Source organism: Cupressus sempervirens, chromosome 10 (assembly GCF_028749045.1).
Source record: "Cupressus sempervirens isolate cs-2001-9-10 chromosome 10, ASM2874904v1, whole genome shotgun sequence".
NCBI lineage: Eukaryota > Viridiplantae > Streptophyta > Pinopsida > Cupressales > Cupressaceae > Cupressus > Cupressus sempervirens.
This window is the reverse complement of record NC_143127.1, coordinates 936,815,832-936,960,010: the sequence shown is the minus strand read 5'-3', so window position 1 is coordinate 936,960,010 and position 144,179 is coordinate 936,815,832. Positions and strand designations below refer to the sequence as shown.

Sequence of the window (144,179 nt, the reverse complement as noted above, 5' to 3'; positions counted from 1 at the left end):
ATAAGGATACATAGCAGGTCATAAGGAGTGTCAAATATGTATAATAGGTCCTAACATTATAATAATTACAAATTTTGTACAATTATATAAATATATATATATATATATATATATATATATATATATATATGCAAGGTGTCCAAATAGAGAAGACAAAGATGAAAAGAAGAACAACAAATATAAAGGCAAGAAGGATTTCAAGAACTTCAAGGACTACAAAGATGAAGGTAAGAAGTCATGTTTCATGGCTAAAGATTCAGATAGTAGTGATGATGATGAAATGGTCTATATTGCTATAAAAGATGAATCTGATGATGAAGAAGATAAGATGACACTTATTTCTCATGTTAGAAAAAATGATACATGGATTATTGATAGTAGTTGTTCTCATCATATGACTAGTGATAAAACAAAGTCTAAACATATGGAACACTATGATGGTGGAAGTGTAAGATTTGGAAACAATGAACCATGTTGCATAAAAGAAAAAGGTTGTATTTCTCTAACCAATGAACTCAAAATGTGAACTTTGATAACCTAGTCAAGATGAGAAAAAACAAAAGAGTAAGAGGTATTCATAATCTGATGAAACTTGATATGGGCCTATGCAAAAATTGTCAAATTGGTAAGATGGGCAAGACAAGTTTCAAGAGCAAGAACTATCATTCTAAAGAAATCTTGGAGTTAGTTCATACAGACCTTTATGTACCTATTGGCATTGAGAGATACAATTGAGATAAGTATTTTATTTTGTTTGTTGATGATTATTTTGGAATGATGATAGTAATGTATCTGAAAGATAAGTCTAAAGCTTTTCAAAAGTTCAAGTGGTATTTGGCTAGAGTTGAGAAGGAAACAAGAAAGAAGCTGAAATGCTTGAGATCAAATAGAGGTGAATTTATTTCTAATGAATTCAATGAATTTTGCACTGAAATAAAAAATCAAAATACAAGTATCAACCCATGGTACACCTTGACAGAATGGTATAGCGGAAAGAAGGAAAAGATCAATCATGGATTGTGCAAGAACCCTGATGATAGAAAATAATGTTGCAATCAAGTACTGGAACAAAGTAATTGGTACAATAGTTCATACCTTGAATAGAGTACAGTTGAAGAAAGAATCAAATCAAACTCCTTATAAACTATGGTATGGCTACAAACCTAATGTAAGTTACTTGAAAGTATTTGGTAGAAAATGTTATATTTTGAAGGAGACTAGGAAAGGTAAATTTGATGTCAAAAGTGATGAAGGCATATTCCTAGGATACTCCAGCATAAGTAAAGCATAAAAATGCAAATTTAACAACTCATTAGATCATAGAGAGTGCACATGTGAAGATTAACAAGTTTGTAGAAAAGAGTGAAGAACAAAGCAACAAAGAACCTGAAGAGTACAGAAAATTTATTTACTTTGAACTTGATACATTGCCTAATCCAATTAGAAGTCAACAGACTTCACCTCCTAAGTCCCCAAAATCTCTAGAAGCACCCAAGTTGCAGCCAATGTGACTTGAGTCATAGTCTAAAGGACCTAAGTCATAGTTAGAGGCTATTAAGTTATAGCCAATGCAACCCAAGTTTGAATCTAAAGGACCCGATTCATAGACAGTGGGACCTGAGCATGATGCAAAAGATCATGATGAGGCAAGTGGAAAAAGTTCTAAATCCAAAGTACTTGTATTAGCAAGATATGTTAGAAGGCACCATACACCTGAGCATATCATTGGAGACAAGTTAAAAGGTACAATGAAAAGGAACAAATTGAAAGGTACATGCTTGCTTACTAAATTTGAACCTAGAACAATTAAAGATGCTTTGGATAATGAAAGTTGGATTGAAGCAATGAATGAAGACATAGAATAGATAGAAAAGAATAAGACTTGGACTCTTATTCCTAGACCTAAGGATAAGAATGTAATTGGCACAAAGTGGGTTTTCAGAAATAAGCCGAATGAAGATGGAGAAGTTTCAAGAAAAAAAACAAGGTTAGTATGAAAAGGTTATTCTCGAGAAGAAGGTACTAATTGTGGTGAAAATTTTTCTCTTGTTGCAAGATTAGAAGGTGTTAGGACTCTACTTGCTTATGCTACATATAAAGGATTTAACGTATATCAAATGGATGTAAAATCTGCATTCTTGAAGAAGTTTACATAGAACAACCTAAAGGTTTTGTAGATCCTAGCAAAAAGGATATGGTTTGAATACTGCACAAAGCATTGTGTGGTCTCAAGCAAGCTCTCAGAGCTTGGTATGAAAGATTTCATAATTACTTGATAAAGATTGGTTTTCAAAGGAAAAATGATAACAACAACCTATATATAAAAGAAGGGCTAGACAAGAAGATTGTGTTGGTAGAAATCTTTGTGGATGATACATTATTGATTGGAAATGATGATTTGTACAAAGCTTTTCCAGAGGAAATGAGTAAGGAATTTGAGATGTCAATGTTTGGAGGAATCAAATTCTTTGTTGGCTTGCAAATTCAATAGAAGAAAGATGGTATCTACATCACTCAGTCTAAGTATATCAAGGAGATACTAAAGAAGTTTGGAATGGAGATTTCAAGACTAGTTGGAACACCTATGTCTAATAGACATAAGCTTTCTAAAAATGATGATTCCAAGGAGGTAGATCAGACTACATATAGATCAATGATTAGTAAACTTTAGTATGTTGTGCATACTAGGCTTGATATTACTCTTGCAATTGGTATGGTGGCAAGATTTTTAGCTAATCCTAAAGAAAATCATATGATGGAAATAAAGAGAATCATGAGGTATCTGAAGTGTATTGCAGATTATGGGTTATGGTACAAGAAAGGTGGCAATTTTGATTTGAAAGCCTTCATTGATGTAGATTGGGCAAGAAGTGTTGATGACATGAAGAGCACCAGTGGTGGAGCATTCTTTCTTGGTAAAAGACTAGTGTCTTGGACAAGTAAGAAGAAAAATTGCATTTCTCAGTCTACAACAGAGGCAGAGTATGTTGTAGCAAGAGTTAATTATTCCAATGTTATTTGGTTTAAGCAACCGTTGGTAGGTGTGAAGGTAGAAATTAAGGATCCAGTGGTTATCTTCTATGATTACACAAGTGCAATTAATATATCAAATAATCTAATGATGCATACCAAGACCAAGCACATTGTAATAAAATATCATTTTTTGAGAGAATTGGTGCAAGACAAAGAGGTAAGAATGGAATATGTGAATATTAAAGAATAAATTTTAGACATATTCACAAAGCCATTACCTAAGGATGCATTCTTGTATCTAAGAGGTAAGTTAGGGGTTATTTCCCTATCTGAAGCTCACTAAACAACATTTAGTGATACATCAACTAGAGCACATTAATGCAGTAATGAAAGGGCATATTGCATATGAATCAATACATTAGGTACATTGATATTCATTAAACATAGTCTTTGGCATAAGATATCAAAGAGGGGGAGTTCGTGTCATCTCACAGAAATTTTGTTTGAAGATGTCAAAGAGGAAGAACTTGGTTTGATATCAAAGAGGGAGAGTTTGCTATCAGAAGATGTTGAAGATAGAAGAGTTTGTTGATAGAGGGAAAAATTGAAGTCAAAGGGAGTTCACACTGATAGAGGGATTTCTTATGGATGAGAATCAGAGTGAAACTAAGGATATTTTCCTTACTTTATTTTTCTCTAAAATTTCATTGTATTATGACATGTTGTGTTGTCATCAATTCCAAAGAGGGAGATTGTTGAAAATAATTGATCAATTGTATATTATCTGTGATGTTACACAAAATGTCATATCTTTACCAGTCAGTGTATGTCAAGCTCACTCGAGTGATGAAGACAATTTCCTATGTTTGTTGAGCATTCTAGTGTTTACCAATTTTAGAAGACAGTGTCTACTAAGTTCACTCAGGCACCTAAGAGAAGTTCACAGAAGTTTAGTGTTGACTAAGCTCACTCAGTTAACAAAGGAAAGTTGGATGGAACCAATGTTAACCGAGCTCACTCAGTTACCAAAGAAAGTTTACAATGTTACAGTGTTAATCAAGTTCACTTGGTTTATAGGAAAATTATTTTAGAAGTTAGTGTCTACCAAGTTGCGTCCGCTAACAAAGGATTTTCTTGCTTTGGCATATTAAGTTTAATGGATTTGTTTATTGGTTCTAGCCATCTGAAGGGATGAAGAATAATTGTTGTAAGTTGTATTCAAGCCGACTTGACAATGTATATGATATAAGTACATGGTCAAGTTGAGGATTGAAAAAAGTGAGAATGTGTGGAAGATAAGAAGATGCTTAGAGGAAGCATATTGGAAGGATAAGAAAAATATCCTTTTTGGGCAGCAAAAATTAATTTTATCAGGAAGGATCAAGTATTTGAGCTAGAATTGAGATCTAAAATTAGCAATGTATTTGCATCAACAATTAGGTCATATCATTGTTACTCTCTAACCATTTTAGTAGTGTATCAAATCTCTTAATGGAGTTGGCTTAACAACTATTTGCCAAATCCTCTAACAAGGTGGCATTTCTAGATTTAAGTGTGTAAAGACCTCTAACAAGGCCACTCCTAACATGGAGATTAAATCCTCTAACAGGGTCACACCTAACAGTGTGTTTTGTAACCTTTAATAGCATTGCCTCCTAACAAGGCTCACTTTAGAAGAGTGAAAAATAGTAACTAGTTGCAACTGGTGGTTTTTCCCAAATTGGGTTTCCACATTAAATCTTGGTGTCACTTGTGTTCATGATATTTCTTTTGTTTGTATGCAACTAAGTTAACTAAGGTTAATCATAGTTAGTATCTTAATATTTGCATGTTCAATATTTGTTGACTAACAATTGATATTATAGTGCTTGTCGAGTTACAATATATTGTTAGTGTTAATCGAGTACTTGTGTGTTAACCGAGTAACAATAGTTTCAGCAGAGTTTATATTGACATCTAAGGGATATAAAATTTATTTTAGTGGTAACTAATTCACCCCTCCCCTCTTAGTTACTCCTCTTATATTTCCAACAATATATATATATATATATATGGTCTTACATCAACACACATGTACCAAATTTCAACTATATAGGTCCCCTATGTCTCATGTATCTTCTATCATTCTATCTATCATAATTTTTTACACGGTCCTTGTATTAAGTTCATAAATATGTGTTTAAAGGATTCTAATTTAGGATGTTCATTAACCTAGAGGAAAATCTATTGAATCGAACATGGAAATCTAGATATAAAAATGTTTTCATGATAGAATAAAATGTTGGTTTTAGGAGATAATATAATATCAATCTGGATCATAATTTTCCAAACTAGGAAAGAAGCTCTCAACTTTATACATGGACATGGATATTTGAAGGGGTCTTAATAGGATGGCTTAAAAAGAGATAATCTAAAATTGAACATGTATCGAGCTAGATCATGTAATAAATTAAGGGGTCCTAATAAGATGTCTTCAAATGGGATAACCTAAAATCCAACCTTAACCCATCATAATTTTCTAAACATAGAGGTCATGTAGATAGTTCATACATGTGTATAAAGGGGTCCTAGTTTATTATGTTCATTAACCTAGGAGAATATATAATTGAACATTGAAATCTATATGATTTAATGTTGAAATTGATCCTAAAATAATGGATTAAGGGGATAATTTCAAAATCTAACATCAAGAATCACACGAATTTCTAAACTACAAGTGTCATGGTCTCTAGTTTATAATGTATGCACATATATTTAAAAGGGTCCTAGGGACCTAGGGTCATGTTATTTGTTATAGTTCAATACAATGTTTTTATGGGGTAGTAAGAGGTGGATAAATAATTCATTTTAAGGGGTTTTAAGTTATGTGAAAGAAGTTATTTACATTTATAGGGTTCCAATTTTGTGAGTTGTTAATTTAAGGTTATCATTCAAAGATTTTAGTTTAAGTTGTGTAAATTAGGTCAAGTATAAATAAAAATATTGTGTGTACATACATTTAATTTTTAAATTTTCCAAGAAAAAAATATAAGATACACACACGCACGCACACACACACACACACACACACACACACACACACACACACACACGCACACACACACACACATATATATGTCACGTGCTTGACTACACATATACATATACATCCATATATAGATCATGTATGCATATGTATGTGTATATGTATATACATATATATACATGTATGTATGTATATATGCATATATGTATATGTATATGTATACACACACACATATATGGAGTTGTATATATGTACACATGTGCATGATATACATACATGTCTATATGTACATAATGTGTATGACATACATTACATGTGTACATATATACACATAAGCATATATATGCACACATAAGCATATATAATTTATATGCATACATATATGCATGTAAATATATATGTGTACATTAAAAACTAATACATTAATCTAAACATATATACATTAAAAATTAGAGAGTATGCATATGTGTGTGTGTGTGTGTGTACACATATACATGTATATATACATATACATCTATATACATGTATATGCATATAATTATATACATATATGCATATATATGCACATACATGTATATACATACATATAAATATATGCATATACATGTACATAGATGTATATACACATACATATGCACACACACACACACACACACACATATAAACATGCATATATACTAATATGTGCATGTATACATATATATGTATATACCTATACCATATATGTATATATACATATTGTTAGAAATGTTTAGAATAATTGAGATCGGGGGGTGAGTAAATTAGTTACTCAAGGTCTATATGTACCACTTGAACCATTAAACATTAAATACATCAATGTTCTGTTGATCCTGCTTAACTTGTTGTTGCTCGGTCTGTTTTATAAAACTATCATAAACTTAACTTGTCTTACATAATGAAAAACATGAACACATGTAAAACTGTAAGAATTTTCCTTAGGGAAAAATTCACCCAAGACCAAGGAACTTAAGCACAAGCACAATAGTAGACCAACAGACTATGATCTAAATGATGATATGATATTCATTCAATAAGTATTGATATGAATTGGGATGAAAGTACACTAGAGGTGTCTGTATATAAAGGCCTTTGGAATGCTTCTAGAATGCTTAGGAATCAACAACATGATAAGTCATACAACCAAGCACATGCCCACTAGGTGTGGGTTATCCTCCATTAAGTACAAGAGTAAGTGTGATGATGAGAGGATAAGCCTACAAAGGTGTAGCACACAAAATTATGTTATAGACACCATGTGCTAAATTAGGAGTGCAAATAACTGTGTTGTCTACATGACAACTCAGTTAATTATGAAAAGTATAGTGTTGTAGACACGTGCTGAAGTAGAGTTGCTTACTCCAGTGTTGTCAACATGACAACTCATAAGAGTATGCAAACTCCTAAGTGTTTCACCTAAGAAATAATAAAATAGTGCATGATAATAAAATAATGCATTAACCTAAGTAAACTTAAGTAAAGTGTAAAATAGTAAATACTTATTTATGCCAACACCCCCCCCCTTAAGTGCAACTTAGGGGAATGCACTTAAGCTTATGAAAGCTCGAATGAAATGCATATGGGTCCTAGCTACTAGGCCATGTTAGGTACCCATGTACATAATGCAATGCAATCTCTCATAAAATAGAGAAAGAGGGAAAACCTCATGGGAAAAACCCTCCCCCAAAAAGAGAGATAAAAAACACAATGCATGGATGGATGGAGTAATCAAGACCCTGTCATTATGACATACATCGAGTATATACAATAGAGAATTAGGAGAAGGACAAAACCCCATAAGAGGAAAAAGTCCCCCCAATAAAAGAGAAGAAGAAGGAGACAAGGTAGTTCCCCCCCCCCAAAATGTAGTGTCTCAATCAATGAGAGCTACTCCAATGTAGAAGTTGATCCATGAATGCTGAATAATGTTCCTTGCCTTGGGAAGAAACAATGGGAGAGGTACAAGTGAGATCCTCTTTCCCTATGTGTAGAAAGAATCTTGATAATGAATGGTGTCTCTGAAACTTGCTCAACTATCCATGTGTTGATGTTGATGGTCGCCCCTTCAATACTGTGGAAAAGAACATGTGCAGATCAAGCAAGGATGGATGTAAAACATACCCCAAAGAACCAACTATCTCCTCAAATGATAAAGAGACCACCTGCAACTATTGTACATAAAAATCCACAATCACATCAACCTATGAAGACTGATCATATAGAGAATGGACATGAGGGTCAGAGTGAGCCCTTGCAACAACTGAAGAAGGATCTTCTTCATCAAAGAGAAGCTATATATGATCAAGAATGTCTCCCAAATCTTCTATGTGTGACTCCATGAACAAATCTAAAATATTTGTCAAGAAGTCATCACCTGATGCTAGAGCTAGAAGACTAGGTGTACCTTGTTGTTCTGGACTTATCACTGTGGCAATATGTGCATGTAGAATTTTTTGATGCTATGACCTCTCCCTATATCTATCAATAGGACTACACATATATCAATCTATTGAAGCACTATTGTTGGTGTCAAAATCAATTTCCACAATGCATGAAGTAATCTCCTCAACAAAGAGAAGACAAATATCATCGATGATGTTTCCCACATCTTCAATGTGAGACTCCACGAATAGACCTACAATATATGGAAGGAAGTCATCCCATGGAGCTGAAGTAGGAAGACATAGTGTTTCCTACTACACTGAATTAGAAGCATCAGTGGCTTGAACTAGATCAGTAGTATCAACAGGAGCATTAGGAGGTGTGATCTCATCTGGAGGTGAAGAAACCAATACTAAAGCTGCTAAAGATAGAATGTTATCTAGAAAAGGAGGAACTATGGGATCTCCATATTCTTTCCAAAGAGTCATCCACATATCATACGGGTGAATGAGATTTTTAATGACATGCTAAGGATCAGAACTCATATTCATTATAATAATATCCAAGAGTCTATTAATAGGTCATTGTGTTTCAGTGTCAGAGATTAATTCATTGGAACATAAATAAGGAAATACTTTCTTATGCTCACTTCTTAGATGATCAATGACTAAAACACTCCATTTTTTATAGTTCCTTTTTGTCAATGGGGGTCTAATCCCAAACTAACATGTGAAACAAAAATCTTCCATGAGATCAATGAATGTAAGCAGCCCCCAAAATGAAAAAATATTCAATCAACCCCCCTAAATGTATGATTTGGCACTTAGTGAAATAGTCACATGCCAATTTAGGGCCTATTTTTGAAAGTAGTATTTTTGTCCACAAAACCCTATAATCTGATTGCAGATCTAGAAAGTAGACAAAAAATTATGAACATAAAAATAAAAATAGAACCTAATTATGTGTCCAGATGAGCCCATACTAAGCAATTGAAGTGGCAAAAATCGGGATTTGTGAGTTGCAAAAAAATTTAGGTACATAGATCTCAAACCACCTACACCAATGTATAGATCACGAAATTCTACCCAAAACAAAAAAAAAAATTGCTCGCAAAAGGGAGTCAGTATGAGGGAGATATCATTGTTTGAAAATTGTTGTTGTAATTATTTTTCTTGAATTGTCATTGTCGTGCCTCCAAAAATCAAATGACTCTAGATTTGGCCTCATATGTCTGATATAGATGAAATAGAATTTGATCTGGGGGTTGTTTGACCTTCTAAATGTGATGCAAATATCTAATTTGCACCAGCAAGCTCCAATCTTTACCTGCAAAAATCTCTCCTACTAGTCTGATGGCCAAAAAATTCTCGAAAAATAATGTAGATCCAAAAAAAAAAGCAAAGATTCAAATGATAAAATATTCAAATCTAAAATTTAGATTCAAAGATCTGAAATGATTGTTCCAATTTTGCAAATTGGGCCTTTCGGGTTCTGGTTTGCAAAAAAAATTTGCCCCAATTTTGACTATGGCCCAACATAGGCGAATTTATAGTCAAATTTCACCGAATTGATGCTCTGAATGCAATGGCAAGGTCCACTTTGGCTCTAGATGCTCCCAATATTTGCAAATTCTCTAGATCTGGGTCAAGATGCAGAAGAAATAATGGTCTCAAATGACTATGTGAAGAGAATCTCCCTCAACTCTAATACCATGTAAGAATTTTCCTAAGGGAAAAATTCACCCAAGACCAAGGAACTAAAGCACAAGCACAACAGTATACTAAAAGAGTATGATTAGAATTATGATATGATATGATATTCAATATGTATTGATATGAATTGATATGAAAGTACACTAGAGGTGCCTGTATATAAAGGCCTCTGGAATGCTTCTAGAATGCTTAGGAATTAGCAACATGATAAGTCATACAACTAGGCACATGTCCACCAGGTGTGGGTTATCCTCCATTAAGCACAAGAGGAAGTGTGATGATGAGAGGATAAGCCTACAAAGGTGTAGCACACAAAATTATGTTTTAGACACCATGTGCTAAATTAGGAGTGCGAATAGCTATGTTGTCTACATGACAACTCAGTTAATTATGTAAACTCCACTATTGTAGACACCACATTTTGAATTAGAGTTGCTTACTCTAGTATTGTCAACATGAAAACTCATAAAAGTACGTAAAATCCTAAGTGTCTCAGCTAAGAAATAATAAAATAATGCATTAACCTAAGTAAACTTAAGTAAAGTGTAAATAGTAAATACTTATTTACACCAACAAAAGCATTCATAAGACATTCATCATAGTTTGACACAAGGATTTTATGTGGAAATTTGGGGGAAACCACCAGCAACATGTCACTCTTTTTCACTCTTTCGAAGTGAGTTCTATTAGGAGAAAACCCCATTAAAGGTTTACGATACACTCTATTAAATGTGACCTAGTTAGAAGATTTAATCACCCTTTTAGGAGTGGTCTTGTAAGAGGACTTTGATTATTCCATTTAGAATGTCACCTAGTTAAAGGATTTACACAAACAATTAATTATCTTAATGACTGTTAGGTCAACCTTTGTTAAAAGGATTTCAATCCAAATTGTTTACAATGATAAGAAAGAAAAACAATAGGTTTTGATTTGTGTGATTGCAACTCACTTTTACTAGTTCAGATCTTTGTCTAGTCCTTATATTGGTTCACTGATAAGCCTTTCATTATCATCTCTGATCTTGATCAGCTTGGACACCCTTCAAGCAATTAGTCTACACTTCTCGTCAACACTTTTATGCTTAAAATAACTTATCAATAAAAACATCACATCTGCAAGATTTCTCCTTTAGCTTCACATTCATACTCTTGTGTGCTTCTGAACAACCTATTTTGTATATGAACTCGCTCATACACACTAGTTGGGCTTGGCTAGGCTTGACTAGACATGCCACCAAAAATTTGATTTAGTATTCCTTTAAATAAGTAATTTGTGCTTTACCACTTTGTACATCTACTGTAGATCTTAGCATTTATGATCAACTTCAACTTGATTCAATGTATCTGTACAACTTCTTGATCATCCTCTAGAAACTTCTCTAGAATCCTTCTATTAAGTTTTTACCTAATCATCACCTTTAATTTAATAATCAAACTCATCAATCTAATCTTCAACATAGTTCACATCTCCCACGAAATCAACTGAGTCAACTTGATCTTATGATTCCTTTTGAATTTTATCTATTATGATCACTCGACAATCACTGAATTTTGACACTTGGTCAACACCAAAATACTCAGTCATTTTTTATTACTTTCTAGCTCAACATCAACTAACTTGCTCAATTGATGCTAATTCTCAATCAATACTAGAATTGCTCGGCAATAATTATGGCTCAGTTGACACTAGCATTACTTGGCATTCTATAGTAATTTACTCTTTTGCTTAGCATGTCTTAGCTTTCTTGACATAAACAATTACTTTGCTTAATCAAAGTCTATCTAATCAAATATCCATTGTAACTTCCTTTTCATAACTTCAACCTTTCCTCTAGGTTCTATAGTTATGAGTAACACTCACATCCTCTTCATCAATCAAATAGATATGATATTTAGATTAGGTAGCAATATGTCTCATCCATAGATTTGACATCAATAAAAAAACAATAATTATTCCAATTGTAAGTTTCCAACAATCTTCCTCTTTGGCATTGATGATGACATTTCAAATATCCAAAGTACTAATAACTTAGTTACCATATAATCCAAAAAAGTTCACTTCCATGAGTGACCATTATCCTTAGTTTGATTATGATTCTTATCCATTCAAACTATCAAACTCCCTCTGTTAGTTTTCTCTCTTTCATGATTTAATCGCTCCCTCTGTCATCTTATTTCTTAGTAATGTCTCCCTTTTTGAAAACAATGCCAAAGACGTGTAGCTGTATCAACTACAAATTATTCATACATATCAATTATGCATATTTTGCATGTCTGACTAATAATTTTCATCTGACTATGATTGATCTTTTTATGTTGTACTGAATTATTCTACCTTAGGCATGTCCCAAAGTATAACTATATTGCACCACTATGTAAAATATGTTGTCTGACACATGTGATGCAATGCACCTTGGCTTCTTAAGTAGCCTTAGTTAGGGAAATGACCCCTAATTTACCTCTAAGATAGTCATGAGCATCTTTGGGTAATGGATTTGTGAATATGTCAACAATTTGTTCCTTTGTATTCACATATTCTAGCTTTACTTCTTTGTCTTGAACTAGTTCTCTCAAGTAGTGATACTTGATAGCAATATGCTTTTTTCTTAGTGTGCATCACTAGATTCTTTAAAATGTTAATAGCACTTGTTTTATCACAATAGATAACTATTGGATTTGTAATTTCTTCTTTCATGCCTTTTAACAATTGCTTAATCCACATTGTATTTGAATAGTTCACTACAACTGCCACATACTCAACTTCAGCTGTTGATTGGGAAATATAATTTTGTTTCTTGCTTCTCCATGACACCAATCTCTTTCCTAGAAAGAATGCACATTCGCTAGTGCTTTTCCTGTCACCAATATTTCCTACCCAATCTGAGTTAGTGAAAACCTTTAGTTCAAATTTATTACTTCTCTTGTAGTATAATCCATAATCTTCTATACCTTTCAAATATTTCATTATCCTTTTTACAACCATCATGTGATTCTCTTTAGTATTTCTGCAAGTCTAGCAACAATCCCAACTGCTAATGCAATATCTAGTTTGTTGTGAACAACCTATTGCAATTTTCCTATCATGGATCTATATAGGGCGTGGTTCACATCAGTAGAATCATTAGTCTTAGATAGCTTATGTCTTGTAGACATAGGTGTACTCACTGGTCTTGAATCTTCCTTACCAAAAGAATTCAATATCTCTTTGATGTATTTGGTTTGTGAAATGAAAATAGCAAACTTCATTTGGCATACTTGTAAACCAACAAAGAACTTGATATCATCAGATATAGACATTTCAAATTCATTTTTCATTTCATTAACAAATGAATTAAATAATACTTCTCTTCCTCCAAATATGATATCATCCACAAATATCTTAGATAATAGTACTTCATTATTCTTTCCATTCTTTAAGTATGGATTGATGTTATCATTTATTCTCTCAAAACCAATTTTCACTAAATAGTTATGTAACCATTCATACCATGCTCTTGGTGCTTACTTTAATCCATAAAGAGCTTTATTTAGTTTACACACCATGTTCCTCTTGTCTAGATCTAAAAATCCTTTAGGTTGTTCAATATATACTTCTTCCTCTAGTATACAATTCAAAAATGTAGATTTGACATCCATTTGATATACCTTGAAGTTCTTGTAAGTTTAATATGCAAGCAGAGTTCTGAGTCCTTCAAGTCTGGCCATAGGAGAAAAATTCTCTCCATACTTGACTCCTTGTGCAAAAGCCTTGCATACCAGTATTTCTTTGTTTCTTATTACTTCACCATTTTCATTGACCTTGTTCTTGAAAACCCACTTTGTCCCAATGACATTTTTGTCTTTAGGTCTTGGCACTAAAGTCCAAGTATTGTTCTTTTCAATCTGGTTAATTTCTTCATTCATAGCATGTATCCAATCTTCATTATCTAAAATATCTTTTATTGATTTAGGCTCAAACTCACATAATAAGCATGTGTCACCTTTGAGTTTTCTCCTTTTCAAAACACTTGATTTAGCATCTCCAATTATTTGATTAGGTTTATGATGTCTTCTCACATATTTTTCTAATATAGGTAGCTTTCTTCTTGGCTCTTCTTCAGGTTCATCTGGAAAAATAATCTCAAGTTCATTTCCTCTTCTTTGCTCTGATTTAGGTTCGATTTTTGAATGCTCTACATTCATTGTTTGATGGTTAGCATTGTCTGCCTATGACTTGACATCCACAATATGTTGCTCGACACCCACTCTCTATTGTTTGGCAATTTGTATTTCTACTCCATTTCCTATCTATTGAGAACTTGTGGCTTGATTTATCTATTCATTTTGAGTGTTGGGAGCATCATCATCCACATAGATGAATGTACTATAGTCTTCAAGTTCTTCATTACATAAAGCATCACCTTTTTCAACAAACTCATCAATTCTCACATTTGCACTTTCTGGAGCTTTGTTAGTGTTAGAATTTTACACTTATAAGTTTTTCTTTTTGTAGAATAACCTAGGAATATGCCTTCGTCACTTTTTGCATCAAGTTTTCCATCTTTTTTATCTTTAAATATATAACATTTACTTCCAAAGATTTTGAAATATTTAACATTGGGAGCATAACCGTAACATAGTTCATAAGTTGTCAAATTTTTACCTTTCTTAAATTAAACTCTATTCAAGGTATATACAATAGTACTCACTGCTTCTCTCCAATATTTTTGTGATACACCTTTCTCTATCATCAGTGTTCTAGCACAGTCCATAATTGATTTGTTCCTTCTTTCAACTATCCCATTCTAGGGAGGGGTCCTTAGTGCTGACATTTGTCTTTTGATTCCTATGTCATTACAGAATGTGTTGAACTCATGTGAAATGAATTCACCCGCTCTATCAGATCTCAAACACTTCAGACTCTTACCTATTTCCTTTTCAACTCTAGCTAAATACCACTTGAATACGTAAAAGGCATCAGATTTAACTTTAAGAAACATTACGATCATCATTCTAGAGTAGTCATCCACAAATAGAATGAAATATTGATCTCCATAGTAACTTTTAATAAAATGGGTCCACATAGGTAATAACATGACATGACTCCTTCAAATTAAGATATAATAGGGAGGAGAGTTTATTTTGAAGGGGAAGAAAGAGAAGGACAAAATAGGAGTTAAATAAGGATTAATGGAAGAGGGAAGGAATGAGAAGAAGACAAGGGACTTTTTCAAAGGTTGCAATAATGAAAGGAGGTTACTCTTTGGAGAGGTTATAATTATGAATAGTTTTGACACTTTGAAAAAGGTATAATGATGAAGTTTTTTGACTTTTTGAAAGAATTTTAATTATGAAGTGTTGTGACTTTTCAAAAGGATTGTAATTGTGAAGTATTGTAACTTTTTAAAGGATTGTTATTAAAAAAGGTTTTTATTATTTGAAAATGAGGATGTGGATGAAAAATGAAATGATGTAGGATTAAGTGGAAATCATAAGGACCAAACAAAAAGTATCAACGAGATTAAGCATAATTCATTCCAGGGTTGAACCACATGCGTTGAGAAAAGACAAGATAATGAAGGTATGTTATGAATTGTTTACAATTGTTTGATTATCATTACAAATTTATTTATTTTTATATAGATAATATATATACATACATAAATTCATACATATACACATACATATAAATATATTTATATATACATACATACACACACACACACACACACACACACACACACACACACACATATGTATATATAAACCAAATAAAAAGTATCTACGAGATTAAGCATAATTCATTGCGGGGTTGAACCACATACATTGAGAAAAGACAAGGAAGGTATGTTATTAATTGTTTACAATTATTTAATTATAATTATGAATTTATTTATTTTTATTTAATATATACACACATATATATACATACATATATTAATTCACACACACATATATATACATACATACATATGTGTGTGTGTGTATGCATGTATGTATTTATATATGTATATATACATCTCTACATACATATTAATATGCATGTATGTATGTACACACACCACAGTGTGCGTGTGTCTAAATATGGAAATCTAAATGGACGACACACATGGACTTAATGGTTAAAGGTTTAAGATCACAAGAATCACTTTCTAGCGAAGAGATTGATCTTAATATGATATCACCTCCTTATGTTGATATGTGAGGCTAGTATCCATCTGAAGGACATGAGTGAAGATGATATATTCATTAAGGCCAAAATATTTCATTGAAGGTTATATATGCATATGTGATAAGGGCACTATATAGAAGATATCTCTTCCAAGAAGGACCTTAGAGGGAGCACTCTGTCAAAGATAGCAAAGTAACCGAGGATGGTGCTAAAACTAATATTATATCATTTGGGACCTGGAGATCCCGAGGAGGGTTTCATAATCTAGATGTGGAGATGTCTTTAAGGTTGGGGTTAGGATAAAGGGTAAAATAGTATAGAGACTTATTACTATTTAAATTCTGACATTTATTTTGCAGGTGATACTTGTCCCAAGCTAACTTGAATAGTTGGGACACATGAATGTTCTTTGATAACATTTGGACTCATGCATTCCTGCATTAACTAATGCTTACAAGGTAGATTCATCAACCCAAACATACCTCTAAGATACTCAAAGGTGTCCTTAGGAAAATGCTTGGTAAAAATATCTACAATTTGTTCCTGTAACGCCCCGCTCGGGAACCCAAGAGAAATAAACCTAATATGTTACAATGTTTACTGAACTATTTTTTTTTTTTTTAAAGTTTAAGCAACATCAAGATAAAATTAATGCGGAAGCAACATGAACATACACATCAAATACACATAATCAATTACAGATATAGTTTCAATTCCTCAAGAGTTCCTTTACGTTGAGTCACATTTAATAATTTTAAATTAATTAGTTTAAGTTCCAAGTACAATGTCTCAAGATCATAAAGAAATAACAGATACATAATCGCATAAGCAAAGCATAAGTATAACTAATACAATGAAAGTACATCCAATAAATAACATCCACTGCACATGTCGCAGGGTATGTGAGAATAGATAAAATACATCATGATACATGATAACGTATATACATCATCTGAAAAGAAGTCTCTAAGATAAGAAATAAGAATGATAAAGGTATATCTTCTGCAATGAACATCCAACGGCTAGCAATGTGAGGGGAACCCAAATGGTAAGAAGGCACTACCTCCCGACCGCGTGGTTACCTAGTCAGGCTTCCACTCCCACCGTGCAGGGAAGATAATGAACGATCCACATACGGTAAAACAAACATAAAACATTCCTAGGGAAGGTACCCCTAATAGCCAAAACTACCTCAAAGGTAACACATACTACTCAAGAAGATAAAATAATCCAGAAGTAAGGACACTCAATCCAATACCGACACCACATAACCAAACATCATACACAAACCAAGTATAAACCAAATACCAAGGTCATAAGATAAAGTCAACAAAAGACAATCACCTCAAGTCAAAAGCCACATGTCAAAAGTACATCATCCATGAATCACCAATCATCATCAATGAAAGTAAATAACCACCATAAACACATCCAACAATAAATACACCACCAGAGGTACACATAATCTACAGAGAAGACTCAGGCTACATACTAGGGAGTGTCATCACATGGTTGCTTGAGTTACCCTAGACTGATCTCTTAATGGACCTCGGACCCTCAAGCATTGAGTTACCTTGGACTGGTTACTCTGAACCCCGGACCCTCAACATCACACATATGGAAACTAGAAAGCCCTCTCAAGAAGACGAGGCACTCATCTCATTCCCATCCTTAGTCTATACAAGCACTCAAGGCATGGGTAGATCAAAAATCTCTAACTTATCTTTTTAGTGTTTTTTCCCCCCAAAAGTTTTAATTACTAGATTATCACTTATTACATAACTTGCATTAGGTTACCCTGGCACTGACCACTTTGGGTCCTGGACCCCTATGCAAGCCACTCACAAGTCACGTACCTAAACAACCTCTCCTAAGCACATAAAAACACAATTGTGTCCCATACCACAACACTCATAAAGATCAAACTCGATTCCTTAACGGGCAACCCAAAAATAAGATGGCAAACCCAAGTACACATAATTGCTCCACAAAGTAAATCTCATAAATATAATTTCAATATGAATCACAAAACACATTATGACATCCAACCATATAAATAGTATAAAATAAATCTCACAAAAATGTCTGGTGTACCCTCTAGACTGGTCGACATCTAATCAACCTCAAAATCCAAAAGCACAAATAATACATGCACATAATATAGTTTCATGGTTTGCATTTGATTTGAAATACACAATAGAGTTACCAGTAGAGTTTCAGTTTTAATTTGTGTTTCAAAGTATAAATTTTAAGTAAATAAGTCTCAAAGATCACCCATACAAATTATCTCGTTCTTAGTTTGAATTTTACCCTTATTGATTTTTAGTTAGTTTCCTAAAAACAATCAAAGAATAATTTATTTAAATTATTAAATTAATACTTGTTGATTCTTAAAGATATAACCTATTACTTTTATCAATATTAAATACATTTGTCTCTTAATTGAACATCTTATATTATTAATTAATTCTCATTAAATAAAATTTAACTAGATTAATTAACAATCTCTAACTTTGTTAATATTCATTAATTATAATTTTAAACAAATTTAATATAATTAAATAAGTATATTATTATATATAATATTAAAAATTATTATTGAAAATCATAATATTTAAAATTAATAATTAATAATTTGATTTTAATATAAATTAATTTTAACTAACTTAAATAATATTAAAAAAATAATAATATTAAAACTTTTTAAAAGAAACAACCTACGGCTTAATAATCGTCGACCCTTATAAAGGGTGGCTGCCGTGGTGGCTTCACTGCTGTAGTAGCAGCAGCGTACTGCCTTTACGACAGTACCTGTTGCTACGGCAGCAGTCATAGCTGTCGTGCAGCATACCTTATGCCGTCGATCCAAGGAAATGGGTGGGGTACGATGGGGTACCCACCCCAAATTATATTATTTATTATTTTTTTTTCTTTTTCTTAATTTAATTTCATTTATAATTTAATACAATTGCTATATATGTTTTTATAAAATTATTATATATGATGTTTAAGAGGAGTTTTGTAAATTTATAAATTACAATTTTTATTTTATTAAAATATATGATACTCATTTTAAAGAAACTCCACAATAATATATATATATATATATATATATATATATATATATATATATATATATATGTATATATCACATTATTAATCTAATAGGAAAACTAAGTTTAATTATTCGAATTTCTAATTCAAAATTTTCTTTTTATTTCAAACCCTTTCTCGGATTAATATCGTTCTTTAAGTCTATTAGAAAAAAAGACAACATTTATCTTCTAAATCTCAAACCCGATTTCAAAATCCAATAGATTATTGTATTTGCTTGATTTCTTATTAAATCTTATTCTTATTAAAATACAACCCTCTAAAGTAAACTCAGTGAGGTATCCATCTAAGTCCATGTACAGATATTTCTCAATCAAGAACAAATATTTGCATACCAGGAAAACAACACAAGCAAAAGACACGGAGCAGACAGAAGTTTGAAAAGTGAAAACTACTGTACAATTAAATCACAAGATTGTACCTGGATCTGATGCTAACCTCTGACAACTAAATGCAAATTCCTACCGCAAGCAAAATCTTTCAAGCCACGTAAAATTCTTTTCTTTCCAAACCCTTCGAGTTGCCCTCCATAAACCTGTGTGTGCCCTGAAATCTCTGTTGTGCAATAATGACCCGAAAACCCCTAATATAGAATCTAATTACCTTTTAGGGTTTCTATCACCACCAGTCTAAAATTATAATTATTTTATTTAATTAATTCATTCATGCACAATTAATTTTCTTTTTAAATTAAAATATTCTTTTATTATTCCTTCATGCACTTTAAGTGAATTGTTAAATTACTTTATTTAACTTTCCACTTTACTTTACTTTAATAAATTTATAACTTTAATCTCATGTGCACATTATTAAAATATCTTTATTCAAGTTCACATGTTTTTTTATCTTTTTAATTAATTTTCTATATTTTAAACTCATTCATGCAAACTTAAATCACTTTCATAATTTAATATCTTTTCACTTCTTAATTTATTTTTGAACATTTTAATTTGATAAATATTTATTAACTTAAATAACAATAATATTTAGCATTTATTTAAAAATGAACTCTAAATATATTATTATTAAATTAAATAAATATTATCACGTTCTAAATTTATTCTTAAAACTTTTATCTTCAAATCCAATTCTTTATATTTAATTAATTTCTCAATTAATTAAATATAATTAAATATTAAAATGTCATAATAATTTCCATTAAATTAAGTTATTAATTTAATCTTTTAATTAAACTTAATTAACAGAAATTTCATCAAAGACTCACAAAACAACATACACACAAAAATACTAACGGGTTTTAAAAAAAGGCTAGACAGTCTGTTACGAGTCCTCCTTGCAGGACAAGTATTTTAGGCTATGGCTAGGATTGGACCTGATCATTATCTTCCCATTCTCACCATTTGAGTATTTGTAATAGGGCACGCTCATCCTGGCAATTCAGGGAAGTCGATGCCCGGTACCTGCATCCTGCATAAAAGACGAGCATGTACATGTATATAAGATATCTAAACTAAACAGACAATGGCAGGGAGTGGTTCATCATGTAGATCCTGACTAGCAGGTGACTACGACTCCCTCCCTTAACCACATCAAAAACGTCAGACAGAAAGATAAAATAAACACGCGCACCATACACATGCAAGTATGGGGTAAGTATTGTAAAAATCACAAGTCTAACATCAAATGCGTACATATAATAATTGCATCTCTATCAATACAACATAATCATCATTAAAGACATCATGTTAACATTTTTATAAAAGAAACCACATTTACTAACTAGGATCATCAAAATATCATTAACAACACATGAATGAAATCAACTAAGCAATAATAACTGATACATTTGTAATCAAAGTCATGAAATAATATCATAATATTACAAATCTAGTATATCTAAAACTAATCAATGCATAATATCAGCCTAAGGAATTTGACAATGATAACAGAAATGCGATCTAGGGGCAGACACTACATCCACCCCCCCTAGAATTAGGCTTACTCCTGGAAGCCCATTACTAAGAAACATAAATCAAACTCAGAAAACTCAAAACTAAGGTCCACGATCGGGGCAATTGGTCGCTCTATGACCATATTGTCAACAAAAGTAGCAATCTCCGCTAAAGCCTCCCTGAGCTCCAGGTGCACACGACTGATCAAAACTACCAACACTAGCATTGTCACTGAGAGCTCGAGGAACTCAATCCAACCCGTTGCGCATACTACGCTTCCAGTTGCGATAGTTCCCTGACTGTGAACCACCACTGTTACCATGGAAGAACTTTCTTCCTGGCTTCTCCTGATTACCCTTAGAGAAGTTAGGAGAATTTTTAGAACTTCCAGCCCCTTGAGACTGGTTATCCCTCAATGCTCTTGAATAAAGTGCCCCTCTAGCCTGAACACCTGGTAGGCCACCTTGACCCAAAGTCACACTCATCTCAACCAAAGTAGCTCGCAAAATAGCATCCTTAAGGGTTTTAGGTTGGAAAACCTTAACACCCCCAATGATGTTAGCATTAAGTCCTCTAATGAAATGTTGGACCAACAATGGTGAACTATCACTAACTCCTGCATAAGACATAAGCTCGAAGAACTTACGCTCATACTCCACCACAGTCTTGGTACCCTATCTCAAATCATGAAACTCATCTGCCCTCTGAAGTTGCCACTGCTTTGATAGAAATTGCTCATGGAAGTGTTCAAGGAAAAACTCCCATGTAACAGTCTGCATATTTATCCCAAGTTTCTTCTCCTCCATATTCCACCAAATCGCTGCAAAGAGCTCTAAGTGGGTAATGGTATATCTTTCTTTGACGTTGGAGTCAAAGTCTTGCATGGAAAAATATCTATCTAGAGCAATCAACCAATTCTCAGCATCATATCCCGTAATAGGTCCTTCATCTGGATGGACTGGCTAGACCGCCTTATGCTCTCTAGGCTCCTCCCTCTAGGACTCATGGACCTATCTCTATCTCCATGCTCTAAATGATGAGCTCTATCCTGCAAGGGTAGTCATGCTAGGATCTCCTTGACCAAGTCTCTAGTGATCGGTCCTTCTATCTCAGCATGATGCTTAACACTATCATCCTCTCTAGCCTCTTCCTGGATAGGGTCTCTTGAATGGACCAAGGAAGGACTACGGTGACTAACTCTCCCACGACTTCTACCATGACCTGAGCTATGAACCCTAGTAATGGATCTAGAACCAGAAGTCATCTTTCCTACAACACCCAAACACAACAACTATATCTAAGAATCCATCATAACCATAAGGTCATAACTTACCGACATAAAGCAATAATCCAAAAAGTTTTATAAGTTTTCTAGTTCCATGTTCAGAATTTGTATCATTCAAAGTTTGTTGTTCAATAGTTTGGTTTCAAGTTTGATGTCAATATAAGTTTGTCGTTTAAATAAGTTGCAAGTTTACTAATTGCTCAAGTGATGGCGCACATAATGCCCAGAGTTCCCAATGTTGAAACTCAGGCTCTGATACCATATGTAACGCCCCACTCGGGAACCTAAGAGAAATAAACCTAATATGTTACAATATTTACTGAACTATTTTTATTTTTTTAAAGTTTAAACAACATCAAGATAACATTAATGCAGAAGCAACATGAACACACACATCAAATACACATAATCAATTACAGATATAGTTTCAATTCCTCAAGAGTTCCTTTATGTTGAGTCACATTTAATAATTTTAAATTAATTAGTTTAAGTTCCAAGTACAATTTCTCAAGATCATAAAGAAATACATAATTGCATAAGCAAAGCATAAGTATAACTAATACAATGAAAGTATATCCAATAAATAACATCCACTGCACATGTCATAGGGTATGTGAGAATAGATACAATACATCATGATACATGATAACGTATATACATCATCTGAAAAGAAGTCTCTAAGATAAGAAATAAGAATGATAAAGGTACATCTTCTGCAACGAACATCCAACAACTAGCAATGTGAGGGGAACCCAAATGGTAAGAAGGCACTACCTCCCGACCGTGTGGTTACCTAGTCAGGCTTCCACTCCCACCGTGCAGGGAAGATAATGAACGATCCACATACACAAACATAAAACATTCCTAGGCAAGGTACCCCTAATAGCCAAAACTACCTCAAAGGTAACACATACTACTCAAGAAGATAAAATAATCCAGAAGTAAGAACACTCAATCCAATACCGACACCACATAACCAAACATCATACACAAACCAAGTATAAACCAAATACCAAGGTCATAAGATAAAGTCAACAAAAGACAATCACCTCAAGTCAAAAGCCACATGTCAAAATTACATCATCCATGAATCACCAATCATCATCAATGAAAGTAAATAACCACCATAAACACATCCAACAATAAATACACCACCAGAGGTACACATAATCTACAGAGGAGACTCAGGCTACATACTAGGGAGTGTCATCACATGGTTGCTTGAGTTACCCTAGACTGATCTCTTAATGGACCCTGAACCCTCAAGCGTTGAGTTACCCTGGACTGGTTACTCTGAACCCTGGACCCTCAACATCACACATATGGAAACTAGAAAGCCCTCTCAAGAAGACGAGGCACTCATCTCATTCCCATCCTTAGTCTATACAAGCACTCAAGGCATGGGTAGATCAAAAATCTCTAACTTATCTTTTTAGTGTGTTTTCCCCCCAAAAGCTTTAATTACTAGATTATCACTTATTACATAACTTGCATTAGGTTACCCTAGCACTGACCACTTTGGGTCTCGGACCCCTATGCAAGCCACTCCCAAGTCACGTACCTAAACAACCTCTCCTAAGCACATAAAAACACAATTGTGTCCCATACCACAACACTCATAAAGATCAAACTCGGTTCCTTAACGGGCAACCCAAAAATAAGATGGCAAACCCAAGTATACATAATTGCTCCACAAAGTAAATCTCATAAATATAATTTCAATATGAATCACAAAACACATTATGACATCCAGCCATATAAATAGTATAAAATAAATCTCACAAAAACCTCTGGTTTACCCTCTAGACTGGTCGACATCTAATCAACCTCAAAATCCAAAAGCACAAACAGTACATGCAAATAATATAGTTTCATGGTTTGCATTTGATTTGAAATACACAATAGAGTTACCAGTAGAGTTTCAGTTTTAATTTGTGTTTCAAAGTATAAATTTTAAGTAAATAAGTCTCAAAGATCACCCATACAAATGATCTCGTTCTTAGTTTGAATTTTACCCTTATTGATTTTTAGTTAATTTCCTAAAAACAATCAAAGAATAATTTATTTAAATTATTAAATTAATACTTGCTAATTCTTAAAGATATAACCTATTACTTTTATCAATATTAAATACATTTGTCTCTTAACTGAACATCTTATATTATTAATTAATTCTCATTAAATAAAATTTAACTAGATTAATTAACAATCTCTAACTTTGTTAATATTCATTAATTATAATTTTAAACAAATTTAATATAATTAAATAAGTATATTATTATATATAATATTAAAAATTATTATTGAAAATCATAATATTTAAAATTAATAATTAATAATTTAATTTTAATATAAATTAATTTTAACTAACTTAAATAATAATAAAAAAAACATAATATTAAAACTTTTTAAAAGAAACAACCTACGGCTTAATAATCGCCGACCCTTATAAAGGGTGGCTGCCGTGGTGGCTTCGCTACTGCAGTAGCAGTAGTGTACTGCCTTTACGGCAGTACCTGCTGCTATGGTAGCAATCATAGCTGCCGTGTAGCATACCTTATGCTGCCGATCCAAGGAAATGGGTGGGGTTACCCACCCCAAATTATATTATTATTTTTTTTTTTCTTTTTCTTAATTTAATTTCATTTATAATTTAATACAATTGCTATATATGTTTTTATAAAATTATTATATATGATGTTTAAGAGGAGTTTTGTAAATTTATAAATTACAATTTTTATTTTATTAAAATATATGATACTCATTTTAAAGAAACTCCACAATAATATATATATATATATGTATATATCACATTATTAATCTAATAGGAAAACTAAGTTTAATTATTCGAATTTCTAATTCAAAATTTTCTTTTTATTTCAAACCCTTTCTCGGATTAATATCGTTCTTAAAGTCTATTAGAAAAAAAGACAACATTTATCTTCTAAATCTCAAACCCGATTTCAAAATCCAATAGATTATTGTATTTGCTTGATTTCTTATTAAATCTTATTCTTATTAAAATACAACCCTCTAAAGTAAACTCAGCGAGGTATCCATCTAAGTCCATGTACATATATTTCTCAATCAAGAACAAATATTTGCATACCAGGAAAACAACACATGCGAAAGACACAGAGCAGACAGAAGTTTGAAAAGCGAAAACTACTATACAATTAAATCACAAGATCCTACCTAGATCTGATGCTAACCTCTAACAACTAAATGCAAATTCCTACCGCAAGCAAAATCTTTCAAGCCACGTAAAATTCTTTTCTTTCCAAACCCTTCGAGTTGCCCTCCATAAACCTGTGTGTGCCCTGAAATCTCTGTTGTGCAATAATGACCCGAAAACCCCTAATATAGAATCTAATTACCTTTTAGCTTTTCTATCACCACCAGTCTAAAATTATAATTATTTTATTTAATTAATTCATTCATGCACAATTAATTTTCTTTTTAAATTAAAATATTCTTTTATTATTCCTTCATGCACTTTAAGTGAATTGTTAAATTACTTTATTTAACTTTCCACTTTACTTTACTTTAATAAATTTAATCTCATGTGCACATTATTAAAATATCTTTATTCAAGTTCACATGTTTTTTTTATCTTTTTAATTAATTTTCTATATTTTAAACTCATTCATGCAAACTTAAATCATTTTCATAATTTAATATCTTTTCACTTCTTAATTTATTTTTGAACGTTTTAATTTGATAAATATTTATTAACTTAAATAACAATAATATTTAGCATTTATTTAAAAATGAACTCTAAATATATTATTATTAAATTAAATAAATATTATCACGTTCTAAATTTATTCTTAAAACTTTTATCTTCAAATCCAATTCTTTATATTTAATTAATTTCTCAATTAATTAAATATAATTAAATATTAAAATGTCATAATAATTTCCATTAAATTAAGTTATTAATTTAATCTTTTAATTAAACTTAATTAACAGAAAATTCATCAAAGACTCACAAAACAACATACACACAAAAATACTAACGGGTTTTAAAAAAAGGCTAGACAGTCTGTTACGAGTCCTCCTTGCAGGACATATATTTTAGGCTATGGCTAGGATTGGACCTGATCATTATCTTCCCATTCTCACCATTTGAGTATTTGTAATAGGGCACGCTCATCTTGGCAATTCAGGGAAGTCGATGCCCGGTACCTGCATCCTGCATAAAAGACGAGCATGTACATGTATATAAGATATTTAAACTAAACAGACAATGGCAGCGAGTGGTTCATCGTGTAGATCCCGACTAGCAGGTGACTACGACTCCCTCCCTTAACCACATCAAACATGTCAGACAGAAAGATAAAATAAACACGCGCACCATACACATGCAAGTATGGGGTAAGTATTGTAAAAATCACAAGTCTAACATCAAATGCGTACATATAATAATTGCATCTCTATCAATACAACATAATCATCATTAAAGACATCATGTTAACATTTTTATAAAAGAAACCACATTTACTAACTAGGATCATCAAAATATCATTAACAACACATGAATGAAATCAACTAAGCAATAATAACTGATACATTTGTAATCAAAGTCATGAAATAATATCATAATATTACAAATCTAGTATCTCTAAAACTAATCAATGCATAATATCAGCGTAAGGAATTTGACAATGATAACAGAAATGTGATCTAGGGGCAGGCACTATAGTTCCTTAAAGCTTACAAATCCCAATCTCACTTCTTTCTATGTCACTTTTTCTCTATCAAGAAATGTTACTTGATTGATATATGGTTAGTATTAGAATATAACATTGGATTTTTAGATATATTAATAGTTCTTGTACTATCACAATTTATATAAATAGATTCATCAAAAGTTATACCAATGTCCTTCAACATTTTCTTCATCCTTATCAACTCTATACAATTATTTGTAGTAGCCACATACTCTTCTTCAGTAGTAGATTGAGATATACATTCTTACTTCTTTCTCAACCAATAAACCAATTGCCACCAAGGAAGAAGTCTCTTCCATTAGTAATCTTTCTATTATCAAGATTACTTTCCCAATCTACAACAGTGTAATCATTTAATGTGAAATATTTAAATCTGCCATACCATAAAGTACACCAATTTCCTCTTCCTTTGTCACTCCTATAGTCAATAATCAATGTCTACTTCTTCTTCTATTATTTCACTCCACCTTTGTCATTACCCAACAACTTCTTTGTCTCTAATTTATTCACAAGATCTTGCTCCTCATCTAATACCACTTTGGTAACCCATTGTTGGAAAACCATCCAATTTAGATTGATTCATTAGATCCCTAGATAATTGTACAACCTCAAAAAACTTCTTACCCACCTGCTACGAATCAATCACCTTTTGATCTAAAATAGTCTAATTACCTAAAGTGCAAGTCTTCATTACGCGTAGGTTCTCAACCTTCATTTATTCCTCCTTCAAAGGAATTAAAGTGAACTTGCTTCCATCCTTCATAATAGACACAACATTCCTTTGATAATCATGAATAAATCCAACATCATACTACTAAGGTCTTCCTAACAAAAAATGACAAACACTCATGTTAACCACATCCCATAATGATGTAGGAGCATCTAGTGGTGTAAGGGCAATCCTGCATCACCCAAAAACATGCTTAATGTTAGTTTATACTTAAGGTGTTTGTATTTATAGATACCCATTTGGGCCAAATAGTTATTCGAACCCTCATATTTTTTTAATTAATTTTTTGGGTTGGTATTTTTGTGCACCTCAAGATATGTACAAGTGCAATAAATAGGTTATTTTATAATACAACCATAATTATGAAGAGTTAGAGGCTATAAGTTGGAGGGAATGTATTAATTGAAATTTCAAGCACTCCAAAAAATAAATCTAGTCAAAAGATTTAATGGTTTGAAATTTATTACAATTTTAAGGTACGTAGACCTCCTAAAAATGATTTGGAGCCCACTTCGATGCACTAAAAGAAATTTTAAAACCTAAAAAAGTAGGGATGGATAAGATTGGCCCATTGGCATATAGATCTCTCAAAGAGATTTCTATAAATGTAAATGGTTTGTCAATCGGAGTCTCGAATCAAAAGTTATGCCTCCCAAAAGTTGGACTACCTTTTCTAGAATCTTCTAATTTTGCACCGACTTCTAACTTGAATTATAGAGCCTCTTCTTGGAGATCCTCTCCTTGGCCTTGTGTCAATGCTAGTGGTACTTGAGCCTATGTTTCTTCTTCTTCTTCCTCTTCCTCGGCTCCTTCACCAAATTTCTCTTTTAGTTTCTTCACTAATTTGTTCTTCTTTCTGATTACAGAGGTAGTCTTCAACTCTAGAGTAATTTCAGATTTGGCCAATTCGTAGTTACCAAATGCTTTGGCTTCTTTGTTCACTTCTTCTACAGGTAATGTTTTGATTGCTGTAGAGGCCTCATCAACATTTATTTCATATCCTAATGGCCTTAGCCATCTTGCTCTAGGAATTGTTGCTTGTACATATGTATAATCAGTGTCAACCAGGAAGCAAACATCATCATAATGCTTCTCCACTAGTGAGACTGGTATCCTTAATCTCTTCTTTATAGATTGCTTGAAGTCCTCAAAATAACTTGTCATTACTGACTCAAAGTTATTTCCGAACTATTCAATGAACTCTCCAATATGTATTGCAATTGATCTATTTGTCTTCCATGCAACCCTGCCAAAAGTAGGAAATGTATTATGCACATAGAAGAAAATAGGTACCATAATAGATCCAAACTTGCACTAAGAACTCTTTGTTTTCCTTTATTGCTCCTAGATTTTCAATCAATTGTTGAAACTATAACTCGACAAGATCATAAGTATGATCTTTCTTCACAATTTTATACCCCATGTCCACTGCAATGCAAGGTACACTATTTAATATGCTTGACTAGTAAAAATTATGTGTTATTACCCTCACAGTAAAGGCTATTAGGGGATCTGTGATTATATCAATTGTCATTCCCCTTTTATTCCACACAACCCCTACCACTTCTTATAGTCTTTGGTCGATCTAGGGTTAGATACCCTATTAACCTATGAATAATTTTCTTTGTAATTTTAATCAGCCCATTCTCTAGCCATACTAAGTTGTCATGTATTTTGCTTAAAACAATCATTATCCACTCAGTTTTGAAAACATTTGGGAAATCTTAGGCGCAAGTTAACCCTTTCTTCTTGACAATGTTGTATTGTTCTTTCAAAGCTCCATTCTCACAAATTCTTCCATACTCTTCCCTTATTTCCACGTCACCAATACTTCCAATCTTACAAGTATAACAATTTATGACATCTTGAATCATTAAAACTCACGGTGGTATCATAGATAACACATCGAAGGGATCCTATTTATATGCTATATCTGGAATAGCCTTAAAGATAGGTTGCCTAATCTCATTGCTAATTAATTGAATATTTAGAACCTCCTTTCTCTCTACTACTTTCCCTTTTGAAGAACTAGACACCATCACATAAATCTAGGGTTCTCAAAATATGAAACAACGTAACTTGGCACACGATGAATACCTTATGAATCTTGATGAAATGGTGTCGATCGCCTGTTCAATTCAAATCTTTTGCAAACTCTTTAGATGGTAATCGCCAAATCACCTTTAGCTCTTTGCTTCCTTTCTCAAATTCAAATGATGTCAAAAGAGCAGAAGTTGATCAAATAGCCCTTAAAACACTACAATTAATGTGAAGTGCTTACATAGTTGTAAGCTTGACATCAACTGATTGTAGGTTCACTCGACATCCACTTGTCTTTCCATTCACTTGGTAGTCATTATAATCTTGGTCTCAACTAACCAATTTTGTTAGCTCGACATCCACTAATATTTTACTCAGCATCCATAAAAGACTTTTCATGCTCGGTAGTAACATGAAAAATTGACAAAACATAATGATTTTTCTTTGATTTCTAATACCACTTTGCATCTTCATTCATGCATATGTAATCTTTTCAAAACTAAATCCTTGGAACTGATGTATGGTATCTCTTTTGAACATCAGTCCCACATACCTCTTGATTGCTTAGTTTGATGAAGTGTGATCACCTAACCCATTGGGTGAAGTGATCCCTTCTGCACTTGATGCACTACAATCCTCCTTTCTCTTCCATGTTTTGTTCATCTCATCTCTTACATTTTCAATGTCTACCTTGCCTTTGCCTTTGTTAAACTCACAACTTGGTGCCTTTGACCTTATCAAGGACAATATCAATTGATGTGACCAATCTTCAAACAACTAAAACATGGTTTGACTCAACCACCTTTTGTAGTCACTCCTGAAGTGTGTCCTAATTCAATTTTTAGGAACATGTCCATACTCTTGATAGTAGTGACAACTATACCTTGTGTTATAATCCTGGTTATAAAAGTTGTCATTGTACTTTACCTTTGTCTACTTGTTTGATGACCACACAAGTTTGGATCTGCACTCAACAACTCTATGTCCATACTTTTGAGAGTTATAACAATAACCTTCAAATTTTGAGTGTGTGTGGTTTTGGTTCTACATTCATGTGCTTGATGACCTTGTTTGTTGCATTTATGACAGTGACCCAAGTTCTTCTGCTTAACATTCTAATTTATAGTCTTACTCTTGCACACATTAGCAGTATGTCCTTTCTTACCATAATTATGACAAATTATTTCTTCAACACTTTTGGATGATTCTCCTTCTTCAGTACTTGTGTATCCCAGTCTAGATGTATCATTATTAGATCTAGGAGATTTCATCAATTGTTCAAAGTATTTGATAGCTTCATTTGGCTTATTGAAACTTTCAACAAACTCTTTTTCCCTTTTTAGGTCATTGCTCAACTGTTCATTCTGCAACTTTAGTGTTGTTAACTCAATATCCTTGGCATTTAGTTCATGGTTTGCATTCATCATCTGACCCAAAGTTTCTAATTGCATGTTAGCAATCTTGGTTACCTTTGATGATTTCTCTTCAAGTTTGCTGGTCAAAACTCTTTTGTCATCTTCAATCAGGACTTTGTCTTCCATAGCTTTCTTCTTCTATTTGGTCACTTCACATAGTAATATGGCTTGAGATTCTTGTTCTCTCTTAAGATTTTTGATCTCTTCAACTAGGGTTTTGTTCTTTTCCATTAGATCTGCAACTGCTACATCAAATTTATTGGAGTCTCCATTTGCAAATAGCTTAGTAGTGTTCATCTCTCTGTATAGTGTGTCATTCTCCTCAACAGAATTTCCTTCTCTTCAATGATTTCTTTAGATAATCTCTTGCTTCATCCAACTGATGTAGAATGAGTTATATTTCAATTTCCTGGTTCTCAATGATTTTTCCCAACTTGTAAACTTCCATTTCCAAGATCTTTCCTCAAAGTTGCAAAGCTTCTCTTTCAAAGAACTATGCTCTAATACCAATTGTTGGAATTACAATAGGAAAGGCAAACTTCTAGGGGGGACTTTGACCCATAAAATATTCACCACACATCCATCTCTCTTATTCAATAAGATAACTAAAATACCATGTAAAGCATATACATCTAAAGCATGTAAATAAGTAAGCATTCAAACACATATAACATCAGTTACATGATTAGCTAGAAACCCTCCAATGAGAAGGTAAAACTAGGGTGGGGATGACCCCTATAAATATTCACTACTATAGTAATAAAGTGTATCCAATGAAGGTTACAATGTTTGATCATGAACCATGATCTACCCTGTGAAAGGTCCACCTTGTTAAAGGCTTACAAAGACTGTTAGGTCTTACCTTGTTAGAGGATTTCAACACCTTGTTAGAAGTGTTCTTAGTAAAAGGACTTCAACTCATAATTAAGTAAGCAACTTGTTAGAGGATTTGAAAACAACATGTTAGGACTACTTCATTAAGAGATTTAATCGATTCACCTGTTATAATGTCTTAGCCATGATCCTATGGTTAGCACTCCGATCCTTGATGATAGATCACCTCTATTCTACTATGTACTTGATCCCTCTTGATCATATGTCTCTCTATTGTTCATTGCTTCCTTCCTCTATTCTCCTCTAAATGATTCTTCAATTCAACTTCCTTCCTTTGTTCTCCTCTAATTGATTCTACAATGCATATCATAATGCATTGATCACCATGAATGTCCTGGTTTGTGCATGAAAAACTCTCCTTGATCATTCATTCATTCCCTTTCACTTGCACAAGAAGTTTAGGGTTTTTCCTCCTTAAGAAGACCTAGGTGACTTAGGGTTAGGTATGAATCAACAAATGCGATTCATCCATATTGTTGCTTAAACCTTCCCTTTACCTGATTGGGTACATGTTGTACATAGGGATTCCAACTTAAGATTTGTACTTATCACCAAAATATCATAATTCAATCTCTAAGTCATCTCAAAAATGGTTTACATAGTAGTTTGTGCCAATATAAACAACTATGAAAAAACTGTGTTACTAAGTATTTGAAGTCCTTGGTGCTCAACACATACTTTGACTTCAATATTGTTAGTCAGCATCTGAAGGACTCAACATGCATTGCTTGATCGACTCCTAAATCAATCGACATATACTATCTTGCTTGACACTTGAGTGACTTGGCACATGGGTGATTCGACACTCACTGTTTACTTGGCATGCACTAAATATACATGTTGTGCTCGGCATATGTTACTTGTTTGACATGAACTAAGTAAATGACTTAAGTGTATAGACACTCACTTAGAAAACTAAATTTGAGATTAACACATAGTCCTTGACATAAACTTGGCCTCAATTCTAGAAACCATAAATTTACACCTAGTGATCTTAGATTCACCATTATCTTCTCTATCTTTCTACAATTCTTTCCACCATGAGGAAACATGACCTTTCAACTTAAAGTCTATTCTAACATAACCCTATGTGGATCCTTAACACATTCAAGCTCAAAATAATCCTCTAGATTATTAATCCAATCTATTAATTCATTAAAATGTAATGAACCAACAAAGAAATAAACTTTCATTATGTAACTCTTACCCATTTGTGTCATAACTATCAATAGCATTTCTTCAATTGATGGGATCTCAACTTTAGTTGTCTCAGGATCTTCAATAAATTCTTCAAATTCTTCTTTATTCTTAGGGTTCATCTTAACCCCAGTCAAGGCATTTTAGATCCCAGTCCTCTATTTCTCCCTCATCTGATCTAGCCTTCTAGGGTTCATTCTTCTAGATGACATCTTTGCAAACTTTAATAATTCCCTTCTCAACTTCCTTAGCTTTGATGATGTGATTATAAGTGTTGATTACCAAATTGCAATCAATAAATCTACTAGCACCTTCGAAACATTATCTATGCAGTCCATGATATTACCAGCTTGTCCTTCAACTAATTGACCAATTCTTTTTGTGGTTCCCTTTGTGTAACTTGCTATGATTGTAGGTCATATCTACCTTTTGCAACCCCACAAGTGGGATCTTAAGGGTTCACAACCTCTGAAAATTAATTTGATCAACCTTATTGTTGAAATTCGATTGTCATGCACAATCAACAACAAATCCAATCCCAAACCACCTTGTGCAAGAACTTTGTTTATGTAGGTCATATCCTCATTTTTGCCCCCCACCCCCCAATAAAAAAGAAAAGAAAAGAAAAGAAAAGAAAAAGAAACTTTAAAAGCTCAAGAGCTCAGATCTGCAATCACTAGAATTCCAACTTGTGATTTGCTACTATTTGACACAGTCAAGGAAGGAGAAATACCCAAAGGAGATGTCAAACCTTGAAACAAGAGACAACATAATGGAAATGACAAAATAAAGCAGTAATTAAACCAACACATAAGGAATAATAATCTTCAATTTATATCAAGTTGTTTGCACATGTAGATTACATGTATTCAATAGACATGCCTCATTATTAAGGATATAAGCCTTATTCTCAATCTTCACTATCAAATCCTCTAGTTATTCTTCTACCAATATCTACCTAACAACCCCCTAAACAAGAACCAGTAGTTCCTACACACACACACACACACACACACAAGATCTCTAGCCACAAGATCGATTGCAGTCTTATTTTGTGGAGGAAACCTTCTATCCTCATCTAGTCTTATCTTTTAAGGCTATTACACATGTATTTTCAAACTTGATGAGATTTCTCACACATATGCTCTCTATTTCTTTTTTTAAAATATACTTTTCCTTTGTTTACCATCTAATCATTGTTTGAGTAATGTCATTTGGTAAACTCACACATATTATTTTCTTCTTGATCTTGATCATCATATTTTACAAAGGAAATTCTTCAACAACAATACCATATTAGTCATTCTTTTACAATTGTCAACAACTCCTTCACGCTTTAAATACATACTTCATGCTCCTCTTATTTTTGGGACATTACCTTGGAGGCTTCATAGTCCTTCATTTTCTCTCTTTTGGAGAGGGTTTTTCTCCTTTTCTCTATTTGTGCAAGATTATATTGCATTTATGTACAAGTATCTAATTCATGGTCTTATTTTCAAGACTCATATTGCATCATATTTCATATCCCCAAGTTAGACTTAAGGGAGTGTTGGTGTAAATGTGGTTACTCACATGAATTAAGTTTACCTAGTCTCGCGTGACATATAGAAGTTCTTGCAAGGAGGCCTATCTCATTTTTAACCTTTAGTAACTTAATATTTAGTATTATATATTATATATGAAATTTGATTTTAGGTAGTTAGCTCATACCCATCACATCTTTCACACACACATGTATACGTATATCTATATGTATATGTACAGGGGTGTGTGTGTGTCTATGTGTGTGTGTGTGTGTGTGTATATATATATATATATATATATGTATATGTATATATGTATATACATATATATATATGTATATGTATATATGTATATATATATGTATATGTATATATGTATATGTACATATATACATATGTATATATGTACATATATACATATGTATATATGTATATACATATGTACATATGTATATACATATGTACATATGTATATACATATGTACATATGTATATATATATGTATATATATATATATGTATATATATATATATACACACACACACATATATATATATATACACACACACACACACACACACACACACATATATACATATATATATACATATACATATAATTTGAAAACTTGGTAGACAAGGATTTATCCCTATTTGGATAAGTCAGCCTATTCAACAATGATACGTAGGAATTGAAGTCAATAGACAACCATGCAATACACTTCTAAGATGCTAATATAACAATATTTCCCTAAAAATACATGATTCATTTAGAAGTTGCAAATGAATTAAGATTAGTCTTCATACAACGTTTATAATAATTTACACTTAACTAGTTCATAACAACTAATTAGATAATAGAAAAAGACCAAATCAAAACCCTTTAAAAATTTGAATGTGAAGAATTTTTGTAATTTAATAAAACATTCATATACACTTCTACATCTAAACAAAAATAACAAATAAAAATCTAGCACATGAGCCAAAATTGTAGAAATATAACAATATAATATAACTAAAATTAAAAAATGACATACTAACCCTATAAATTATAATATATTCTTCTCACACAAGCTAATAGAAAAGGTCATGGGCCTGCAGTTTTCACCCTTAGAATATCATCTTTGCCCACGCTTCCCTTGGAAGGGATCCATGGGCATTTTTGACCCAATAAACAATTGTGGACGTAAGAAGCATTGATTACTTCGATCCAAATCAATCCTTCCTGACCTAGTAAACACTATATGGAAGAAGTCCATCGATAAAAAGAGCAGAAGCTCCCATTCCTTCGAGACGACGTTAAGATCATCTGTCGTGGGGCCAAAGTTTTGAATATTTCAATAACTGCTGTATGGGCCGGTGTACATGCATTCCAAGCCCTTCGGAATAAATCTACACCTTAAGTATCCAGTCGCAACGGCAGAAAACTCTCCATCTTGGTGGGTGGCGCTTTTGTATATATTCTACATTAATATACACACGATGCCCGCAAATAATATATTGCCACGGGCATTCCTAATTAGTTTGCTGTCCCAACACATTGCCGCACATATATTTTCAACAATTCTAATCTGAAATTGGCGTGCCGTTAATTTTCATTTCAACCTTTTTTTGAATTGTTTTTTCTCTTCTTTCTCGTCAGTGGTTTCCTGAAATCTGAAAGCCAGAGGACCCTGGTAAGACCCGTGATAGAGCTTTCTATGTTTTTTCAAGTTTTCAATTTGTGATTTTTTGTTGATTGTTGTTTGGAGTTCTCTCATTTATGCGATTATCGACTAAAATTATACGATATGTTTATATTCATAACATTGTTGAAAGCAACTAGGTAGACTCTGTAACACCTTGCTATGCTTGCGTAAATCAAAGAGCAACTATTAATTAACAGGAAATTTAGAGTAATTGAGTTGGTAGGTTATAAAAAAAACTTACACAATCTTTCCCGGAAATCTAATATAACATTATATATGGATTGTGGAAATCTGATAGCTTTGACTGCATTTGACGTTCAATAGTTGAATCTAGTTTGTAATTATTTGATTTGCAATGCATTATAAATCTGGATTCTGGGGAATTCATTCACCTTGGTGTCTTAAATTAGGGTTCTGAAACTGATTTTTAAAACCATCGTCATCGTCATCGTCATCTTTTAATTCTTTTTTGAGCAACGGAAATTAGGAGGACTAATATAAATATTTACGTTTTAACGAGTGGTTGCTTGAATATGTCTACGGGCCGCTTTTTGAAACAATTCCAGGCTACATGTGAAGGGGAAAGGTACCTATGTTTATAAGCCGAAGCCTACTGATTTAGTCTTAGCAGCCATAAGACAAGACTTCTTGCCGAGTACACGGAGGTACACAGAGATACACAGAGGTTAGGCTTTTACCATTTACCGGGTTGCGGGGATTTCTCTGCTCCCCTAACTATATCTATAGGCTGCCACAGGGCATATCCATTGCTGGAGAGGAGAGTCTCAATTCATCCAAGCTTGTAACAAGTCTGTCCTCATGAGAGTGTTTAAGTGGTTGACATGCTAATGTTTACCAATTAGAAATCAACTACCAATGGGAACTGGGGATCTGATGAAACTATGTTTTAAGTCTAAATACTCTTATGCGCTGAATTGGATCCTTGTGAGCCTTCTTCTTTTGTTTCTGAAAGACCATATGCATCTTTTGTGCCATTGTTTGCATTTCTGGGGCCCAAGAATCTGTGTACTACGCAAAAAGACATAGCTTACTGGCCACTTAATGTCTTACTAAGCTAAATAGGAATTTCTCATTCCCCAATTGAGCCGTGCTTAAGAGATGCTAGGTGTATGATCAATAATGTTTCTCCAGCAATCAGATGTCCTGAAAAGTTTGAGATGAGCAAAAATATGGATTTGTATGTCTTTGTATTGATGTTTGCATGTCGTGGTGTTGGGTGGGAAGTGCTTCATCTGCACAATTTTGCAATTCTTAATTCTTTTGAGAATCATTTCTTAATTCTTTTGAGGATCATTTCTTATGTGTTCCCACTCGAATTGCAGTGGTTTTCTGTAGAGTCTCTAGGTTTACAACAAGTTTGTAGGGAAAACATATCCTGAATGTCAAGAAGATTGTTAGCTTTGGGTACTTTGTTGAATGCAAGTATTCCAAATGGTAGTTACTGGTTTTAACCAAACTCTCTTGAATATTGACTGTCTGTTAATGTTTCTTTATTAATTTCCTTCTTTTTAATGATGACAGAGTTTGACTTCTGGTACAGTAGTTATACTCACATTTTCTAGTCGCAAATATGAGCACTGTGAGGAGAAGGCAGCTTTATCACGAGGATGTTGGGGGTAACAAATTTGAGCATGTAGACTCAGGAGGTTCTGGTGGATTAAATGAACCTCTTCTTAGTAATGATGCTAATGGAGACTCCCAAAGGTTCTTATATGTAAGTACATGTTGTGAGTTGATGTCCTTATGTAGGGATGCTTTTAAATTTTCAGCTATAAGTTCTGAGTTTTGATCCATATTATTGTCATAAACATCCATTGTGAACAATTAGAAAGTTAATGCCAGAGCTGGATCAGTGTGGTGAGTACGACCTTTGATTAACATTTTGTGGGAACTAATATGGATTTTCAAGTTGTAGGATGATGATGATGTAGATGATTGGATCGAAAAGAACAGAAATGAAAAGGTAGTTTGGACAAATATTTTCTCTCGATTGATAGCACAATGGGTTCAATGGTTTGGTAAGTGCTTTTGATGTTGTTATATAATATGGATGTTAGGATTTCAATACATGATGATAGCTTAGTTTATTCACTAGACCTACAATTGTAGCTTTGATTCCTTGTTAACTGTAAAATTTATTCATTGGACCTACAAACACCAAATTAAGCAAAACAAACAAAAACATTAAAAACATTTTTAGGCGATCCATGATATCCCCTATATTAGAATATTCTAATGTTTCATTAATGATCATTGTAGTTAGTCTTTAGTTGATTAGGTTGTTTCTATTTCCATCTTTAGTTCGCAATTGTTTCTTTTAGAAACATTGTCTTTGTAAATATATATAAGAAGCTTTCATCTCCTCTATTTAATACAACTACAACAACATTGATTTACCATAACATGGTATCCAAGTAGGTCAATGGGATTTTATAAAATCTGGAGGATTTTTAAGAAAAATTAGAGCCTCTTTTGATTTGATTTTTTTTCCAAAAATTTGTTTTTTAGAAATATAAATCATTAGAGGTATTTTATGAAACTTTTGTGGTTTTGTCTTTGAGGATTTTTGCTGGAAATCGCAAGCCTGGTTAAGGGTCTTAATCTTGCAATTTCTTGGTTACAGCAAAAGTCTGATTTCTTAGGGTTGCACGTAGTTGCATGTTGCTTGCATGTATTGGTTTACCATGCAAAATCTCGTGTTTTGCTTCCCTTAAAAATTCTAATGGGTTTTCATAATTTTTTCCCTTCAAAAAATTCTTATGGGTTTTCATAATTTTTTCCCTTCAAAAAATTCTTATGGGTTTCTATAATTTTTCCCTTAAAATTTTTTGATTCTGTAATTCACATAGTTGCGTGGGATTCCTTTGTGGGTTTATAATTTTTTAGGATTTTATCCTAAAAAAAATCTGGTGGGTTTTGCTGATTTTCCTAAAAAATGAAGCTTTGTATTGTTTGAGTTTGATTGATTTTTCACCTCAAAAATCATGTTGGTTTTGATCGATTTTTCACCTCAAAAATTGTGTCTGGTTTTTCCGATTTGCTCTTAAAAAAATGGCTGTTTGCAATCTGTTTTGGGGCATCATGCTCATCTGCAAAGTTTGGAGGGTTTGTCGAATTTTCCTCAAATTCGTGCTAGTTGTTCTCAATGTTTGTCTTTGTCTCTAGGGAAGAGGAGTTCCATTATCCAACATTAGGTTGGATATTTTGTGATGATTTTTGGTCGGATGTTTGGCTGTTTTGGGAGGGTTAGTGGCAGACTTATCTCAGTGGCATGTTCTTGTCTCTTGTTGCAAAGCATTCTGAAAAAGGGGACACCCTTCTTTGTTTGTTTTTGGATGGATTTTGGCTTTTTGGTCATTAACATTTTGCAGATCCAGAGAGGGTCTCAACAACAGCAAAATGTTTTGTAGAATCTGTGACCAAAAGACAACATTTAGACAATGATCAAGGGAGGGTATTAGAATATTCTAATGTTTCTTTAATGCTCATCTTGGTTAGTCTTTAGTTTATTAGGCAGTTTCTATTTCCGTCTTTAGTTCACGATTGTTTCTTTTAGAAACATTGTTTTTGTAAATCTATATAAGAAGCTTTCATCTCCGCCATTTAATACAACAACAACATTGATTTACCATAACACCCTACACGTCAAGATGCTCCTGCATCAAAGGTTAGGTGGATTGATTCATTTCCTATAAGGGTCAATGATAATGTAATGTCCCCTTTCTATAATTTTTGTTCTTTTCTGATTTTTCTAAAAGACACTACTTGAACAGCAACAAAGCTCGTAATACAAATGCTGATTGCAACTACCAAGTTAGAAAACTTCACAGAAAAACTGAAATAGCTATAAGTCACACTTAGATCTGATTGGAAATCCATATAATTGCAGCAACAACAATATTGATTTTATTTAATTGCAAGATGGGGAATATGATGACAATACTAATATTGCAAGCTGGAAAATTGATTTTCAGAATTACCACGTTGACAAATTAACTCACAATTGAACAATAATGGATGTTGTGCAATGACTATGGATAAAGCACACCAAATGATTTATTTATGTTCTCAACTCCAGGTACAATGCTGTCATTGTCTGATACAATTTCTTGTTAACTATGATAGCAACTCATATGACTGATGTAACCTTCCAGAATGCTGGAAGTGGAACCACACATTATATGACTGGTATAATGCTGAGGATGATTATTGGTGGTTGGAAATGATGTAAACCAATAGCTCTTGAACTCTTTTTAGGGCTAGATTGACTGAGTTTACTCCTCCAAAGGTAGTACTTGTTAAGTATAAACCTAGAAAGTTTTGATGATAAACAGCAATAAGGGAAATATTAACACTACAACAAACACTAGAAGATACCCTGGGGAAAGCCTTTGAGAATGAAGGGAAAAAACCAGCCATACAACAAAAGATCATTTTATTAATAATAAAGTTCAAGTGTTGAATGCCTTTCGCTTGAAGTGATATATGTTACATATAACACAAGAGAGACTCTTCACATTACAACCGAAGGTCTCTTCAATTTCCCAAAACATTACTCTTAATTTACAAGTACAACTCTTTGAATTACCTTGCCTTAATGCATGTTGAATGACATGCCTGTATATTTAATAATACAATTTATCATTAATGTCCTTTTCAGCTGAAGGTGACCATAATGGTATTAACGCCCAGAGATTAAAATCTCTATCGCAGCCACAATCTCCAACAGTGCTCAGCTAAGGTTGACTGATAATATCATAAACAATTAATATCCAATACTTTTTGATGCACAATAACTCTCCAAAGTCTTGAAAACCAGCATATAAAACTTCAAATATGATGAGTAAGACTATAGCAGAAAATATAACTCTCCAAATGATGAATATATCTCCACAATTCACTGTAGCAATGCTGTAATAGTAACATATAGACTTGAACAATGTCTTCGAATCCTGAATGAACAGCACATTTGTGATCTCTGGATAGACTCAACTAAAACTGGAAACAAGGATTTTCATCGTTGATCCCAAATGTGGAATTCAAGAGGGTTTTTGTACTTTCAAATCCCAAACAAACCAAGAGTTTTTTGTCTTTGGATGTCCTAGATTGAACAAACTGCCCAATTTTGAAAAGTGAATGCAAAGGATAACTTAAATAATGATCCCAAATGAAGATACGCACCTCCTTGTTAGACCTTTTTTTATTGGGCCCTTGGGTTAAGTATTTAAAAATACTTTTATTTTAATTCTATTGTTTAAGAACATCTTTTATTTATAATAATAATATCATTAGGTTGCCCTTCAAATTAGAAATTGTTTGCCCAAACTTAAATACTATTGTCAATTATCCTAGTTCAAAAAAAGGGATATGACAGATAACCCCAGGTATGCCGTTATTGTCGAAATCACAAGAATCATGGTGATTCCTGCCATGTTTTATGTGAAAACATGAAAGCTTCTCGTGACCAATCATAAAAAAGCCTTTTCTATTCAAGAGTACAAGCTGCGTTCTCCACAAAGACTGTTAATTTAACAATTTATATCTCCTGAGTAAAAATATCAATTTATGCATATTTCATTGTAAAAACTGGAAATAAGTTAATGATTGTTGATATTTTTGTTTATTATGATTATATTTTATGTTAGCCTGTATAATGACAGTAAAGAATATAATTTATCTTTGTTTTTTGAATTCATGCTCCTAACTTCCACAATTACAGGTGTATAATTAGAATCCAACCTTATCTTGAGTTTCATTATTTACAGCCTTAATTTCTAGTCAATTTGGTTGTGGCTGCAGCAAACATTGTGTTGGGATCAGGAACATGGTTGGGAAGTTTTCTTTTCCGTACTCTCACAGGTCATCAAGGGAACAACCTGAAGGCTGTTACACTCAATCTTAGTCCTCTTCAGGTATGCAAAGATAAATCTCTTCATTTTTTACTAGTTCATAATTGCTTGAAAAAAATATTGATAGCACGCAAGCAATAAAATCATCTATGAAAAGCAAAAGGTCTATGTTAAGTTCCTGAAGTAGGGTAAATCATGTGGGTGTGCTCAAAATATGATCTAGCTGAAAGTAGTAGTTGCGATTCCATTCATTCAGGTATCTTTTTTTTCAATTTCTGTAGTTCATTATGGAATATTTGAATTTGGAATTTGTCAGTTGGTATATTTTGTTTCTCATATTTGCATAAGTAGCTGCTATGATTCAGATATTACTTTTCTTTTTTACATGGTATAATGCTTGACATGAATGCCATACGTGAATATTTATATTGTTTTTAGAATATTGATATCTGTAGAATTGTTGTCTATATTTCTTACTTAATAAAAGATTAAGGATGCAGAAAACTTAAGTGCACAATTTATTTGTGTGTTAAATAGCTACTGACAGTCAGAGCTGCCCATAAATATACATATTTGATAGTTGCTAATGTTTCTGATTAAATTCTAGGAAGAAAGGTTACATAATCTTCAACGACGGTTGGAAGTCCCTTTTGATGGTACTCGCCTAGATCATCAGGTATTTTTTCTTAATGGTTCTCTCACCTGTTTAGTTAATAATCTTTCTGTTTAAATAGTAAACTAGCAATGCATGTCTAGGTGACACTGCTTCTTGAAGAATTAGTACAAAATGCTCTAAACATTTCAAAAGAATTTGTTGATTTTGTTTAGGGATTAGTTAATTGTCTATGAAATTTTTCTTTCAAATTTTAATTATCTTCTTTTTGATGAATAGTCCATTCTCTATTAATTAAAATATTAAAGATACATATTCACAAAAAAAGGGCCGGGGGATATGAGATCACCCCGTGAAAGTTCACATGGCACCAAGGCCCGACAACTTACAAGCTATTCATAAAAAAAACTATATAAGCAGTCTCAGGCTGCAAGAACAGTGCCAATCAAGGGAGGAGGATCCTGGTGATCATCTGAACCCCATAGATCAATAGGGTTAACAGGTGGGTTGGGTAGAGACCACCCATCATTAGTAGCATCTTTATCTTTATCTTTTTCCTCCTCAATCTTGGGAGGCGAAATTGCCAAGGCCAGGCAAGGGAAATACCATTTAGAAGAAGTGGCCTTAGGCCATGCAGAGCCATCACCAAGGGTGGACTAACCAGCAACAAGAGGAGCGGGTACCCAGGGACCAACCAGAGCCGCGCCGCGGTGGAGAGGCTAAGCGGTGACCCCAGCCATCATTCCCACCATGAGGAGAGTAGTTGGGAGCCTGGGATCAAGGAGTTTGAGAGTGGCAGGTGGAAGAACTGTGGCCTTGACAATGGCCACGAGGTGGAGTGTGGTCAACAGAACCAAAATCTGGTGGCACTTTGGCCATCGTACAAGGGGCATTACCCCATTGATTCAACAACTCCTACAGGTGGGCCACCTCAAGGGCCAACTTGTTGGCTTGTACTTGAATATGCATCATTACATTGTTACCTATGCAAGCTTTAGTAGACATTGAAACATTTATATCAAGAAAGCTGTGAGTGAAAAGAACAATATTTCTATCTTTCCATGGTGTGAATAGAATATCCATCTTGAAAGCATGCCAAATTAGGCTATACTTGAAGGGAATTCTGGGCAAATCTCCCAACAAGATCATATGCAAAGAAAAAGGATTTGACTTGAACGGCTTGAAAAAATCATGAATCTAGAGCCAACACTGTTAAGCTCTTCAATAGAACCAAAAAATATGCAAAATTTCACAAAAACGACATTGAGGGTTAGGAACTCGCAGAGGCTTGAGTCGAGGGCAGGCAACTCCTGGATCAAAACACACCAAGCAAAGTGTGCAATCTTTGGCTTAGTGATGGCGGTCCAAATAGTGTTAAATCTGTATCTCCATTTTTGCTGAGAAGATAGGAGGTGCCACTGCTGGTTGAGATTATCAACCATAGGCAACTGTGGCACCAACTGGAGGTATCCCATCTTGGGCTTATAATGAACAAGAGAAGTACACGGATAGCACTTCTAGACCTTCCACCATGGCTTGACAGGTTGAATATCCTACTTGTGAAGCATGTGAGGAGGCAAAGTAGAGACCAGTAGGTCAAACGTTTGACGGTTTGGATGAATCAAACGAAATTGGATGTGCATGTCATCCTAAGAATTTCTTTCATTTTTAAAGTATCTTTTTTTTTAATATAGCTGTAGTGTTTCTCACTGTACTCCTTACTTTCCAGCTTCTTTTGACCTGAGTGTATGCGACCTCTATCTTCATTGGAGTCGTCATTTTTATTTTCTAGTGCCGAATATGCACAACCCCCACACCTACTCTTTGCAAATAAAGCAATATCTGGCTGTTGTTGACAACTTTTTGTTGTGACTGCAGTTTGAATTGTTTATATAAATGGATATCTATGTTGAGCTTCTTGCAAGAAAATTATAAGATGGATCTGTAACTTTTTTAGTAGAATGCTGAGCCTATAAATATGCAAATGTGACGAGTTTACCGAATTTTGGAATCAGATAGGTCATGTTCGATTCATTTTTGTCTATTCTAGAATTCTGAAAAAACAATTAGTCAATTAATACAACACTATAAAGGCTTTGTAAAGTTCAGTTCATATTATAATGGCCATCTCAAGGATGTGATTCCAAAAGAGTTCAATCTCGAATACCATACTTTCAAGAGAGCAAGTAAAATTGTTTATTGCAATGCAGTTCCTTGCAATGGATTGGCCTGAGCTGAGGAGCTAGTGTATTCTGTTATATTTTCCTACCCAACCATCCAAGCTTAAAAACCTGTGGGCCAAAAACACTGAGGATTTTTTCTTTTTGGTATGAAGTTGGTTTCAGATGGGACTGCAAAGCTCTAGTCAATACAGTACAATTCAAGTAGATATTATTAAAGTTTCTATAGAAAAGGAAGTAACATTAATATATTACAATAAAACTAAAAAATACTAGAAGGAAGGAGATGTCAAAAGCCTTAACAAATCTCAACAAAGATATGAAATCCATTTTAAGGATATGTCATTAGTGATGAGTGTCATTCTTAGCTAGAGAATTATTAGATTATAGAGTTCAAGATCGGATAAATTCACAAATGAACTGATTTGGGCTATGAAGGGCTGGAGAAGCTATCCTAGGAGGTTTTATGTTACATTTATTAGTCCTAGCATCCAAGCCTGAAGATTTCCTGGAAATAAAGTTGGTGATACTTGTGTGACCTTGAGAACCATAATGATTCGATGAGAATCAGGAAGAAGCTTCGGAAAATATAATAAATGAGTCATGGAAATCATCATTCGTTGTTAGAATGGAGCTTTGTGTAGTCATTGTTCATGGAAAAGTTGTAGTAGTTGATGGGTTATTGTATTGGTCTAAACATAGATCTCTCCAACTTTCCATTTGTTGTGCAATCATCTAGGAAAGAAATGTGAGCTACGTTAGCTTTTTATGCAGTTGTGTTGAATGCCCTCATGAGGCTCTCTTGACTTGCCATGATGAAATCATTTGACACATTGCTTGCCCGCTTGAATAATTCTATTTGTATCTATGAAGATGCGCATTCTGGATTCTATTGTGTGCTCACACAATCGAATCCAGAATGTGCATCTTCATACTTTATCTGATTGTGGAAATCTATTCTTGTCTATTTGTATCTAGTTTGGTAGTTTTGTTCTGTCGCAAGCATTTGACCTTTGACAAATATATCAAAATAAGTTAATTTGTATGAACTTTTCATTAGGTTCTGGCCACTTGTACCTATTGATGTGAGTTTTACATGCTTACATAATGCATGATATTGCACTCAATGTTTCAAGATGAAACACCAAACATTGAATCGTCTTGAATAAAGACACTATTTAGGCTAAAGATTGCAATGAAAGATGATAAAGGTGGCTCTAAGGTTCCTTCATAAAGGTGGATATACGATATGCTGGTTATTACAAAGGGAATTATATTGTTTATTAGGATCAACTTGACTTTGATTGATATGACTTCACAATGTACAATGAAAACATATTCCAACTTTTAAGTTACAAAATGCAGTTAAACATGAAATTTCGAGCCTAAGCTACTACTACTTCTACTTGAGGATGCAAGGAAGAGTGAATACCCTTGGACTCTATTAGTTGCAGCTTTTTCATCAACTCTACTGACCTAGTGCAATCTTTTAAGGTGTGTTTGAAAGATTTTCAAATCACAACGATTACATTAATACCATCAATGGATGCATAATAATATGCAAGTGAGAATTGAAGTTAAGTTGATAATAATTCATTTCGACCATGCAAGGCACGACCTACAATTAGTAAGCAGCTAGTGGTTTGGTTTATGATTGAGTAATGCGAATTCACAAGTGCTCTTATTCATTAAACCACTCAAAGAAAATTGAACTAAATGCTTGAAATCAAACCCATTCTAATTGAGGAATGTAGATCACCGTGCGATATGCCAAAAAAGATCACAATTATTTACTATGTGAAACACAACAATGAACAACAGAGAAAATTTGGTAGTACATTAGCAACAATTCTCCAACAACCTCCCCATTTACAAAATAATTGGAGTGGGGTTTATATAGGAGATCCAAATACAGTGTATGATTAGGATTGATTTGAAATCAATGACTCATATTAATTCATGAGAAAACCCTAATTTGTGTAACCACAAATAGCTAATAAAAACAAACCACCAACATCTAGGCCATTGAAATTTAGAAGCATAACCAATAGGAAGGCACTTAATCATCCAACAAGTCATCCTCAAGGATATGTATGCTTCTTTCTCTATCTTTATTTTAATTCCACTTCCTTGTCTTTAGGAATTCCTTATTGTTCTTTGAATTCTTTCTCCTAGATGTCTAGACCTTGTGGTAGCTGAAGTCTTTGCTCTTGGACCTTCATTATTTGGAATTCCTTGTCTTCTTCATCTTTGGACATGATCCTCTTGATTTGTGAAACCTATTCATTTTCCTTGCTTGTGAATCTTGTTCTTGATCCTTCTTCTCCTTTGAAATTGATCTCTTTGAGCCAATCCCCCTTCATTGCTTAGGATTCCTAGTCATCTTCATCCTCATAGGGATCCTTCCCATTGAGCATGTCTCACTTAGTCTTGATATCTTGACTTCCTTGGAGCAATTAGTTTTCCTATGTTGATCATAGACTTGTAAATTTCATGTCATGAGATGTTTGATGATGACAATCTTCCTTATTTGTAGACCTTTCCGCCATGCCTAATTTGATCATCCTTATGTGGTGAAGTCTTTGCCTTTGTTTGGAACATCCTTGATTCCTTGATTCTTTTTCTCCTTTGCTTGGAGTCCTCTAGCCTTGATTGTTCATAGGGACAAATTGGAGATCCTAACAACTTGTCCTTGAGTTGAATCATATCTGATCCTTATGAAAAATTGATTTGAATAGGGATAAGTTGATCTCCTTATAAAATAGTCCTTATTCTCCAATCATTTAATTAAGTGGAAAGCTAACTTGCATAGGGGCAAATGAATGTCCTTGTAGCCTTGTCCCTATTTTGTACACCCTAGTCTTTGAGGGGAAGATTATCTCATAGAGGGACTTCGCGATTTACTCAAGATTCTCTTGATTGTACCATCCTTGTCCTTAAAATCTTTCTTGCTCTTGATTTCAAACTTGTCGCTATCTCCTTGTTCATGTTCCTATGCCAACCTTGTTATTCGAATCATCTTTTTATATAGAAAGACTTAACCTCAAACATCCTTTAGTCTACTTGTTCAGTTATCATCATGATGTATGTGTACTACAGAAGTCCTAGACCCTTTGTACTCAGTATCTCTAGTTCCTACCTTCGCTCAAGTTTCTTTACCATGTATCCTTGATAGTGCACCAACCTTTTCTTTGATCGCTTTGTATATTTGGGGCATTTCCGCCCTAATTTTGCCACCAAGCATCTTCAAAATAAAAAATTGAAGAGTTAGAAAGCAAGGTGAAAACATACTTTAATTTTCATCTACTTATCACGCACGTAAACGACTCCAAAATTCCAAAGATTACACGAAGGGTTTGAGTGGTTCTTCCACACTTGGAAAATCTAAAGAGTATTGCTTGCCTCTTGCATTCTTGTAAATGTCAAATTTAGATACAACAAGGTCTTTTATCTCAACCTCAAGCACCATCTTGTAAATGCAAGTAGTGACGCCTTCCATGACCTCTTTTTTTGGGATCTGAGTAAGATGATGAGAAGCAAAAATGAGGTTTGAGGAAGTATTTAACTGCACAAATTGGTTGGTAGAGCTGATTGTTCCACCTATCATCAATAACTTCCCATACGGTGTCAAATTTGAGGCTGTCCCCCTTGTACTAAGTTTTGATAGACTCCTTGGCCCTATCCATGGCCTCATAAAGATACCCCATTGGGTTTTGATTCCCATCTTCTATGCAAAGAACTCTAACCAAGGGTTCCAACATTTGCAATTGAAGAATTCAAAAAGATTAATCTTTAAAGTGACAAATTAATAATGAAAGAATTGAATACAAAAAAAAAAAATATTCAAGTTACCTTCACAATCTCTGTAGATCTTTGTGCAAATTGCTTGTCGAAGACAATGTATACAACACTCTCTCCAATAGGCTTCTTTGAATAACTCGAGTCTAACCATGTTTGACTCACAAATGTTTGCTTCAAAGCCGTCAAAGAACTAAGAATACTTCACAATGTTAAGAAAGTCATTGCAAACCTTGTGACACCCGCTCTTACTAACTCTTTCCCTTTGGTGTGTTTTCTTATCAAGTGAAGAACCCAAGAGTGATTGTAGATATATTTTGTGATCTTTCATGCATTCTCTACATTGATGTCATCCAATTGAGTTTTTCTATATCCTTCAACAGAAGGTCAAGGACAATTTGCACAAGGTGTCCAAAAAAGTGTACTATGTTTGTATTGGAGGATTCTACTAGCTGCCACATATGCTGCTGTATCATCAGTTATTATTTGCACCACATTTTCAATTCCACCTCAATGAGAACTTGCTCTAACATTAGAGTCTTCGACAATCTTCATTTGTTGGAGGCATCCATAGATTTCAAGAACACCACATCATTTTTGCAAGAAATTAAAACATTAATGATGGCGTGGTTTTTGTCATCTATCCACCTATTGGAAAGAATGGTGGAGCCAAATTGTTTCCATTCTATTATCTCCTCTTTTGCCACTTCCTTTTCCCTAGCAACTACGTTTGCGAGCAACTTACAAGTACAAAGTACAATTATTTGAAGTACACAATTTTGATAAAAGAAAATAACTTAAATTCATCAAAAAATAGTAATTATTAATTAGTAAATTCTAAATAAAAAAGAACATAAATTGAGTCTACACTCGAAGAAGAAAATAAAACAACTCGACGTAAGCTATCAAGATTCAAAACTAAATATAAAAAGTTAAACTTTAGAAACTAAAACAACTGAACTAACCTCCCACTCAAGTCAAGACAAGAAGACACCTTGTAACCTTTTTTTGCCATAGTTGTTTCAACAACCAAACTTGGTCCATATGGGTTTTCTGCCACATTGAAGGGACGTTGTTAAAGTACCAGAAATTAGTGCACACAACGTCTATTTGCTGATGCACTGCCCTATTCTGCATAGTTTCCTCAATGTTAATTTGTGCACAAAATATTTGGTGGCCGAGGTGGCGGTGGATTTGTGGATACATGGACCATGAAGGGAGCTCACTATGCCCTCAAGTGCTACTCTCCAAGATTGATTGTAACACCTTGAGATCTAGCTTTGCATGTTTTCATGACTAATTTTGTTCTTTCCCTTTGCAATTTCTTCTCTTCTTCGGTAGAAAGTAAGGTATTAATTTCTGTTTCAATTTCATCTATGGTTTTCTCACAAACCTTTGCAGCACGCTTCATACTGCTTGCAAGGTGGTATCTCAAGTGGTGTATGTCTCCATAAATTAATTTTTCACACTTGATGCAAATTATGGTATTATGTTTGGTCCTTTTAAAGACATACTTCCAAGCCTTATCTCTAGCCCCTTTAGGACACTTTCCTACATATCCAGATGGGCATGCGTTAATTGATGCACTAGCAAACCCTGAAGCTGACCCAGTTGCAGAAGAATCTCTATTTACCGTTATCAATCAAATTATCAACCTACCCATACAAATTGAAATCACAAATTACTATTTTAATAAAAGTTTAGAAAGCAAACTTAATTAGTTTGAATAATTCTAGACATAACTGAAACTTGAAAAAAATAAAATAAAAGGAAAAGTTGAGATTCTTGAGACAACAGTGAAAAAGTCTCAAACAATTTAGATTACTTATGAAATGTCATTTTTGAGATTCTATAAACCTAGATGCAACATAAAGGAGATAAAAAGATTTCAAAAAAAGAAAGCTTAAGAAATCTGACAACCTACTCGAGAATCCAATTTTGCTTTGAAATTCTCTTCAAATCCACTTCAAATCGACTTAAATCCATGCAAATGACCTTGCAATACCTTGGAAGGATGCTTTGTGGCTTGAGCAGCAAATGAGAAGTCATAAAAAACAAATAAATCCTCTGTTTTGACACTGAAACACTTAATACAGATGCAGCCGATAATTTAGCACAGACTCACTGAGTTTTTCTCAAAGATTCTGTGAGTAAAGCCTTAAAAAGTCACCAGTTCAAACTTTTTCTGAGAAATTGTTTTCTTGTCGAATTCTCTTTGACTATTTCAACTATGGTATTTCCCACCTAAATTTTTTATTTGAATCAAACTACATTATTTCACAAATTATGAAATATCTTACTCTTTTAGTTTTCAGCTTAGCTTTTCACTGAGCAAGGAGTGTATCTATTCTGATTCTGTGAATTCTTGAATCACTGATTTAGATGCTTAAAGTACACAGAGACATGACACTTTGAACTTGTAAAAGGTTAATTCTTTTCTAACAATTTAAATCTGAAAAGAACATAGGTATAACGTTATATCACTTTTTCTATAATTTGTCAAGCCTAAACGATTGCTAGGAAAATGGCAGTTTAAGTGACAAACAAGCATCTAAGGTTTTTGATCAGCTTCTCAGTCACTGACTGCCTCAGACTGAATTATTAGTTGCTGCTGGTAGGTTCAAAACCAGTTTGTGTGTCTACCATTTCAAAAAACAAAATTTTGATTGTTTCTTGTAGTTTTTTAAATAAAATTGTGCATTGTGCCTATAGTTGAGGGATATCTGTTAACAGAAGACTGACATGCAGTTTTTTTATTTGTATTTTTTCACAGTTATTTTTCTTCTTTTTAATATCTACATTAGTTTGTTTTTGACATTTCACTGTTTCATATCACTATAATATAAATCCTAAGGTGATTTTTTCCCTTCCATATTAGTGTAATGTAAATCCTAAGGCAATATGTCCTTTCCATTAACTTCCCAGCAACTGAATTTTTAGGAATCTCTCAAGGCTCTTTGGCATGCAGTCTTTCCAGATCGTGAACTAGTGGGTCTTATATCAGATCAGTGGAAAGAAATGGGCTGGCAAGGTTCTGATCCATCTACAGACTTTAGGTATGATGCAGGGCTTTTGAACATTTTGTAGGAAACTATGTAAATATTATGTTAAATTGATTGGATGGGAACGTAATATCAATAGTTTGAGCACACAGATTTTTCTAGTTCCTTATTCATGTATTACAATTTTGCTACAGATAAATTCTGTTATCTTTTGGGTTTAACATTTTAACTGGTTATTATATGACATTTCTAAATTTGCGAATCAAATGATGAAACACAAGAATGCAGTAACTAAATCTGCAAAACATACTAGTCATTTTGTATGCAAACAGTTTTTTTTTGTTAAAGGGGTAAAAGTCTAAGTTATTGTGATTTTTTACCCAAAGCAGGGGACAGCTATATAAAAAATAGGGAGAATTTAAATATTCATACGAAAACATGGATAATGCATGCTTATATACGTTATAGAACCTTAACATATAACATTTGTGTCATAATTTAAATTGAGTGTTCACATGGGAGTGGAAGTCAAACAAAGTATCAAAATTCAAACATTAATTTTATGGGACAACCAGGGGATGAGTTTTCAAAAGTTTCTGAGTTTTCAGGATAGGGCAAATTATGCTAGATATGCATCCCCGGGTAACACTAGTAAATATTTATCCAAAATAAAGCTAAGAGGACAAAGACAAAGGTCCTAGGCCAACCTAATAATCCAAAAGGAACCTTGCTGGGAACATAACTACATAACTCTGTCCTCTAGAATTAACACTTTTAAAGTCTTTGAGCACTTTGGGAACTAGAGGCTTAGTCATCCATATCCCACCCATCCAGGTTCTTAGAAGCCCATTTCGTCTGACAATCTACCACTCTATTTCATCCTTGAGGAATATGACAAATGAAAGTATGATCTAGAGAAGAACATAGATCCCAAATCTGCTTTATCACTAAGGCTAAATTCCAATTAGCTCCATCCAAATGTTGCTCATTCAACTTATTGATCACAATCTGACAATCAGATTCACAAACAAGTATCTTCTAACCAGAATAATAACACCCATTCTATTGCATGAAGAATAGCTAGAGCCTCCATAAGGTTATTAGAATATTGCCCCTTACAAGTAGAAAAAAAAGAAAATAACCCCTTTACCGCTACCTCTACGAATACCACCACTTTCACCGTGTCCAGGGTTGCCCCTGGAAGAACAATCAATGTTAACTTTCAAAACTCTCTTAGGAGGGAGCCACCTCCCCTCCCTATGAATTTTCTATTTGGTCTGCCTTGATCTCCTCTTGACAAGGGAGCCTATATAGTTTTTGACTAGATTCAAATTCTTTATCATAGCTAGATCACCAAAGTCCATAGGTGCAAACATATCACATTTTGCTAAAATAGTTTTTGAAGGTCGTTGACAGTCTCTCTCTACACCAGAATGCTCACTATTTTTTGAATCTTTAAAGATCTTTAGATTCTTAATAACCATAAATTCTAGATGATCAAAGTTGCGCCAAGAACCCAAGCAACTTGTAGGAAAGAGGTCTTAGTTGGAGGGCAGCCCAAGCTTTCCCAAAAAATTATGTTAGAGGTGGCATGGGCACATGCATGCTTCCACACTCCCCACAATTGGTGTAAAATCCCCCTAGGGTAGTGACATTGGAAAGGAGATTACAAATACAATTTTCACTACTCTTATAGCTTTTACAAAGGACACAAATAGAAGGGCTTTGAAAGCCTCTCTTTTGCAAGTTATCCTAGGTGAGGCACTTACTTTGGGCAATAAGGCAAAGGGAAAAGTTGCATTTAGGCCAAGATAAATAATTCCAAACTTGCTTCCACCAAGGCACACCACTCTCACCATGCAACTGATTATCTAGCTCATTTACAAGGATCCTTCTCACTGGCAAATAATGTTTATGCGTCATATATTTTGTAATTAAAAAATGACTTCTTGTGAGGGCTTAGATTACACACCTAATTCTCTAATATCTATTGTCAAGGCTCAAATTGATGACAAAAAAAAGGAATATAGAAATTTTTAAATGGAAAGGATAAAGTTGGAAAGTTATTGAGCTCAATTTCTTCATTATAGAAAATTTTCAAACTCAATTTCTTCAGGTTGGAAGTGATTTCTTTATGTCACATATCCAAATTCTACTTGACACCGCACACAATTGAGAATGTCCTAAATAACAAAATGAAATCTTCATCGAACCTATCGACAATGCTTTAGATAAAGACAATTTTTCTAATTGCTAAATTACAGTAGATTTTGCCTTTTCTTGCTCAACCCATAAAGTTTTAAGAGCTTTTTTGAAGCTGTTAGGGTTTAGGTATGAACAATAAGCAATATTAAGATAATATAGAAATAAGAGAAGACAAAAATACAGTAACACAAATATTTAATATTGTTCCCCCAATATGGTTACATCCACGAGAGAAACAACTGCCACTTATTTTATTATCCTATGAAGAGAAAATTACAGTCTAATAAATTTTAAACACTGCAATCACTTATTTATCAAGCCTTCTTTGAGGTGGTTTACTAAGTTTGGTAGCACAAAATAAACCCTAACCCTAATTTTTTTCTTAGGGGTTGAACCCATGAATCGTCATTTCTTGGGGCTACCACCTTCAAACCCTTGCTTGGGGCTTGATTCTACCTTGAACCTTGGCGAGGATACGTGGTAAGTGTTCAATACCTGCACGATCAGTTGCGACATAACAATGAAAAGAGTTTTGAGGACTAAAGGTCAAGGAGCTTCAAAAATCTACTTGTAAGGATTTGTAATCATTTGCTTGCTTTGTTGATTCTAGAAAAGCTTTGACATGTGACTGGGAAGTTACTCTGTAGAAATGTTTGGTAGAAGCAGGGATTACCCTTGATCTCAGGATGGCAGTATAGAGATTATGTGAATGAGTTGTTGCCAAGCTTAAAAGAAACCCATGTTGGCCAAACGAATTTTTATATAAGAGATGCACAATTATGTCTTCTATATAGTACTTAATTTGTGTAAAGGGATAGATAGAAAAAATAACTATAAGAGGTAGGATACAATTGGATCAAACCTTAGCATGTCGACAATATTTTGCTACTTGCAAAACAACTTGTAGATTTACGAAAAGGTGAGTCCTTTAAACATTTTGCATTGGATATGGTTTGATTGTGAATGTCAATTCCTAAGGGATCTAGAATATTTCTAGAATAGGCATTGAAAGTTCTTCAAAAGGTTGGATGAATGTAAGTACTTGCTGTCTTATGACAGCTGAGAATGCCTATTGTAAGTAGGTAGCCATTTAAAAAATGAGTTGAAGAACAACAACAGTTTTGAAACAGCTAGAATGATTTTGTCAATTTAGCAACAATTTTGACATCAATAGGGGAATCCAACCTTGGAAAGCAGTGGTTTTAACTTTTGATACGATGCACTCAATAATAAGGGATGCAAACTATTTTAACTTCTGAATTTAGCAACAATTTTGACATCACCGACCATAGAAAGCAATGGTTTTGATACGATGCACTCAACAATAGGGGAAGTAAACAATTCCAACTTCTAACTCTCCAAATTCCAACAAAAGGCTTTGAGTGCATGCAAAGTGTTTGCACCCGATCAGTTTCTAAAGATTTTTTTCATGCTCTAATAGACTTTGTGGTGATCACCAATTGGAGACAACTCATGTTAGGGTTCCATGTGTATATGTGTTAAGGAATTCCTTTGGCATTGGTCATAGTGGTTTATGTTGTCTTCTATTGTGGTCTACTTGGATTCTTTAGTGAGATAGTGATTGCCATGCATCGCCTTTGATGGTGGCGAGCCAAATATTATGCCAAGGTGGTTTATAATCCATGGTAGTGGCTATTTTTTGGTGATAAATGTTCATTTGATGGGATCCTTCTCTTACGTGGTAGGTAAAGACTTTTCTATTTCCTTAGGATGATATGGTTACTACAAATATTCATTTCTCATTAGTTTTGGCTTTCCTTGATAATTCAAACTTTGCTTCTCTTGTCCATTTGGATCAAAGTTTTCAGATTCAACTCGACTCTAACTCGGCAAGGGTTACTCAAGGTAGAACTTAGTAAAAAAATCTCGACTTAGACTTGCCTAAAACTTGACAAACTCAAAAACCCAAGAAATTTAGATATTTTTAAGGATTTGAAATTTGTTTCATCATGACAAACTAGGTCACATAAAAACTTGTTCAAAAAAAAGTTTTGCAACATCATGTTACTGGGACATTCCATCAAGGAATGCTCATACAACTAAAAAACAATATGCAAACAAGTGCTCTCTACTCAGGGGGAACAATAAACCCCACTGTCTACACCAACAAATTATCAATATCATCATGATTCCCAAGTCCACACCACTTGAGGGAGAACAACAAGTTATTAATATTTGTTGTTCCCCAAGTCTGCACCTCTCATCTAGGGACAAATGATTCTGAAAGTATGAGAGATGTATACAACACTCGATAGATAAGGATTAAATTACTATTGAGGGTTACACAACCAATGAAGAATATTAGGCATTCATGAGTTCTCATCTAACTTACGACAAAAGAAGCACCTAAGACAAAAATGGTGATGACAATGCTAATTAATCAAGGGCATCTTATCAAATGAGCAAACTAAGATATCAAAACAAGTAGACAAAATGAGCAAACTAATGTTTATATCTAGTTGAGGTGCGGAATTTCTGTAGAAGGATATGGATGCATTGCCTTCTTTGTTCACACCAATAAATATCTTCATGATTCCCAAGTCCGCACCACTTGGGGGGGGGTCAATAAATTATTTAGGTTGCATGTGTTCACATACCCACATACCCAAGTACCAGGTGCTTAGCGGAGAGCATCATAGCTAAGGACCTTGATTAAGATTTCTGATTTTTGTTTCATTTTTTGTTTGCATATCAGATTCTTGTTTAGTGAGCTTACTTCAATACATAATCAGTTTGAAACTTTGATAAAATAGTGATTAGCAGTAAACTTTATTACTGTTCAAGTCAGAAGTTCATCATTTTCAATATGTCATTGCTATATTGTTTATGATCTTGTTCATGTTTAAAGTCCGCCTTATCTGTTATGTATCTAAAATTTTATCATATATTATTATCACAAACATGTTGCACATCTGAAACTGAAAACATTACATTACATTTGCAAACTTTATCACTGTTCTTGTTTTGAAAAACCATTGTGATAACTCATTATTTAAGATTTTCTATAAATATTAAATAGCATTTAAAAAAAAGTTTGACATACCCAAGTACCCCTGTCCCCAATTTTGAAAAATAGTCATACCTGTACCCATACCGGTACACAACATACCCCAAGTACCCCCATCCCAATGCAACCTTGTTAAAATTATCGATATTTATTGTTCCCCAAGTCTACATCTCTCATACTTGGGAGTCTGGGATAAGTGATTCTCAACTTATAAGAGATGTATACAACACTGAATAGATACGGAGGAAGTTACTATTGAGGGTTGCTTAACCAGTGAAGAATATCAGGCATTCAAGAATTCACTTCTAACTTATGAAAAAAGAAGTGCCTAAAACAAAAATGGCGATGACAATGCTAATTAAACAGGGCATCTTATCCATATGACCAAACTAAGAAATCAAACCAAGTAGACAAAATGACCAAACTAATGTTTATATCTAGTTGAGACGTAGAATTTCTTTACAAGGATATGGGTACATTGCCTCCTTTATCCGCACCAATAAATATCTTCAAGATTCCCATGTCTGCACCTACTCAGGAGGAACAATAAATTGTCAATATCTTCATGATTCCCAAGCCCGCACCACTAGCGCAACATGTGTGCATTATTTTGACCGCTTTGGCATACCCGGGCAAAGAGACCCTTTCATTGCACTTCCAACATTGAATCATCAGTCTTCCCTTTTCAACATATAGTATTCTGTTTCTCAGGCCACTGTTGTCATTATCTTCTTTCTTGTTGCAGTATCTGCAAGTGATGCATTGGAGTTGGCAAGTGGTTTTGGTGGTGTAGACAGTGGGGTTGATTGTCCCCCGAGTAAAGGACAAAAATGGATCAAATAGGAAAAGGCGAAACTGAAAGGTGATCTAGGATAATCGCTAATCCACTTCTTTAGAGAACAATGCCAACTTAGATTATGCTGAAAACTTTGTCTATCCTTAATTTCTTCTATAAAGTTATTGGATGAAAACCCATTAACTTGTGTAGATATCAAGGATAAACATTTAAGGAAATAAATGCAAATTGGAAGGAAAAAACATAGCAGAAAATCAAGATAAAGATTATTTTTCAGAATTATTTGAATATTATAACAAAATTCATGATATTGATTTAATTTATATCCAGAAGTTCAAATGCAATTAACATTTTAGAATTAGAAATATTGTTTTAAGGCAAAAATAAGAAATGTTCTAGAAAGGAACATTTATCAGTAACTCTTCTGACAGCAGGAATCATATATTTATCCTCCTATGTTTAGACACTAAAACAGAAGTGGTCATAACTTCAGGCATTATCATTGGATGCATCCATAAAATGATTTATATAGAATGGCCAAGTTAAATTTAAAGTTATTTTTTAGGTTGCTGCCAAGCTAGACACTGGTGTATTGGCCCCTCTTCAAGGATATTGTTTTCCATTTGCCTTATATATTCATAATGCGCATATATATCCCACTGCATGGCAAATTTGAGCCCACAACTCCTTGATGGATTACACATGCCGTCAACATGGCGAGATGATAATGCAAATATATAGTTGCAGTCCTCAATGTTTTGACACTGCCCGTACTGAACTTTTTGGAAGAATTCTAAGATTAAGTATTTAAATTTCAAATCTAGTCATCATTTTGCTGTTGGAATCTTAGATACCTTTGTTATCTCCTATTTGTAGGGGCGGAGGATTTATATCTCTGGAGAACCTTATCTTTTTTGCCAAGAAATATCCGGTATGCACTCCTTTATTTTTTCTTTATAGTTTGTGTAATCCATCAGTATTTAATATCATGACCTTATAGTGTATGACATGTGCATGCACACCTTTACTTTCTTCTTTATTTTTTCTTTTGAAGAATGTACTAAAATAATGTAATCTATTAAACACATTTATAAGATCAAACAAACCAACTATTATGTAGTTTTGCATTGAGATGTCTGTTGTTACTTTGAATGCAGAAATCATTCCAAAGGTTGTTGCACAAGCAGGAAGGAAAGCGATCTGAATGGGAGTATCCATTTGCTGTTGCGGGCATCAATATATCTTTTATGCTAACACAAATGTTGGACTTACATTCAGGTAAGCAGTTTATTTTGAAATACATGCTGAGAGATTAAATATGCATGGTAGATGCCTGATTTGTTTCAGCACTTAGTTTTATGTAGGCATCAAATTCTTGCGAAGTCTTCTATATTTTCATTTGTTTATTACAAATATTTATCCTGTAATGTGGCTTCAAAAATTGTTGCTAAGTTTTTTATTAGCATATACATTATTTGAAATAAAAGCACATTTAGTGTATTATAAAAATCTAGAAATGGATGGAGTACATGCTGGTCCAGTGATCCAAGTTTTGGAAATCATGTGTGCCATTTTTTAACAAAACTCAAACTAATTTACACTGTAAAGAAGGATTTGTCCCAAGGATTTTTGTCTGGAAGGATTTTCTTTTTAACTATTTAACATTTGTGAAACCAACACAAGTGTCCTCAGAAAATAGGAAGTACTACAGACACATTAATATTGATAGTGTATTTTCCCGTCTGATACTCTCAATGCTTATATGTTATTTACAATATTCATCCCATAGAAGCAAAAATCTCTAAAAAATTCCGTTTATACCTTTTTTTTACAAATCAGTCCCATGGACGACTACAAATGGGATCTCATTGGGATGTGCGTAGAAGGCAGAACTAGTAGGGACTTTAGAGGTGGTCTATATGATTCAAAAGGAGGCAATGTTACTGTTGGGTAGTTCTCTTCATCGGGAATAAGATCTGATGAGGTTAGAAAGAGCAAGAATTCAGTAAGGTCTTAGAGTGAAAGATGAAAGCATCGTCAATGGTGGTGGCTTCTAATGAAAGAGCAAACATGAGATCACTGAACTTGAGCAAGGCATGGGGATAGGAATGAAAAAGAACAAGCATGATTATCAATGTCGAGATCAAACCGAGAATGGATGTAAACAGGGTTATTGTGAGTTTAATTGCAATAAAAGTCACCAAATAAGGAATGGTTTTGGGTAGGGTGGTGGCAAGTTGAACTAATGCAACCACTTTGAAGCAATCCTGAGAACAGGTTGGATTCTGACCTGGTCTCAGGATTCAAAACTTGGACTTTCCCAAGATTTCTGCCCTTCCTCAAGAAAATCCTGATTCCCTCTTCATTTTTGCCCAAGTTTGGAGGTAAGTCTAAGGGGTGATCCTAATTCTAAATGATATGAGAAGATAAAGTTTGGAGGATGGAGATAGAAAATCGGTCAAGACATTGGGGAAGGTTCCGAGCAAAACATGAATGAAATATTAAATCGGTAAATTTCAATCAGCCAAAGCACAAATCAGATTGATTAAAACATGAGGTTGAACCTTGAAAATCATGATGAATGAGATGCAAGGAGAAGAAAGTGAATTAACAAAATGAAACCATGTAAGGAGGAAGAAAAATCCCAACTTAGGGGCTGGATCTGACCCCTAGTCAGGATTCCAAATCCTGACTTATGTCAGAATTCTGCCCCCTACAAAAGGCAAGTATTATGAGAAAAGGTGAGGTGAAGATCGAATTCATGGCCTAGATTGTGGAATAGAAGAATTGAGAACAACCCTAAGGTTAAGACAATGAGTTTTTCAACTTCAAATACATCATAAAATCAGACCAAAACCAGGCAAAGAATGAGGAGCTGGGAGACTTGATCAGATCATGAGGACTTCTGAATTTGAGAGCGTGAAAGGATATTCCTAAGAGGGGGTCAGAATCTGACCACTTCTTGGGATTCTTAATCTCAAGAAGGTAGAATCTTGCCCCAAATATGGTGATTTTTAATGTGAAATCCAAGCTCCCACAAAATTGGAATGAAGTTATAGGCAGAAATGGTGGTGAATTTTGATGATTAAGAATAAAACATTGATGCAAATCAGAATAAAATGGCTTCTAAAATGCCTCAAATGCAGATTACAATTGATGAATTTCAACCAACAAACAGAGAATGAAGTTCTGAGAAATGAAATACAGATGAAATGGCGCCGTGAATTCAAGTAAATAGTATTGAATTTATCCCGACTAAGGGGTGGAATCCGCCCCATAGACAGGATTTTTAATCCTAGATACATCCCAATTTCTGCCATTACAAAGCAAGATAACACGTTTGGGCGAGAAGATTGTATATTGCCTTTATAAAGGGGGGCATTTCATGGAGAAATTGGAAGCGTTTAAGCTGTAGAAGTCAAGGTTAGAATCTCAACAAAGGGGTGGAATCTGACCCCTTGTCGAGGCTCCTAGTCTTGACTTACATGAGATTTCCGCCTATATGAGTGAAGATTAGATCAGTGGGAGTCAAGGACAGGGTGCTCTACACATGACTTGGCGAATTAAAAACTTGGGGTTTGGCCTTGAACATGCTGGTCTATTCACGAGATTAAATGTTTAAATTAAAATGATTTTATTGGCCCAAATAAAGACAAGTTGGCCCAAACTGAGACACAACTCCACTTTTGGAATCACCTATATAAGAGGAGATGGTAATTCATCTTTCTATTGAACTTAAGCATAATTCCTTCTTTTGGAGACGGTGAATTAACTAAAGAAAATCAGCAATTTCCTTCTTGTTTGGCAGCGGTTTTTTAATCAAGAGGGGTGAATTTTGGGGCGTTTAGGAAGTAAAAATATCACTGATTTTCCATAAAAAATACATATGAGCTTCAAGCTTAATTAAATCCAAAACTTTGGAGGAATTCATTTCAAGTCAAATGATCAAAGCCATTTTGTATCGAAATCAGAACTCACATTCAGATTTTAGGTTCCAAATCAGTAAGACATGCCTTTTATTCAAGTTGATTATAAATAAATACTAAGTATGGTAGAAGGATTGAAGTTGTCTTGTCTTAAAAGAGTTCTAATTTGGCCTAAGTAAGTAGATTGATAGTAGTATCTTGGAGGAGTTATTGCAAAGTAAAAACCTTGCTTTCCAATTCAATATCAAAATTCAAAAGTGTTAATGTATAGATTAGTTGAAGAGTTATTTATAACTCTTATAATCATATTTATGTTATTTTATATATGAGATATTTGGTAAACTTACACACGCACACACACGCACACACACGCACACACACACACACACACACATATACTGTTATTCTAAATATACAAATAAGACATAAGCTATGATTATAAATCTATTCACATCGATATAAATCATTAGAGCATTCCATTGATATTGAATAACAAATGTCTTCGTAGTATGGGGCGTCAATATTAACAAGTTTTGGCATGTTTAATGAAATCAACTGCGGTTGACTTTTGTTACGTCCCTGTCGTTAACAATAGTTACGCTTGATAGACGTGACTCAAGTATGAGTGACGGCTATCAGTCGTGACTCCTCAATAAACCACCCGCAATATATGATATCGGTCTTCTCTGATTTGTAATACAGTGAACACAGAAATAAAATAAGTCTTCAAGTTATTACAGAGCAGAAGAATACTGAATATCGACTTCCAGTATATTGTAGTGAAAAAAATATTTCATACCATCTTCAGTCTAATATTATATTCTGGTCTTGAGTAGTTATTCAGTATAATAAAAGTCTTCAGTCTGATACATTAACATGGTATCAGAGCAGGTTTAAAAGAAGTATCTTGATATCAGACTAAAATTATCTAGGTTATAGAAGCATCATATATTATTAATAAAATGGTGAACGGCATGAGGCTTGAAGATAGGCTAGAAGGTGATTTAGATTTTGCAGGCTGGAAGCTACGTTTGAAACTTATACTTAAAGAACATGGCCTAAATAAATTTATTGAAAAATCTAATTCATCACCTAAGGCAAATGATGAAAAATGGGAGAGTGACAACAATAAAGCTATGAAAATTATTGTGGATGGTGTTAAAACTCATCTACTCCCTATAATCTCAGAACTGGACACTACACATGAGATGTACAATGCTCTTGAAAATATGTTTGAGATAAACAATGCTGTTTGGATTATTACATTAAAAGACAAAATCTCAAATATTAAAATGAATAAAGGAGAGAAAATTTCTTCTTACTTCATGAGAATAACTGAACTTCGAAATCAAATCTCATCCATAGGACACATCTATGATGGAAAGGAGTTAACAATTATGGCTCTTAAAGGTCTTCCATCATCATGGGATACGTTCAGACAAGGGGTATGCTCTCGGTCAAAACTACCTGAATTTGAAAGACTTAAAGCTGATTGTATACAAGAAGAGTGTATGCAAATAGCTCGAGGTCAAACTGTTTCCTCCTCCAAAGGAGATTTACAAGTTCTCTCAACTCAAGTAAATAAGAAGAAAAAGAAATTCAAGGGAAAAAGGAAGCCACCTAATTTCTCCAAAATGCAATGTTATAGGTGTGATAAAATTGGACATCCAACATCTAGATGCCCTGATAGAGTTAAGCCTCAACTTCATTTGCAACCACTCAAAACTCTAATGGAAATTCTGAACACAATGCTTTCTATTCAGCACTCTCCAATGAAGCATCAATTAGATCAAGTACTTGGGTAATTGATAGTCGAGCCTCTCGACATATCACAGGTTTTAAAGGACAGTTGGACTCTTTACAAGTAGACTATGTTGATGAAGTAACCATTGGAGATGATACAAACTATCCCATAATGGTAATAGGAACATGTACTATTCATCTAAAATTAGGGAAAACAATTGAACTTACTAAGGTACTATATGTACTTGGCATAAAAAGGAACTTGCTTTCTATCTCTGCTCTTGAAGATGAAGGACTCAGAATTACATTTATAGAAGGAAATGTCTTAGCTTGGCCTAAGAATTCTAACATTAAAAATGCATACAAAATTAGCTCTAGATATGGATGTCTTTATCAGATTAACTCTATCTCTCATTCAGCTCTAATTCACGATTCCTTCAAAGAAAATGAAATCTAGCACAGGAGATTAGGTCATCTTCATTTTCTTGGATTATCTTCTATAGGAAAAATGGTAACAGGTATACCTAAACTTAATCCATATCATGAAGTAACCTATAAAGGTTGTGCTCTAGGGAAGAATATCAAAACTACATTCCATAATAGTCAAACCAAATCCAAAGAAATTCTAGAACTTATTCATTCATACTTATGTGGTCATATGTCAGTTCCATCTCCAGGAGGTTTTCTATACTACATCATATTTGTGGATGATTTCTCTAGGAAGACATGTATCTATTTTCTTAAAAGTAAAGAATCTGAGGAAATCTTGACTAAATTTAAAGAGTTTAAAGCCCTTGTAGAAAACCTTTCTAGAAAGAAAATAAAAGTATTAAGAACAAACAATGGTAAAGAGTACATTTCTGATATCTTTATAGATTATTGTAAAACTGTTGGGATCAAGAGGGAGTGTTCTGTTCCTTATAATCCGCAACAAAATGGAATAGCTGAGAGGAAAAATAGATCTATAGTTCATTTTGCTAAAGCAATGCTTCATGATCAAAATCTTGAAACTTTTCTTTGGGGTGAAGCTTCAAATACTGCTATTTACCTTCAAAATAGGTGGCCCCACTCTTATCTTGAATTTAAGACCCCTGAAGAGGTATTTACCAAGAAGAAACTTGATCTTAAACACCTAAGAATTTTTGGTTGTCCTGTCTATGTACATATTCCTAAAGAAAAGAGAACCAAACTAGAGCCCTTAGGAAAGAAAGGAATCTTTGTAGGTTATAGTGAAACTTCAAAAGCATATCACATCTATATCCCTAGACAAAGGAATATTGAACTAAGTCGAGATGTAATATTTGATGAAGATTTGGCCTACTCAAATTCAAAAGAAACTCTAGAAGAACAAAACTCTGATAATGAGAGGGGGTCTCTAATGGAGGAAGATAAATCAATTGAACCCATGGACATTACTCACACCTCTGAGGAAAAGAAAAGACCTCTATGGGCCAGAAAGCTAATTGAAGAAAACAATTCCATTCTTTCAGATTTCATTAGGGAGAGGAAACGTCCTAATATATACTCAAGTTATATTGCATTAATGAGTGAAATCTCCAAATTTGAACCATCTGATGTAAAAGAAGCTATGAAACATCAACATTGGAAAGATGCCATGACAGAAGAATATAATTCCATACTTAAGAATGATGTTTGGGATATTGTTCCTAGAACCAAAAATTAATCAGTTGTCTCCTCAAAATGGCTATTTAAAATTAAACATGCTGTAGATGGAAGTATTGACAAGTACAAAGCAAGGTTTTGTTGCTAGAGGATTTTCCCAAAAGGAAGGAATAGACTATGAGGAAACTTTTTCTCCAGTAGCCAGATATACCTCAGTCGGAACTGTTTTAGCCATTGCTGCATCCAAGGGATGGAAAATTGATCAAGTGGATGTAAAGACTGCATTTTTGAATGGTATTATAGAAGAGGAAGTTTATCGTGAACAACCAGAAGGATTTGAAGTACACAATAAACAAACTCATCTATGCAAATTGAAAAAGGCTTTATATGGATTGAAACAAGCTCCCCGAGCTTGGTATGAACGGATAGATCAGCATCTGACTAAACTTAACTTCTCTAAAAACATTGCAGATCCAAATTTATATTACAAAGCAATACAGGGGGATATGTTAATCATGGTTTTATATGTTGATGATCTTTTGATTACAGGAGAAGATCATCTAATCGAAAAATGTAAACAAGCTCTCATATTTGAATTTGAAATGAAAGATCTAGGAATACTACACTATTTCTTGGGACTAGAAGTATGGCAGCATTCAAAAGGAATCTTCCTAAATCAAGACAAGTACACTCTGGATCTACTTAACAAATTTGGCATGTTGGATAGTAAGGCAATGAAAACTCCTATGGAAACAAACCTCCTAAAACTAAAAAAAGCAATTGAAGATTCTAAAAGTGTTGATCCTACTCCATATCGACAGATAATTGGTTCTTTAATGTATTTGGTGAACACAAGACTTGACATTTGTTATGTTGTAAATGTTCTTAGGCAGTTCATTTGCAAACCTAAACAAACTCATTTAGTGGCAGCAAAACAGATTCTCAGATATCTTAGTGGTACTATTGGATATGGCCTCAAATACACTAAAACTGAATTAAAATTACAGGGATATACAGATTTTGATTGGGCAGGAAATTTAGAGAATCGTAAGAGCACTTCAGGATGTTGTTTTACATTGGGCTCAGCAATGATATCTTGGTTAAGTCGGAAGTAGTCTTCAGTAGCACAGAGTTCTACAGAAGCCGAGTACATAGCTGCAACTATGGGAGCAAGAGAAGTTGTATGGTTGAGGAAACTTCTATTTGGATTATTTGGGAAGCCACTTCAACCTACTACTATTTATTATGATAACCAGAGCTGCATCAAGCTATCTCGTAATCCTGTGTTTCATAACAGATCAAAACACATCGAGATACCTTATCACTATGTTTGAGACATGGTTGAGAAGGATGTAATCAAGCTGGAATATATTAGTACAGAGGATCAAATTGCAGACACTCTTACCAAACCACTTGCCAAGACAAAAGTGGAACATTTTCGCAAAGAACTTGGTATGATTGTAAAATCTGAGGACATGTCTTAGAGAAATTGATCATTGTACCATTTTATATATATTATAAATAAAACCTGTGTTAATCTTTAAGAAGTGACGACTTCAAAAAGGATTTCACTTGTATCAAGAGAAGTTGTTGTAAAGTGGCGTCCTTACAATAACTTGTAGCGTGATTCATTTTTGTGAAAGTGTTTTATGTAAGGGCTTTATCTTGTAAATCAACAACTAGGCGGTTGATATTATTAATTTGATTATCTACAAGTTGTTTGTATAGATATATTTTCGGTACTTGGTGTATAGCTTGCCCTGATATTCTGATAGGCCATTACCACACTGAGTATTTGGTGATCATCATTAAATTGATGTTTCTGATAGGCCATTGCTCTTGAGAGATTGGTGAATATCATGTAATTGATATTCTGATAGGCCAACCAACTCTCACATGTCACGATGTTTTATATTTGACATTGGATAATAGAAGTCTTCTGATCAAAGACCTCTTATACGTGTGTATCTTACTAATCTAAGAGGGAGTGTTAATGTATAGATTAGTTGAAGAGTTATTCATAACTCTTATAATCATATTTATGTTATTTTATATATGAGATATTTGATAAACTTACACACACATACACAGTTATTCTAAATATACAAATAAGACATAAGTTATGATTATAAATCTATTCACATCGATATAAATCATTAGAGCATTCCATCGATATTAAATAACAAATGTCTTCATATTATCGAGCATCAATATTAACAAGTTTCGGCATGTTTAATGAAATCAACTGCGGTTGACTTTTATTACGTCCCTGTTTTTAACAATAGTCACACCTGATAGATGTGACTCAAGTATGAGTGACGGCTATCAGTCGTGACTCCTCAATAAACCGCCGGCATATATGATATCGGTCTTCTATGATTTGTAATATGGTGAACACAGAAATAAAATAAGTCTTCAAGTTATCACAGAGCAGAAGAATACTGAATATCAACTTCCAGTAAATTGTAGTACAGAAAATATTTCATACCATCGTTATTCTAATATTATATTCTGGTCTTGAGCAGTTATTCAGTATAATAAAAGTCTTTAGTCTGATACATTAACATGGTATCAGAGTAGGTTTAAAAGAAGTATCCTGATATCAGACTAAAATTATCTAGGTTATAGAAGCATCATATATTATTAATAAAATGGTGAACGGTATGAGGCTTGAAGACAGGCTAGAAGGTGATTTAGATTTTGCAGGTTGGAAGCTACGTCTGAAACTTATACTTAAAGAACATGGGCCTAAGTAAGTAGATTGATAGTAGTATCTTGGAGGAGTTATTGCAAAGTAAAAATCTTGCTTTCCAATTCAATATCAAAATTCAAAAGTGTTAATGTATAGATTAGTTGCAGATTTATTCAGAACTCTTATAATCATATTTATGTTATTTTATATATGAGATATTTAATAAACTTATATATATATATATATATATATATATACATATATACACTGTTATTCTAAATATACAAATAAGACAAGTTATGATTATAAATCTATTCACATCGATATAAATCATTAGAGCATTCCATCGATATTAAAGAACAAATGTCTTCATATTATCGGGTGTCAATATTAACAAGTTTCGGCATGTTTAATGAATTCAACTATGGTTGACTTTTGTTAAATCCTTGTTGTTAACAATAGTCATACCTGATAGATGTGACTCAAGTATGAGTGACGGCTATCAGTCGTGACTCCTCAATAAATTGCCCGCATATATGATATCGGTCTTCTTTGATTTGTAATACAGCGAACACAGAAATAAAATAAGTCTTCAAGTTATTATAGAGCAAAAGAATACTGAATATCGACTTCCAGTATATTGTAGTGCTGAAAATATTTCATACCATCTTCATTCTAATATTATATTCTGGTCTTGAGTAGTTATTCAGTATAATAAAAGTCTTCACTTTGATACATTAACAAAAAGGCTAATGGTTGGTGTTGACAGCAGGTTCAAGGTTGTTGGTAGCTAAAGCTGCAAAGTCAAACAAGGATAGACAACTCCAAATAAAGAGTGATATGAAGGATATGATGCCAGAGACAAGCTTCGCCTCAAAGAACAAGAAGATTGGAGATACCAACCTCTAGGACATACCAATATGTTGCAAGTGACAGATAGGATGTTTAGAGGAAATCTGTCAAGGATGGCAAGAAGCATGGTCAGGAATGAAATTGTTCAAGCAACATTCTTTCTTCCTACAATGCAATGCACTTAACTAGTACTTGAGTGTGCAATGCAGTACAATCCACAAACAAAGGTAATCCATTATGGGAAAGATAAGCAAATGTTGACTCTCCTTATTGAATGAGCAATTAGAGAAGCTTTCAACATACCATATCACGAGCTAGGTGTCTACATTACAAAGGAGCAAGCACTAAAACATTATAATGATCAAGTGGATGCTTGTGTTGCCAAGATGAATGATGAATTGCTAAACGAATCGAGGAGTCATTGCTCCAAGATATTGAAGTTATGCAAGTAAACCAAGTCATTTGAAGGATGATTATAGAAACCTCATCATCATGCTAAGAAAAGTCATGGGAGAGACACAAGGGGCTATTTTCAAGCCTTGGTTCTATTTCTTACACAAGATATCCACCATAGAGGTTATGTTTAAATGGGCCAATAGAATTAGTGACAATCTTGTTTTTCAATTGAGAATGACAAAGAATACAAAGTTATTTCATGTGAATTTATATTTGGTCTACATATTGGTATGGCGTTCAAGTTTCCAAGATTGACTAGCTTCGGGTGATGTGGAATTGGAGCAGCATAATTCCTTGTACACGAGTGATATCCACAAGTGCACCTCCATAAAAGGAACTTCAATATTTTCAATTATACATGTGCAATGAGAGCTGTAAGATCATTACAAGAGGCTCTAGACAAAAGATTATTTGACAAAGGACTAACTGCCTCCTATGGATTCTATAAGTCCAGTAGTTGTATTGGACATTGCCAGGACAATCTTTTGGTACAATGATAACCCTAGCTTCTAACAAGTGGTATTGGAGTTTGGTCATATGTTTGAATCTCGTCGGGTAACACTGAGAGGGAGATTGTTGGAAAAATGGTTTGCATTCCACTTGGGATTCATGACTAGGGACTAATTGCCTCTTATAGATTCTATAAGTCTAGTGGTTGTAATGGGCATTGACGGGTCTATCCTTTTGTTTAACGACAACCCTAACTTCTAACTTTTTCAATATCTTAAGACCTTATACATTTGAGTGTTGAGGAGTACATGTCCTTGAAAGCTCCAATGTCCTAATAAATTGGTGATCATGGAAGTAGCATGACAACTAATTGCCTATGAAAAGATTCAACAGCACAAGCACAAACTTGGAGTTGGATTTCAATTTAATCTTGGAAGTGAAACTTGCCCATCCTTCTCAGTAGTTGAGGTCGTAGAAAATGAGTTTGGGTTTTATGCTTTGGGATATTATAAAGCAAGAGAAAACTTTGACCCAATGGAGAAAATCAAGAGGGCATACAAAAATAGGTTCCTTTAGATTCCACATTTAGAAGATAATTGGACCAATGCAAATGATGATCTAGAGATTAGGAAGACAATGTTCTCAAGGCTAACAATGGATATGATTAGAAAACACATGTGGAAGTGAATTAAAGTCCTTGATCAATTGGAGGAAGATGATAAAGACACCAAGGGAGATTTTGAAACAACTACAAATCATTAGTTGGAATTGATCGACTGGCCGGATGAGGAGGAACTCAACCTTGAGATGATCTCATTTGCACTTTTCACTCAAGAGTGGTTAGATAGAAAGATGGGAAGCTTGGTAAGGAGGGGAATTCTATTGACTTAAGAGAAAATGAAGGAGGTAGAGGAAGTTGAAGAAGAATCATCTGAACAACACCAAGCATCAAACGGAAGTTAATAAGGAAAAACCAACAAAAAGAGGAAGACTCTAGAAAAGTCCTCGCTAAGTAGGATCTCAAAAGACAAAGGGATAAGGATTTAAATGCTCCTTCATCCAAATGAAGTACCCACTTCTACACAAGGAAAGACTATCCCAACAAAAGACAAGGAAGTCAATTAGGATTGCACCTTTGAATCAGAGGATAGTGTTAGCCAAAGTTCTTCCGGACACTCTCCTCTAAGTCCAACTAAGATAGTATGAAGCTTTCCTCCACAAAGAGAAAATGTAGATGAAATGATAAATATTGAGGATTCTCTTGAGGATGGTGGAATTCCACCGCCTAACAAAGGCTCAAATAAAGATGTAGCCATCATAACCTAATATTGGATTGGGAGAATACACACCACTTGCCTAGTTGAGGGGGATGTTGCTTGGGAAAGAAAATGTAGATTTGGAGCTAGTTGAAGACAATGAGAACATCATTGAGAATCTTGAGAAGGAAAAGGAAAGCTAGTTTGTAAGGAGGTTAGCTAAAGTCATTAGAGATAATTTCGGATCCTGCAAGGTACATATTGCCATTCCTAGAGGAAATAAGACACGGGATAACATCCTCCTTCAAGACTATGATATCATTGAACATGATATGGAGTTACTACAAAGAAGCAGGAATTTGAGGATGGTCGTGGAGTTATTCAAGCTTTGCAACAAAGGGTGAATATGGAAGTTGGAAAGAAGCAGAAATACAAAAAGGAAAATAAAAAATTCATGGAGTACCTTAAGGATATACTCAACCCTATTCAATAGGGGGGCCAAACATCTGTACCACCTCTCACCCTTGAAAGTGAATCAATTGACAATTTGGAAAATTTGAAGATATCGTTCTAGGAATTGAAGGTATGGATGAATGAAGTTTTGCAAGAAGTGATTACCTTTCTCCTAGAATTCCTAGGGCAATATCATGCATTCACATCAATCAAAGAAACACTCAAGAAATTTCAGCCTATCAGAGAAAAACCATCCCTCGATCACAAGTAACGATAGAAATTCTTTTGAGAAAATTTGTAAAATCAAATTGATGAAAGATGCCAAGGTATGGTACTTTGCTTTGGTTTTTGGGCAGAAACTCTTGAGAAAGTAAGAGGTGATTGCATTAGCCTCAATGCCACTCGATGGAGCCCTATTTTTCGCAAAAAAATAGACCTCCATTTAGTTCTGATCATTGTAAAAACTATTTAAAAAAAGCACCTACTTGCCAGATGTAAAGGTTGCAGTATTCTATGGAGGTGTGAATGTGAGTGTTCACAAGGAATTGCTGAAAAATGAATGACCTTCAAATTGTTGTTGGAACACCTGGACGAGTTTTGGCATTGGAAAGGGATAGAGAACTTAATCTTAACAGTGTTAGACATTTTATTCTTGATGAGTGTGATAAAACACTAGAACCTCTTGACATGCGGAGAAATATATAGGAGATTTTCACGATGACTCTCCATGACAAACAAGTTATGATGTTCTCTACAACTCTGAGCAAAGAATTCAGCTGGTCTGCAAGAAGTTTATGCAAGATGTAATGTTCCATGTCCCCATTACTCTGTTCAAGTTTCATGAGTCACAGCTAGCTTTCCTTACCACCACTGATCACTAAAATGTAAATAATCAGGTTTTATTCCTTCAAATGTTGTTTCATGAGCAAACTGGAATGGGTTTTACCTTTTGGGACGTTCAATGTTGGAGGCATTTTTTGTGGAAGAAATGCGGGTGTATTTATTTGGACTATTAAGTTCTGGCAAATCATCTCTGGAGAATTCATCTCAATCTACTCTAATCGTATAATCAAAATATATTCTGATATTAAATGAACTGCTTGATCATAGTTCTACAGTCTGCTAAGAATAAGTAATATAATCATTCCTAGTAAACTTTTTTACTTGACAGCTTGCAAGTGGAAGATTTTCCAGAATTTTCCATTTAGCTTTGCACATATGAAGGATATTCTAACTACGAATAATTGAAGTTGATATTACCCCTGTTTTAACCCATTACTATTATGAAGTACTATATTTAAAATTCAGGGGATATTTGGATAGAAATTTGGTGAACATTTGTTTCATGGGAGCCAAAAAACTGAATGTGTAGGCATATCACACGCGAGTGAGTTTTACCAAGCAGATCATACACAATATGGAAACTTGCATCAGAATGCCTCCTTGTTGTTAGAACATTGATTGGGAGAAGATATATTTAAATATGCCGCTATCTGCTCTTCCATGAGATGCCAGACTCTATTCCACAGATTTTCATTGACGACAAGGAGCGATAAAGGAGGGGGAATCATTATCATTGATATCCTGTCATATGTTGAGCAACAATCCTTCACATACAATGCCATCTGGAGTATGAAGTCAACCACCAGACGTTTATCTCTGTCTGCACTAAGAGCATACATGAAGGATGGAAGGGCAATCAATAGGGATTAATAAAGACACACACCAAGTCAAATCGAAGGCGTTCAAACTAGCGATGAGCTTTATGAAAGCTTCAAATTAACTATTCAAAATCAGAAGCTTTTGTTATTCCAGATACAATACACTGGGCTCCAGGCCTGCCCAAGACGAGAGGTGAAAAATAATTATGAAAAGAATACTACAAAAGATGGATTGAAGACAATTGGGTGAGTTTGGCAATACCATCAAAGATATAAAGCTTGATCCTATGCACACACCGTATGAATAAATAAATCTATTGGATGGTGGCAGAAAATTTCATTGCCAGTTACGGGATTTTAAATAAATCATATTATATAAGAATAGGAGATTAAAGGCTCATGTTCTAAGTTAAAAAGAAATAATTACATAAAACTGAAGGGGTGCGATTATTGAAGGAAAAGTTACTTGTTTTCAAGGGGATATGATCTCTTCATTCTGAAAAGTCACACCTATCAATGAGTCACGTATAAATATAGAATGAAATTTGAATTATAAAAAACAAGAGACAGATATTCGACAAAAAAACACTTGAAGAGGAAATATTTTATTTTTACTTGTAACAAGGAATAAGGAGTGAAAAGATGATTTTTTAATGTAAATTTATTTATTATATTTTAATGATAAATACAAGCCTTTTGTTTTTTGATTATTCGAAAGGCATGGAGATTTAAATTGCAGTTGATTTGTTTTTTATAATCATCTTTAAATTCTGTAAACAATTTAAATGTCAGATAAAGTGGACACGGTCATTTAGCATCTTAAATGTGATCATCATAGATATAGTGAAATATTGAATTGTTTCCATATTTGTATCTAGTTTGTCTCCCTACCATAGGAGTTAAAGTTCAATCTGGACTAATTTAAGATTGCATATATATTTGATATGTCACATCTTGATTATTAAATTGTTGATAGTATAAGTGCGTAGAAATTTATAAAGTTCTACATGAAAATCGTCATTATAGTTGACTTTGTTGTCTGAATAAGCAAAGGCATTGGCCTTTTAAAATCATTGTAAGTATTATTATTGGGTTTATATTTGAAGTCATAAAATCTATATCTTCTTACAAGCATCAAACCAATTACTAGGAACCATATACAAAACATTCAATTATTTCAAGCAAGCATTCAATTTTATTTTGATCGAATTCAAGGATTCTGCCAACCAAAGAACTCACAAGGCTTAAATTCGTTATAGAAAAACCTTGAACCAAGCAGTCAGTGTTTGAGGTGAAGGTTTACACGCCTAGGGGGTAGTGAAGCCTAAAGTGCAAGGGAATCAAGGTGATTGTCGTTCGTTGGCCAGAACTGATTATGGAATCCTATTGGAGAATTGGCAAGCTCTTGGATTTCCAATCTATGGTTTTGGGAACCAACACCAACATTCAAGCAATTCACCACGAGTTCTAGGAAGAAGTGAAGGTAACATTTCAATTTGAATGAGAGAAAAGAAGCAAATACGAATTTGGAAATTTTGAAGGATAGAGTGATGGATCTCAACTCAAAAGAGTGTCGCACCATCAAAAGGGAGCAACAACGTTTTTTAAAGCTTTCATGACTTTAACAAGATAACATGCCATATTTGGAGAAGACTCTTTATACAAGTACAACTAAATTAGACATGGCTGATTGAAAGTCATAGAGAGTGCTTTTTGTCTCCAATCTACGAACTTCATGGTATTTTGTCCAGTTTCATTGAACTAGCAAAGAGAGAAAATAATAAAGGACACTATCTTCTAAAGGAAGATTTGATGTAAGCCTATGTGGCAATTAATTTTCTCTTTGGTTGCTAGTTAGGTGCTTAATTCTAATGGGTCCACAGTTTGGTACCTTTTGAGTAGTCAAGAGAACTTTGTAATTTTCCAATTGTCCCACATGGTGGTGCTTTGATCTCATTGGATCTTAGGGATGACAACCCTAAGTGGATTAATGTGGGGCATTGATTCTGTTTAACCTTGTTTGTTCATTGTAATTAACCCTCATTTGTAAGAGAGAATGGTTGGAGAATTGTTGCTAAAATATTGCCAAGTTTGCTCTACTATGCATTGCTATGTCTTACATGATGAATTATTGTGATCAATTTGGAAAAATTGCATGGTGATCTAAATTACTCACTTAGAATAGATTTGATTTCAAGTTCTTAAGTTAGAACTTGCATTGAGTAATTTAGCTAGATGAGAGCAATTGTGAATGCATACTTGCTTCACTTGATCATAGACCAAACCACTAGCTACTTACTGATAGCAAGTCTTGCCTTGTGTGATCAAATGGCATTTGAATGCACTTAACTTCAATTTATGCTTAATCTTTGATTCGCATCCATAGATGGGGTTGAAGAAAGGGTATTGATTTGAAACTCATTTGGACACACCTTAGAAGTTTGCACTGGACTATTGGAGTCGATGACAAGACTGCATCTAGTAGAGTCCAACTATAGTCACTCCTTTTTGCATCATTAGGTAGAAGTAGAAGTAGTTAGATTTGTAAATTTGAATTTAATTTTATAAGTTAGAAGTCAGAGTATATTTTAATTGCACATTGTGAAGCCAAATCAATTGATTCAAGTTGACAAGTCTTAGAAAACAACGTAACTGAGAAGGTATCTACATTAAGAAGGAACCTTCAAGTCACCTTATGATCTTTGATTGCAATCTTCGCATAAGAAGTGTCTTTATTCAAGAGAGAGTTGGAGATTTTGTATTTCATTTGGGCATACTAAGTATTCATCATGCATGTTGTAGTGGAACGGAGCTCAAATAACAAAAAATAGTGCTAGGAGGGCTTGTTAAGTTTTCTCAAGAAGTTGTCATCAGTTTAAAGACAATAAAGGACGGTTCTTCTTAGATCGCAAAAGCCCAGAGGACCTTGGGTAGCACTTCAAGATAATATTGTAGCATCTTTAGACTCTATTCCATGGGAAGAAAAAAGAACAATCGAGAATACTTGAATGGTTCTGATTTGCTGAATGAAGAAGAAAGGCAAGCATGGATATTATTAAGGAGAATTAAAAGAATGTTGGAATGAGAAAGGGAAATTCAAAGAGGGTTGAGAGGGAAAGAAAAGACGATTAGCTTAATCAAGTCTTTAAGAGAACCAAAACTAAAACATAAAGCTGGATAAGAAGATTGGATCATTCTTGCTAGAAAGATTTAGAAGGCTACAATTTGAAAGAAGACAAAGAGTGTGGAGGTTTCAGAAGAAAGGAAGAAATCATTGGGTAGCCCACGTTGCAGGTGGGGCAAGTCCTTCCAGCAATATAACTCAATCTCAAGCTCAAAGAACACTAGCTTAAGTAGTGATGGCAGCTGTACTTTGGATTCAAAACAATTATTCTCCACTCACTTTCAATGGTTACCATGATTTGCCCAAGAATCTGAAGCACTTCAGCTTTAAGTTCCATGTGAATGACCCCAATCGAACAAAAGAGGAGCATATTAATTTTTTTGAAGATGCCTTGTATAACGGGAGGTTCCAGCATGACGATGTGGCATATAGGCTCTTCTCCTACACTTTGGGAGATGGATTGTTTTACTAGTTTGTGAACTTGCCAACCTCATATATAAATGAATGGGATTAATTGAAGACATAAATCATTGGGAAATTTGGAATCCAAATCACTCCATTGGATTCATACAAACAATTTGTAGGTATTGGGAGGCAAGAGCAAGAGCCCATAAACTCATTCAGCAATCGCTTCCACAGTTCCTACATGCGGTTGCAAGATCTATACTCTTCAAGATGTAGGTGCACTAGAGATGTATTATAATGCTTTTGATACTACTACATCCATGTTCACAAGACACTTACACCCAACCCTTGCTAATTTGAATGAAGTGTATGCTAAATCAATGAAGTAGGCCAACAAATGAGATAGAACATATCAAGACTGGTGAGAAGTGTTGATTGCCAAGTGCAAATAATCAAATTCTACAATTGGTGTCTCAAGTTCCTTTAAATCAACTTCTTCTACATCTTGTGGCTCCAGTGTCTCAAGCACCTTCAAATCTACCTGTACATCTTCAAGGTGCAGGCACATTTACAAGGAGACAAGGGGAAAAGGATGAAATGAAAGAGTTATTTGAGAAAGTGAAGAAGTTGTCTACATAGGTCACATACTTGAGAAATCAGAATAATCAATTTAAAAACATGCAAAGAAACTTTCTAGGGCAACAAAAACTACCAAGGGAGTTTCCAAGGAAATTATTCGAGAAACTTTCAAGATGAAAATTATCAAAGAAATAATCAAGATGTCAGCTTGCAAAGGAATAAGACAGAAGGAAACTATCAAGGTGGTTCCCAGTCAAGTAATCAAGGCATAATGACAATCAGGGATATCAAAGGAGAACTTGGAATACAAACCCAAATATATACCACTTGATAGTACACCAACTATGAAGAATCAACCAACAAAGAAGATATTTCTAGCTGAGGCAACATTATTAGGAAGGTGATAATACCTTGAATTTAAGAGAGCCACAAATTTGTTTTAAAGGGGGTAGATGAATTTGTCACCCAATTGAATCCTTTTGAGAAATGATATGATATTGTTCCAACCACGATATATGTTTAGTGCTTAATGTTTGAGGATTTCTCATTTCCTCTAGAGTTCGAAGTTTATGAGCACACTAGAAGGTTTCCACCAGCTTCAACTGATGGTCCAGTGGAAATGCCACACTTGGAATTTCTGCCAGGTGCAAATGAACCAATGAGGGAAATAGGTTACCTTTTTCCACCTTTGAAATAATAGTGTTCTGGTTCAAGGCACTCGAGAGGTACAAGCATCTCAACAATCTCAAGGGAATGGACCAAGGGTTTATTAGAGGAATAATATGAACAATAAGCCATTAACTTCATCTATTCCTCCTAATAATTTCATTATGCCTCTACACCCAAATGCGAATCCAAGGGATTTTCCTAAATATTGTCAAGGTAGTAGTCAAAATGCTGGCAATACACAAGGCAATAATGGAGTTCATACTATAAATAAACAAGAAGTAACCAGCAATCCTCCAAGTGATGAAGGGTTAAAGAAGTTAGGACATATTGTGACTAAAGAATTGAGGAAGGTAAAGATAAACTTGCCATTGTTTGAATTGATGGAAGTAACAGAGATAAGGCATGTATTCTTGAATAGTTTGAATGACAATAAAAATTGGGGAGCCTGTGGCCAAATTTCAACAAATATTGCACAAGGAACCAATAGGAACACCCACAACATACCTAAAGTGGCTCAAAATACAAATATTGTCTAGAATGTTCCATGTGATGATTGAAATGCATACAACAATTAGAGTTCATCACACCCATTTTACATGGTCCTAAGTGCTTCAACTTCAATGCAACGAAGGCTAGATAGGTTGTGATTGAACAAGGTGTTACAAAGATAGAAGAAGCTAATAAAGCAGCCGAGACAAACAAAGCCCATCCCCAAAACGAACACCCCAATTGTGTTTTAACAAGGAAACGAAGAGCATGTTCCATTTTTGCTATCAGCTAGGAATTTTTGGGAAGCTACTACACAATTGTTTAATAGATATAAGAGCATAACGTCATTCCCATAGGTCATATGCAAAAGATTGTGATTTATCCCTACTAACACAAACAAGAAATTTACACAACTAGATAGGAAAAAGGTACTAGTTGTGGGCGAGTTGGACAACATTCATATGTTGCTAGCATCTAATCGTAGGATGGAACAACATTTTGACATATCAGTCGTTGACATTCTAGATGAGTATGGAATGCTTTTAGGAAAAGATTGGACTATAACATTGAATGGTATGTCATCACAATTTTTTCACATATGTGGTTACCTTGGAGGGGAATCCCTAACCAAATCAGCAATGAGAGCACCCCTAGGTTGAAGTTGACTACCACTAATAATGGGAAAGAGAATGAGGTCCTATTCGTTGAGTTAGACCTTGGTCTTTACAAGCCAGAGCTACACAAAGTATTGATGTTGCACATTTCATATGGGGAGAAAGGAAAAGAATTATCAAGAGATCAAAACTCAACTAAGATATTTGTATAAAATGATCAAAGCTTCTTATGAAATGAAGAAGATTTTTTTGGGAATATCAGAATCTGTGTTGAGAAGTGCGAGAGGACATGAATTGGGTAATCAAACCTTGGTAAGAGACATATTGCTACACAATTCGTGTAGGATTCATGATGCATTCCATTCAGAATTGTCCTGCACTATATGCAAAATCACGTTAGAACAAGTGGAGAAAAGGATCCTAGGGGCATTTAAGATAGAAAATCAACAAGAGACTCAAAATGATGAATTTAGATCAAAAGAGAATCTTCCACAAGTGGATATAGAAGAAAACAATAAGATGGGGGAAGAGAGAAATCAGATTCCACCGGAAAGCAACAAAGGAGAAATGAAAGACTAATCAAGTTGTTGATGTCAGTTTTTGTACCACTGCATAACATATTGGCAATTGAATATTTGATACAAAGTATCAAACACTCAACCCTCTCTTGAAAAGTAATCACTCATGTAGAATATGAGGATACTAATGATGTGATTTTCTGGTTAATCACGTAGGCGGGCTTATGTTATTCATTCGAAGATAACTTGGTGGTACTTCGCTTGCTTGACTTGTTCTTTTCTCCTTGATCACTTTCACTTTCAACTACTCCTACCACTAAATGCTTATTGCTCTACTACTACTCCTATGGATGGAGAAATTAGGAAATGGATGAGGATCTAACCAAATGAAAGCTTGCCAGCAGTGCTACCTCTATTGGTGCGATGATTCTAAGGGATACTCTTAGGATTTTCACACTGACACCTATCTTCTAACCCAACTTGAAGTACAAGCGGAAAGATGATATTCAAGTAGAGCTTAGTAGCGATTGGACTAGATTACCACACAAGGCTTCCTAATAAGCCACTAGGATGCTAGTGGCCTAGTATATAGGTCCCTATCAAACATTCACTAACATCACCATACAATTAGCCATCTACTTCTACTCTAACAACATGAAATGAAATCCTACTTTAATTTGAGAGATGAGAAGAACCATGCAATACACCAAAATGATCATGTATATCCACCATGCAAGCTACAAGAATGAATAGAGAACAATTTTGATAGTATTTTGGCAACAATTCTCCAACATAACTCCTTTACAAATGAGAGCAAAATGGCCTTATGTAGAGGCTCCAAATTACAATGAATAGCCGAGATTAAGAGGCAAAATCAAGGGCCAAGATTATATCTTACAAACCCTAATTAGGGTTACCATTATTCAACCAATTACACGAGGGCACCAACTTTGTGGGCCAATGAGAAAATTACAATAATTTGTCAACCAATGAGAACATAGGACACTTGGCATGTTTTGATTGCATGCACATGAAAGTGCCACCTTATCAACCTTATCTTTTAACTTTATTCAATTGTAATGGCCCTCCTCAAATCTGCTCTCAAAAAATGCTTATGAAGCTCAAGGAATTTCATCAAACAATTCACATGCAAGGGACGTATGACTGATATAGTTTTCAGCTGGCTTTAAATGACTTTTTTTTCAATTTGCATCAATGAGATTCTTATGCTAGAAGACTCCAAATGGATTACACAATGGCCTAACATGAGTGTGCTACTAATTTTGACAATATTCAGTGCATATATATGATCCAAGCATGAGAAATGAACACCTACAGCCAACTGGCATTTTTACAAACAGTTGGTATGCAAACTAACTAGCTGATAAATAATGATATTGTATTGCTTAAATGACACCAACAACTAATATCTTATTAATTTGCAATGAAATTTCTAATACAATGCTCATGAAACATGGCCAAGACTTTTGGCATTTATATGGATTTCAAAATGATAATGCTGGCGTAATGCACACTTACAGCTGAAACTTATAACACCCTAAAAAACAATATTAACAAAGGAACCTGGTTGTAGATGGCTGTAATAATTTCCTTCAATGCTGCCCCTTCTGCTTTGCTTTTCTGATTTGCTTTTTCAACTGCTTTTTCTGGATCCGCTTTTTGAACTGCTTTTACGGATTGCTTTTTCCGCTTGCTTTTTCGGTTCCGCTTTTTCGGGCTGCTTTTTTGTATTTTTTTTTTTTTTCAGATTGCTACTATGTTGAATCTCAAGACCATATCTTTCAATGGCGTCAAGATTTTCAGCTTGAAGGGATTTCGTCCTTCAAACTATTGAGACATAATCTCCAGAAAATTTCCCAATTTCTTTGATATTTCCAAGCATACTAAAAAGAAGCTCTTCCCTTTCTTTTATAGTGTTCTCACAAGAGCTCAATCCTTCGTTTTCTCAATGTGGGATAAAACATCACTCCCTTTATGTAACTTATGTCTCCAATGTGTTATAAAATAAAAGGGACTCTTTTAATTTAAATATTTCCCACAAACTATATTTCATGCATTAATAAAGTTAAATATTTAAATTTAACTTTATAAAATAGCTTTATCAATGCCTAACAAATCTTATCAATGATAAACAAGTCTTCTTGTCGATTTTAAACAATTACCATCGACATACCGTTGCCACTGGATGCCCGACCATATCCAAGATGACTTACTATAAATAGTAAGTATGCCCAAAGTTGCCTCAAAACCCCACAGAAAGACCTGCAGCTGAAACTATCTAGGCCAAATGGCCTCTAAGTCCCTTTAATGTCCTGGTTAGCCTACGGGACCGTGGGGAAATAGGCTAACAACAACATCATGCTATAAATGCTAAAAAAAGGGGACATTACATCAATCCTTGAGATAAGGTGAAGCCTTGGACGCTTGAGCTTGTCCTTAGAAGCTTTCTCATCACCACTCGAACCTACTTGTACTTGATGTGCTGACCCTGAAAGGATGAGGTCTTCATGCACTTGGGGTAATCTTGCCTCAGCCTTGATGGCTTCCCTGGATGTGAACTTCTTTGCAACTTGAGAGCCTTACTCTTGGCCACTACCTTGAAATCGAACTTAACCTCCCTCATTATCCTTACCTTCCTTGACCTTCCTGATCTTCCAACCTTCCCATTCGAATCCAACCAAGCTAGCTTGCACGAATAGCCAAGCCTTGCATAGCCTCAAATATTTTCAAATCTCTTCTATTAATCCACTCTTTCTTGAAATTGTGGGGCTTCTTGAATCTCAATCTTCAATCAAATTCGCCCTTCACCCGATTTCATTTTTCACCAAAGCTTGCACTTCAACCTTTGTCGGCTTGCAATCAAATAGAAGGGTTAGGACCCCATGTGGAATTGCTTCTAGTTTTGCACTGCCCTAAATTGTAATTCTAGATTTTCAATTATAATTCTAACCCAATCAAATTTATCTTTTCCATTTACATTTTCATTAATAAAATAATACATCTAATTCTCGAATTGCATTACCTTGTGAGACACCCATGACACAGTTGAGCAGCACAATGAGGTCGCCATACTCTGAACTGAAGTCTGATCGGGTGAACCTTGACGCCTTGGTGATTCCCTTCTTGCCTTTATGTACCCAATTCTGTTTTAGGAGAGTGAAGTAGGCATCTTGATTATCCTGGTGGAACTTGGCAGCCTGATCCATCATTTGTCTCTCAATTGTATCATGGTTATAGTGCCACTATTGGTGTCACAGACTTGCTTCAATTTCGAGAAGAAGGCGGTCTTTGACATCATGTCTTCTTTGTCTTTTTTTGGTATACGTTCCTTTTGGGTTCTTGCTTGCACTAACATCTACCATCCTAAACACTTATTTCTGCCTCTTTGTTCTAAGTGATATGGACTACCCTTATCAATCTCCAACTTTCTTTCTATCGATGGATTCTAACTTATTTCTACCTCGCCAAGTCCTATCACTACACTTATCAATCTCCAATCTTCAACTTAGGGGTGGGACTGCCACTTATTTCTGCCTCTTCATGCCTTAGGATGGACTACACTTATGACCCCCTCTCTCAATTTCAACTCAATTGCCCTCTAAAAAATTTTGCCAGTCATGTTAGACAATTTTAAATCATTACAAACAATTTTTTTCCATCAAATCCAATTTTTTTACTTGCAATTTCAATCCAAATTTCGCAAAAATAAATTCATCTAGGCAATTAAAAAATTAAAATCGAAATCCATTTCATCCAAAAAAATTCGTTTTCACCAAAATTTTCAAGATTTTCAAAACAATGATATCCAAATTTGATTTTGAAAACGTTTTAAGTTTTTCAATTTTACCAAATTTCCAAAATCTGTTAAGTCCCAAAATTCACAATTTCATCCTGCCAAAATATCATTAAAAAAAAAAATTGTTGTTTGGAATTCGTTTGGCCTATGGAAGAAATTGCTAGTCCATGAAAATCGAAATTAAGTTGACACTAGGTGAAAACAAAACGAAAATCCCTAAGGGGCCTAATGGCGAATTGCCATTCTATTGAATCCAGGCAAGGCTAAAATTGCCAAGGTGACCATAAAAAATCAACATCATGCAAATAATTGTCAAGGCAAAGGTTGAAAATGAGGGTCCCCAAAATTTTGGGGCAATGATGTGAAAACCTCACAACACAAGTCCATCAAAAGAGCCCTAAAAGGGATACCAAGAAAATAATCAAGTTTGGAATATGAGATTTGATGGCTCTAAGACTAACAAAGGATCAGGAGTTGGATATGAATTGACTAGTCCATCAAGAGAGACATACAACGACACAAACTACAATTTCCTTGCATGAACAATATGGCTAAGTATGAAGCTCTAGTCCTAGGCCAATTCAACACTATACGCAAAGGAAAAAAAAATATTATACATATTTGGAGATTCAAACTTGGTAGTATGTCAGATTGTATAAAGGTATGCATACCATGACAAGAGATTAAAGAGATTGAAATAGAGTATGGCATTTGGTAGAGAGCTTCGATGTGTTTAGCATCAAGTTTGGATATCAATCCTATAGCAAGGTGGAAAATGCTTTAGCTTAAGGAACAAATTCATTGGCACCACCCATGTTGGAAGCATTGTAAAAGTTTAGAGTTGAACTTGCATTAGTGCTAGATAATATGACCAACTTTTAGATATTCGATGATGATAAGCATATACTAGATCTCTTGACCAACACAAGCGTGTTTACAACACAAATTATTGATGAATTGGAAATAAATCCACATGAAATCATGAATCTAAAGACTAACACTATTGCAATGGGAATGACCCAATTAGAAAGGATATATGATATTGGAGTAGTTTAACAAGATTAAACATCAACTCGCTGGAGGAGGTGAATGTGAGATTGTAAACCTTAGTGTCGAAGAAGATCCAAAGAATGTGTTCACTGGGAAGGTTTGCACTCTTGAAGAAAGAAAGTGTTCTTAGTTGATGAGAGAATTTTCAAATATGATAACATGGGGCTATGAAGAACTAAAGACATATGATCTCTCCATCATCACACATCTGATACCACTCAAGGAAGGACGTAAGCCATTTCTACAACAATAAAGACCCATCAATCCTTTGTTGGAGCCATTAATATATCAAGAAGTGAAGAAGCTTCTGACAACAAAGACCATATTCCTAGTACGACACTCTACGTGGGTCGCCAGTCTGGTTTATTAGAATGAAAAATGGAGAGATAAGGTTGTTTGTTGATTTTCAAAAATTGAACAAGGTGTCAAAGAAGGACAACTACCCATTTCTATCATTGGATGAAGTGTTGCAAATAATAAATGGATCACAGATGATATCCTTCATGGATGGGTGGTCAAGATACAATCAAGTAATGTCAAAGAAGAGGACATACTTATAACAACTTTCACCACCAAGTGGGGAACATATGCCTAGAGGAGGATGACCTTTGACCTAATCAATGTTGGAGCAACATTTCAAAGGGCCATCAACATTGCTTTTAAAGATTTGAGGGATATGCGTATTATCATCTATATGGATGACCTTAGAGTATTTTAAAAAATGAGAGAAGATCGTGTTGATGATTTGAGAAAGTTGTGTTTAAGATGCAAGAAATTTGTAGTCTCCCTCAATTTGAAGAAATGCATGTTTGGGCATTATAATTGATCCTGAAACAGTTGAGGCTATCTTGAACCTAACTTTGCCATCTACTAAGAAAGACTTAATATCTATTTTAGGAGAGATTAACTTTGTAAGGAAGTTTCTTCCAGGGTTTTTGGAGACAGTGAAACTCATGAATGATATGCTTAAGCAAGATGCTAAGATGGATTGAACTTCAATAGTCAGAAGAGCTTTTGAAGAGATAAAAGAAGCAATGGTTAAGGCACCTATTCTTGCGAGTCCAAATTATGAGAAACCATTTGACATATATTCATTCACTTAAGCTCATGCATGGACAACAATTCTTACACAAAGGACTAAAGAAAATGAGGATCATCCTATTGCTTTCATGAGCGTCCTATTTATGCCAATATGGTAGAATAATACCAACAATATAAATCATAATATTTCTATGACATTTATCCAAGTACTTGGGAACAATGCACATAATGGTGAAATATGTCTTTTATTGATTATGGCAAGTGAAGTTACATACCCATACCAAGATAGTCCAAAATTACCATACTGATGCTTGAATAGTTGTACATCCCGCTTTGCTGCCAGTTGCTTGGTCCTAGTACCCTGCAGAAGCTTAAGAGCCTTCAGCCTATCCTTTTCTACTACAACCAGCTCCTCAGCATGTGTATCCAAGAGCTTTGTATGTGTAGCCCGGGCCTCTGCCAACTATGCTTCCAATGTTTCCACTTCGTTGGTCAGGATTATCTGATCACCCTCAGTTTTGGCCAGTTCCCAAATGGTCTTCTATAATTCAAGGAAATTGGTCTTGAATGTGCCCTTTATGTTGGACAAGGCGGTCACTAATGGCCCCTGGGACTTGATCACTCATGATGTGGTCCATTTTTCTACTTCTGCTGTTGCCTCATCAAGTGGCACCGTGATCCAAAACTATTCTTCAAAATTCTCTATGGCACTCTTTTTGCACGAAGTTTTGCAAGGATTCAACTACTGAACCGATAGTTGTCATATCTTCTTCTTTGGCCTTACGCTAGATCTCCTGGGTGGCCTTAGCCATTGTCTCCAGTTCTTGTCAGGATCCTTTGAGTGCACTCCAAAAAAGGGGAAGGTACCATATCTTTTGTGAGATGGTAGGTTTCCTTGTCTGTAGCCAATTCTACTTGTATGTTTGTTGATTCCATGCTCGGTTGTGGAGTTTATTCAAGCAGTCCTATAGGTGGGTGTTCCTCTTTGAGCAAGTGTGGAGACAGCAGCGAAATATGCTCCATAGTCATTTGGTACTGTGCTAGCAAATAATCTGTTTCATCCATTCCCCCTTCCATTATCTGATCCTATGCTTGTGGCTCATCTATTCCCCCTTCCATACTCTAGTCCTGTGCTTGATGTGATACTGCCTGGAAAGGAGAGTTTGCAATCGATGCCGTCGCCATCGGTCTAGTTCCGGTTGTGAAGAGTACTGCCATAGGGTGTCCTGGTTCAACACTGTGAGGAGTGGCAATACACAAAGTTTAGGTTGCCACCTTGGTGCGCTTGATGTCCATGAGCTTGGCACGTGACAGTTTCTCTATTAGGATGAGGTGAGCCATTTTCGATAGTTGAGAAGGCTGGAAATGGATTTTCTCACACCCCCAATCTGCAAAAGTGGATCCACTACGTACACCTTCCTCTCCCTCACTGCTTGTGGCTTCCTTGATAGGGTTGATATGACATGACATGCTTTGTTCCTCCGTAGGATTTTCATCCACCTCTTTGCTCGTATGACTTTTAACTGCATGCTCCATACTGCTTTTGTTCATACGACCTCCTAGTGTCTTCTCTCCGTACAACCAATATTTGTATGACCTATCTCTTCTGCCTTTTGTGCGATCGATGTTCTTGTCCAACCGTTGCTTTCTGTTCGGCTTGGTTCTTTCATCGACCCTTTCTTGACTTATGTTATTTCTACGTCCTCTGATGTATCCACCATGGCCGTTTGAGAAGTTTGGTGCTCTTCCTCATCCCATGAGGCCTCTTCTTCAAACGTTGGTTCCTCTTCGTCACTACTTTCCATTCTAGAGTTAGTACTAGATGGCTCCACCTGTTTGGTTTTCTTCTTCTGTGGTTCCAAGGCTTTGGCGATGCTGTCTCCAACAACAACGACCAGATGGATCTAGCACAACATCGTAGGTTTATATAATTCATTCCTGTTAGCTGGCATAAATTCTCCCCATTGTTCAGGAGCAAGTTGAGTGTGCAAGGCCTTCAAAAATAATGCTACCGCATGATGAGGCATGTAGAAGGTTTTGTGTTTCAGCAGCAAAAGTTCCCTTAGTCTATCTGAAAGTACTTGAGCTCAATCGTAGACCTTATCCTCTTATAGACCTTTCACATACAAAACCATGGTAATCTCTGAGGTACGACGCCCTCCTATATATTTGCTTTTCACCAGGTCTATAAAACCTCCATACAACATTTCTCACAAAGGTCTTCTTTATGCCCCTACTGCTGCCCCAAATGATTTCCCATTGCTCCCATGTAAGATCATCCTTGTAGACTACTTAAGCTAAATGTGTTTTTCCCTCACTGCTCAATTTAGGAACCTTGCTTGCCTATTGCCCTCTGCTTGGAACCCCAATTACTTTTGTGAAATTTTGAGGTGCGAATGAAACTCTTACACTCTTGTTCAGATACTAGACTGTAGATTTATATCCTTTCTTATCATAGCTATGCACTAGGGTTCTCAAAACTGGCTTAGACTTTTTTAAATCAAAGATGGGCATAAATATGATTTGATCTATCTTAGGTTTCCTTAATGCAGTTTTCAAGGGATGTTGGGCCATTGTTCCTTGCCATCAATTCCTACATTTGACTCCCACCCCTTTGAAGTGGATGCTTGTAGCAGAAACTTCTTCCATTTTCCCTTTGGTCTTGTGGCTTTTTCTTGTTGTAGCCATTCTTTTCTTTGGTTGAGTATCTTCTACTCTCCTCTCTTTATTGTTTTTGCCAATGATGTTAGGGTTTTCCTCACTTTTCACAATTTTCTTATGCCATTTTTATGCCTTATAACAAACAGACACGGCTATAAATAACCCCTGTGTCCCTGTGTGCCCAATTTGGAAGTTGCGTACAGAGCCAAGTGCTTTGCGTACGGGCTGCAAAATGCTATGTATGGTTTGAAGGGTCTCGTGTACAACCTAAGTGAAAATGTTATGCACTCTATTGCATACGTCTCGTGTACATGTTGAGACTTGAGCATCTCATACGACCTGCTTATGTGTAAAGACAGGAGTGTCACACATGGAACTCATACGGATCCTCTTTGATGCCTTGTTTATGGAGCTCATACAGGTTGATTGGTGAGTGGTCCGTATCGAACTCGTACGGGCTGGGTCAACTACCACTTGTACAGAGCTTGTACGACTGTTTGCTTTGCACTTTGTTTTGCCTCTTACGCTTTTTGTAAATGCTTAGCTTCTGCTTACTTTATAGCCAGTCTTAGGATGACCATTTTTGGGATTATTCGTCCGAGTGCTTTTCTTCGTTAAGGTTTTCTTTCCTTTTAAGATATTTGTTAAAATTTTATCTTCCTTTGGCATACCTCTTTATGTTCTTTTGGCTCTGCTGGTGTTTTCCTTTGAAATTTCTTTGAACCTTCTTCCTCTATTTCGACGATTTCCAACAAATTGCAGCTTGGTTTAAACTTTAAACACCTTGTACTCCATTTGCCAATGGAACAATCCACTCACTGAGTTTGTTTCATCTTCAAAGTAGTTTCCAAGTCTCAAGATGCCTTCTTTGTCTGGTTCTAATTCTCCTTTCCCCTCACATTCTCTTCCTTCAGGTTTTGTATCAGAAGCCAACTACTGAATTATTGCCTGATTTTGCAAGTCGATTGTGTATTTCTTTCCTTCACTTTCAATAGACAATGTGTTTTGCTTCTAGTTATGGTTAGCCTTGGCCATCACCAGCCATTCCCTTCCTAATAAGGCATCATAGCCCTTTTTCTCCAGCATAATTACTACAAAATCCAAAAAGAATTGTTGAGTGCCTACAATTACCTTTTGGCCCATCAATGTTCCCAGCAGTTTGATTCCATGTTGATCCGCTCCCACTAGATGGAAGGTAGGTGACCAAAGCGTGGGTTTACCTAGTGCCTTCCAAATTTCTTTTGACAGCATGTTCACTCCCAATCCTCCATCCACTATGGTGTTTGTCAGCTTGTGACCGAGTTTTTTCATTTCTACCACGACGGGAGTTCTTCCTATGCTTGGTGCAAGTAACATTGGTTCTGATACCGTTCTGCCTTCTAGTGTTTCTCCTCCACCTTTTCTTGCTTTGGAATTATTCTCTTCATGTTTGATGTTGTCTTTTCCTATTTTTGAGATTGCTACTTTTAGCTATGGCAAGGTTTCCAGTACGTCGGCCACCCTTATTGGTACAATAACTTGCAACATCATCTTATTATGTTGGTTTCAGATGTAGATTGGGTGGAAGGATTTACCTTCTCCTGGTATTGTTCCTCCTCTATCGCTATATGTGCCTCCTTCAGTCGTTACTTTTCTGTTTGAGGGTTAGGGTAGGAGGTCTTTCTGGCCTGCAGGCGAGTGAATTCCATATTTGTTCTTCTGTTTCTTTGATGTCCAACATGTTAATTGCTTTCCTCTTTGAACAATATATGTCTACATGGTTCCCTGGCCCACACCCTTTGCATAGTTTACTTTGCGACTTTAGCAATCACGTGCAAAGTCCCCCATTCATTACATCATCGACACTAAATCATTGGCTGACCTTTATCATCGTACTCTATCCAGTGGCAAGGTATATTGGTGTTATTGTTGCCCCCTCTTGTTGTGTTCTGATACTCCCCAAGAGAGGCCACAGAATTTGTATTCCTTGGGGGAGTTATAGGAGGGGTGGATTGTTCTCCTATCAGGAGTACCTGCGTCCTCCACTCTTTTAGATTGTATGGGCATTCCATAAGAAAGTGTCCTATTTGACAAATACCACAGAAGGAATTTTTTGAGCAATTGGCCTTTACATGTCCCTCACCGTTACATTTAGTACACCAGAGTTACTGCTCTTGACTTCCTTTTCTCCTTTTATTTTCTTCATCATTCGCATCATGTGCTTCTGGAGGGCTTGTATTGTTTTTGATTCCTCCTCGCTTTATTCCTCACTGCTGGCATCACTACCTTTTTTCGTACTTCTGGAAGTCTTATCTTCGCTTTCAATATCCATAGCCCTGTCGCATGCCTTTTTGTAAGTAGATGGAGGTACCACCTTTATTTTCTTCCAGATGGAGGGATTTAATCCTTCAATGAACCTTCTTTTTTTCAGTTTATCCGCTGGTTTGTTTTCCAGTTTCCCTATCAATTCCTTCAATTGCCCGTGGTAAACTCGCACACTTTCATTTTTTTCCTTGACGAGTGTTATATATTTTGGCCATCATCTCTTAATAGTTTAAATTCTGCCTCAAAGGATTTTCTTAGAGTATCCTACGTGGCCTTTTCTATGTCTGCCAAGTCCATATACCAATCAATTGCCACTCCCCGCAGGGTGGCAAGGAAGGGCTTCAACCAATATTCCTCATCGTCCTATCCCCTTGCTTCCCAAATGGTTACACACGTCTTGCAATGTCATATGGGATCTTCCGATCCTTTCCCTTTGAACCTAGGAAGTTTTTGTTTATCTAGTGTGTTCGGCATCTTCCTCTTGTTGATTTGTTGCAAGGATTCTCCTTCTTGACCCCCCCAAATGTTCTTTGCTCTTGTTCCTCTCCTCTAGAAGTTTGCAGTTTTTTTGTATTCTCAGGCTTGTTTCTTCCTCCACCTTGGTGGAAGTGGAATTCCCACCTTCCCGGGGTTTCTGGTTCAGTGTACCCTATGACGGCTGCATTTGAGATTGCTAGTCTCTCAATTCCTCTTGTCGTACTTTCCAATAATTTTGCTACCTCTCCCTCTAAATTTTGCTCCTCATCCTCATTGGAGTGCGCTCAGGTCTAGGTCCGCATACTTGCTAGGAAAGTTCATGTAATCTACGCCTCCTCTCTTCTTGTTGGTGTACCAACAATGCCTTCCTTATGTCTTCCTCAGCAATTTCTAATGGAGCTTCCTTCCTCTGTCTTCTATCCTTGTTGGGAAGGAGGGGCATTAAATGTTAGGATTGTGGTATTGTCTACACTACCTTGTGTCCTCCAATTCCTCCATCGAGGGTTAGTTCGACGGTTATTGGTATCTCTGGGATCCTCCTCTCTGTGGGTCCTTTGATAGAATCTTTGGAATGTCTGTTGTCTCCTTTGCTCTCTTAGGTCTACCTCTCTTTGCCCCTCTACTGCTACTAGCCTCTAGGTGAGCAGTCTTGGAAGACTTCCCAGGAGATCATACACAGCCTCGTTTACCGTGAGTTCAACACACCTCATACCGGTGGGGAGAGCCCTCTACCTTGTCTCGCGTTGGACATACTTGCCAACTGCTATGTCCCATGTGTGCATGAGGTCCTGTGTCAATTGATCCTCTCAAGTCACTTCTTCCTCAATGTCACTATCTGTTATCACCGTTTGTTGGTCGAAGGGTCGGCCCATTATACAACCATCTTCCTTCTACTTGCGGTACCCTGGGTTCTACTTAGGCAACGACGCCAAAAATGTTTATGCCAATATGGTGGAATAATACCAACAACATATGCAATTTATATAATTCATAATATTACAAGGACATCTATCTAAGTACTTGGCAACAATGCACAAAATGATGAAATATGTCTTTTATTGATTATGCCAAGTGAAGTTAAATACCTATACCAAGATAGTCCAAAGTTACCGTACCCATCTACTCCATGTGACAAACTATATATAATGCTCAAGTTGGTTATGTGCCAACTGACACATCTTTTGGTACAACCTTATTCTTAACTACTAACTCCCTTAAGAACTAATTATTTTATTCCAACTTGGTTCCCTACATGTCCCTTTCAAAGAGGCAGAATTGAGATACCCCAATGTTGAGAAACAAACTTATGCATTGGTAAAAGCAATAAAGAACTTCAGACAACATTTTGGAAGTAAAGTGCATGCTATTGTTGCTGATATTGCGGTGAAAACATTATTGATGCAAAATGAATTAGGCGAGATAAGAGGAAAGTGGGTTGCCACTATCTAGTAATACGACATTGATATCCGACCAATGAATCTGGTTAGATGACAAAAGATGACACAAAATATTGCATATGATGGACTAGGTTTAGTGCAACAAGTGAATGAACTAGAAGATGCGTGCCAAATGAGTGGTACAAAGATATTATCAGTTCCCTATTGATTCATAATTGTTCTTCCCATTTGAATCCAGTGCAGAAGAAAACATTGAAGTTGAAAAGCAAGAGATATATGTTGCAGGGATCAGTTTTATACAAGTAGAATCATGAAGGCATCTACTTGAGATGTGTTGGGAAAGACAAAGCAGGTAGAATTTCAGAAGAATGTTATTTTGAAAATTATTCAGTCCAACAAACATTTGATGGTCCATCTTTTTCTACAGAAGTAGCCTTGTAAATAAGTTCTTTAGAAAGAAATAATTTTTATTTGGCTAAATGGCTTGAATCTAATGCTAATTTAGGGTCTTTGTCATATAAGTGCTTTGCATAATGAATATGACAATGCTATAGTTTCATTTTCTTACAGTCTTATTACGAGAATGGAAGAGGTAGTGTGATTAGATCATCTTTGTCTTCATAACATTTATCCTTCTTGTTGGTCCCAACCGGCACTGAGAGGGAGATGGGGGGGTGGGGGGGGGAAGAGGGGGTGAATCAGTATGTCCAATTCTACAAATTCTATCTGTTGAAGTAGCTAGTTTAAACACAGACCTTATTATGAACTCTTTTGCAATCAAGATAATGATAAAAACAATATAGTAGAACCATACAAGATTACACAAAGATGCATACATCAATGACAAATATTTTCACGTGGAAACCCTCAGTGTGAGGATGAAAACCACGGTGGGAGTAATGTACCCACTAGTCTCTCCTTGCAAGTAAAAGGGTGCCCTATTAAAGGCTTACTTTTGTTTTTTTTTGAATTCATCCTTTTAGGAATTCATATAATCTGTTAGGATTACAACAGCCTGTTAAGGCTACCTTGCTAGAGGATTTTAAAGACTTGTTAAAAGTCTGCCCTATCAAAGGCTACAATAGTTGCAATGGTAAGAAACCAAACTAAAGGATATATCTAAACATGTGGCACAACTTGCCTTGTAGATCCTCTATGAAAACTCATTGAAGATACTCTGATCTGGCTTAACTTGGTGAACTTGCTCTGTTCAATTCCTCTTTTTTGTTCTTGTGAACTATTATGGTTTGCCTCCACAGCTCTGCTCAACACAACGACAATAATGACCTTCAAAAGTGAAGTCCGAGTGTCCTTAAATCACTCGTCCAGTTCATGGGTAGAAACCCTAAAATTATCCCTCTCAAATTATGAACTTGAAATTTGAAATGCATATTGAACATAGCGACAATACACCCATGACTATCTATATGTAGGTGCCTATACATGTAGGCCTACCTGTCCATCTATAATTCTACTTATAGACCTGAGTCCTTGCATTCTTCTGTCACATCTGCCACTTATCTCTGCATGCATGTCACACTGCTTTCAGACCTTGTTCTGGTTTCGTCACATCAATGGTGATTAGGCTGTGACCATCGAGATAGCCTGTCATAGGCTTGTCGTCTTCTTTTACTTTGTTGAGACCAATATGGCAGTCTACTGGTGGTTGTACTTACTTGCAACAGTTCAGTAATCTTGTTAACCGGTTCCCAATCAATGACAATAAATCAACACTTACTCAACGCTTGAGTTCACTGCTCACCATTTTGCTCGGTCAATCATGCCAGTGTAGTTTAGTCCAACACTTCTCTCAAGTTGTAGTAGGAAGACCCTTGGCTGCATAAAACCATCAGCCTAATGTTGATATGTAACTTAGGATTGCACCAAGATGTCCAAGCTACATGACATCAAAATCTTGTTCATTGTGATTTGGCATGCTTGTTTTGATATTATGCATATCTATCCTGAATGAGTTGTGTGTATATCTTCTACTTATACTTTTTACGAGTGAGTACTTTGACTATCTTGATGGTTTGGTTCAGTAACTAAGCTTTTGAATACGACTTGGTTGCATATCTTGATTCTTTGAAAATGCACAATTCATGCCCATTTGACTCTTCTTGTTATGAGAAATGGTTTCTCTTTTATTGATTGATTGAATTTTTATTTCGATGATATATTCTTTGAAGTTTCTTGCTTGAAATGTCTTAGTGGTAACATGCAAACATGTTTATTGTAGTTGTTTTGAGGTCTGTTTTCGGAAGTTTTAGAGTTTGTTATGTTACTACAGTGTTTATGATTAAACATTCTTTTGATATTAATAATAATTTGAAATGCAGTGTTGTTAGTAGCATTTTACCATCCACTGACATCATACAACAAGACTACAGGTTTACTTGAATATCATTTAGTGAAATGATTTATTTGACATGCTAAGGGGGCTCTATAATGAATGGTTCATAAGGCACAAACCTTGCTGAAGGTTTTGCAAATGGGGTTGCAAGTTTAGTAGGCTTAGCCTTGGAAGAAATTCCATGGTTAAGAGCTTGAGTTGGAGTAGTACTGGGATGGTGACTCCTGGAAGGCCCAATGCTTCACACCTGCGAGCATCACCTAGATGCATTGAAGACTTAGTGAACTATTCAGAATCATGAGATGGGTTCTTGTAAACCACTACTCATGGAACATGAGTCAACAAGTTTGACTCAAAAACTACACAGTTGAATCCTGATAGCAATATCATAATGAAATAATTTGTTGTTGACTCAGCTGTAATTTTGTCAACTTCATAAAGAACTAACCAAATAATCATTTACTGGGAAAGCTTATATTCTACACTACATTCTTTTATTTTAGACAAAAAGCGTACCTTGCAATAGCCAGTGACTGCACTAATTTCACATTCTCCTGAGAACAAACTATTCTATGTCCATATAGATACCTCAGGCACAGCAATTGGTAATGTTTTAGCACAACCAGGTGAAGGGAACATAGATCATCGGATCTACTTTGCAAGGAGAAAGCTAGTTACTTGAGTGCAACTACACAACCTCTGAATGTGAAGCCCTGATGATGGTTTATGGACTGCAAAAAAATCAGACAGTACCTGCTAACGACTATACATTCCTGCAGCTTTTCATTTGGATAGTTCATGGGGTGAACTCTATTTTAGAAAATTCATGAGCTAAAATCTCTATTTGAATTGCTCTCTATATCTCTATGCTATGGGAACACCTTTGAATTTTAAACACTAGTAGTTTTTGTCTCATTTGAATCTGACTTTGCCCATTTAAATCCTGATTTTCCCATAAAGTCATAATTTTAGGTTTGCCAATTCTTTTGAAAAAGATTTTGCTGCTATGAATTTCATACCAATACAAGTCAATTCCTTATTATAACTAAACAATGTTACACGACTGGAGCTAATACTATGTTTGATCTTTTGTCTTAATATTGATGACAACTTTTCCCTGTCCAACTTACATTCCTTCAAAGAGGCCCTCTACCATCATTTGCTACTTCAAAAGCTATGGTTGGATTTTATCTTACACTTGATCTTCATTGATAGGACTGAACACAAGCATTGGCCTTCTATCATCTTCAAATCAACAACAGAAAAATTAATAAATGTTCTAAAGTTGCACAAAAAAGTTAAAAACATAAATGTCCAATTAAAGTTACCATGGAAGTTAAAGAAACAAAGCACTTATACAAGAAAGAGTTAGGCTAAGACAATATCCAGTTGCATCCTGGGTACATTTGTCAAACATTCCGGCAATATTTGTATATATGCCAAATAGGTGCTATTTTTAATCAGGTTATGTGGGGATGTCTCAGCCAACATCATCTCAAATATTTGTTTAAGTGCCTTAGAGCCTTAGAATGAGGGACTTTCTATGCTCATTCTACTGGTAGCATCATAATCAATCTCCGTTACATATTAACGTATAGAGATCTGACTATATAGAACAGAAAATTTGGATCTAACCAAAAGTTCCCTACAGCTTTGTTGGCCTATATATGTGGAGATTTCACACAATTGGTGTTCTCAACTGTAGCTTGAACCCTGGAAGTGTTATGGGGAGTTAAAAAAATATAAAGACTAGCACTAGCGTAAGATACAGTAAGTTTGATGGTGTACAATAAAGAGAGGAAGTAGTGTATTATTAATATCATGGTTATATCATATACACTTGCCTCAGCCCCAAGAGAGGAAGTAGTGCCATTATTTGTCAGTCAATGTTTGTCTCTTTCTGTTATTTGGAGCTATGAGCTATAAACTTACATCAGTTGCATGACTAATTCGAAGAAGCATGATGATTAATTCCAAGAAGCATGATAATGCACTAGTGTTACATCCTTGCTTGCTATCTTTCAAGGCGACAGTGGAATCTATTGATTGTCCCCACTCATTGTGCTGCCATAGAAAATTCTATTATAAACTCTCCCATACCAATGTCACTGGAATGATGACGTGCAGGTTCCATCTGTTTTACTGACATAATTTCCAGGGCTTCAAATATTTTTATTTAGGATTTTGAGAGGGAAGACAACTTAAAAGGTTATTAAAAATTTAAAAATTTGATGCAGTCTGGCAATGGCCCATTAACAATTGACCTGGAAAGATCTGTTTCTGGAAAATACTCTTCCCAAAATATTTCTTATTGCTAAAGTTGAAAAAACTAATGTGTATGTTTCCCCAGTTTACCCCAAATCAGAAGCTAGGGAAAATTAATTTAAATATGTTTTTTAGATATGCTGATACATCATTACTTTCAGATTCAAAATCTGATCTATGTTACCCTGAGTTTGCGAGACGGGAGGACAAGGAAATGGGTTTCTGGGACAGTTTTGTTTTGGCTGAAATAGGGGACAGCTGGGGACAGCTATATATATCTATATATTCACAAATTTCAGAATTACATATCATTGTCACATTCATCATAGCAACACAACTTAAAATTATCGATTTCATTCATCAAATCAGCGTAGAACATAGCATCAAATCGAATCATCGTCTAAGAATACTAAAGTCTAAGAATTGAACATAAGATGACATTAAATGAGAGAATCAATCTACCATAGATGGGCAATATGTTTAGATTTTAGAGCCCTTTCTTGTGGGTTTTGGAGGAAAACTGAATTTGCTGTGCCATACCTTCCTAGACAGGTAGCAGCCATCTTGTTTGGGCAGTAATCAGCTACAACAGTTTATTTTTGGGCAATTATTACTACTGTCAGAGCATTATCAAAGCTGAAAACATTCTGAGTATTCCTCAACCTGGCAGCAATCATTTCCAGGTCTGCAATATGAATATCAAATAGAAGCTTGATTTACAATCATTTTCAGGTCTGGTTTGTTGAACAAAAGTTGAAGTTTGAATATTTGTAGTGGCTTCCAAAAAAATAAACTTTCAACATATGTTAATAGTTATATTAACATATTTTATTATTTTAATGTGGGGCCTGCGAATAGGTTGAAAATCACCATTTATTAATGTTTTTTGAGTTAAATTTTATTTTAAAATTGGAAACTTCAAGCATTCCCCCGGGTGGACGGGAAACAACTACGATCCACGGGATGGTCAACACCATCTGGAAACACGTTTACTATTCCCGAAGTTTCCGGGATGGGTTTCCAATTTTCTTGCTTGGGTGGGGACAGCTTGGAAACGTTTCCGGCCATCCCCAAGTTCCCGAAATGGGGATGGTTTCAGAAACTCAAGGCTTAGGGCTGGAAACGCGTCCCTAGGCAACATAAAATCTGATTTAAAAACTAGAACCTTTTATTAATTTTCTATCTTTTATGAATGATGCTGTTAGGCCTTTTAGCCAATTTACCATGTTGGTAAATTTCATGGAATCTTAATGACACCCTAAAATCTAGATAAATTTTGTCATCTCAATCTTAAGTCTTTCAAGTAAAGCAGTCTTTCATGAACTCACATATGTTTTTTTCTCATCGATTACAGATAATTGTAATCTAGACGCCTTTAATAATGTTAATAAATAACTCTGCTAGAATGATAATAAGCCATTAGTGCAATAAGGTGATAGCTACTGTTGACAAAAGAATAAACTATACATGAAAATATGAAATGATAACTATAGTTGACAACAAAATAACCTATTCAAATGCCTCTTAAGTTACAGAAATGACAACATTCATACCTGGCATTTCAGGACAACAATGTCCCGACTTAACAATGTTCCATAATAATCATATTGATCAGCAGTATTTCATACAATAATGACAGTAGTGTCAGTGGATTTTCCAAGGCAAAATACTTGTAGTCCTTATTCAATGGATTCCTCAAGGCAAACAAACATTCTTTTTCAAATTGTAACTGTCCTTTTTAGAAGCTTATAAAAGTATTTTCCGGGAAAACAAATGCTGCTGTTGGCAGGGTGTTGCAGATCCACAAGGTCAAATTTTGCTATATGCTGCTTCAAAAAACATTAGGTGGAATCGAGACATTTCAATTCATTGATCATTCACACCTAACAGATTTTTCTCCCTTTCAGTGCTTCAAATCCCTCTTTCTGCCACCCAGTATTTTATTCAGTTACCCTTGCTGGGCACTCGATCAATGTCTTTTCTCTTCCTGGACAGTGTTCTCCATCCCTCCGTTCCTTTCTCTCTCTTCTTTTGTGCTGCACTTCACGTAACACACTTCTCACATTCATGCCAGCTTATACAATCACAAGCTTCTTTCCAGGCTCCAGCTACTATATTCCTTTAGTGACCCAACATGGCTTTACACAAAATAAATAATCACAATTCCTTTGCCTTGAAGGTTCAAAACAGCATTCATTTTCCTTGCAACAGGGTCTGAAATTTTCAAACAATATTGATATGTTATTCAGAATTCTTAATAGGGGCAACTCGATTGTTTTTCTTATTACCATGGGATCATTGAAAACAGTTCTGAGATTTAAAAATCAGCTGTCATGCACAAGATGCTGATCTTTTGTTTTTAAATCAAATTCTTATTGATCTATACAGATCCATGAACTGCATCCAAATGTCTCTGATACCCACATGACCAAATACAGGTCTTTTCAGCTCTGGTTAGTGAGGCAAGTTTTACCAAAGACAAGAAGAATCACATTAATTGTCCACAAGCTATTGAACCATTTTTGGATGTTGATTGTAAGAAAAGAGCAACCCGTGGAAGCCAACCATTACAATCTTTCATATTCTGTTTACATCCTATATGTCTTATGTTTCCCATCTCTCTAATCACCTAATTTCTAAATGTGAGGGTGTCTCTGTGAGATGCAGGCCTCAGAAATTTTTAAATGATTCTAGAGCTTGATTATAAAACTAAGTCTACTTGTGTCAAATATCCAACAAGATTATCCCAGAATATTTTGGGATGCAAGTTGTTCACTGAAGGGTAGATGGAAATCCTCTGCTCCATAAGGAAAAATGAGCTCTCTAGGAGATTCACTGGTTTCTATAAGAGCCTCTTTGCTCAGATTTAACTTCTATTTGTCTTAATTTATAACAACCCAGTCAAGTTATTGAGCTACCTTTTCAAACAGAGAAGGCAGAGAAGTGGAGTATTTGCATGCATCACATACCATCCTAAATCTGTTCATTACAGTGAGTCAGCAAAGTTGCATGTCTTAAAAACTGAATCATTTTTCACCATTTATTAGGCACACATGTACGCTAAAGAATCCTAATTTGAAGGCTACTTAGATTGAAAGAAAATATTTGCTTGCATGAGGTTGCTACTTCATCTAGTGACGAATGTGTGCAGAATCCTAACACACTTCTAGGTTTGTACAAATGTTTAAATGTTTGAAATCTTCATTTTAGTTGGCAAATGGCAAAAATTTGTTTGCATGAGATTGCTACTTTATCTAGTGATGTATATGTGCAGAATCACACACTTATAGGTTGTACAAATGTTTAAATAATTGAATTCTTCATTTTACTTGGCAAATGGCTCAATTGATCTTCAAAACTTGAAAAATATGATCTAGCAAACCAGTTGATTTCTTAGTTTTTGAACCCCAAGGCTGCAAGGATTGTTTTGACGTTAAAGACTTTTCATTTACATTACATTCTCTAATGAGCTAATTAGCCTCTGTTATTTGCAGCCAAACCAAGCTCCTTATCAGGGACAAATTTTTTGAAGATACTAGCGGGTATGTAAATAGAACAAACTGTGGTATTCATTTCCATCAATATAGTATGTAAGTTGTGTTAATAGAGTGTGTTACGACTGGATCTTTGCAGAGGATGAGATGGCTTTTGATATGCTTTTCTGTGTAGCATTTGAAATGTTGGATGCACACTGGCTAGCAAAACATGCTTCTTACATGGAGTTCAATGTATGCAAATTAGTCTTTTGTTTTATTATAAACGACAAATGTATTTTATTATTCTTCTTGTACGGGCTACTTACATACTTTTTGTGAATTCGTTATTTTCTTTTGTTATAGGAGGTTATGAAAGCTACACGGATGCAACTTGAGAAAGAACTTTCCATGGAGGATGTTAACTGTGTTCAAGATTTGCCTGGATACAACCTCTTAAGTCAGTAACCCAGGTTTTAGAATCATCATCTTCAGTGTTTTATATCAACTTGTTTTGTGGCAATGCTCAAATTAATTTTACCACCTCCTCTCTTCCGTGCATTTTTCCTTCATCTTCCTTTTCCCTTTCATTTCCTTTTGTCATATAATATATTGTAATTTGTAACAGCTACAATATGATTTATATGCAGTTTCAACTAATTTGTCTAGACAGTTAATCTGCTTGCTTCCACATCTTCGCTAACCATGCTGAGTTAGGGATCATCTCTGTAAATATTAACTTTTTTATAACATATTTTGTTTCTATATATGCATATCAAGAATCCTGGAAATCATGAATCTGGTGTTTATATTACTTAAGTTTTGGGAGGATGGACTTGATCACATTTTCTTGTAGCAATTGCCAGTCATAACTGGAAGCAAGGACATGATAGATGATTCTCACAGTTGATCCAACTGAATAATGAACACAGAATTATACCGTTGTGTCAGAAGCGTAGCTTGCTAAGGTATTAGCCAGTGTGCTAGCTTGTGCAAAGGAACATTGGAAATGGAAAAAATCCAATTAACTAGCAACTGATATCCTAAATAACGGAATAGTTTTTGAAGTATTTTTACTATGCTCATCTAATGGGAAGAACTAGTTTGAAATCAGATTCAGTCTTCAAATTGCAATGAAACCTTATGAAAAATATCCTGTGTTCCCCAGGGATGCATACCTGGCCAAAATACAGTAGTTTTCGAGACGGGGATGTCCCGTCCCCAAAAAAGGCAAATTACCAAGGGATGTCCCGGAAACTTGGGGATGGCTGGGAAAAAAAGGCCATCACCGGTACGAAAAGGGGACACCTAGATGTCCCCCAAACATACCAAGTACGGCCAGCTGTCCCCAAATTTTTTTTTAAATTTAATTTTTTTTATTTTAAAAATTGAATATTAAAAAATAATATTCAGTGAATAATTAAAGAGTGAATATTAAAAAATAATTTTAAGACTCCTAACTAGGTCACCGAGGTGGGTCCCACCCCTGCAAATGCAGTAGAGGCAGAATAGGAGTAGCAGTCTGCTTCATTTTTCTATGTTATGTTTTTATGTTGAACATGAACATGAACATGATTATGATATATTGATACTTATTATTTTATGGCAGCCCTCTAGCCTTTGGGCATATAGCTTTAGGCATATTTAGATTTAGATTTTCAGATTTTCAAATTTATTATGTTTATTATTATGATATTGTTCACTGATATTGATATGCATTTTGACAATTGAGTACTGAAATCAGATATTATTTCCTAGATGGCATTCAAATGTTGTATGTTATGGTTCTATAATGTTTAAATGACATGCTTTGTGCTTAGTTTCATATGAATGACATGTATATTTGCAAATTTCAATGTATATTTTAAAATTTCCATATATATATATATAGCCATTCCCGTTTGCCATACCCCCCGGTCTCCAAAATCGTCAAAAAAATTTGCCATCCCGCAAACCTGTGCCTCCGTCCCCCGCCGTCCCCGTATTGGAAACTCGGGGTAACATAGAAAAAATCCAATTAACTAGCAACTGATATCCTAAATAACGGAGTAGTTTTTGAAGTATTTTTACTATGCTCATTTAATGGTAAGAACTAGTTTGGAATCAGATTCAGTCTTCAAATTGCAATGAAACCTTCTTTAAATTAAGAGATCAGAGCTTTATTTATAGGATCAAAGCTACCAATTTCTGACCAAATGCTTGTATTAAAGTCCCTTCCCAGTCTTGCGTATGCCTCCAATGCTGCCATCAAGACTGTTGCCTTTAAGGCTCCATTAAAGTTGAATTCTGGGCACTGAAAGGTAGCATGTAATTAGTATTATATTTACTTGATATTGCATGTGAGGATTCATGTTTGTAATGTCTCTTGATCTGGGGCTGATTTTTCTTCTTTGTTAATGAAACAATACTACACTCTATGAATAACCATCTCTATTCTTTGATCAATGATGCCTGACAAACTTTTGCAAGCATATAATTGGTCTAGTCCTTGTTTTCCCTTTCCAGTTTCCAATCATATAGACTAAATAGTAAAATAATAAACATCGGCGTAGTAGACCAAACTTTTTGAGGAATGGATAAGGCTGTTCAAGGTCTGTTTAAACTTTATCTTTTCAAAAATCCATAATTCCTATATTGTGTCACTTGCTTACACATGTTTTACCACCAATAAGTCCAAATATGGATAGAGAACACATTTTTAAAGGAAAAAAAAATTTAATGGTTTTGTGTTTTTATCAAGGGCAGCATAGTAAAAGCCTGATATGCCTCGCTTTGGCATTTTATCCATGTTCGCTGCGACTCACAACTATAAGCCAAACAAAGGACATTTTGGTCCCAACGTGCCTGCAAATCATGTGATTTGACAAAATTTTATCATTTTAACTCGTCACAATTCATTTTGCAATTCTTGGAAATACCCTTGTAGTTGGCTGCCTTTTAGGTAGTGCCTCACCACATTTTCAATTCTTGTCCAAGTCCACTAGTTGTATCCAATTCTTTTCAAATCCCACTAGATGTGGCCAATTCTTGTCCAAATCCACCCGGTAATCTTGATTATGCGTATACTAACCTTGAAAGTTTGGTCGTGTAATCTTGAATGTGTGTGATTAGAAAAATTGGTGCAAATATTTTATCATAGCATGGCAAAGCAGATTGTGTAGTGCCTGCCCCTAGTTCGCATTTCTGTTATCATTGTCAATTTGCTTTAAGTTGATTTTGTGCATTGATTAGTTTAGAGATATTGGATTTACAATATTATGATATTTTATCATGTCTTTGATTACAAATGTATCAGTTATTATTGCTTAGTTGATTTCATTCATGACGTTAATGATGTTTTGATGATTCCTAGTTAGTAAATGTGGTTTCTTTCATAAAAAGGTTAACATGATGTCTTTAATGATGATTATGTTGTATTGATAGAGATGCATTATTATATGTACGCATTTGATGTTAGACTTGTGATTTTTACAATACTTACCCCATACTTGCATGTGTATGGTGCGCGTGTTTATTTTATCTTTCTATCTGACGTGTTTGATGTGGTTAAGGGAGGGAGTCGTAGTCACCTGCTAGTCGGGATCTACACGATGAACCACTCCCCGCCATTGTCTGTTTAGTGTAGATATATTATATACATGTACATGCTCGTCTTTTATGCAGGATGCAGGTACCGGGCATCGACTTCCCTGAATTGCCAGGATGAGCGTGCCCTATTACAAATACTCAAATGGTGAGAATGGGAAGATAATGATCAGGTCCAATCCTAGCCATAAGCCTATAATACTTGTCTTGCAAGGAGGACTCGTAACAGACTGTCTACCCTTTTTAAACCCGTGAGTATTTTATGCGTATGTTGTTTTGTGAGTCTTTGATGTATTTTCTATTAATTAAGTCTAATTAATAGATTAAATTAATAATTTAATTTAATGGAGAATTATTATGATATTATGAATATTTAATTATATTTAATTAATTGAGAAATTAATTAAATATAAAGAATTGAATTGGAAGATAAAAGTTTTAAGATTAAATTTAGAACATGATAATATTTATTTAATTTAATAATAATATATATTTAGAGTTCATTTTTAAATAAATGCTAAATATTATTGTTATTTAAGTTAATAAATATTTATCAAATTAAACGTTCAAAATATATTAAAAAGAAAAAAGATATTAATTTATGGAAAAGATTTAAGTTCGCATGAATGAGTTTTAAATATAAGAGATTAATTTAAAAGATAAAATATGTGAACTTGATTTGATATTTTAATAATGTGCACATGAGATTAGAGTTATAAATTTATTAAAGTAAAGTAAAGTGGAAAGTTAAATAAAGTAATTTAATAATTCACTTAAAGTGCATGAAGGAATAATAAAAGAATATTTTAATTTAAAAAAAAAATTAATTGTGCATGAATGAATTAATTAAATAAGAGAGAATTAAATATTGGAGATAAAAGTTAAAGTTTAAATTTAGAACGTGATTATATTTATTTAATTTAATAATAATATATTTAGAGTGCATTTTTAAATAAATGCTAAATATTATTGTTATTTAAGATAATAAATATTTTATCAATTAAGTTTCTAAAAATGAAATTAAAAGTGAAAAGATATTTAATTATCATAAAGATTATAGTTCGCATGATTTATGCATGAGTTGAAAATAAAAGAAATTAATTGAAAAGATTAAACATGTGAAATTAATAAAGATATTTAATAGCATTAAGTGCGCATGAGATTTATAAGTTATAAATTGATTAAAATAGAAGTTGAGTGGAAATTAAATAAAGAGATTTAATAATCCATTTAACATGCATGAAAATATGAAAGATAAGATAAATAAAGGTTGATTTTAGAGTTAACGAGGGGGGATCAAGAGACCTCTCGGGTAAACGCACAATTAGTGCCTCGATTGTAGGAAGAGAACCCCTTATCAAAATTGGAGGGTTCATTTTTCAAGGGAGATTTTTGGAGACAAGTTTTCAGACATAGGTCTCAGAGAGTTTTTCAGACACAAGTTTAAAAAGGGCACACACAGGTGTGGAGAGCAATTCAGAGGGTTTGGAGAAGAAGGAATTTTTCGTAGCTTGAAGGATATTGCTTGCAGTAGAAATTTTCATCCAGCTGTTAGAGTTTTAGCATCAATACGAGGTAGGGTTTTGAAATCCCGTGAATGCAATTTTAATTGGAAATATCTGTTTGCTTTGTGATTGTTGGGTGATTGAAATTTTGTTTATCATCTCGATTGTTTTCAAGATCTGATTGGTTAAAATTAGTCTCTCATTATTCATATAGAAGAATCATTGAGGAAATTAATTAAATCATGTAGGGTTTGAAGGAAAAGAAGATTTAAAATTAGAAATTCGAATGATTTGTTGTGTCTTCTCTACTATACTATATTTGCAGATAGTATTTAAAAAAAAAAAAAATTAAATTAAATTAAATTAAATAATGAGAAGAAAGAAAGAGGTTTTATTTTATGTATATAAATTGTTATTATTTTTAAAAGAAATATATTTAAAAATAATATTAATTTATTATAATGTATTTGGATTGTTTAAAATATTTTAATATATTTATATATATTACTGAAAAAACGTTTGTTTGAAATTTTATAATTTAAAAAAAAAATTTAAAAAAATAATATATAATATTAAATGGGGTTGGGTTATACCCCCCCCCGTACTTGCTGCCGGTAGAGTCTGTCGTGATAGCTAGTACCGCTGCTGCCGCAGGCAGCAGTACAACTACTGCTGCGCGCAGCAGGGTACCTGCTGTTGCAGGTACCAGGCCGGCGGGCCTTTAAACACGCCGACATATATACTTTTTTTATATTTTGTTTTTTTTTTTATTATAAATTTTAATGCGTTTTAAAATGTATTTAATAATGTTTTATTAATGATCTTTATTAATATTTAATAATTTAAATATTAATATATATATATATTAATGTAGTTTTCATAATTATTAATAGTTTTTAGTTAAAAAATTAATAAATTGATAATCAATGAAGATTTTAATATAAGTATTTAAATGAACAATTATTGATTAATTTAATTAATATTAGCTTAATTAAAGTTAATTAATAATGGGCATTATTTGTTAAAATTGTAAAAATAGATTATTGATTTAATGGAAGATATTAATGAGGGTTTAATGATTTTAATAAAGTCGAATTTGTTTTATTTAAAATCATTAAGGATTGTTTTTATAACATAAATAAATAAATGATTATCCTTAGCTTAGTTATAAGGTAATTGAACAATCATTTAAATATAGAAATGGGTTAGTTAAAAAGGAATGATTGCGAAAACTTATTTCCTAGAACATATGTTAACTGAAAATGAAACCTTATGTTCAACTTAACTACGTGAGTTCGATTAAGCCAAACATGAAACTTACTCTTGGTATCTGTATTGTTTTACTTGTACTTCCTATGCTTTGAGATTTTGGTGTTGATTAGATGTCGACCAGTCTAGGGAGTACACCAGAGGTTTTGTGAGATTTCTTGGATACTATTATGTGGCTAGATGTTATGATGATTCTTGTGATTCAAATTGGAGTTTTATACTTATGAGAATTGTTTTGTGAGCATTTATGTGTATTTGGATTTAGTTTGATCCATCTTGTTATCATGTTGCCTGTTAAGGAACCGAGTTTGATCTTTATGAGTGTTGTGGTATGGGACACAACTGTATTTTTATGTGCTTAGGAGAGGTTGTCTAGGTACGTGACTTGGGAGTGGCTTGCATAGGGGTCCGGGACCCAAAGTGGTCAGTACCAGGGTAACCTAATGCAAGTTATGTAATAAGTGATAATCTAGTAATTAAAATTTATGGGGGGAAAACACACTAAAAAGATAAGTTAGAGATATTTGATCTACCCATGCCTTTAGTGCTTGTATAGACTAAGGATGGGAATGAGATGAGTGCCTCGTCTTCTTGAGAGGGCTTTCTAGTTTTCCATATGTGTGATGTTGAGGGTCCGGGGTTCATAGTAACCAGTTCAGGGTAACTCAACGCTTGAGGGTCCGGGGTCTATTAAGAGATCAGTCCAGGGTAACTCAAGCAGCCATGTGATGACACTCCGTAGTATGTAGCCTAGTTCTCTTCTGTAGTTTTTGTGTATCTCTGGTGGTGTACTTATTGATTGTGTTTATTGTGGTTATTACTTTCATTGATGATGATTGGTGATTCATGATATTGTACTTTTGACGTGTGGCTTTTGACTTAAGGTGATTGTCTTTTGTTGACTTTATCTTATAATCTTAGTATTTGGTTTATACTTGATTTGTGTATGATGTTTGGTTATGTGGTGTCGGTATTGGATTGAGTGTTCTTACGTTTGGATTATTTTATCTTCTTGAGTAGTATGTGTTACCTTTGAGGTAGTTTTGGCTATTAGGGGTACCTTGCCTAGAAATGTTTTATGTTTGATAGCCGTATGTGGATCGTTCATTATCTTCTCTGCACGGTGGGAGTGGAAGCCTAACTAGGTAACCACGCGGTCGGGAGGTAGTGCCTTCTTACCATTTGGGTCCCCCTTCACATTGTCAGCTGTTGGATGTTCGTTGCAGAAGATGTACCTTTATCATTCTTATTTCTTATCTGAGAGATTTCTTTTCAGATGATGTATATATGTTATCATGTATTCCGATGTATTATATCTATTCTCACATACCCTGCGACATGTGCAGTGGATGTACTTTCATTGTATTTTTTATACTTATGCATTTGCTTATGCGATTATGTATCTGTTATTTCTTTATGATCTTGAGACATTGTACTTGGAACTTAAACTAATTAATTTTAAAATTATTAAATGTGACTCAACGTAAAGGAACTCTTGAGGAATTGAAATTGTATCTATATTTGCATATGTGTATTTGATGTGTATGTTCATATTGCTTCCGCATTAATGTTATCTTGATGTTGTTTAAACTTCAAAAAAAAAATAGTTCAGTAAATATTGTAACATGTTAGGTTTATTTCTCTTGGGTTCCCGAGCGGAGCGTTACAGATTGCTTTAATAATCTTTTCTCATTTATTTTATGCCTAACAAGACGTCATTAGTTATTACTAGCTGCAAAGAGACTGTCTTTTGTAACACATTTTAATTATTAAAATGTGTCCATCCTATAAATAAGTAGCAGCATGTATATTATTAATATATAATCGTATTAAGGGTGAACATATATGAACATCTCTTATTCTCTTTTCTTGTTGAACTCTTTTGCTACCAAGGACCATGGCTTGTTCATCACACCAACCTCTAACCTTGATTCGATGAACGTGGGATGTAGATTATGTCATTTTCCAGAGGGAGTTTTCATCCACGTTATTAGGCAAATACCCTTTACTTGCTCTTTGAAACGCGCAAGCATAATTTTGATGGCCATGTTGTCTCTGATCTGAACATGTATCTACTTGTTGCTGCAAAGTACGAGAATAATAATTCAATTTCAAGTACCCGCCTAGATATCCTGATCATCCTCCATTTGATTTCGACAGGAGTGTTATACTGCCCCCATGACATGATCAATATACATACCATATTATTTAAGATTTGAATCGTACAATTTTACTCTTTTTATAGTTTGAATTCTCACAGACGTTGATTATTTTATATTACGTCATTCTTCATGCATTCGTAACTTATTAGGAGAGAAATTGCATAGTTACGTGTGCATATCAAGTAAAAAGTTTATTACTTCAGAGGTTAGATGATCATGGGCTGCATGGGCATACATGTATGATCATGACATGTAATCGTGATTTGAAGAGGGAGACGACTAAGGAGAAATGAACAATCTTTTAATAGTATTCTAACTTGAATTTCCACCTATATAGCTGACCATGAAAATTCTATTTAAAAACTGATGTTAAAGTCAAGCTGGCCAACTACCTGCAGATTACCAACCCAGCAAAATTAAATAGGAAATGTTTTTAATTAATTGAATTTAGCCCATCTGAAAGGTAAAGAAGTTACTTTAATTTCTTTTAAAATTAGTAGGATAAATTGTTACATTAGGGGACTATTAAGAGACATAAAATTATGTTTTACCATGCTTAGTTTTCTAATATTAGTATCCAATCTAAGGTACTTATGATTGTAATCATCATTTAGTTGATTTGGCACCAACAAATAAAATATAATTTAATTATGTATCGTCAATGTATGATTAGTCATAATTGTATATTTGGTTAAATTGATCAAGTAATGAATTAATTCTGTACAAATTGGAAAAATATAAGTCAACAACAATCAAACTGAGATAGGACATACTTTGGGTTTATTAAGCTATGTGAATCTTATTGCATCAAGGCTTGGATAGCCTAAGTACATGCAAAATAAATTTATTTGAGAAATCAGTTCAATAAGATTGGGCAAATTAAACCATAAGAATACTCTTGCTCATTTAATTTTGATTGTGCAATTGACTAAATCGATCAAGCAATTAAGGTCGGCCAAGCCCTATAAATACACAAATTGAATTAGTGCTAATTTGGGACCAATTAGTTTAAATTGTGCATCAAATTGAATTGAGTATTATGTTTTAGAGTTAATCAAGCCATGTAGATTTAATTACACCAATATGGTGCACCTTGTTTTTCAATTAGCTTGGTTGCATGCTTAATCAAATTGAATTAGTGATTTGTCTAATAAATGGAAAAATTGTGTGATTTCCTAAATTAATCAAGAAATTGAGGCTAATTAATCAAGGTCTAGAAATATATGCTTGGAATTTGTGCAAGTTTGGATTGTATTAGCATTCAAACTATGGATTTAATTGAGCAAAGCAGGGCTAATGGAGTTTTGACAACCCCATACCATGATTTAATGTATACTAGGACTTGATTTACTCTAGTTGCAAATTTAATTGAATCAATTAGGAGTGTGATTAGAGTAAATTATTGTCTACAAATTTAATTGCATAAATTTGGGATCATTGGATTTTTATTAACTCTAATTGAATTGGTTCAACTAGATGCAAACTTGTTTATACATTGAGTCTCGAGAAGCCCATTATATCAATTTAGTGTGCACTAGGGTTAAATAGACTCGATTGTGTGATTTGCTAACTAAATTGAGTAATTTGTTCAAATAGGAGTGCAATTGATACTAATTGAGCTTGAATATTTAATTGTGTGGATTCAGACTTGGTTGCACACTTGATTGAACTTGCATTATTTAAATGTGCAATTAGGGACGATTGTGCCCTTTATCCCAATTACATCAATTTATTGCATGTTAGGATTGAATTAGCCCTGATCACATCATAGATTTAACCATCAAAGTAATTTGCTCAATCAAATAAACATTTGTCTTACAAATTGTATGGAACAAACACAAAATTTGTTGAATGAGTGCATATGAAGGCTCAATTGGCCAATGTAAGTATATCACTTAAATAATTGAGTAGATGGTTTTGTTAGAATATTTGAAAAGAAATTTCATACTTCGATTGCATGTTGAATATTTGAAAAGAAGTTTCATACTATGATTGCATGTTTATCGATTCCTATTGAATAGTTTAATTAATTGGGGGTGTACCTAGGGCTAACTGAACTTTGTGAATGTAAGTAAATGGATTTTGGGTACATCATGTTTTGATTAGCCTTAATTTAACACTTCATTGAGCTAAACCAATCTCTATTGCACACTTATTTTAACTAATTACCTAATTTCAATTGTCAAGTGTTGAATCTCAAGGATGGATGATCCATTCATATTTTATTACATTGATATTGTTGAGATTATGGGTTGCACACATTGCATAATATTGTTATATTGGTATTATTTTATTTTATTATGTAGTGTTGCACTTAGGACCACTTAGATGGACGTGCAACATGTAACGATTTTCACGAGATATACTTGATGAGTTGTACTGTAACATTGTGATAATATTTGATGTAATTATTTAATATTGGGGGGGAAAAGAATTAAATGCCCAATATTAAATGTGGGGTCAAGGGAATTAGTAGCACATGGTTTATGTAATATCACTTGGTGGTTTTGTGGGACTTGCTACTCTATAAGTAGCCACAAAGGTAGTTGCAATGACAAGACGAAAAGGCAAAAAAATGAGTTGAGTAAGACAAAGCTTGATAGGTTAGTCAATGGAGCATTTGTGAAGATTGGAAGCATGACATGGGATGTGTGGATTCATGTATGTCCACATGAATTGCTTGGTTGAGGCTATGACTTTGAAGGTTTCCATGATTGTATCACAATGATGTTTTTGTTGAATTATACATGGTGATAGATGTTTTTGGAGGTTGAGTTTTTTTTCTCTCAATGAGGGTTTCCCAAGGTATTTCTTGTGTCACATTTTTGTAGGTATGTTGTCTATTCTCTTATATGTGGATTTTAATTACATACTTATTTCAGATCTATTATCATGGGGCTATGTGGAAACAATAATATTTTTTCTTACAAGTTTTCTTACAAGTGGTATTAGAGCTATGGTTTTGTTGTTGTAACCTTAGATTAAATCCATGAGAATGCATGAGAGGATTAAAAAAAGGGCAAGCTATATGAGTTATTTATTACAAATCTGAGGGTTTTAGATTTTTTGTTATGACGGGATGTTGACATATTTTGGGCATGTGAAATTGTTGGTCAAAAGAGTTTCTTTAGATGTTTCATTTAAATGAGGGTTTTACGAGGGAGCTTGCAGAAATGACCTCTTAGGAAAAAATTGACCTCACAACTAGATTCGGGTTAGTTTTTTCATACATTTTGGTATATAATATGCCTTATTTTGGCCATGTTGATAGAAAATACAAAAAAATTTTTAGTTTCAACCCGTGACAACCATTAAATTTAATCTTGTTAGAATTTTTGTCACCCAAAAAAAATTGAAAAATCACAATGAAAATGGTAAAATGATTGTCTTGGTAAAATGACCATAACTTTCACTTAGAATATCAGATTTTGAACTTCTTACAATCTTTGGAAAGCTAATTCAAAGCACTACAATTTGGTGTAGGTTTGATTATATGATTCTGACATTTTGTCAGCTTTTAAGAGCCCACACATAAGATGTTATTTATTTTGAGCACAAATTAGGGCATAAATTAGGCATACAGAGTTGGATTTTGGACTTTGAGTAGTCAAATGAAAGCTATTGGAGACCTCTTTACATTAGTCCAGGTTTGGTACAAGTCTAACATGATTTATTTTGTGATATATAGATCAAAATAGTTTATGATATATATTGACTGTGGTAGAATTTATGACATTGGATATTTTAAAGATTTGGATTTAATGTCATTGTATGCTCAATTTATATTTCAGATTGGTTTCATGATGATATGATAATTAGTATTTGGTTTTGATATGTATGATGACTTGCTGGGTCTATAAGTTGTGCAATGTTGTAAGTGGTTTATACTTGCAAGTTGAATTTATGAATTGGTTGTGGGTTATCTATGTGCATTAATCTTTCATTATTGATGCATATTCAGATTGGTGGCTTGAATTTGGGTAATCTATGCCCTAAGTCACATGATTTGCTAATTTTTTTTTTAATGTAGAAGGGATGAGATGTTGTTACTAGGTGTAGTTATAGTAGAGGATTGTGGTTGACTATTTTATGCTGACAGGTTGGACACATTGAGAGTTAGTTTTTCGATTCATAGATGTGATCATGGTGCCATGGACTTTGGCATGACATGATTGAATTATGATTGAATATATAAGTACATCCTTGATGCTCATTGGTTTGGATTCTTTATATAGTTATGGTGGTATATCTTCTTGGTTGAGGATCATGGTTATTTGGTTTCTTTTGAGGAGCTCATGATGTGCACTTTGAGTTCTTTGATGGTTTGATGTCTTGGTTTATTCTTTTTGTATTTCCTTCTAAACATGTATATTTAGAGATCTTTTTTAAGGTGCTTATTACATCTTAGCACAATAGAAAAATTCATGTAGTTGCATTTCTATTCTAAAATCCAAATCATAAAACAATAAAACTCACTCAACTTGTGCTAAGTTACTTAACTCAAGATCCTCCACAAAAATCATGTAGACCAAGAAAAATGGGTAGAGTTCACAAGAAATTTTACAAAAACATATCATAGCAAAACTTTTTAGAAAGAAACTAGCTATAAACCAGTTAAATGGGTCTAGTTGCTGATTAGCTAGGTTGGCTACAAATTCTTGGTATCTTTGAGATAGATTGCCATCAGGATTCCTTGACTTAGATTCTTGTTATGACTTTTGGATTGTTATCCATTTAGGACTTGAGATTATCTCCTTAGCGTGGTGGGAGTGGGCCATTTAGGTTCCATAAGGTTGGGTGGTAGTGTTTCTTATACCATTGAGATCCAACAACTAGATGTTGATGTTGGATGTACCTTGTGCAATTGTTCTATTCTTTTGATCTTGTGATTATTTTCTATGGTCATATTCTGGTATTATGTCACTACAATATTTGGGGTCAAATTGCAATGGAAATTTGCAACGACAATATAATTTGTGGTGATTTTCATTTTTTTTTGCAATTATCCCTGACATTGTCGCAATACCCATGGATGTGTCGTAATTATGATGCCCGCGTGAATATTTAAAAAGAAAAGAAAAAAGAAAACACAACATAAATCATTCTCCATTTGTTTTGATTGTGAAGAGTTGTGCACAAAACAAGGTGGAGAGCTTCGAACAAGGGTGGAGAGCTCTGAATGTTGTCATGCCCTTGTCATTGTTGCATTTCATTACTCATGTGTATCTTTGCATTTCATTGTCATTCCCTTGCTCTACAACTTCGTTGTTGCGTATCTTTGCATTTTGTTGTTGTGCCCTTTCTTTGCGATTTGGTTGTCGTGCCCTTGTGATCTCTGCATTTCGTTGTCATGCCCTTGCTTTGCGATTTCGTTGTTGTGCCTTTGCTTTGCAATTTCGTTGTCATGCCTTTACTCTGCGATTTTGTTGACATGTCATGCCCTTGTGATCTTTGTGCCCTTGCTCTGTAATTTCATTGTCATGTTGTGCCCTTGCTGTGTGATTTCGTTGTCGTGCTCTAGCTTTGGGATTTTCTTCATGGGAGCTATATAAATGTTGGTCTTTTTTCCTTCTAAATAGGTATCTATTTGTATTTCCTTCTAAACATGTATATTAAGAGATCTTTTTAAGGTGCTTATTACATCATAACACAACAACAAAATTCATCCAACTACGTTTCTATTCTAGAATCCAAATCATAAAACAATAAAACTCACTCAACCCATGCTAAGTGACTTACCTCAAGATCCTCCACAAAAATAATGTAGACTAGGAAAAATGGGCAGAGTTCACAAGAAATATTACAAAACATATCATAGAAGATATTTTTAGAAAGAAACTAGCCATAACCTAGTTAAATGGGTCTAGTTGTTGATAAACTGGGTTGATTACAAATTCTTGTAGAACTATCATCAGATTAGGTAAACAACCTCACTTGCAAATCTCTCATGTCAAGCATTTTCTATACTGTTTCAACACCATGTTCTTGCTTCCGAGCTAACAGTTCTTCAGGTGCATTTTCTTGTAAAATGTTAATTTTGTTTAACAATTGTAAACTCTTAGAAAGTGCATTATTGTTTTTATGTATGTATCTATGTATGTATGTATATAATAATGAATAATAATAATATTTTCATGTAGCTCAAAGTAATAACTAACATTACTATTGGATCATATAGTAATGAAGTAATCAACCTAGCTAATCAACAACTAGACCAATTCAACTGGTGTTTCCACTGTCATAGTACTTACCGCAAAATTTTCCCAGATTCTATTTAGTGGATTCTATAATATTCTCTATGTTGTCTAGCTATTGTTTTTGTCATGTAGTCTCTTTCTAAAGTCACTCCTTCTCTTTCTAAAGTTGCTCCTTCTCGTTCGCTCTCCTACTTGAAATTTTGATTATCGAACTTCTGAATATCTGCCTTGTGTTAAGTCAAGCACTTTCTGTACTGTTTCAACACTATGTTCTTGCTTTTGAGATAACAGTTTTTTAGGTGCATTATATTGTAAAATATTAATTTTTTTGAACAATTATAAACTCTTAGAAAGTGCATTATTATTTTCATGTATGTATGTATGTATGTATGTATATGTATGTATGTATGTATATGTACATATGTATATATATAGAGAGATCTTGTGGATTGTGGATTATAAACAAAAAAGAAAAAAGAAAAAATAACATTAATCATTCCCCATTTGTTTTGATTGATTGTGGAGAGTTGTGCGTGAAAGAGGGTGGAGAGATTTGAATGAGGGTGGAGAGCTCTGAATGTTGGTGGAGATATAGGATTTTGTCATCATTCCTTTGTGATCGCTACATTTCATTTTTGTGTTGTGCCCTTGCTCTGTGATTTTCTTCAAGGGGGGAAGAGTTACCTATGTAAATGTTTTCTATTTTTTCCTGCTAAATGTGTATCTCTTGTTCATATATAATAGCTTTGGTCATATTCAAGGATAACTAATTATGATGATTGCATATATGTGCATGTATGTATGTATATCAGTTCATTATGTGAACGACTTTACATGCATACATGCACACTTGCATAGTACTTGTGCAAAATTAAATTAATCATTCATGTCTTGAATTTACGCAAGTAATTATCCTTGCATTTAATCAAAATTATTCATACCAAACTAAGTATTGTAGAAATTTGTACTGACAAATTATATTATCTCTTGGTGATTGAGTAAAGATTGCGTGCATAATATCATCTAGGTAATGATCGGATGCATTCACATTAAGTCATAATAGGATCATGCAAATGATCCATTTATGTTACTTCATGCTTTTTTTATTGAACATTTTGTTTAACATAATCAGTAATACTAGAATTATACAGCTACAACTAGTACTCTTGTTTTTTTTTTAATTCATATACATTTAAGACTATTATTTTTCTTAAAATTAGATTGTATATTTGTTATCACTAAAAAAAATATAGATCTCTGATTGTTATCTTTTTTAATTTCAAGATCTTCATATTTAACATGAAGAGTTTCCACAACTTATCAGTGGAATAGCCATAATGTGAAGCCACATAGCTCATGGCTTTTTCTACCAAATTATTTTTATATTAAAAAACATTATAGGTGAATGTTCTTCTGATTTTCCATACATTTAATAATTTGTCTCTTCTTATTTGTTGTTTGAGGTAATTTTCTATTCTAAGATAGAGACATCTATCATAAGGATGGACATGCCAATTTTGATCATCCCGCTTTCAATGTTGATTCCCTTATCAAATCAATGAAACTACTTGCAACTGACCCTCTGATTTTCTGCAACTTGACATATCAGTCATTCACACAACCATCTTCCTCCTACCCCGCAATAGCACACAACCCTTGTTTAAGGTTTATATCTTAGTCCCTCTTGGGTTTTGAACCTCATTGAACCTATTTTAAAATGGTTCCATTGGTTCAAGGAGGTTCATATGTTCGATAAGTTTAGTGTCCTAGGCAATTTAGTGGTTTCAATGTTTAGAAGGCTCTTGGCTTGGATTAGAGTACTAAGATTCAGAGACTGTGTAATTTAGATTGAATGGTTCACATCAATTTATGTAGATGCTTTCAGATGTCTCCAAGAACATCTAGGTGTATTTTGGTTCATAATAGTCCACGAACCACAAATCAAAATCAAAGTTCACATTTCAAAGGCCAAAGGTTCTAAACATGAAACTAGTGATTGAAAGTGTTGGTTCATCAATATGAATGTACAATTTAACGATTCAAGTTTGACAATTCCAAGTAGCCCATACCATTTTAGAAGACCATGTCCAGTGATTTGTATCTAGCAATTTAATGATATAGAAATTCAATATAGAGGAGGATATATTGGCATCACAAACGAATCATCCCATATCCATAAACAACATCCAATCTGTTGTAAGTCTCTCTCCTCTAAAAATCCAATACATGGAGCCAATATCATCATGAGTAGACTCACTCTCCTCAGACAAATTCAATCGAAACTATTCATACCAAACTAAGTATGCATAAATTTGTACTTACAAATTATATTATCTCTTGGTGATTGAGTAAAGATCAAATACTGTTTTCCAAAGTGATAAAATTGCATATGCAGATGTATGTATGTATATATGTATGTATCCCTACATTTCATTTCCATGCCCTTGTGATCATTGTATATATACATATCTATGTGTGTCTATGTATGTATGCATGTATATATACATAGATCTCTCTGTTTATATACATACAAACATAGACATACACACACGTGTGTGTGTATATGTATATCTACACATACATATACATAAAGAGGAGCTTCTCTATATATACATACATACATACATACATAGACACACACACACACGTGTGTGTGTGTGTGTATGTATGTATACACATACATATACATAAAGAGAAGTTTTTCTAATCACTTGCTGGGGGAAATATAAAGAGATGCATGTTTAGAAGGAAAATAAAAGAACATTCATATAGGTACCTCTTCTCCTCTTGAAGAAAATTGCAGAGCACTACTACATTTGGGTCTGAATACACCACAAATTATACCGCTATCGCAAATTGCTATTGCAATTTGACCCCAAGTATTGTAGTGCAAAGGGCACATATATCACAAGGGCATGACACTGCAATGAAATCATAGAGCAAGGGCAAGAATATCACAAGGGAATGACAACGAAATATAGAGATCATAAGGGCACGATAATGAAATGCAGTAATCATAAGGCCACGACAACAAAATTGTAGATCTTCATTGATCTCCACCAAGGGCACAATAATGAGATGCAGAGATCACAACAATGAAATCCACCAATGACAAAGGCACGACAACATTCAAAGCTCTCCACCCTTATTGAGAGCTCTCCACCCTCTTTTGTGTGAAGCTCTCCATAATCAAAACAAATGGGGAATGATTTATGCCATGTTTTTTTAATTTTTTGTTTATATCTAAAATCAACTTCACATCGTGTTGTAACTCTGACATAGGTGTTTGATCCTCGATAGCATTCATTTAAGTATTTCAACATTCAATTTTTCAAGTTTCCTCTTCATTATACAATCCTTTCTACCCTAAAAACCACTTTGTTACTTTGTTAAAATCAGGACTTGAACAAAGCCAATGATACAAAACTTGCTGCCACTTTGAAAAAAATGTTGCCTCCAACATTGCAACCATATGATAATGGGAATATCACATGCCCAAGCCATAACTCAGTTAAATTGGTCTAGTTGCTAATTAGGTGGGTTGATTACAAATTCCTGTAGAACTATTATTAGATTAAGTAAGATAAAATGAGCAATCAATTGTTCCTAGCTAGCAGGATCAAATACAATTTTCCAAGGTGATAAAATTGCATATATTGATGCATCACTTGAATGCCACACATGAAGCACATTCCCAACCTTGAAACACTCCTATAAGTAATGAAAAAGCAAACACAAACGCAATACATGACAAATTGCACAACTTGCAGTCTATATATTGAGAAAGATCTTTTTAAAGGTGCTTATTACATATTAGCCACAATAGAAAAATTGATCCAGTTGCATACATATTCCGGAATCTAAATAATTAAACAATAAAACTCACTCAACCTGTGCTAAGTGACTTAGCTCAAGATCCTACACAAAAATAATGTAGACCAGGAAAAATGGACAGAGTTAGCAAGAAATTTTAGAAAAACATATCATAGCAGATATTTTTAGAAAGAAACAAGCTATAACCTAGTTAAATTGCTTTACTTACTGATTAGCTGGGTTGATTACAAATTCTTATAGAATTGTCATCATATTAGGTACAATAAAAAGAAGAATTAGTTGTTCCCAGCTAGCAAGATCAAATGCAATTTTTCAAGATGATAAAATTGCATATGTATATGTATATATATGTATGTGTGTATGTGTGTGTGTGTGTGTGTGTGTGCGCGCGCGCGCGCGCGCGTGTGTACATATATACATATGTATATGTATATATATATATGTGTATACATACATACATACATACACACACACATATGTGTGTGTCTATGTATGTAGGTATGCACATATCTAGAGAGATCTTGTGGATTGTGAAGATCAATGAAGATCTAGGATTTCGTTGTCGTGCCCTCGTTTGTGATCATTACATTTCATTGTTGCATGCCCTTGTGAGCTCTACATCTTGTTGTCGTGCCCTTGTGATATCTGTATATGTATGTATGTATGTATATAATCAGAGAAATCTTGGCACAACAACAAAATAATACAACTCACTCAATGGGTAGCATGGCCACAGATGCAATGGAAACGCCTATTGGTAAGTAGATTCCTCTTTTTCTCTCTCATTTTTCATGTGTTCATTTCACTTGAACTATTATTTATTAGGGGGAATTTTTCAATTTTGGATTCATTTTATGCAGGAGGCAGTGAGGACATTCCTAGATCAACCTTACATTTAATAAAAGGAATATGTGCTTCAAAACTAGCTTTTAAACATAACTATATAAGGAGTGAGTTAGGACATATATAGGTTTACCTTACATTAACTATAAACTACAACACAAAAGTTGCACTAGGGTATTACAGAATTGTAATTATAGAAAACCGTCTTATTTGCCTGAGTGGGTGTATGATAGAGAAGAGTTGTATTAGGTGAGGAAAGTTCACTGGTGGTTATAGGAATACAACTACATCAAAACAATTAGAAACCAAAGCTACATATTTGTTAGAGCGAGAAGTTCAAGGGTCTTAATCTCGTGGATATAGGTATGTAGGCAGCTTGGCAAGCAGAGTATGCCTCCAATGTGCAGACGCCTTGGACATAGTTAGGTAGCACTTAACTATTTTAAGACATTATATGTTAAATCACGAGACTCATTCCCTTGCAGAAGCCTCTCCCCCAATGACATTACCTCTAAACCATGCAAAGGATGTTGAAGTGGTTCCCAACCTTGAAACACTCTTATAAGCAATGGCAAAGCAAATGCAAATACTACATATATTACTATTATGTATGTATGTATGTATGTATACACACATAAAGAGATCTTGGCACAATAGAAACATTGATCCAATTGCATACATATTCCAGAATCCAAATAATAAAACATTCTTAAGTAGACATTTGTGAGCATTAGGTATGGGAAGGCTCCATGCAAAAACATGGAGAAGCAAAAAAGGTCATGAACATTTTCGATGGCATGTTTGCCAAGAGCATACCTAAGTTCCTCGAGGTAGCTTCCATTATTAAATTTTCATATACATTTTTCTTTTTATCATTCATTTCTTTAATAATTTTATTTTAAGAATTCATTGCATTTGTATTAGGTGATGAAACCTATGGGTATGGTTATATGTTAAAAAATGGGAGTATTATCATTTAGTGTTGTAGGTTATAAATGAAAATCTCTTTATTGTCTAACTATAGAACTGATTTTGAATTGGTGGGTACGTTGTATTTCATTTGTAGATTCAATAGAGCTTTTGGTAGTGTGGGTTGTAAAGGGATTTCATGTTTATGATCTACTAATGGAGATGAGTTTCCTAATTGCAACTTTAATTGGTACATGTGTGACAATTATGAAAGGATTAGAAGTTCCTAATGATCTAACAATGGAGATGAGTTTCATACAAGTTGAAATGGTTCATATTTAAATTATAAATATTTTGGTACAGTAAAGTAGATAGAGATTTCGTTTTATGATTTGATGTGTATGTTGTAAATTATCTTGTAGATTTTGTTTTTTTGGTCTCATTATGGGTTTGACTTTCATATATGTTCGATTGCTATTGGAAATCATCTGTAGACTTAAATATAGACCTTTTGGTATTATTTTTGTGGACTGCCTCTATTAATAACCTTAATTATTACTAGTCACCGCCCACAGTTTGCATCCTACAAGGGAATATTGCTTGTGTTCTTCCATGAGATTCTCCCTTCTTCAACTAACCAGCAAGTGGATAGAAATGCACTAAAAATAATGAGAGGCTCTTTTTCATGCATTTTATGAACGAAGAATATTTAGTGAGAGGATTATATCTATCCACTAATGGCAGATGATTAAAATTTGTTATTTCAAGCTTTCATTTCAGCATTTCAACATTCGCATTTTCAAGTGTTCTCTTCATTATATGTTTCCAATTTATCATTGATTTTCTCCAATTTGATTATAGTGCATCTCAACTAGCTGCTCCAATGTTGCAACCACCAATCTATCTCCAAATTGTGCAAGCACTTGTTTTATAGAATATGTTGCCACTTTGGACAAAATTTTGCCTCCACCATTGAAACCATATGATAAATGGGAATAATAGATGCCCAAGCCATAACCTAGTTAAATTGGTCTACTTGCTAATTAGCTGGGTTGATTACAAATTCTTGTAGAACTAGTATCATATTAGGTACAATAAAATGAACAATTAGCGATTCCTAGCTAGTAGGATCAAATACAATTTTCCAAGGTGATAAAATTGCATATGCAGATGCATCACTTGAATGCCACACATGAAGCACATTCCCCAACTTATAATGAATGGTTGGATATAAAGGCTTCATACGTTGGCCCAACAATGGAAGCCAAGGATGTAACCATGCATGTATTGGTAAGATCTCCCTACAAAGATCCTAAGTATCTACTATTGCTGTTAATTTGGTCATCACTATATGATCTAGAATGTTATGAAGTATTGAAGCCGGTAGTAACTTCTCCCATATCTCCAGAAAATGTGGCATAGGTTTAGGGTCCCTTGGCTCCTAGGAATTTGTAGCAGCTATTCTCACTATTGGAAGAATAACTTCAATGAAGAGTTGAGTGTAAGGAGTTGAAGAAGTAAGCTCTGATTCTGTGTAAATGTCATAATCATGAGGCTCATTCCCTTGCAGAAGCCATAACCCAGTTAAATATACATATACATCAACCCAACTAATTAGCAACTAGACCTATTTAACTAGTTTATGGCTTTTTTCTTTCAAAAAAATCTGTTATGATATGTTTTTGTAAAATTTCTTGCGAGCTTTGTCCATTTTTCCCAGTCTGCATTATTTTTGTGGAGGATCTTGAGGTAAGTCACTTAGCACCTATCTATCTATCTATCTATCTATCTATCTATCTATCTATCTATCTATCTATCTATCTATCTATATATATATATATATATATATATATATATATATATATATATATATATATATATATATATATATATATATATATATATATATATATATATATAGGTGTGTATGTATGTATGTGCCCTTGTGATCTTTGTATATGTATGTATGTATATACATCTATGTACATATGCATATGTGTGTGTGTGTGTGTGTGTGTGTGTGTGTGTGTGTGTGTGTGTACGTATATAAATAGGGAGATCTTGGCACAACAGAAAAACAATAAAACTCACTCAATAGGTAACATTGTCACAGATGCAATGGAAACACCTTTTCGTAAGTAGATTCCTCTTTTTCTCTCTCATTTTTCATGTGTTCATTTCACTTGAACTATATAAGGAGTGAGTTAGGATGTATATAGGTTAACCTTACATTAACTATTAACTACAACACAAAGGTTGAACCAGGGTATTACAATATTGTAATTATAGAAAATCGTTTGATTCACCCAAGTGGATGTATGATAGTGAAGAGCTATATTAGGTGAGTAAAGCTCACCAATGGTTATAGGATACAACTACATGAAAACAATTAGAAACCAGAACTAGATATTTTTTAGAGTGAGTAGTTCAAGGGTCTTAATCCCGTGGATAAAGAGTATGTAGGCAACCGAGTAGGTGGAGTATGCCTCTAGTGTGTAGATGCCTTGGACATAGTTAGGTAGCACTTAACTATTTTAAAACATTATATGTTAACTCACAAGGATCATTCCCTTATAGAAGCCTCTCGCCAAATCGCCCAAGATGGCTAGAATATCTGGTTGAGCACCTCATATATTGCTCAATTTCTTGAGTTCATCTCTGACATAATTTTGATTATGTATAAGAGGATTATATGTTTCTTTATTGTTTCCAATAGCTATGTTCATTCTAAATATGTACTCTTGCTTGTTTTTAGCACATTCTTTGACAACAATTTACCTTTCGACTGTTGTTAGGGCCTAAGCTTCGGAATCAATGTAAGTTAATTTGCATGGTAGTAGAATTTCTTGAATTTATCAACACAGTGCTAAGTGGAATTCGAAAAAATTGTATTTCAATTCTCCGTTGGGGACATAATTGTATTTTATTCCTTAATTTTGGATGTAGTAATGAGGGTTTTAGCTCAGGCCATGGGAGAGCATTTGACTTGTGAACATAAAATTGGGAATGATTTGTGTCGTATTTTCTTTATATATATATATATATATATATGTCTAAAATCAACTTCACATTGTGTTGTAACTCTGGCATAGGTGTTTGACCCTTAATAGCTTTCATTTCAACATTTCAACATTCAGGTTTTCAAGTTTCCTCTTTATTATATGTTTGGTTTATCAATGATTTCCTCTAGTTCGATTACAATGCATCTCAACTAACTGCTCCAATGATGCAATCACCCATCTATCTCTAGATTGTGCAAGCACTTGTTGATTTACAAAATCTAGATAGATACTGAGAGTTCCAAAGCCATAAACCTAAAGACCATTATGTCTGCATCCCACTGTAGGGAAAAATTGGATGTCATGTTCTTGTGCATATATTACAATCACTTCCTTCAAACTCAACTGAGGTGCACCCATGGAATTATTCAAGTGAATTCCACTACCCATGGCAGCTGAGGTTTTCTATTGAGCATATGTTGATGTTGCTGCTAAAGTGCCTCAAATTGGCGCTGCTCCGTCACCCTAAGCTAGCTTACATTCTCTCTAGCCCTAGGTTGTTCCACAGTCATACCCTCTACAACTTGATTTATCATTTCAAGGGCTACATTTAGCTGACTTCTTATCCTCTCATTAATAAGAAGCTTGGGAATAGTCCTATCCATCTTAAAAACCACTTTGTTACTTCACTAAAATCATGACTTGAACAAAGCCAATGACACAAAACCTACTACCACTTTCAAAAAAATGTTGCCTCCAACATTGCAACCATATGATAAATGGGAATAACACATGCTCGAGCCATAACCCAGTTAAATTGGTCTACTTGCTAATTAGCTGGGTATTGAAGTTAATTTGGGCATCACTATAGAGATCTTGTGGATTGTGGATTATGGATTATAAACAAAAAGAAAAGAAAACACAACATTAATAATTCCGCATTTGTATGTATAAATATAGAGATCTTGGCACAACATAAAAACAATAAAACTCACTCAACAGGTAGCATGGCCATAGATGTGATGACAATGCCTATTGGTAAGTAGATTTCTCTTTTTCTCTCTCATTTTTCATGTGTTTATTTCACTTGAATTATTATTTCTTAGAGGGCATTTCCTAATATTGTATTCATTTTGTGCAGGAGACGATGAGGACATTCCTGGATGTACCCATGTGATGAATTTCTCGTGAGTAATGAAGATGGACTTCCCCTGAGAGTAGTAGGAGGCAATGAGGACATTCCAGGTATTTTAAAGATTGATCATTTCTTAAAGATTTTAGATGTTAACGAGGAATTTAGAATTTTTTTTTTTTGGGGGGAGGGGGTTGGGGGGAGGGGGGAATGAGCTTCCACCTTCACATGGTTCGCCCTGATTAGTAGAGAATATTAAACTTTTCTCAAAACCAAGTGAAGCTCAGCATTAACCTATGATTGTATGACAACTAATTGTGTGAATCTCTTGGTTTCAAGCAATGCAGAAGGACGCCATAGTTCAATATGAAATGTCAATTCATATGCATACGACATCAAGCGGAGCTGAAAAACATAACAAGTTTACATTTTTGTTAGTGGTTTTTAATTAGGTATTTTTAAGTTATAGACAATCACGAACATTGTTTATGATCGTTTATAATTTTTAAAACTTAATAGACCTATTAAATAAATGTAATCATGTTATGTTTTAGTAGCTTCGTTTGATGCCCATGCATTTGAATGTAGTTTCACGTGCATTCTCGATTTTGAGTGGCAGAATTTTATTTTGGATGTGATGGAAAAATGACATGCACCAGAAGATGGTAAAATGATGTCACTTTTGCAAGTCTGGAACCTTTTTTTAACTTTAAAGATTGATCCTTTCTTAAATATTTTAGATGTAAATGGGAAATTTAGATGTTGGGTGGCACAGGGGAATGAGCTTTAGTGGGGGGAAAATGAGCTTCCACCTTCACATGGTTGGCCTTGCTTAGTAGAGAATATTAAACTATTCTCGAAACCAAGAGAAGTTCAACATTAACCTATGATTGTATGACAACTGACTGTGTGAATCTATTAATTTCAGGCAATGCAGAAGGATGCCATAGTTCAATATGCAATCTCAATTCATATGCATACGACATCAGGTGGAGCTAAAAAAACCCAACAAGTTTGCATTTTTGTTAGAGGTTTGAATAGACCTATTAAATAAATGTAAACATGTTGGGTTTTTTCAGCTCCTTCTATTGTCCATGCATATAGAACACAATTGCACGTGCATTCTCAATTTAGAGTGGCAAAATCTTATTTTGGATGTAATGGATACAAGCACCAAAAAATGGGAAAATAATGTAACTTTTTCAGATCTGGAACCTTTTTTTGTACTTTAAAGATTGATCCTTTCTTAAACATTTTAGATGTTAACGAGGAATTTAGATTTTTTTATTTTTTATTTTTTGGGGGGGGGTGTGGGGCGGGGGGCAAATGAGCTTCCACCTTCATGTGGCTGGCCCTAATTAGTAGAGAATATTAAACTATTCTTGAAACCAAGTGAAGCTCAATATTAACCTATGATTGCTTAACAACTAACTCTGTGAATCTACTGAGAACTATGAGAGCATCATATTTATTCAATGTTTGCCACCAATTTTTTTATTTATTAATACAACACATCGTCGCAATTGAGATGACCACTTTCAACAACTAGTTGTCAGTTGCACAACATTCCTGCCACATGCCTGTCGCTATTGGGGTGAATATTTTCAATAGCTTGCCTTGGGTCCCATAGCATTTCAATGGCAAACACGTCGCCACTGCGATGGTGTCTTTGACATCTTTCCATCGCAATTGGGACGGTGAAAATAACTCTTTTCTAGTGACTTCGCCCAATTTATGACAATTGTGTCTATTGCCCTTGTGACGGTCACCCTTGCCATCACAAATTGTGATGGCAAAAGTCTGATGCCCATCTGACGGGAGCCAATTCCTCTTTTTGTCAGTTAGGCAATGTGTAACTGTCGCAATTGCTACAGTTTGTTGTCACAATTCAAGCCCAAATGTAGTAGTGTGTATGTTGGTTATTTGAGATCCTACAGGATGTTGTGTCTTATCATGATGCATATTTTTTTAGCATTTCATACCTTATGACGTGTGCAGATGATGAGTATGCATTATGGTTATGCCATGAGGCATCTTATGTACTTCTATATTCTTTCATGTAATTTTGTACCTATGGTTATGCTATGACATGGACTTTGTTTACTTATCAGATTTAATCTTATTAAAAACTTATGTGTGTGATTCAACATTGTGGAACTCTTGAGAGATGTAACTGTTATTGTATTGCTTATAATGTATGTATGTGAGTTATTACTTCCACTGTGTTATCTCTTGATTGTTTTAATCTTTCAAAAAAAAAAATGTTAGCAAAGTTAGCGACATTATAGGTTAATTTCTCTTGGGTTCCCTAGTGGGGCATTATACAAGTTCCTTGAGGCTTCAAGTGATTTTACTAGCTCCTTGACAGTTTTATGTCAACATTACTAATTTTCTTTTGGCAAGGAACCTATCTATCCCTAATTTCTTGTCTAGGTAAATTTATTTCAAGGCTACAACTATTTCTATTTCATTAGATTTCTTATTCAATGTCTTATTTTAGAACTTAGTAGTTCCAATATAGGAATATGAGCTAAAAGTGATACTTAGATTGGAGAATCAATCTCCCCAAGTTGTTCAAATGATTATGATAGAAAGTTAATGCTTCTCCTATGATTTCGTTAAGATCCTCTATGACTAATTCCTTTGCCTTCTCCAATTTAGAGATCCTATTGAGACCTCTACACTGCTTTGTCACATTGTGGAAGAACATTGAATTCTTATCACCTTTATCGATCCTTGTTTCCCTTGCTTCTGATGCCAACACACTTAATCCTTGGCAAGTATGTCTCCATAATCCCTTAGAACACTTTCTCCTTTAGAAAACTATTTTGACCCATATAATTCCTCAATACCTCCTCATTGAGTTGTGTTAGCTTGTCTTCCACCTCCTATTTGGTTTTGAATATTTTTTTGAAATAGTGTTCATTCGATTTTAACAAATTTTCTTTAATTTATTTCAGTTTCAATTCAAAGAAAAATAATTTTGAACCCATCATTTGTTCCTCTTTCCACCATGCTAACATTAGGTTGAAGATTGTCTAGTCTTTAATTCATATATTTTCATAAGTAAAGGGCTTGCACAAGCTTTTTTGTCCCCCAATATTCTTAGTCAAATCTAAATTAGAGCATGCAAAAACTAATTGCTTCAATACCTAATGGAAATATTGTCAAAGTACCCATATAAGAGAAATATTCTAGCTTCTCTACAATATTTCTAAGACCCAATCTTCTATTGATCCAAGTGCATATTCCATTCCGTAAAACTACCTCCAAGAGATTATTCTTGATAACCTCATCACTATTGTCATTATGGGATTAATTGGGCCTCTGTATCCCTATCTTATTATCTTGGGGATGTAGAATGACATTGAAACTACCACCAAAGAGTTAGTGAGATTTAGGATATATCAACATATTCTACCAAGAAGGAATCCTTAAACAAGGACCTGATACTTACCCTGTCATCAAAAGACTTCATCTACCACTCTATAATTGGATTGCAAGGGCAATCCTCTCTACCCCACTTTATGAGTATAACTTGATATCTAAGCCTCTCGACAGATGTATGTCTCCATAAGCTTTGAGCGTATGATGAAGGCTTTGTTATTTATAGGTTTCATAGTTCAATATTTTTTTCCTTTCACTTGATGGTTTGAGCCTCTTTACCTAAATCTCCCACTCCACCCCCTTGCTTTCTTTGTTGTGTTCTCATCTTGCTTCTTGTTGAAGCCCTTTTGTCTTCACACTTGTCCTGCCTTGCCAGATCCTAATAGGATGACAATCACCCCCATCACTCTTGATATGATGTCTGATTAGAAATTGTCATACTTGTCCTTATTTTGTTTACCTTTAAAGATGTCCTACTTCTTCTTTTTTTTGCATTCTTATAAAATTTTGTTCCCTCATACCACTCCATTTAAAAAACAATTAAATTTTACTTTCATATTAAAAATTAAAATTTTTAAGTTAGTAATAAAGAAGGACTGAAAGTATCTTTCATCATATTTAATATAATTCCCATTCTATAATAATATTTTAATAGATCTATTAAATTTTAGTTTCATATTTAAAATCATTAACTTTAAATTAATATTTAAAACATACGAAAATGTTGCTTTGATGTTTAATTCTCATTTTATAATAAATATTTTTTTTTCATTGTGTTCTTAGTTCCCATTGCATATCATTTCTTACAAGTGAGAAAACAAAAATGGTAAAAAATCTTCCTTATATCAAGCTTTTATTCTCATTCAATTAATTATATTTTAAATTTTTATTCTAAATTTTTTATTTCACTTCTTAACAAAAACAATAAAAAAAATTAGAAATATCATATTTCTACAATCTATTATAACTAGTATAGATATCTTAAATAAATGCATCTAAAGAAATGCCAATAGATATCTATTATAAGCATGATTTAAATTTAATTTACTACATCTAAAAATATTTTTATTTCCATTCTTTTTTTGCACTTTCTTAATTTTTTATATTTTGCACTTAAGTTTTTTTAAATGATTATTTATATCTCTTAATTTATATTTTATTCAAATATTTTATGGACCATTTATTAAACTTTTAAAAAATAATACCATATTTTTAATAAATATTAAGATCTTGACATGTAGATGGTTGTCAAATTTAATGTAGAAAGTAAATGTTAACATTAACACGTACCTTTCCACTCCACCCATTCTGCCATTGTAGAATGCCTATCGACATTAATTATCATAAATATAAACACAATAGAATTGTGAAAATAAAAAACATTCACAACATGTATATGAAATTGAATAGATCACAAAGAGTCTACTAGAAACTTCCCACGAGGCCCCGAAAATACATTTTTTTCTCCATGACTCGGAGCAAGTCTGTTCCATAAAATAGCCTTATAATGATGAGCGTAGCTTTTGTATCCTAAAAAATTTACCACCACAAAGTTTCAACCTTCCTTTCTTTCAGCAGAGCCTACGCAACGACAATCTTAACACATCTCTGGATGGAAACTCAAACAATATATTTCATTTATTTCAAACATTTCTGAACCACAGATCTGCTAGATCTAACAAGCAGCACAAACAGATTAAAATATAGGTTATTTTAATTTGCAATCCTTATGCTTATGGATCCACTGACTGTTACAGAACATGTTACATTTCATAAAAATCTTATCCCAACCAGAACACAATCTACACATATCAAAGACACAAGTAAGATGAAGATGCATTTTTGGGATGAAATCAGGAAACCCTCGGATTTCTGTGGATCTGCATCTGCCATTTTGTGCGGATCTTCGTCCACCATTCTGATAAAAGCAATGCAGAAGAGAACTCTCAAGATTGTCCAAACAATCAACAAAGAAATCTCCACGAGCAATGAGTGGCGAAATGGGGTGCCTGAGCGACAAAATGTGAGAAATATTTCCCAGACGGTCAAAGCGCAAGAAATGTAACCCCATTTCTCGCACACAACCTCATGAATCTTCTCTTGCTGCTGTTGTTGTCGCATTTGCAGGGCACTCTCAATATCGCTTTCAGATTTTAGGGCTCGCGGAGAAGAAGGTCCTTCCATGGCGTCTTCCTTTGAGAACAGGGGAAAATGGCTTCAAAATAAGAGCTCGGATCAGATTCTCATTTCCATTGCATTGTGGAGAGTGCGATGCCCTTCTTATGTCGGAAACAGGGTAGGCTAAGCTTTGATTCACATTTTCTTTGAAGCTTCCGAGGTCTTCATCATTTCCTGAAATTTGCTGAAATTTGTTTGGGTTAAAATCTTCGGAAGTTTCTCGGGATCGTTGAACACGACATTAGTACGGAATCGTCAAACGCTTTCATTTCAATTTCCTGATGTGAAGTCTTTTCATTTCACTGTCCATTGGTTTTCTAGGAAACTTCTGACCCCTTTCACAAGAAAGAAAGGACAACAGTCTTCGATTAAAGCGGAAAGGCAGGGGAAAGCAGTAACCATTAACGCGGTTTCTGCTTTCACGAAAACAAAATTGTATTGATCTGATGATTTGCTAGTTTTTAATTTGATTCATTTTTTCTATGTTCACCAAAAACAGGAAAAAGAAAATGGAAAAGGGAATATTACTTTCGGAACAGTTTCTCGGAAGGAATGCCCCAGATGCCATGAAATTTCACGGAACGTTCAAAGAAAATAGAGGTATTTTCGTACATTTACCCCTTTCCGCAGCATAAGTAAGGCATCGCACCCGATCTAAATACACTGGAAATTGGAATCGATCAGGGTTCATATTTTTCGTTTTGAAGTTATTTTTATTTCTGCTCCGAGGAAAACCCCATCGCCATGGATCGATCTTCTCAAATCGACATTGAGAGCGGCCTGCAGAACCAAAACGAGAAGCAGCATCAACAATTTGAGGTTGTCGAGCAGAAATGGAACTACATTACTTTCGCATTGGCCCTCTGGAATCTCTCGCTCATTTCTTACCGCATTGCATTTCGCCCACACACGCAGAATACCCCTGTTCTGGTAGAGATTTACTTGTTGATTCTCTGTACCATGTTTGGTTTGCATTTTTTCACTCTATATGCGGAGGAAGATCGATTAAAATCCAAGGGTACCCAACAGATTTCATTCCAGCAATTCATTCTGATCTTATTGGCGTGTTTGGTGTTTGTGGATTATATTCTGATTACCATTGCCGCCTTCAAGAAAATATAGAAATGCTGTGGAATTGTGATTCCATGAACAGAAGAGTGAAGAATACTATTATTTCTGATAAATCCAGGAAAGCTCAACTCCAGAATCCAGATAAATTTCTATATTTAGAAAAATTAGAAACATGTTTGACTTTGTAAAGTTTTCCCTACCCAAGATCGTGTGGTTAATGTGTCAATTGGAAAAAATAATATCTATTAATTGCTTAGTTCTTAATGTATATCATTAATAAGAACTCTGGAAGAGCTTGAGATAAATTATTTTTATGTTTTAGTTAATTATTGTTTGAAATATAATAATATCTGAGAAAATATTGGATTGTTGGTAAGAAATTAAAGGGAAATATATTAAGCCGATAGGCTATTATAGGTGGGCATTTCACCCAAACCTGTATGTTTTATTGAAACCAGATACCATTGAAACTGGATACCATTGATTGTTTTTGGTACAATCTCATATAAAATTAAACTGCATTAAAGTTGGAAATCAATCTCTTATGATTGCAAAAATCTTTAGATGGATTGTCCCGAATCTCTGCATGATCACCGAAATCTATCTATAACGCATGTTGCAGAGATGTCACTTTTACATTTGGATTGACTCATCATTATTCTAATAAAAGTAAACACCAAATTTATTTAAAAGTTTTATTCTAAATTTGTGTTTGTTTTCGCAGAAACCCACATAGGGTGGGCCACAATTGCAACATTTTTTCCTTCTTTTAAGGGCCCTAATGCGGCTACAAAAAGCAGGGACTCCATTAAACATGGCTATGAGGCTACAAAAAGCAAGGGACTCCATTGAACGTGGCTGCCGTCGGATGGGAGGTAAGGATTTTTTATGAATCCTTGCTTAGGTAATGATTTTTGTCCGTTTCTAAACAAATTCCTTCACTTCCACTCATTATTCATGCCATGCATCCGTCATTATCTTAAATTTTCAAGACATCTATTGTCTGTGATGAGGATTGTTTTTCATTTATGCATTTGGTTTGAGAATGTGTTGAAGTACAATAATGGCTGAATGAATTATATACCCTACTGGACATCAATATCTAACTTGTAGTCAGTTAAAAATAAAAAATGCCTTTGTAAATTTAGGAACCCAACCTTCCCATGTCTCGGGTGCATATCCGTTCACAAGTCACTCTGTCCGCGCCCCCTAGACCCAGTATTCCACAATTCTTGGTGTATGTGGTTCAAATTTTTATATTTACATTAGGTTGTAAATCTAAATAATGTCTCCATGGAGTTGTTTATCTTTTCTGCTGAACAACTTCATATAAAATGTCTTTAACATTGATAGATTTCTGGGCATTTGCTCTTTCACTCACACTGCCCTGATTTTTCATTATATATAGAATCGCTGGTTTCAATATATTCAGATAGGCCATTTTGTTGAGGAAACTCTTTGGTCCATGGGTGGAAGTGGAACTAAACTTACAATGAACAAAGCTACAATTAGAAAGAGCAATGTCCGATGTCATTAATTTAATGCAATGTCTTGTTGTGGGATTGGTGTTAGTCAAATTTTTAGGGTTGAAGCGTTGCCTAAAATGATGAAGGGAAGCTCATCTGCATCTGAGGAGGCTAGGCTGCTCGCCCTATTTGATGGAGATAATGCTTATGAGAAGGCGAAGGCGACACTTGCAACAGTGTAGAAATACTCAAATTTGCCATTTACGATGGAGTGCAGGAAAGTGGAAACCTAATGCCTTATCTCTCTGTGAATGGGGAACAAGAATAAGGCATGGTGTTTCCAAACTCTTTCTTCTCAGAGAAATCGAGACAATCTAGTTGCAAGTCCCCAGAAGTACGAGATTCAGGCACAACTCTACTTGCAATTTCATCATTGCCTATAGTTCTTCTTACCATAGCAAAACAAATTGAGATAGAAATAGATAGGATGTTATTTTGAGCTTCTACGAATGGAGGATCGGACACAACTCTACCTTCCATCACGTCCACACCATTTTGAATGGTTTTGATCTTCAAAGTTTTAACATGTTTTTGGTTTAATTTTAATCCTAGCACTCACATGGAAAGGCATGAGACATTTGTGTCACCAATTTTTCAGATGTTAACAATCTTGTATAATATACTTTCCATCTTGAGCAATTTTATAAACAAATTTTACCGATGCCCAGCACGGGAATATGCCAAGATTCTTTGTCAATAAAAAAGAATTGGGAGCGGTTACAAACTTTCAAATTAAATATTAAAAAAGAATTCTCGAAATAATAGCTGGCCGAAATAATAGGAAGCCAAATGGAGGCCGAAATAATAGGCCCGAAAAAGTAGGGCCCGAAAAAGTAGCACCCGAAAAAATAGAGCCCGAAATAATAGGGGCGAAATAATTTCAATATGATTTTTTTTTGGTTAAATATAATTTTGCATGCATATTCATGTTTTTTTTTTGCGGGGAGTGGGGGAATTTGAAACAAATTCGTGGAATGTGAAGAGACGTCTGTTGGGGGATATGAAGAGCCTCTCAGAAGTTATAAAACCAAGGCTCCTCATTTCATTTTTATTTTATGTTTTTGCTGGAAGGAAGAGGTGGAAGTTATTGGAGGATTAGATTGGAGTTTTTGAATAGGAGTAAATTGAAGTTTTGGAGTAACATTTTTGTAAGTGAGATTTCTATTTTTTATTTACATTTTCATTTAGATTTAGATGTAGATGTAAATTGAAATTCAAAATTAGTTATAATATTCTACTTTGATTTAGATTTCAATTTAAATTAATTTCATTTAGATTTAGAATTTTGTTCATAACTATTTAGGCTTGCATTTAATAGTTTAGTCTTGCATATTTGATTTAGATTTAGATTTGTATTCAAAATCTATTTGATATATATATTTTATAATACTTTTCATTGTTAATGGTGCTTGATGGGAGTGTTTTAGGCGTGTCTTCTTTTCTATTTTTGAAATATTTTGGTCCAATATGTACTTTCCTAACCAGATCTATCCATTTTCTTTTGATTCATGCATGGAGCTTCCTGACGCTATTAGCGCATTGTTGGGATTGAATGGGAATGGATTAAAGATAAATGACTGACTCTGGATCTGGATATGCATTTGGAATTGACTTTATTGCGGCTCCAATTTATAGGTTCCTTCCCGCTACCTATTCTTTCGGTGGTTTAATCTGGTTAAGTGCGGATTGAGAGGTTCTGGCTCATTCCCACCAGTTTGTAATTTTGTCACGATATCTAGCGTGTGGCATTCTGATGGGATTATTCATTGGAAAATGGTGTGAATAATTATGTCAATGCTAAACGACTTGTCCAATGTGATTATTGCTCTAGATATAGAATGCGGCCATGGTGATTTTCTTAGCAATACAATTGAAAAAAAGGGAAATCTGGTATTAACACAATGTTATAGGAAATCTCTGAGCAGAAATGCTTATGAATACATTCAAATTTCTTTTGTAACTCATAATATCAATCTCACTTTTTCTTGTGCTCCTTTAGTCTAAGAAAGATAACAAATTGGAGTAACAAATTGCTTCCGTAACGGCAGTTGCAGGTGCAATTATTTTAGCAATTTTGGGCATTCTAACTATTCCTGTGATGGGTACTTTTGTTTTAGTTCTTAGATTATGTGATTTGGTTGTATTTAGAGTCTTTTTAATAATGTTTGAAACTACTATTAAATATAATAATACAGATTAATTTAATGTTAAATATAACATGCTACAACACTTATCAAAAATATCAAAAACACAATTGCTATAGCAAAATGAGAATGGAGAAAAAATTTCAATTTTTTTATTAATTCGTCTGCTTAAAATATATTACAATTGCCATATTTTATATTGAGAAATGCCTCATATGGACTTTCACATGCTTATTTAACTACACTACAATCAAGACTAACTTTGTACTTAATCTAATTTTATCGAATGAGACTGGCCCAAGATTCCTATGTAACTGTTGTTATAAAAAACATAGATTGTTGTATAACTTGTGATTAATAATTTATAACTGTTTGATTCTCTGTATTTCATGCGTAAATTCATGATTCTAAAAACTCAAATTTCAAACTGCATGTTACATTCTCTTCCTTATTCGGTGAATTGGTGCATGACTATTAGATTAAATGGTGCATGGAAGAGACAAAACACTGAAAGAAATTACTCTTTTCTTATTATTATTGTTGCTGCTATTTTTAATTTTTTTATAATTATTGTTAGTCTTGATGTTGTTTTTAATTTTATTACTACAAATATTGATTATTAGTATCTCTGAGTTCATCTAGAGAATAGTACTAAATCTAGAAAAACTTAGTAATAACAGTTTGAGATAACTGCAAAAAGTTTTTATTTTCACAAATATTCTCTTTCTTTTGAAAATTTGCTATTATTTTGGTAATGAATTGTAAAGTAGAAAGGAAAAACTCTCTGTAAATCTTTTTTGGTTACTGTTTCGCTTGCAGTTTTCATTTTATATGAAAGTTTATTATTTTTTCAAATCTTAAAAATAAAGATTTTTATATATGTAATTTTATTTTATTATTAAAATAATAAGATTTTGGAGGTTGTAAAATATTGAAGTTTAGAAATTATTTTAGATTTTACAAATGAATTTTAACATAATATTTATATTAAAGAAAGAAAAGATAATAAAATTGTTACTTAAATCAAATATAAAATTATAAAATTTTACCTAAATTTATTAATTGTATAAAAATCTATTAAAGATAATTGAGTTCTATTAAATGTACTTGATTTTATATTATAGAAATACAAACGAAAATTATAAATTGGGACAAACTTTAGAAATGAAGTCAAATTTAAAGAGAGACAAATAACATGAGGTGACGTACGTGTGTGTGTGTGTGTGAGAGAGAGAGAGAGAGAGAGAGAGAGAGATCACATGAGGTGATGTGGTAGAGAGAAAGAGTGAGACAAGGGGGAGAGAGTGAGAGACATGAGGTAGACATAGATAGATGTAGTGAAAAATAAGGAGGGAGAAAGAGCGGGGTGGGAGAGAGAGAGAGAGAGAGAGAGAGAGAGAGAGAGAGATGATTAGAGGGGGCAGGAGATGTAGATATATAGAAGGGGAGTAGGGAGAGATGAGCTAAATAAGAAAAAGAATATATAAGGCCCAAAAGAGATGTAGACAATGATGGGGAGAGGAAGAGTATGACGGATAGTGATAGACAATTACAATAATTATGGAGGGAGAGATGTATATATGTAGAGAAAGAGATGGACAAAGAGAACAACGTAGGGGGAGTGAGGAGGGTATACATTATTGGGGGGGGGGGACATGTGAGAGAGAGTGTGATTACAATTAACCCTAACCCTAACCCTAACTCTAAATTATAATTATAATTTAGAGTAATAATATTTATTAATTATAATTTTATTAGCTATAATATGATTAGTAACCCAAAAATTATCTTAACAACAATAATAACACAAACCCTAACTCTAACTCTAACTCTAACTAGATAATTCTAATTTTAACCCTAACTCTAACTCTAACTCTATCTCTAACTTTAATTCTCCCCCTAACCCTAACCTTAACCCTTTATAATCCTAAATCTAATGCTAATTCTAACCCTAACCCTAATTCTAATCCTAATCCTAGCCCTAACTCTTACCCTAACCCTAAATCTAATAAGGTAACTTTAACCTTAAGCCTAATCTAACCCTGATCACAACTCTATCTCTAACTTTAACTCTAACTCTAACTTGAACCCTAACTCTAACTCTAATTCTAACTCTAACTCTTATATGAACACTAACACTAACACTACCTCTAATTTTAACTCTAACTCTAATTGTAACCCTAACCCTAATGCTAATCCTAACCATAACCCTAACACTAACCCTAACCCTAACCCTAATGCTAACCTTAACCATAACCCTAACACTAACTGTAACCCTATCTCTAACACTAATTCTAATCCTAACCTTAATTCTAACCCTAAATATAACCCTAACTCTAACTCCAACCCTTATTCGAACTCTAATTCTAACTCTATCTCTAACCCTAACCCTAACTCTTATTCTAACCCTAACACTAACCCTAACTATATTTGTAACCCTAATTCTAACCCTTATCCTAACCCTAACTCTATCTCTATTCCTAACTATATTTCTAACCCTAATTCTAACCCTAACCCTAATCCCAACTCTAACTCTAATTTTAAACCTAACCCTAACCCTAACTCTAACTCTAACCCTAACTGTAACTCTAACCCTAACAAGAACCCTAATTCTAATTCAAACCCTATCCCTTACCCTAATTCTCATCCTAATGCTAACCCTAACTTTAACTCTAACCCTAACCCTAACCTTAACACTAACCCTAACCTTAATTTTAACCTTAACCCTAACCTTAACTCTAGCACTAACCCTAAGCCTAACTTTAACACTAACCTTAACCATAAACATTAATTTGTCCCTCACTCTAACCCTAAATCTAACTCTACCATAATTCGACTCTAACCATAACCCTAACCCTAACTTTAATCTTGGCTTAAAACTTTTCCCTAACCATAACTCTAGAACCTTAACCCTTACTCAAGCCCTAACCCTAACCCTAACCATAACCATAAGTCTAAACCTAACCTTAACCATGAGCATAACTCTAACCCTAAACTTAACCATAAACATAACTCTATATGCTTAACTCTAACCCTAAATCTAACTCTACCATAACTAGACTCTAACCCTAACCCTAACCCTAACTTTAATCCTAACTAAAACCCTAACCCTAATCCTAAACCTAACCTTAACCCTGACTCAAACCCTAACCCTATCCCTACAATAACCCTAACTTGAGCCCTATAATAACCCTAACCCTAACCCTAACCTTAACCATGAGCATAACTCTAACCCTAAATCTAACACTACCATAATTGGACTCTAACCCTAACCCTAACCCTTACTTTAATCTTGACTCAAACCCTAACCTTCACTCTAACCTTAACCTTGACTCAAACCCTAACCCTAGCCTTACTATAACACTAACCCTAACCATAACCATAACTCTAACCCTAACCTTAACTATGACCATAACTGTAACCCTAACCTTAACCGTAAACATAACTCTAATCCAAACCTTAACATAACCATAACTCTAACCCTAACCTGAACCATAAACATAACTCTAACCCAAACCTTAACCATAACTCTAACAATAACCATAACCGTAACTCTAACCCTAACCTTAACTATAACTCAAACCCTAACCCTAACTCTAGCCCTAACCCTAATGCTAACCCTAACCCTTATTCTATCCCTAAGGTTAACATTAATTGTAATGGTAACTTTGTCCCTAACCATATATCTATGTTTGACTATAACATTTTACATTACAATATGCCAAAAAGAAAATTACTTTTTTTAAACCATAATCCTACCCCTAACTCTAACCCTAAATATAACCCTAACTGTAAATCTAACTCTACCATAATTAGACTCTAATCCTAACCCTAATCCTTAGTTTAACCTTCACTAAAATCGTAACCTAACCCTAACTCTAACCTTAACCCTGACTCAAAACTCTAACTCTAACCTTAACCCTTACTTTAATCTAGATGAAAACCATAGCCCTAACCCTAACCTTAACCCCAACCCAAACCCTTACCCTAACCTTAACCCTAATGTAACTCTATATACAACCCTAACTCTAAATATAAACCTAACCTTAACCATCACCCTAAAACTAACCCTTTCTCTACCCCTTTCTCTAACTCTAATCGTAAATCTAATTTTAACCCTAACCCTAAGCCTAATTATAACCCTAATTTAAACTCTAACTCTAGCCCTTATTCGAGCTCCAATTCTAACTCTACCTCTAACTCTACCTCTAACTCAAACCCTAACTCTAATTCTAATCCTAACCCTAACTATATGTTTAACCTAAACCCTTATTCTTACCCTCGCCCTTTCCTTAACCCTAACCCTAACTCTAATTCTAACCCTAACTATATTTGTAACCCAAATTCTAACCCTAATCCTAACATTAACTCTAACTCTAATTCTAAACCTAACCTTAACTATAACCCTAACAAGATTCATAATCTTAAAAACAACCCTAGCCCTAACCCTAATGCTAATCCTGACTCTAATTGTAACTCTATTCCTAATCGTAACTCTAACCCTATCCATAACTCAAACCCTAACAATAGCCCCAACCCTAACACTAACCCTAACCCTAACTATAACTCTACTCTTCAATATAACATTTTACGTAACAATATGCTTAAAATAAAACAAAATTGAAGTGATGCAAATAAACACCATATATAGAATTAAAAAATAAAATATTCAAGAATAATTTTATAGTAAGTTTATACAATTGTATTTAAAAAGAAATAAATAATTCAGCACTTACCTTAAAAAAATAGAAAAAAATTTAAAAATACTTTTCCTATTGTGCCACGATTGCCACTAGCTTATATATACCTCTATATATATTACGCCGAGAGTAATCGTTTTCGAGGCGCCTATTTTCATTTTTATAAATCTCAACTGTGATTAAAATAACCTTGGGATTAAATGAAAATAGGCGCCTCGAGAACGATTACTCTCGGCATAATATATATAGAGGTATATATAAGCTAGTTTATAGTTAGGCATTGATATCTTCCAAATGAATGACAAGAAGCTTCTTGTGATGATCAACTAATTGTGCAATGTCTTGATCGACTACCATTGAATCGATTCTGAGCGTAGATTGATTTACACCTTTTTGTCATTCTTCATGAATGACGAGCTGCCACATATCTTATACCCACATGTACAAAATATTTTCCAAAATTTACGTTGCATTTATTGTATATACTCCCATGTGGCCAAGTACGCTTTCTTTTATTATGCACTAGGAAGTAGATCAAAAACCTCCTCACATAGAGTGCCTTTTCTAAGAGAGTGCCTACACAGTTTACACGTGAGGCAATCCACAAAGACACATGAAACTTATTGAGTGGCTTCCCTTGAAGAATCTCTCCACACAACTCATTATAGCTAATGTTTAGCTTGGTCAGATTGCTTAGATTTGACATCTCTGTGGGAATTTTTCTAGTAAATCCATTCTTTGACAGAGCCAAAGTGATCAAAATAGTCAAGTTGCCAATAGAAGCAAAAATGTCTCCATATATCTGATTGGAATGGAGATCAAGTTTCTACAATCAACATGAAAAGTTGATTACTACCATGGAGAAGTTATAACTTAGGTGATTGTTTGACAAATTGGTGTGGGGAACGAGCATCATCACCTTAAAAAACTCGAAAGTACTATCGCCAATATTTCCCCTCCTCTAGCCTCATGTTGATCCCACACCCAACCAAGCTGATCTCGTTGAGGAACTTGAATTAGTGATCCGGGTGGGATTAGAAGTACCCATCTTCAATTCATCAATGATAATAAAATAGTCAAAAAAATTAAGAGAAAAATCTTAATTGATTATAAAATCATGTGCAAAATAATTATAAATTGAAATGATTTAATTATTTACAATTTCTTAAACAAATAATTAATAGGAACATAATTTTTAATTTTTAATTAGAATGGAGTAAACTATAAAGCATTTCAAAATACATGAAATCCAAATATCAATTGAAATGATGAATAATAAATAATAAACTTGTTATTAAATTAATAAATAGTTAAATATTTCAAAATACATGAAATTCAAATATCAATTGAAATAATGGATAATAAATAATACACTTGTTATTAAATTAATAAATAGTTAAATAATAGTTTTTCCTCTAGTCAATATTAATATTATTAGTATTATAATAATTTTTTGACTTTTAATGTATATTTTTAATAATTAAATACATAATTATACCTTTCTTCATTTGTACCATGTGTCTATCACAACCATATTTCTCATTATTGTGGTGGATGGGGAATGATCTCTCCTAGCCTATTACCACCCAGTCTGAGTACCCTCAACATGTTCAATTTGAGCATTTGTGACAACATTTTGCTGATAAATTGTTATCCACTAGAGAGCAAAAGAGATATAGAGATAAAGATAAGGGGGAATATGGATGTAGATAGAGAGATAAGGGGGAATACAGATGTAGATAGAGAAATAAACAAAAAAGAGAGATTGAGATATAGATAAGGGGAAATACAAATATAGAGATAGAGAAATAAATGGAAAAGAAAAGGAGAGAGAGAGAGAGAGAGAGAGAGAGAGAGAGAGAGAGAGATTTTGGAAGAGAAAGGGTTTGAGTAGTAGAGATGGAGAGAATAGGATGGGGCACAAGGAGGGAGATGAAAAAGAATATGGGAAGGAGGGATATACATATGAAATATGCCTCTCTCAACATACATTAGCATTCTCTCCCTCTTTCTCTCTCTATGTGTATCTTATTATATATCTCTATCATATTCATTTTCTAATTATTAGTTACAAAAAAAACTAAATACTTCTATCTTACATTAATAGGATTGCACCATCTTTCAATCTATTACCTAGGGTTTTGGAACTCTAAATAATTCCCCTCTTAACTACAACATGAGAGATTAGAAACCTATAAAACTTACAAATTATTTTGCATTTATATTATTTTATTAGTTAATGAATTAAATATTTTAAATGCAGAGTCATTAAATATTAAACCATTACTCTAATTTCTCATATGATTAATTCTATAACGAATTAATTGTTATTATAATATGAGGGTGAAAATAAAAGAGTTAATTCCAAGGGTAAGTTGATAGAGCAGATTATATTTGGAAAAGAATGTTAAAATAATTAATTCTTTTTAAAGGATTAATTATTATTATTGTAATTTGCATTAGTTAGGGTATATTGGAAAGTTCAAAATAATTAATTCTTTAAGAGAATTAATTACCACTGTAATAGGAAAATGGGTTCGGTAAGAAGAAGTTGGGGTAGTTGAACGTCTTTAAAAATTTATTTAATGGTTGAAAAGGGATGGTAAAGGGTTGTTCTTCTCAGGTTAGGGGAAATGTCTGTACATTTTTCAAGACAGGGAAGGCATTCTCAGTTTGAGAATTTGTAATAGAGAAGGGAAATAAAAAAAGATATTTATTTTGCAACTTTTTTTTATGATGTAAGGGCAAATAATCATATGGTTGTTTGCTGGTTTATTTGAAATAAAGAGGAATTTACTTTGAAATCCTATGGTTTTAGTTATTTTCCTCTAGTTGGAAGTGATCCTATGGTCACTCTGGTCATATTTGAAATAACTTCTTGCTCTCATTTATTAAGGTTTTTGGTGTGATAAAATCTTGAGGTTTTATTTATCCAAATAGGCAAAATGAATATTATAGTTCATTTCATTTCTCTGTAGATGGGAAGATTGATTGGATAGCCTCTGTGCTCTGTATTTGATTTTCTTTCTAATTGTTTAATTTAAATTTCACATTCAATCATGTTAATGAATGGATCTTAGTATTCCTTCATTGCCTTCTAGGTTAAAGGCATAACCAAAAAATCATTTATTGTAAATCAAAAGAGGGAGTTGTACCTCTCAATTCAGAGGAAAGCATCAATCTCCTGATAGTATTTCTAACTATTAGTGGCAGTTGTTCTTCTATTCGAGCATTTTGAGTCATTCTTTGTATTTAATTTTGGAAGGAAAAAACTGTTTACTAATAGTTTTTGGCGACTCTACTGGGAAAAGAAAGCAAGTTCCAGTGCTTTTCTTTTCTTGGATATCTCAAGGTACCTCCTTGAGGACGGAGGTTGGCGACTCTAATCAGATTTGGTTGAAGAAGTCTAGTGTATATTATGGCTGCGATTGCCACTCAGCCATGGGGGGCTCGGATCAGACCATTTGCCTGGGTCCAGTATTCAGCCCTGCCTAAAAGATCATGGGAATACCTTCCCAAGTTTTTCGGAGATAAGACTCAAGACCTTGATGATCACATTAAAGCAATTACAGTTGCCTGCGAGATTCTTGGTGCGCAAGAGGAGAATGTATTTGTTAGATTATTTGTTGGAAGCCTCATTGGAAGTACAACAGATTGGTTCCAGAATTTAGTGGACGGTTGCATCACTTGTTGGAATGACCTTGAGGTGAAATTTCTTCAGAGGTTTATGCCTACACTTGATGTAGCTAAATTGTTATTTAATTTCTTTCAAATCAAGTTGGAAAAAGGGGAAGTCATGAGAGATTTCATTGATACATTCAATAGAACTGTTGGTAAGATATCCCTAACTAGCCAACCAACTGAAAACAATCAATTGTGTGTTTTCATTGCTACCATGCAAACAAAAATTAAATTCTTGCTTCTTCTTTTAAAAGTTCAAACATTGCAAGATGCACAAAGAGAGGCTATTAGTTTAAATGATGACATGTTTTTAAGTGGAATGAAGTGTAAAGAAATTGTACATGCAGAAATTTGTCTCTATGAGCAGCAACAATATCCAAAGGTAAAGCCTAAACAAAAAAGGCCTATTCTTAAAGCAGTAAAAT

The 144,179-nt window shown here is 34.2% G+C and overlaps 1 protein-coding gene across 2 annotated transcripts; it reads left to right on the top strand.

Moving 5' to 3' along the window:
* Positions 1 to 36,210: 36,210 nt before the first annotated feature.
* LOC149537049 (ELMO/CED-12 family protein) lies at positions 36,211 to 101,426 on the top strand. Of its 2 annotated transcripts, none has more exons than XM_089806970.1 (11): positions 36,211 to 36,543; positions 38,335 to 38,527; positions 38,729 to 38,831; positions 42,613 to 42,725; positions 43,270 to 43,338; positions 52,194 to 52,309; positions 59,161 to 59,215; positions 59,442 to 59,562; positions 100,654 to 100,701; positions 100,793 to 100,887; positions 100,999 to 101,426. In XM_089806970.1, exons 2-11 carry the CDS (start codon positions 38,384 to 38,386, stop codon positions 101,098 to 101,100), a joined length of 966 nt encoding a protein of 321 aa, XP_089663096.1. In that variant the 5' UTR covers positions 36,211 to 36,543; positions 38,335 to 38,383; the 3' UTR covers positions 101,101 to 101,426. The 2 variants fall into 2 exon arrangements, with proteins under 2 accessions (XP_089663096.1, XP_089663095.1); XM_089806969.1 differs by having other exon boundaries at positions 36,538 to 36,780.
* Positions 101,427 to 144,179: the final 42,753 nt, after the last annotated feature.

Bases quoted from the DNA above. Each gene is read 5' to 3' on its own strand.
- LOC149537049 (XM_089806970.1), top strand. From the start codon at position 38,384: ATGAGCACTGTGAGGAGAAGGCAGCTTTATCACGAGGATGTTGGGGGT. The intron at 59,216-59,441 runs GTATGCACTCCT...CTTTGAATGCAG, and splicing joins TTTTTGCCAAGAAATATCCG to AAATCATTCCAAAGGTTGTT. The intron at 59,563-100,653 runs GTAAGCAGTTTA...TGTTATTTGCAG, and splicing joins AATGTTGGACTTACATTCAG to CCAAACCAAGCTCCTTATCA.